This window comes from Cupressus sempervirens, chromosome 9, assembly GCF_028749045.1.
Source record: "Cupressus sempervirens isolate cs-2001-9-10 chromosome 9, ASM2874904v1, whole genome shotgun sequence".
Taxonomy (NCBI): domain Eukaryota; kingdom Viridiplantae; phylum Streptophyta; class Pinopsida; order Cupressales; family Cupressaceae; genus Cupressus; species Cupressus sempervirens.
In genome coordinates, this window is record NC_143126.1 from 102,417,725 (window position 1) to 102,561,903 (window position 144,179).

A 144,179-nucleotide genomic window follows, 5' to 3' on the forward strand; every position below is an offset into this window, starting at 1 on the left:
CGATCTCAACCGTTGATGAATTCCAAGAAAGTCTATTTAAGAGACCCTCATCTCTTCATTTTGAAAGGTTGAATGAGAATTTGCATCGAATTGTTGCTGGAATTCATACATAGATTTGCTCGTATTCACATATGCAAAGATCAATTTTGACCAAAAGTTGACCAAATTTAACCACAGTTGACTTGAGTTGACTAGTTTTGAAAAAAATTTGAAAATAATTAAACAAAATTATTGAATTAAATGAAGTACTTCTAGTTAATTAAAAAAAGTTATTTAATTAAATGAGAAGCTGTTCCTAATTAATTAAATAAAGTTATTTAAATAAATAAGAAAAGTGTCTCTAATTAATTAAATATTATTTCATTAAATAGAAAAAGCAATTATGAGAAATATCTCATTTTATTAAATTAAATATCTCAACAAAATCTCTCTTCAGTTCAAAAAGGGGAAATTTTCAGTTCACTATTGATCAAAAATGAGTTAAATGAGTTAACTCATTTTTCTACTCAAATTGAATCAGTTAACTCCTTATTTTACTCAAATTAAATTTGTTAACTCCATTTAATTTGAAAATCTCCATTTATGACTAAACTTCACCTTTAATCATGACCGTTGATTGAAATCGATCTCAACTGTTGATGAATTCTAGAAAAGTCTATTTAAGAGACACTCATCTCTTCATTTTGAAAGGTTGAATGAGAATTTGCATCAAATTGTTGCTGGAATTCATACTCACATTTGCCCATGTTCACATACGCAAAGATCAAGTTTGACCAAAAGTTGACCAGATTTAACCACAGTTGACTTGAGTTGACTAGTTTCGAAAAGAATTTTGAAATATTTAAACGAAATTATTTAATTAAATAGAGTACTTACTTCTAATTAATTAAACAAAGTTATTTAATTAAATGAAAAACCATTCCTAATTAATTCAATAAATTTATTTAATTAAATAAGAACAGTGTCTCTAATTAATTAAAGATTATTTAATTAAATAAAAAAAGTAATCATTAGGGCAAATCTAATTTTCTTAAATTAAATATCTAACCAAAATCTCTCTTGAATTCAAAAAGAGAAATTTTCAGTTCACTATTGATCAAAAATGAGTTAAATCAGTTAACTCCTTTTTCTACTCAAATTGAATCAGTTAACTCATTATTTTACTCGAATTAAATCTATTAACTCCCTTAAATTTGGAAATCTCCTTTTATGACCAAACTTCACCTTTAATACTGACGGTTGATTGAAATCGATCTCAACCGTTGATTAATTCCAAGAAAGTCTATTAAAGAGACCCTCATCTCTTCATTTTCAAAGGTTAAATGAGAATTTGCATCGAATTGTTGCTAGAATTCATACTCACATTTGCTCATATTCACATACGTAAAGATCAAGTTTGACCAAAACTTAACCAAATTTAACCACGATTGACTTGAGTTAACTAATTTCGAAAAGAATTTTGAAATAATTAAAAAAATTATTTAATTAAATGGAGTACTTACTTCTAATTAATTAAACAAATTTATTTAATTAAGCGAGAAGCCATTCCTAATTAATTAAATGAAGTTATTTAATTAAAAAAGAAAAGTGTCTCTAATTAATTAAAGATTATTTAATTAAATAGAAAAAGTAATTATGAGAGCAAATCTCATTTTATCAAATTAAATATCTCAACAAAATCTCTCTTCAGTTAAAAAAGGGAAATTTCTAATTCATTGTTGATCAAAAATGAGTTAAATTAGTTAACTCCATTTTCTACTCAAATTGAATAAGTTAACTCCTTATTTTACACAAATTAAATCTGTTAACTCCCTTTAATTTGGAAATCTCCCTTTATGACTGAACTTCACCTTAATTTCTGAACGTTGATTGAAATCGATCTCAACCATTGATGAATTCTAGAAAAGTCTATTTAACAGACCCTCATCTCTTCATTTTGAAAGGTTGAATGAGAATTTGCATTGAATTGTTGCTGAAATTCATACTCACATTTGCTCATATTCACATACGCAAAGATCAAGTTTAACCAAAAGTTGACCAGATTTAACCACAGTTTACTTGAGTTGACTAATTTTAAAAAGAATTTTAAAATAATTAAAAAAATTATTTAATTAAATGGAGTACTTACTTTTAATTAATTAAACAAAGTTATTTAATTAAATGAGAAGCCATTCCTAACTAATTAAATGAAGTTATTTAATTAAATAAGAAAAGTGTCTCTAATTAATTAAAGATTATTTAATTAAATTGAAAAAGTAATTATGAGAGCATATCTCATTTTATTAAATTAAATATCTCAATAAAATATCTCTTCAGTTCAAAAAGGGAAATTTCTAGTTCACTATTGATTAAAAATGAGTTAAATCAGTTAACTCCTTTTTCTACTCAAATTGAATCAGTTAACTCATTATTTTACTCAAATTAAATCTATTAACTCCGTTTAATTTGAAAATCTCCCTTTATGACTGAATTTAACTTTTAATCCTAACCGTTGATTGAAATCGATCTCAACCATTGATGAATTTTAGAAAAGTCTATTTAAGTGACCCCCATCTCTTCATTTTGAAAGGTTGAATGAGAATTTGCATCGAATTGTTACTGAAATTCATACTCTCATTTGCTCATATTCACATACGCAAAGATCAAGTTTGACCAAAAATTGACCAGATTTAACCACGGTTGACTTTAGTTGACTAGTTTCGAAAAAAATTTTGAAATAATTAAATGAAATGATTTAATTAAATGGAGTACTTACTTCCAATTAAGTAAACAAAGTTATTTAATTAAATGAGAAGCCATTCTTAATTAATTAAATGAAGTTATTTAATTAAATAAGAAAAGTGTCTTTAATTAATTAAAGATTATTTAATTAAATAGAAAAAGTAATTATGAGAGCATATCTCATTTTATTAAATTAAATGTCTTATCAAAATCTCTCTTCAGTTCAAAAAGAGAAATTTCCAGTGCACTATTGATCAAAAATGAGTTAAATTAGTTAACTCATTTTTCTACTCAAATTGAATCAGTTCACTCCTTATTTTACTCAAATTAAATCTGTTAACTCCCTTTAATTTGAAAATCTCCCTATATGACTGAACTTCACCTTTAATCCTGATAGTTGATTGAAATCGATTTCAACCAGTGATGAATTCCAGAAAAGTCTATTTAAGACACCCTCATCTCTTCATTTTGAAAGGTTGAATGAGAATTTGGATAGAATTGTTACTAGAATTCATACTTACATTTGCTCATATTCACATACGCAAAGATCAAGTTTGACCAAAAGTTACCCAGATTTAACCACAGTTGACTAGTGTCGAAAAGAATTTTGAAATAATTAAATGAAATAATTTAATTAAATAGAGTACTTACTTCTAATTAATTAAACAAAGTTATTTAATTAAATGGGAAGCCTTTTCTAATTAATTAAATCAAGTTATTTAATTAAATAAGAAAAGTGTCTCTAATTAATTAAAGATTATTTAATTAAATAGAAAAAGTAATCATGAGAGCAAATTTCATTTTATTAAATTAAATATCTCAACAAAATCTCTCTTCAGTTCATAAAGGGAAATTTTCAGTTCACTATTGATCAAAAATGAGTTAAATCAATTAACTCCTTTTTCTACTCAAATTGAATCAGTTAACTCCTTATTTTACTCAAATTAAATCTGTTAACTCCCTTTAATTTGGAAATCTCCCTTTATGACTGAACTTCTCCTTTAATCCTGACCATTGATTGAAATCGATCTCAACCGTTGATGAATTCCAGGAAAGTCTATTTAAGAGACCCTCATCTCTTCATTTTGAAATGTTGAATGAGAATTTGCATCAAATTGTTGCTAGAATTCATACTCACATTTGCTCATATTCACATACGCAAAGATCAAGTTTGACCAAAAGTTAACCAGATTTAACCATGGTTGACTTGAGTTGACTAGTTTCGAAAAGAATTTTGAAATAATTAAATGAAATTATTTAATTAAATGGAGTACTTACTTCTAATTAATTAAACAAAGTTATTTAATTAAACGAGAAGCTATTTCAAATTAATTAAATAAAATTATTTAATTAAATAAGAAAAGTGTCTCTAATCAATTAAAAATTATTTAATTAAATAGAAAAAGTAATTATGAGAGCATATATCATTTTATTAAATTAAATATCTCAACAAAATCTCTCTTCAGTTTAAAAAAGGAAATTTTTAGTTCACTATTGATGAAAAATGTGTTAAATCAGTTAACTCATTTTTTTACTCAAATTTTAACTCCTTATTTTACTGAAATTAAATCTATTAACTCCCTTTAATTTGAAAATCTCTCTTTATGACTGAACTTCACCTTTTATGCTGACCGTTGATTGAAATCAATCTCAACCGTTGATGAATTCAAGGAAAGTCTATTTAAGAGACCCTCATCTCTTCATTTTGAAAAGTTGAATGCGAATTTGCATCGAATTGTTGCTGGAATTTATACTCACATTTGCTCATATTCACATACGCAAAGATCAAGTTTGACAAAAAGTTGACCAAATTTAACCATAGTTGACTTGAGTTGACTAATTTCGAAAAGAATTTTGAAATATTTAAAAAAAATTATTTAATTAAATGGAGTACTTACTTCTAATTAATTAAACAAAGATATTTAATTAAATGAGAAGCCATTAGTAATTAATTAAATGAAGTTATTTAATTAAATAAGAAAAGTGTCTCTAATTAATTAAAGATTATTTAATTAAATAGAAAAAGTAATTATGAAAGGATATCTCATTTTATTACATTAAATATCTTAGCAAAATCTCTCTTCAGTTCAAAAAGAGAAATTTCCGGTTCACTATTGATAAAAATGAGTTAAATCAGTTAACTCCAGTTTTTACTCAAATTGAATCAGTTAACTCCTTATTTTACTCAAATTAAATCTGTTAACTCCTTTTAATTTCGAAATCTTCTTTTATGACTGAACTTCACCTTTAATCCTGACCGTCGATTGAAATCGATCTAACCCGTTGATGAATTTCAGAAAAGTCTATTTAAGAGACCCTCGTCTGTTCGTTTTGAAAGGTTGAATGAGAATTTGCATCGAATTGTTGCTGGAATTCATACTCACATTTGCTCATATTCACATACGCAAAGATCAAGTTTAACCAAAAATTGACCAGATATAACCATGGTTGACTTGAGTTGACTAGTTTCGAAAAGAATTTTAAAATAATTAAATAAAATTATTTAATTAAATAGAGTACTTACTTCTAATTAATTAAACAAAGTTATTTAATTAAATGAGAAGCCATTTCTAATTAATTAAATGATGTTATTTAATTAAATAAGTAAAGTGTCTCTAATTAATTAAAGATTATTAAATTAAATAAAAAAACTAATTATGAGAGCATATCTCATTTTATTAAAATAAATATCTCAACAAACTCTCTATTCAGTTCAAAAAGGGAAATTTCCAATTCACTATTGATAAAAAATGAGTTAAATCAATTAACTCCTTTTTCTACTAAAATTGAATTAGTTAACTCCTTATTTTACTCAAATTAAATTTATTAACTACATTTAATTTAAAAATCTCCCTTTATGACTGAACTTCACCTTTAATCCTGACCGTTGATTGAAATTGATCTCAACCGTTGATGAATTCCAAGAAAGTCTATTTAAGAGACCCTCATCTCTTCATTTTGAAAGGTTGAATGAGAATTTGCATCACATTTTTGCTGGAATTCATACTCACATTTGCTCATATTCACATAAGCAAAGATCAAGTTTGACCAAAAGTTGACCAGATTTAACAACAGTTGATTTGAGTTGACTAGTTTCGAAAAGAATTTTGAAATAATTAAACGAAATTATTTATTTAAATAAGAAAAGTATCTCTAATTAATTAAAGATTATTTAATTAAATAGAAAAAGTAATTATGAGAACATATCTCATTTTATTAAATTAAATATCTCAACAAAATCTCTCTTCAGTTCAAAAAGGAAAATTTTCAGTTCACTATTGATAAAAAATGAGTGAAATCAGTTAACTCATTTTTCTATTCAAATTAAATCAGTTAACTCCTTATTTTACTCAAATTAAATCTATTAACTCTCTTTAATTTAAAAACCAACTTTCATAACAGAACTTCACTTTTAATCCTGACTGTTGATTGAAATCGATCTCAACCATTGATGAATTCGAGGAATGTCTATTTAAGAGACAGTCATCTCTTCATTTTGAAAGGTTGAATGAGAATGTGCATCGAATTGTTGTTGGAACTCATACTCACATTTGCTCATATTCACATACGCAAAGATCAATTTTGACCAATAGTTGACCAGATTTAACTACGGTTGACTAGTTTCGAAAAGAATTTTGAAATAATTAAACGAAATTATTTAATTAAATGGATTACATAATTCTAATTAATTAAAAAATGTTATTTAAATAAATGAGAAGCCATTCCTAATTAATTAAATGAAGTTATTTAATTAAATAAGAAAAGTGTCTCTAATTAATTAAAGATTATTTAATTAAATAGAAAAAGTAATTATGAGAGCATATTTCATTTTATTTAATTAAATATCTCAACATAATCTCTCTTCAGTTCAAAAAGGGAAATTTTCGGTTCACTATTGATAAAAAAAGAGTTAAATCAGTTAACTCCTTTTTGTACTGAAATTGAATCAATTAACTCCTTATTTTACTCAAATTAAATCTGTTAATTCCCTTTAATTTTGAAATCTCCCTTTATGACTGAACTTCACCTTTAATCCTGACCGTCATTTGAAATCAATCTAAGCCAATGATTAATTTCAAGAAAGTCTATTTAAGAGACCCGCATCTCTTCATTTTGAAAGGTTGAATAAGAATTTGCATCGAATTGTTGCTGGAATTCATACTCACATTTGCTCATATTCACATACGCAAAGATCAAGTTTGACCAAAAGTTGACCAGATTTAACCATGGTTGACTTGAGTTGACTAGTCTCAAAAAGAATTTTGAAATAATTAAACAAAATTATTTAATTAAATGGAGTACTTCCTTCTAATTAATTAAACAAAGTTTTTTAATTAAATGAGATGCCATTTCTAATTAATTAAATGAAGTTATTTAATTAAATAAGAAAAGTGTGTCTAATTAATTAAATATTATTTAATTAAATAGAAAAAGTAATTATGAGAGCATATCTAATTTTATTAAATTAAATATCTCAACAAAATCTCTCTTCAATTCAAAAAGGCAAATTTTCAGTTCATTATTGATAAAAAATGAGTTAAATCAGTTTACTCCTTTTTTTACTCAAATTGAATCAGTTAACTCCTTATTTTACTCAAATTAAATCTATTAACTCTTTTTAATTTGGAAATCTTCCTTTATGACTGAACCTTACCTTTAATCCTGACTGTTCATTGAAATCGATCTCAACTGTTGATGAATTTCAGGAAAGTCTAATTAAGAGACCCTCATCTCTTCATTTTGAAAGGTTGAATGAGAATTTGCATCAAATTGTTGCTGGAATTCATACTCACATTTTTTCATATTCACATATGCAAAGATCAAATTTGACAAAAATTTGGCCAGATTTAACCATGGTTGACTTGAGTTGACTAGTTTCAAAAAGAATTTTGAAATAATTAAACGAAATTATTTAATTAAATGGAGTACTTACTTCTAATTAATTAAACAAAATTATTTAATTAAATAAGAAGCTATTCCTAATTAATTAAACGAAGTTATTTAATTAAATAAGAAAAGCTTCTCTAATTAATTAAAGATTATTTAATTAAATAGAAAAAGTAATTATGAGAATATGTCATTTTATTAAATTAAATATCTCAAAAAAATCTCTCTTCTGTTTAAAAAGAGAAATTTTCAGTTCACTATTGATAAAAGATGAGTTAAATCAGTTAACTCTTTTTTCGACTCAAATTCAATCAGTTAACTTATTATTTTAGTCAAATTAAATCTGTTAACTCACTTTAATTTGAAAATCTCCCTTTATGGCTAAACTTCACTTTTAATCCTGACCGTTGATTGAAATCGATCTCAACTGTTGATGAATTCTAGGAAAGTCTATTTAAGAGACCCTCATCTCTTCATTTTGAAAGGTTGAATGAGAATTTGCATCAAATTTTACTTGAATTCAAACTCACATTTGCTCATATTCACATACGCAAAGATCTAGTTTGATCAAAATTTGACCAGGTTTAACCACGATTGACTTGAGTTGAGTTGTAGTGTCTGCCCCTGGTTTGCATTTTGTTATCATTGCTTAACTCTTTTTCTAAGCTAGTTTCATGTTGATGGTTAGTAACATTATTATGAGATTATCAGATATTGTGCTATGGATTCAGTTGATATGTGATGAGATTACTTAGACTCTACATTTCATGTATGTATAATGATTATTTTTAGTGTTTGTAGTTATTAATGATGATTAGTAAGATGATTTATTATCATATGTGTTTTCTTATGGATACTTACCCCATACTTGCATGTGTATGGTGTGCGTGTTTGCTTTTGTATGGTGTTTCTGATGTGGTTAAGGAAGGGAATCGTAGTCACCGGCTAGTCGGGATCTACACAATGCACCACTTCCTACCATTTCTTGTTTAGTTTAGTATATATTGTGCTTGTACATGCATAGTTTTTATGCAGGTTGCAGGTACCAAGTATTGACTTCTCTGAATTGCTAGGATGAGCGTACCCTATCACATTATCTCAATGATAAGAGAAGAGAGATAAATTCTCAATTCCAAATCACAACACTTTAAGCCATTTGTTTTAATTGAAAAAATAAGGACAAGTATCTAAGTTGAGTACCCTCCGAATGTGTCAGATGATGTAATTCGTGATATAAACCCCTTGATTTGATTTGTATGTATTTTGGCTATGATGGAGTTTTTCATATTTTTACGTTTGTGAGTTTTTGGAGTTTTTTCCATTAATTAAGCTTAATTAAAAGATCTAATTAATGGTTTAATTAAATAAAAAAATTAATATGATATTTTAATATTTATTTTATTTAATTAATTAGAAAATTAATTAAATAAAATAATTAAATTTGAAAATAAAATAATTAAATTGAAAGATAAAAGTTATAATATTAAATTTGGAATGTGACAATATTTATTTTAATAATAATATATTTGAAGCTCATTTTTAAATAAATGACTAAATAATATTACTATTAAAGCTAATAAATATTTTAGCAATAAAGTTTAAAAGTGGAAAATATATTTTTAAATTATTAAAAGATGCTAAATCTTATATGATTAAAATATAAATATATTAAGATTCAAAAGTGGAGATATTAAAGTTAGTGCATGAGATTTAATAAATAAATTAATTAAATTAGAAAGAGTAAAGTAAATTGGAGTTATAAGCTTGCATGTGAATTAACATGTGTCAACAACATGGAGGTTAGTGCATCAATTAAGCACAAGTCGTCTACAATTCTATGACTCATTAAAAAGAATTGGAAAAGACCCATGCTTAGTTGGTTACACCTTTCAGCGGTTTTAAGAAGCATTTCAAAGGTTTTTTGAGAGCTCTTGATATTCAGGCATTCATAGAAGCTTAAAAGAAAATCTTAATGGAAGTTACAAGTTCAATGGAAGCTACAAGCTTAATGGAAGCCACGAGTTACAAGCAAAAATAGAAGCTTCAAAGCTTACATGCATGGGAGAAGATTCATATGCTCATATATTTTCTACTTGCTTCTATGCTCTTGCTAGCACTTCTAATCACTTGGAGGATTCGATCGACTTGGATTCTTGAAAGAATTGCGAATGATGGAGAAAGAAGAGATTTTCTATAGACTTCTGAGGCATGGCAAATTAGCATCAGTGTCTAGGTGCACTCGTGATATTCTCAAATTTCTTTTGCACTCTTTTTCTTCCTGTCTTCATCATATCTGTTTTATGTGTCTGAATACTCTCTATGATTGAATCTACTATTTGAAATTGAAATCAAGATATTTTATTTGGTTGAGAAGAAAACAATAGAAAAATTTTTAGATCCAATTAAGGAGAAATAATTAGATCTTAATCGGGTTTGGGTTCGAATTTATATTGTGAAATTAGATAGACAAGATTTGAAATTAAAATAGAAATTCTAAGTGAAAAATTTGAATGATTAGATATAATCTTTCTATCAAATTATATTTTTAGATGCGTATGGACAAACCTCTTAGATGGATGAATGGGTAAATTTAGAGAACAATTATTTTAAAAGGAAATTTTTAATTCATCACAAATTGTCCTGTCGTTGCCTCTTGGATAGACCCGAATTCAGTCATTTATAACTTTTTATTGGGATCTAATTTATTCGATTGCTCTAGTCAGAATCGATGCAACTTAGCCCTCTCCAACATATTTAAATTTCAGCCCGATCCAACGGTTCATTAGAGAGATATGACCGTCGTATTGGAACTGTTTTATTCAAGAACGGATGTCTCTTCATTTCTCATAACCAAAAGTTCTTTATGTTTAAACTTCAAAAAAATAATATATTAAAACATGAAATGAATTAAAGATATTATTGAAATCTTTCCTTATTAGAATCTTATTAATATGCATTAGTTTTATATGGTCTATTATCTAATCTAATTAAATCAAATTTAATTAAAATTAGATAATAGTAGAAGAAGTGTAGTTAATTATTAGTCAATCTAAGTAAATGGATTAAAAGAAAAGATATTTTAATATAGTTTATATAGTGAACTTTTTATAATAGATATTGAATACTATTTAATATATGTTAAACAATTTTAGAGTTGTTTAATGAAGATGATAATGCTAAGAATTTGAAGATTACTCATGTTAAAATCTATAATGAGTCTTATTAGTTTGTGATAGAGATCTTTTTCAAACAACTTTCATATAGACAAAATATTATTAGAATAATTAGAAAATGGAGTCTAATGTTTGATTTTAATATTGAATAAATAAATGTAAGATGATAAGTTATATTATGTTGATTTAAATTTAGAAATTCTAAATGATATTATATTAAGATTGAATTATTATATTATTGGTTAATACGTTTGAATACCTTAATGGTATTAAAAGTTAGTTAATGAAGTTCTATGTAAAAGTTCTCTAGATTGATTATTTATAGTTGTGATGAGTTTATTATATATTAATGTTTGTTGGGTTTAACAAACTATTAATAAATAATAGTATAAATAGTTTAAATAGTTATCAACTTATACGAACAGAGTTACTCTAAAAGAGATTAGTTAATTATCGAAGTACTGTAAAAGATATTAATCAAATTGAATCGGTTAATAATTTGAAGGATTATCAGTTAACTGAATCAACATACATATGGAAAACTTATTTGAGATAATAATACCTAGTATTGAAGATTTATTATAACTTGTTATTATTAAAATATAAATGAGAACATTGTTCCAGAGTGATGTATGTGATCATTAAAGATTTAATAATAAGATTCCCAATATAGCTTGTCATTAAATATTAAGTTATTATTATTGAATTATTAATATGATTATTTGAGTATTGAATTATAGTTGACTTTTAACTTACAGAATTCTAGTTAGTTATTAGTCAACTAATGTTAATTAGAACGTTCATATGGTTATACAATTATTAATTAAATCAATTAATGAGAGTTAATAAGATTTAATTAATAATTAAGTTATGTAATAGAGATTTATTTGATATAATTCTTTTAACGAGATTGTAGATTATCTATATTGAAGCTGATAGGTCTTATTCTTATGACTTGAATTATGGCTTTAGATATTGTACGATTGTCAACGATGGTGACGATTAAATTCAAAGACTCAAACTTTAGTAATACTTAATTAAGTTTCTAATTGAAAACTAAAAAGATGTTAATAAGTCATGGATGGTGTACCTATGTTAATGGATTGAGATAAATAAAGTTATAATCTCTTATTCGAAGAATGATAATTGGTCCTCTTACAATATAACGAATAATGATTTTAGAAAAGTTGAAAGGTTAATCAATTAGAATATGGATCATGGTTAAATAAGAAAATAATTTAATTAAAGGTCAATGATGATCAGTTTAGTGAATATTTATCCTTAAGTTATTCTTTAAATGTAATTCTTATTAATGGAAGAATAATGTTATCGGGGAACAAACGGGTTGACTTGTAAGTCAAATGATGAAACTTGAGACACTTGAAAATATAATTGCAAACAGAAAACTGAAAACCTCTACACTTGATTCAACTATGTAAGATAGCAAAACCAAAACATGTGTTTGCATTGTGTATTTTTTATGCTTCTTGTTTTGAGTTTTTTGGTTGACTAGTGTTGACCAGTCTTAGGTTGTTACTAGAGGCTCGAGGGTTATGAGATGTGTTGGCATGTTGATCTTATTTGGTCTCGATCTTTATAAGCCCAACCATGTTAATGTGATCATATGCTCTATGAAATGTTTGTATTTACTGATTGCTATTGTTCATCAGTCTTCATGTGTTAAGCTGAGATGTATGCGTATGAGACACTTGAGCTAATCATTTTTGAGTCATCGATCAGTTATCCTTGGATTACTTTCTAATCACCATGATGAGACTAAAATGTGAATTTATTCTTGATGATGTCATGTTGTGACATGTTTGACTCAACCATTTTGGAGTCTTCGATCAGTATGATTTTGAGATATTCTTGGTTGCTTGTTGAGAACCAATGATTATGGTGATTTATTTTGAGATATATTTTGGTTATTGAGAACCAATGGATACTTATGATTATCAGTGATGCCTTCAATTGTCAATAGAGAACTGTTGTGGTCATGATTTTCTATGGATGCTTTTCGGATGCTCATGAAAATTTGATGATTCTTATTTTGGAGATTTGATGATTCTTATTATGGATATTTGATGCTTATTTGATGATTCTTTTTTATGGATTATCTTTTGGATTTTCTTTACAGTCCCTTGTACAGGACTGTGGTGATTTATGATTTCATGAGCCTAGGGTACGTAATCTACTTGTAGTGTCGGAAAGTGGCTTGCAATGGGGGTCGGGGCCCTAAGAGGCTGTCAGGGTAACTCATTGTAAGTTGGATTAATAAGTGATAACATTCACATCTAATACTAACTGAATGAACTTAAAAAAATAAGAGTTTTGGTTCTCGCCCATGCCTTGAGTGCTTGTATAGGTTAGGATGGGAGTAGTGAGAATGCATGGTTGCGACCTTGCATTCCATATTATGCCTTGTCAATATGAGAGGATACTAGTGGCCACTTGAGATCTGTATGGACTCATGGAGTTTAGCTAACTACCAAGGTAACATATATGAGATAAATGCGATGACACTTTCTTGCTTGCAGAGTAGGTTTCCTACATGTCATTGTGTGCCTCTGAGAATTAGATGTCTATTTTGTGTGTTGGAACCTTTGAGTTAGTATACTTTTAGGATTCCTAGATTATAGAGATTTGTGCTATATGGATAGCTTGTTCGGGACTTGAGATTATCTCCTCAACACGGTGGGAGTGGACCACTTAGGTACCACGTGGTCGAGTGGTAGTGTATTTTCCACTCTTATCATTTGAGATTCATCGAGACGTCGTGGCTGATGCGTCCTTCGTGATGGTGGATATGTATCCTTTCATTGATGATTTGCATTTGTTAGATGATGTTATCCTATGCTTTTATTTGCATGTAGATTACTTTCTACATATGATATAGTATATGCTAGGAGTGACATTCCTACTGTGTTCATACCAATGATATCTTCGATGATTTTGGAATGTTACGCACGGAGGGATGGCTAGGGCCCACGATGGTCTAATGATGCTATTAATAGTTGGGAGGAACCGTGCACTTAGTTTATTTTGTCTGATCTTTATGATCGATGTATATGTCTTCTATGATGATGTATCATGTGATTATCTCTACTTTGATGTATCATAGATTGGAATAGGATGATGTACCTTATTTCACATATGTATATTCTTTGAGCTAGTCATACCCCGTGACGTGTACAGAGGATGAATGAGCATTTGAAATGTAATATTTAAACATTCTACTTATCATTATTATTTCATGTGGATGTTGTACAAGATGGATTAATGTATGTAACTCAACGTTAAGGGATTCTTAAAGAATGAAATCGGTTATGTATGTTATGTTTACTTTTAGATGGACATTGTTATTACTTCCGTTATTATGTACAAGTTATATCTGGTATTTACTTTTATGTTATAAAAAAAAAATAATGTTACCAAACTTAGTGAAATCTTAGGTTAATTCTTTGGATCCCTTGGTAGGGCATTACATTTGGTATCAGAGCCTAAGTTTTAACATTGGGAGATCTGGGTATATTGGAATGTCGCTAGTTGTTAACTAGTTAAACAAAATGAAAACTTTGAACTATCATGTGTATCTCTTTCAAACTGAAAACTTAAAAACTAGGTGAACTGAAAACAGAATTTAAAACTGTTACTTGCACATTTTTCATACTTCAACACTTAACTTTCAAAATTGAAAATTCTACTGAAAACTTAAATGAGGGCAAAAATGAAAATTGAAACTTATTCTAGTTGCAAAACATATATTTTTTATCTAAGTTTCAAGGTAGTATACGTTTTCTTATCTTTGCAAGTATTAAGTTGCTATTGTTTAGAATGTATTAAGGGATATATTTCAGTAGTTGTTAAAGAAATGATGTTGTATCGATATGGTTTTCGGTTTACTATTAAACCAGAATCATATTGCTCTAAGTGTGTTGTAAAATTCTCAGTGGAATCATATACCCCTATAAGGAGGAAAATGGTTCAATGGGACCCGCATAGTGAGTATCTTAGCTTTTCATTCTTGTAGGCTTCAAGGAGTAAGCCTAATCCCAGGGGGGGTGGATGTAGTGCCTTCCCCTGGTTTGCATTTTGTTATCATTGTTGAACTCTTTTAGAGCTAGTTTCATGTTGATGGTTAGTAACATTATTATGAGATTATCAGATATTGTGCTATGGATTCAGTTGATATGTGATGAGATTACTTAGACTCTACATTTCATATATGTATGATTATTATTTTCAGTGTTTTCAGTTATTAATGATGATTAGTAAGATGATTTATTATCATATGTGTTTTCTTATGGATACTTACCCCATACTTGCATGTGTATGGTGTGCATGTTTGCTTTGTGTGTTTGCTTTTGTATGGTGTGTCTGATGTGGTTAAGGAAGGGAATCGTAGTCACCTGCTAGTCGAAATCTACACAATGCACCACTTTCTGCCATTGCCTATTTAGTTTAGTATATATTGTGCTTGTACATGCATAGTTTTTATGCAGGTTGCAAGTACCGGGTATCGACTTTTCTGAATTGCCAGGATGAGCGTACCCTATCACATTATCTCAATGATAAGAGAAGGGAGATAAATTCTCAAGTCCAAATCACAACCTTTCAAGCCATTTGTTCTAATTGAAAAAATTAGGACAAGTATCTAAGTTGAGTACCCTCCAAATGCGTCAGATGATGTAATTCGTGATATAAACCCCTTGATTTGATTTGTATGTATTTTGGCTATGATGAATTTTTTCGTATTTTTACATTTGTGAGTCTTTGGAGTTTTTTCTATTAATTAAGATTAATTAAAAGATTTAATTAATAGTTTAATTAAATAAAAAAATTAATATGATATTTTACTAATTATTTTATTTAATTAATTAGAAAATTAATTAAATAAAATAATTAAATTTGAAAATAAAATAATTAAATTGAAAGATAAAAGTTATAATATTAAATTTAGAATGTGACAATATTTATTTTAATAATAATATATTTGGAGCTCATTTTTAAATAAATGACTAAATAATATTACTATTAAAGCTAATAAATATTTTAGCAATAAAGTTTAAAAGTGAAAAATATATTTTTAAATTATTAAAAGATGCTAAATCTTATATGATTAAAATATAAATATATTAAGATTGAAAAGTGGAGATATTAAAGTTAGTGCATGAGACTTCATAAATAAATAAATTAAATTGGAAAGAGTAAAGTGAATTGGAGTTATAAACTTGCATAAGAATTAACATGTGTCAACAACATGGGGGTTAGTGCATCAATTAAACACAAGGTGTCTACAATTCTATGACTCATAAAAAAGAATTGGAAAAGACCCATGCTTAGTTGGTGACACCTTTCAGCAGTTTCAATAAGCATTCCAAAAGTTTCTTGAGAGCTCTTGATATTCAGGCATTCATAGAAGCTTAAAAGAAAAGCTTAATAGAAGCTACAAGTTCAATGGAAGCTACAAGCTTAATGGAAGCCGCGAGTTACAAGAAAAAATAGAAGCTTCAAAGCTTACATGCATGGGAGAAGATTCATATGCTTATATATTTTCTACTTGCTTCTATGCTCCTGCTAGCACTTCTAATCACTTGAAGGATTCGATCGGCTTGGATTCTTGTAAGAATTGTGAATGATGGAGAAGGAAGGGATTTTTTATGAACTTCTGAGGCATGGCAAATTAGCATCAGTGTCCAGGTGCACTCGTGATATTCTCATATTTCCTTTGCACTCTTTCACTTCCTGTCTTCATCATATCTGTTTTATGTGTCTGAATACTCTCTATGATTGAATCTACTATTTGAAATTGGAATCAAGATATTTTATTTGGTTGAGAAGAAAACAATAGAAAAAATCTTAGATCCAATTAAGGAGAAATAATTAGATCTTAATCGGGTTTAGGTTCGAATTTATATTGTGAAATTAGATAGACAAGATTTGAAATTAAAATATAAATTCTAAGTTGAAAATTCGAATGATTAGATATAATCTTTCTATCAAATTATATTTTCAGATGCGTATGGACAAACCTATTAGATGGATGAATGGGTAAATTTAGAGAACAATTATTTTAAGAGGAAATTCTTAATTCATCACAAAATGTCCTGTCGCTGCCTCTTGGATAAACTCAAATTCAGTCATTCATAACTTTTTATCGGGATCAAATTTATTCGATCGCTCCAGTCAGAATCGACACAACTTGGCCCTCTCCAACATATTTAAATTTTAGCCCGATCCAACGGTTCATTAGGGAGATATAACCATCGTACTGAGACTGTTTTATTCAAGAACGAATGTCTCTTCATTTCTCATAACCAAGAGTTCTTTATGCTTAAACTTTACAAAAATAATATATTAAAGCAAGAAATGAATTAAAGATATTATTGCAATCTTCCCTTATTAGAATCTTATTAATATGCATTAGTTTTATATGATCTATTATCTAATCTAATTAAATCAAATTTAATTAAGATTAGATAATAGTAGAAGAAGTGTAGTTAATTATTAGTCAATCTAAGTAAATGGATTAAAAGAAAAAAGATTTTAATATAGTTTATATAGTGGACTTTTTATAATGTATATTGAATACTATTTAATATATATTAAACAATTTTAGATTTGTTTAATGAATATGATAATGCTAAGAATTTGAAGATTATTCATGTTAAAATCTACAATGAGTCTTATTGGTTTGTGATAGAGATATTTTTCAAACAACTTTTATATAGACAAAATATTATTAGAACAATTGGAAAATGGAGTCTAATGGTTGATTTTAATATTGAATAAATAATTGTAAGATGATAAGTTATATTATGTTGATTTAAATTTCGAAATTCTAAATGATATTAGATTAAGATTGGATTATTATGCTATTGGTTAATACGTTTGAATACCTTAATGGTATTAAAAGTTAGCTAATGAAGTTCTATGTAAAAGTTCTCTAGATTGATTATTTATAGTTGTGATAAGTTTATTATTTATTAATGTTTGTTAGGTCTAACAAACTATTAATAAATACTAGTATAAATAGTTTAAATAGTTATCAACTTATACGAACAGAGTTACTCTAAAGAAGATTAGTTAATGAACAAAGTACTGTAAAAAATATTAATCAAATTGAATTGGTTAATAATTTGAAAGATTATTAGTTAACTGAATCAACGTACATACGAAAAACTTATTTGAAATAATAATACCTGGTATTGAAGATTTATTATAACTTGTTATTATTAAAATATAAATGAGAACATTGTTGCTGAGTGATGTATGTGATCATTAAAAATTTAATAATAAGATTCTCAATATAGTTTTTCATTAAATATTAACAAGTTATTATTATTGAATTATTAATATGATCATTTGAGTATTGAATTATAGTTGACTTTTAACTTACAGAATTCTAGTTAGTTATTAGTCAACTGATGTTAATTAGAACGTTCCTATGGTTATACAATTATTAATTAAATCAATTAATGAGAGTTAATTAGATTTAAATAATAATTAAGTTATGTAATAGAGATTTATTTGATATAATTCTTTTAACGAGATTGTAGATTATCTATATTGAAGCTGATAGGTCTTATTCTTATGACTTGAATTATGACTTTAGATATTGTATGGTTGTCAACGATGGTGATGATTAAATTCAAAGACTCAAACTTTAGTAATACTTAATTAAGTTTCTAATTGAAAACTAAAAAAATGTTAATAAGTCATGGATGGTGTACCTATGTTAATGGATTGAGATAAATAAAGTTATAATCTCTTATTCGAAGAATGATAATTGGTCCTCTTATAATATAACGAATAATGATCTTAGAAAAGTTGAAAGGTTAATCAATTAGAATATGGATCATGGTTAAATATGAAAAAATTTAATTAAAGGTCAATGATGATAAGTTTAGTGAATATTTATCTTTAAGTTATTTTTTAAATGTAATTCTTATTAATGGAAGAATAATGTTATCGAAGAACAAACGGGTTGACTTGTAGGTCAAATGATGAAACTTGAGACACTTGAAAATATACTTGCAAATAGAAAACTGAAAACTTCTACACTTGATTCAACTATGTAAGATAGCAAAACTAAAACTTGTGTTTGCATTGTGTATTCTTTATGCTTCTTGTTTTGAGTTTTTGGGTTGACTAGTGTTGACCAGTCTTAGGTTGTTACCAGAGGCTCGGAGGTTATGAGATGTGTTGGCATGTTGATCTTATTTGATCTCGATCTCTATAAGCCCAACCATGGTAATGTGATCGTATGCTCTATGAAATGTTTGTATTTACTGATTGCTATTGTTCATCAGTCTTCATGTGTGAAGCTGAGATGTATGCGTATGAGACACTTGAGCTAATCATTTTTGAGTCATCGATCAGTTATCCTTGGATTACTTTCTAATCAACATGATGGGACTAAAATGTGAATTTATTCTTGATGATGTCATGTTGTGACATGATTGACTCAACCATTTTGGAGTCTTCGATCAGTATGATTTTGAGATATTCTTGGTTGCTTGTTGAGAACCAATGATTATGGTGATTTATTTTGAGATATATTTTGGTTATTGAAAACCAATGGATACTTATGATTATCAGTGATGCCTTCAGTTGTCAATAGAGAACTGTTGTGGTCATGATTTTCTATGGATGCTTTTTGGATGCTCATGAAGATTTGATGATTCTTATCTTGGAGATTTGATGATTCTTTTTTATGGATTATCTTTTGGATTTTCTTTATAGTCGCTTGTACAAGACTGTGGTGATTTATGATTTCATGAGCCTAGGGTAGGTAATCTACTTGTAGTGTCAGGAAGTGGTTTGCAATGGGGGCCGGGGCCCTAAGAGGCTGTCAGGGTAACTCATTGTAAGTTGGATTAATAAGTGATAACATTCACATCTAATACTAACTGAATGAACCTAAAAAGATAAGAGTTTTGGTTCTCGCCCATGCCTTGAGTGCTTGTATAGGCTAGGATGGGAGTAGTGAGAATGCATGGTTGCGATCTTGCATTCCATAGTATGCCTTGTCAATATGAGAGGATACTAGTGGCCGCTTGAGATCTGTATGGACCCGTGGAGTTTAGCTAACTGCAAGGGTAACTTATACGAGATAAATGCGATGACACTTTCTCGCTTGCAGAGTAGGTTTCTTACATGTCATCGTGTGCCTCTGAGAATTAGATGTCGATATTGTGTGTTGGAACCTTTGAGTTAGTATACTTTTAGGATTCCTGGACTATAGAGATTTGTGCTATATGGATAGCCTATTTTTGACTTGAGATTATCTCCTCAGCACGGTGGGAGTGGACCACTTAGGTACCACGTGGTCGGGTAGTAGTGTATTTTCCACTCTTATCATTTGAGATTCATTGAGACGTCGTGGCTGATGCATCCTTCGTGATGGTGGATATGTATCCTTTCATTGATGATTTGCATTTGTTAGATGATGTTATCTTATGCTTTTATTTGCATGTAGATTACTTTCTGCATATGATATAGTATATGCTAGGAGTGACATTCCTACTATGTTCATACCGATGATATCTTCGGTGATTTTGGAATGTTATGCACGAAGGGATGGCTAGGGCCCACGATGGTCTAATGATGCTATTAACGGTTCGGAGGAACCGTGCACTTAGTTTATTTTGTTTGATCTTTATGATGGATGTATATGTCTTTTATGATGATGTATCATGTGATTATCTCTACTTTGATGTATCATGGATTGGAATAGGATGATGTACCTTATTTCACATATGTATATTCTTTGAGCTTGTCATACCCCGTGACATGTATAGAGGATGAATGAGCATTTGAAATGTAATATTTAAACATTGGAATTATCATTATTATTTCATGTGGATGTTGTACTAGATGGATTAATGTATGTAACTCAACGTTAATAGATTCTTAAAGAATGAAATCGGTTATGTATGTTATGTTTACTTTTAGATGGACATTGCTATTACTACCGTTATTATGTACAAGTTATATGTGGTATTTACTTTCATGTTATAAAAAAAAAAAAAAAATTGTTACCAAACTTAGTAAAATTTTAGATTAATTCTTTGGATCCCTAGGCAGGGCATTACATGAGTAGTTTCGAAAAAAAAATTTAGATAATTAAACGAAATTATTTAATTAAATGGAGTACTTACTTACAATTAATTAAACAAACTTATTTAATTAAATGAGAAGCCATTTCTAATTAGTTAAATGAAGTTATTTAATTAAATAAGAAAAGTGTCTCTAATTAATTAAAGATTATTTAATTAAATAGAAAAAGTAATTTTGAGAGCATATCTCATTTTATTAAATTAAATATCTTAACAAAATCTCTCTTCAGTTCAAAAAGGAAAATTTCCAATTCACTATTGATCAAAAATGAGTTAAATCAGTTAACTCCTTTTTCTACTCAAATTGAATCAGTTAACTCCTTATTTTACTCAAATTAAATCTGTTAACTCTCTTTAATTTATAAATCTCTCTTTATGACTGAACTTCACCTTTAAATACTGACCATTGATTGAAATCAATCTCAATCGTTGATGAATTCCAGGAACGTCTATTTAAGAGACCCTCATCTCTTCATTTTGAAAAGTTGAATGAGAATTTGCATCGAATTGTTGCTGAAATTCATACTCACATTTTCTCATATTCACATACGCAAAGATCAAGTTTGACTAGAAGTTGACCAGATTTAACCACAGTTGACTTGAGTTGACTAGTTTCAAAAAAAAAATTGAAATAATTAAACAAAATTATTTACTTAAATGGAGTACTTACTTCTAATTAATTAAAAAAAGTTATTTAATTAAATGAGAAGCCATTCCTAATTAATTAAATGAAGTTATTTAATTAAATAAGAAAAGTGTCTCTAGTTAATTAAAGATTATTTAATTAAATAGAAAAAGTAATTATGAGAGCATATCGCATTTTATTAAATTAAATATCTCAACAAAATCTCTCTTCAGTTCAAAAAGGGAAATTTTCAGTTCACTATTGATAAAAAATGAGTTAAATCAGTTAACTCATTTTTCTACTCAAATTTTAACTCCTTATTTTACTCAAATTAAATCCGATAACTCCCTTTAATTTGGAAATCTCCCTTTATGACTGAATTTCACCTTTAATCCTGACCGTTGATTGAAATCGATCTCAACCGTTGATGAATTCAAAGAAAGTTCATTTAAGAGACCCTCATCTCTTCATTTTGAAAGGTTGAATGAGAATTTGCCTCGAAATGTTGCTGGAGTTCATACTCACATTTTCTCATAATCACATACGCAAAGATCAAGTTTGACCAAAAGTTGACCAAATTTAACCATAGTTGACTTGAGTTGACTAGTTTCGAAAAGAATTTTGAAATAATATACCAAAATTATTTAATTAAATGAAGTACTTACTTCTAATTAATTAAACAAAGTTATTTAATTAAATGAGAAGTCATTCTTAATTAATTAAATGAAGTTATTTAATTAAATAAGAAAAGTGTCTCTAATTAATTAAAGATTATTTAATTAAATAGAAAAAGTAATCATGAGAGAAAATCTCATTTTATTAAATTAAATATGTCAACAAAATATCTCTTCAGTTCAAAAAGGAAAATTTCTAGTTCACTATTGATAAAAAATGAGTTAAATAAGTTAACTCCTTTTTCTACTCAAATTGAATTAGTTAACTCCTTATTTTACTCAAATTAAATCAGTTAACTCACTTTAATTTGGAAATCTCCCTTTATGACTGAACTTCACCTTTAATCCTGATCGTTGATTGAAATCAATCTCAACTGTTGATGAATTTCGGGCAAGTCTATTTAAGAGACCCTCATCTTTTCATTTTGAAAGGTTGAATGAGAATTTGCATCGAATTATTGGTGGAATTCATACTCACATTTGCTCATATTCACATACGCAAAGATCAAGTTTGACCAAAAGTTGATCACATTTAACCACGGTTTACTTGAGTTGACTAGTTTCAAAAAGTATTTTGAAATAATTAAACAAAATTATTTAATTAAATGGAGTACTTACTTCTAATTAATTACACAAAGTTATTTAATTAAATGAGAAGTCATTCCTAATTAATTAAATGAAGTTATTTAATTAAATAAGAAAAGTGTCTCTAATTAATTAAAGATTTTTTAATTAAATAGAAAAAGTAATGAGATCATATCGCATTTTATTAAATTAAATATATCAACAAAATCTCTCTTCAGTTCAAAAAAGAATATTTTCAGTTCACTATTGATAAAAAATAAGTTAAATCAGTCAACTCCTTTTTCTACACAAATTGAATCAGTTAACTCCTTATTTTACTCAAATTAAATTTGTTAACTCCTTTTAATTTTGAAATCTCCCTTTATGACTGAACTTTACCTTTAATCCTCACCATTGATTGAAATCGATCTCAACCGTTGATGAATTTCAGGAAAGTCTATTTAAGAGACCCTCATCTCTTCATTTTGAAAGGTTCAATGAGAATTTGCATCGAATTGTTGCTGGAATTCATACTCACATTTGCTCATATTCACATTCGCAAATATCAAGTTTGAACAAAAGCTTTTAACCACGGTTGACTTGAGTTGACTAGTTTCGAAAAGAATTTTGAAATAATTAAACGCAATTATTTATTTAAATGGAGTACTTACTTCCAACTAATTAAACAAAGTTATTTAATTAAATGAGAAGTCATTCCTAATTAATTAAATGAAGTTATTTAATTAAATAAGAAAAGTGTCTCTAATTAATTAAAGATTATTTAATTAAATAGAAAAATGAATTATGAGAGCATATCTCATTTTATTAAATTAAATATCTCAACGAAATCTCTCTTTAGTTCAAAAAGGGAAATTTCTAGTTCACTATTGATCAAAAATGAGTTAAATCAGTTAACTCATTTTTCTACGCAAATTGAATAAGGTAACTCCTTATTTTACTCAAATTAAATATGTTAACTGCCTTTAATTTGGAAATCTCTCTTTATGACTGAACTTCACCTTTAATCTTGACCGTTGATTGAAATTGATCTCAACCATTGATGAATTTCAGGAAAGTCTATTTAGGAGACCCTCATCTCTTCATTTTCAAAGGTTGAATGATAATTTGCATCGAATTGTTGCTGGAATTTATACTCACATTTGCTCATATTCACATACGCAAAGATCAAGTTTGACCAAAAGTTTACCAGATTTAACCACGGTTGACTTGAGCTGACTAGTTTTGAAAAGAATTGTGAAATAATTAAACGAGATTATTTAATTAAATGGAGTACTTACTTCTAATTAATTAAAAAAAGTTATTTAATTAAATGAGAAGCCATTCCTTATTAATTAAATGAAGTTATTTAATTAAATAAGAAAAATGTCTCTAATTAATTAAAGATTATTTAATTAAATAGAAAAAGTAATTATGAGAGCATATCTAATTTTATTAAATTAAATATCAGAACAGAATCTCTCTTCAGTTCAAAAAGGTAAATTTTCAGTTCATTATTGATCAAAAATGAGTTAAATTAGTTAACTCCTTTTTCTACTCAAATTGAATCAGTTGACTCCTTATTTTACTCAAATTAAATCTGTTAACTCCCTTTAATTTGGAAATCTCCCTTTATGTCTGAACTTCACCTTTAATCCTGACCGTTGATTGAAATCGATCTCAACCGTTGATGAATTACAGGAAAGTCTTTTTAAGAGACCCTCATCTCTTCATTTTGAAAGGTTGAATGACAATTTCCATCAAATTGTTGCTAGAATTCATACTCACATTTGCTCATATTCACATACGCAAAGATCAAGTTTGACCAAAACTAAATCAGATTTAACTATGAATTACTTGAGTTGACTAGTTTTGAAAAAAAATTTGAAATAATTAAACAAAATTATTTAATTAAATGGAGTACTTACTTCTAATTAATTAAACAAAGCTATTTAATTAAATGAGAAGCCATTCTTAATTAATTAAATGAAGTTATTTAATTAAATAAGAAAAGTGTCTCTAATTAATTAAAGATTATTTAATTAAATAGAAAATCTAATTATGAGAGCATATCTCATTTTATTAAATTAAATATCTCAACAAAATCTCTTTTCAGTTCAAAAAGAGAAATTTCGAGTTCACTATTGATAAAAAATGAGTTAAATCAGTTAACTCCTTTTTCTACTCAAATTGAATTAGTTAACTCCTTATTTTACTCAAATCAAATCTGTTAACTCCCTTTAATTTGAAAATCTTCCTTTATGACTGAACTTCACCTTTAATCCTGATCGTTGATTGAAATCGATCTCAACTGTTGATGAATTCTAAGAAAGTCTATTTAAGAGACCCTCATCTCTTCATTTTGAAAGGTTGAATGAGAAATTGCATCGAATTATTGTTGAAATTCATACGCACATTTGCTCATATTCACATACGCAAAGATCAAGTTTGACAAAAAGTTGACCAGATTTAACCACGGTTGACTTGAGTTGACTAGTTTCGAAAAATATTTTGAAAAAATTAAACGAAATTATTTAATTAAATGGAGTACTTACTTCTAATTAATTAAACAAAGTTTTTTAGTTAAATGAGAAGCGATTCTTAATTAATTAAATGAATTTATTTAATTAATTAAGAAAAGTGTCTTTAATTAATTAAAGATTATTTAATTAAATAGGAAAAGTAATTATGAGAGCATATCGCATTTTGTTAAATTAAATATCTCAACAAAATCTCTCTTCAGTTCAAAAAGGGAAATTTCCAGTTTAGTATTGATAAAAAATGAGTTCAATCAGTTAACTCCTTTTTCTACTCAAATTGAATCAATTAACTCCTTATTTTACTCAAATTAAATCTGTTAACTCCTTTTAATTTTGAAATCTCCCTTTATGAATGAACTTCATCTTTAATCATGACTGTTAATTGAAATTGATCTCAACCGTTGATGAATTCTAAGAAAGTCTATTTAAGAGACCCTCATCTCTTCATTTTGAAATGTTGAATGAGAATTTGCATAGAATTGTTGGTGGAATTCATACTCACATTTGCTCATATTCACACACGCAAAGATCAAGTTTGAACAAAAGGTTGACTAGATTTAACCACGGTTGACTTGAGTTGACTAGTTTCGAAAAGAATTTTGAAATAATTAAACGAAAATATTTAATTAAATGGATTACTTACTTCTAATTAATTAAACAAAGTTATTTAATTAAATGAGAAGCCATTCCTAATTAGTTAAATGAAGTTATTTAATTAAATAAGAAGAGTGTCTCTAATTAATTAAAGATTATTTAATTAAATAGAAAAAGTAATTATGAGAGCATATCTCATTTTATTAAATTAAATATCTTAACAAAATCTCTCTTCAGTTCAAAAAGGGAAATTTCTAGTTGACTATTGATCAAAAATGAGTTAAATTAGTTAACTCCTTTTTCTACTCAAATTGAATTAGTTAAATCCTTATTTTACTCAAATTAAATCTGTTAACTCCCTTTAATTTGGAAATCTCCCTTTATGACTGAACTTCACCTTTAATCCTGACCGTTGATTGAAATCGATCTCAACCGTTGATGAATTCCAGAAAAGTCTATTTAAGAGACCCTCATCTCTTCATTTTGAAAGGCTGAATGAGAATTTTCATGGAATTGTTGCTAGAATTCATAATCACATTTTCTCATATTCACATACGCAAAGATCAAGTTTGACCAAAAGTTAACTAGATTTAACTACGGTTGACTTGAGTTGACTAGTTTTGAAAAGAATTTTGAAATAATTAAACAAAATTATTTAATTAAATGGAGTACTTACTTCTAATTAATTAAACAAAGCTATCTAATTAAATGAGAAGCCATTCCTAATTAATTAAATGAAGTTATTTAATTAAATAAGAAAAATGTCTCTAATTAATTAAAGATTATTTAAATAAATAAAAAATGTAATTATTAGAGCATATCTCATTTTATTAAATTAAATATCTCAACAAAATCTCTCTTCAGTTCAAAAAGGGAAATTTCCAGTTCACTATTGATCAAAAATGAGTTAAAACAGTTAACTCCTTTTTCTACTCAAATTGAATCAGTTAACTCCTTATTTTACTCAAATTAAATCTGTTAACTCCCTTTATAACTGAACTTCACCTTTAATCCTGACCGTTGATTGAAATCGATCTCAAATGTTGATGAATTCTAGGAAAGTCTATTTAAGAGACCCTCATCTCTTTATTTTGAAAGGTTGAATGAGAATTTGCATCGAATTATTGCTGGAATTCATACTCACATTTGCTCATATTCACATACGCAAAGATCAAGTTTTACCAAAAGTTGACCAGATTTAACCACGATTGACTTGAGTTGACTAATTTCAAAAAGAATTTTGAAATAATTAAATGGAGTACTTGCTTCTAATTAATTAAACAAAGTTATTTATTAAATGAGAAGCCATTCCTAATTAATTAAATGAAGTTATTTAATTAAATAAGAAAAGTGTCTCTAATTAATTAAAGATTATTTAATTAAATAAAAAAAGTAATTATGAGAGCATATCGCATTTTGTTAAATTAAATATCTCAAAAAAATCTCTTTTCAGTTCAAAAAGGGAAATTTCCAGTTCACTATTGATAAAAAATGAGTTAAATCAGTTAACTCCTTTTTCTACTAAAATTGAATCAGTTAACTCCTTATTTTACTCAAATTAAATCTTTTAATTCCTTTTAATTTTGAAATCTCCCTTTCTGACTAAAATTCACCTTTAATCCTGACCGATGATTGAAATCGATCTCAACCGTTGATGAATTCTAGGAAAGACTATTTAAGAGACCCTCATCTTTTCATTTTGAAAGGTTGAATGAGAATTTGCATAGAATTGTTGTTGGAATTCATACTCACATTTGGTCATATTCACATACGCAAAGATCAAGTTTGAACAAAAGTTGACCATGTTTAACCACGGTTGACTAGTTTCGAATTTTTTTTTGAAATAATTTAACAAAATTATTTAATTAAATGGAGTACTTACTTCTAATTAATTAAACAAAGTTATTTAATTAAATGAGAAGTCATTCCTAATTAATTAAATGAACTTATTTAATTAAATAAGCAAAGTGTCTCTAATTAATTAAAGATTATTTAATTAAATAGAAAAAGTAATTATGAGAGCATATCTCATTTTATTAAATTAAATATCTCAACAAAATCTCTCTTTCGTTCAAAAAGGGAAATTTCTAGTTCACTATTGATAAAAAATGAGTTAAATCAGTTAACTCTTTTTTCTACTCAAATTGAATCAGTTAACTCCTTATTTTACTCAAATTAAATCTGTTAACTCCCTTTAATTTGGAAATCTCCCTTTATGACTGAACTTCACCTTTAATCCTGACCGTTGATTGAAATCGATCTCAACTGTTGATGAATTCCAAGAAAGTCTATTTAAAAGACACTTATCTCTTCATTTTGAAAGGTTGAATGAGAATTTGCATCGAATTGTTGCTGGAATTCATACTCACATTTGGTCATATTCACATACGCAAAGATCAAGTTTGACCAAAAGTTGACCAGATTTAACCACGGTTGACTTGAGTTGACTAGTTTCGAAAAGAACTTTGAAATAATTAAATGAAATTATTTAATTAAATGGAGTACTTACTTCTAATTAATTAAATAAAGTTATTTAATTAAATGAGAAGTCATTCCTAATTAATTAAATGAAGTTATTTAATTTGTGAGGCCTCATCCAATTCGTCATAGTACCAATGAGATAATTGCATTACGATGATTTCAATCCTATGTTTGATACAGTTTTAAGACTGTAGGGTTATGCCATTTTAATATCTGCATTTTGATGATTCACAATTACCTCTGCATATTATGACCTAAGTGATGCATTTAATGATTCTATTTCATGTTTTAAGCTATTGACATTGCTTTAATAGAAATTGAATGGTAGAAATGCTTGTAATATAAGAAGGTAATGTTGAAGTCGAAATTAGAGTTAAAAGATAAATTTTGTTATGCATTGAGACCTAACCCGCATACCTAGGGATTCAATAGTTATGGATTCAGCATCTTGTTGTAGAATATGAAGTTATTCAGAATATTAAATTGACCATGTTATGTTGATAAATAAAGTTTCGTTTTATAGTATTTTGAACATTTTACATGGAAATTGTTAGAAGAAGTAATGTAATTATAAGGAATGAAGTATGGAACTCAAATGTCAAATGTGATACGTAAGTTTTGATATTTTAATATTTTGAAGGTTATATTTGAAATGATTAAGAAAGGGAAAGTTAATTTGAGATGATGAAATATATGCAAGTCTAATGTTGAATGAGATAATGATTCATTTTACATATGCTTATATGATTTTCTTGGACTACTGACGCTCAAGTTTAGTGTGCAGGAATTTGACCATGGGTTAAAGGGGAATTAAGGCTCAAACTACTACAAACATGACATAACCAAGGTTGAATCAGTGGAAAAGATTCAAACCTAATTGTAATGTGTTTTATTTCATATATGTGAATTGTATGTGTGCATAGTAGCCTAGTTCATGTATTATTGTAAAACAAGTTATTTTTTTAATATAATGTGATATTTTGTGTGTGTCACTTGACACTTGTGCTTGTTATGTGATATGACATGTTATTCGTCAATGGATCATGTGGCCACTTTATTCCATGATAAATGCCTCAATTGAGAAATTTGATTATTGCCTTAGTCAGTAAAAGGACAAGGTCATCACCTTGTGGAATTTGAAATTTGACTCACCTAGCTTTGAGAGGGTCATAAAGTAACTTTAAGGTAAGTTGGGATTAAAATATACCCCACCCATGTTAGTACTATAGGCTAGGGAGCTATTAATGACCTCTAGGGTGTCTAGTGGACCTAGGAGACCCCATGAAAATGACATTCTTTATGGAATCCGAAAATGAGAAGGATATATAAATAGAGGTATGGCTAAATGAGAAACCACTTGGCCACTCTCTAATTTTAGAGACAGTTAGGTTTTGGAGGGAGAGGAGGGGAGCTCTACTGCAACTATCCTTACCCTAGCTTGGACCAAGGTTGGTATCTAAAGCTTGCTTCCTTTCCTTTTTCTTTCTTTTAGCATGGTTAAGCCAATCTGCAAGTGTGGAGTTTATCAATGGAGTATGCATTGCATTGCATTGTGGAGTAGCATTCATGTGAGTGCTTGAATGGTGTTCATTCCATGTAGATTAGTGTGACACCATTGTGCATCTTGTTGTATTGTGTGGAGTATTGTGAGTATGAGGTTTGGATTTCCTCTATTTCCTTGTTGCATTATGGGTGTTGATATTGTGTTGTGATAATGTGATGTGCTCTTGAAAATCTGTTGTTTTATTGCTACTTGGTTTTGTTTTCTTGTTGTGCTTGAGTGTTCTTATGGGTGTGGGACTTACACTCACCCTTGTGGGAAGGGAAGAGAAGTCCAGGGTGAACGGGCAGCAGTTGGATTGCATAGTTGAGGACCTTGGAGTATGGGCTCCATTGTATGCCATTGTCATATTCATATTTTGCCTTGGGGGAGGATAAGAAAAAAAAAAAATGGTGAGGAAGGAAGTAACTGAAGTATGGGTTTGTAGGAAGCTAAAGCTGTTGGTTGTGTGTGGTGGAGGATGTTGTGTTGGTAGTGTGTGTGGTGGAATATGTTTATGAAGCCCTGAAAGGGCATGATATTATGAAGCCCCGAAAGGGCCTTGTATTTTGTTGATTTAGCCCTGAAAGGGCATGAGTTTTATGGCAAATATGATATGAAATGGTAAACCTCCTTGTGTTTCCACCTTCACCCTATGTTCAAGGTTCCAATGGTGAGCCTTTGTGAAATATCCTTGGGATGGGATTTGTTGCAATTTTTTTATGTGGTGTATATGTTTCTTACAAGTGTGTATGTGGATTTTGTTTGAGCCTTGTTCCCCTAGTGCGGGGGTGGTCTCTTTGAGGCCTATGGTTGGGTGGAAAGTACCCATGGTCCTTGTTGTTTTGTTGTGATGCATTTGCAAGTTCTTAGAGAAAAATCTTGGAAACTTGGAGTCCTTGTTATCTTCCATGTGCATAGGAGGAGAAGACAATATTGCATTGAGATGAGATAGAGAGAAAAACTCCATTTTGTTATGTGAGCCTAAAAGTATTGTAAGAGAAAGCTACTGTCTTGGTTCGATTGTCAATGGAAAGGTTGTGAGTGCTCATGTGTAGTAAAAGTATTTTCCATTGTGTATATTATGATATGTTGACTTCACCACCTTTTTGTGTATCATGAGGGTATCACTGAAGATAATTCATTGTAATAATATTGTTGTTTTATTGTATGGTAACACCAATCAGAGATCCAAATTACTTGATGCTCTTGAGTGGAATGCAAAAGAAATTTGATATCATAGAAGAGATAATATTCATATGAAGGATTATCCTGGTGGATTGCTATTATCATTTTAGTTCCATTGTTTACCAATTGTGAATGTACATTCAAATCTAGATCTGCATAAGAAGACAATGTTGAGAAAATGGTTTCTAAATTTCATAATTCATAGATAGGGATAATCCAGATAACTTCATATAAAGTCTTGTCATAAAATGTTGAGTTATTGGATTAAGTTAATGTTTTGAATGCTAAATGAATCACAATTTTAAAACTATACTTAGTTTATAATTATCTCCTAATTATCCTTGCAATAACTTACCTTGAATATCCTAGATTATAGAAGAAGAAAATCAAGTGATGATATAAAATATACAAGACTTAAGACATAAGCTTGCTGTAGGTGCACATTTTATCCTCTGGAAAATGTATGAGAAAGTAAAATAAATCTCTTCTCTTAATACAAACATTAAAATATTCAAGAGTATTCCTTAGACTCCTAGGACCCTATAACCTATAAAGCATATTTTAACATAATAAACTAACCATCATATTAATTGCATTAGAAGGGACCTCATATGAGACACATAACTCAAGTCAACACCCTATCAAATCAAAAGAAACTTTAAAAAAGAAAAAAAATACAATGCTCATGTTAAAAAAACCTAAACTAGCACCAAGTAATATTTTAAACAAGACATAGCGTGACAAAAAACCTACTATATTATCTACCCTAGGCTAGCATGGGTTGGTGAATGAGAAAACAATTTAATATGCTATGGAGACCAAGGTATTTAATTTCTCTGACATGACCAAGACTTATTTCATCCACCTATTCCCTAGGCACTTTGTGGCTTCACATATTACATTGGAATACCATGCAAGTTTATGACATAATTCTGACAAGAGGGAATAGCTTCCATTTTTTCCTTGATGCCTTGATTTGCTTTGGAAGAAGTTATGGCATTTTATATGTCTTTCTTCACCCACCTAATTAAGACTAGGATAAACTCCACGCTGCCAACAATATGGGACCAAGTAGCAGGTCGATTTAACATGGGAATTCAAAATGTATATCTTCTAGCTCAAAATTAATAGGATTTGACTCATGGAAAAGGCGCCTATGCTTGTCTTGGCCAAAAATTTGGTAAGTGAGCCCACCATGGAGAGAAACCCAAGGAATTCGCTTGGTCTATGGGTAAGTGAAGAAGATTATGGGGTGGTAGCACGTGGGTAGTAGGGTGATTTGGAACTTTGCTAGAGAAAAAGTACTTCATCTTCTTAAATCCTCACTAACAATACTTCACAAACAAAACCTCACTGTCTACGAATGGATTATAACCACTATGCACTAAGATTTTGACATCCTAAATACATATGGTGAACATTGTATTCATTAATGGATAACATAAACACAAAATCCCAACAACACAATGTTTGAAAACTCATATTGCTCGATATCCAAATACGGATACGTGCAGAGCTCGACTCCAATTGTCCAACCCTACATATACCCACGCTTGGGTATCGACAAGTGTAACTTAAAATTGAACTTCCCAATTTCCTTAAAACAAAATTAAAACCCATAACAGTAAAAGGGTAAAGGTTAGGAACTACCTCCTTCCTCAAAACTCAGCAGATGAATAAAAACATTTAACTCAGAGCTCCAAAATTCTGGTCAACTCTGAAACCCCAATCAGAACAAAATCTCCACAATGCAAAACAACTGAAACCAAATTTCCAACCACAAGAAAACTTCCATTGAGTTCCCTTTTTCTCAATTACATAAGCAAGAAAATCCTTCCAACATAAACCCCACATCTTGTCGGAAACCCAGCAACAACACACACAGGTGTTACTCGAAACAGAGGAAAAAGGCCCAAATTCAGGTCATTTACATTGAAATCCTCTTTCAAATAGCAAAGGCCGACATTCCTTCAAGGATAGTAAAGCCTCCATAAAAGAGCATTTAATAAATCTGCAACTCCCAAAGAGTTGTGCATACGGCTTTCCTAATAGCCTCCACCATTTTGGCCTCAAAAAAACAATAAACATTTTTTTTACCTATTCAAATCATGCAAAACCCTCTAGGGTTTAATGGTAAATGGTTTTATTCAAATATAAATAATAAGTGCATAACAAAATCACCCCCAATGGTTATTGCCATAGTATTTAAACATTGCAAGCTCCCAAAACCATTACTCCACACAAGAATTTATGTGAATATATGTGCGAATATCTCATACCTATATTTATATGAATTTTGTGTGTGACTTATCAAATTATTCCTTTATATAAATATATTCACAAGTCAAGAACTTAAAGGCATGGAATGAATTTCTCAAAAATAATAAAGATAGCAATATACCTGAGAAATTCCTAATAATACCAGAATGCATTTGTCATACATGTACTAGATATGTTTTCTTTCCATATAAACAGTTACATAAAAACACAAAAGAGTTTTACAAACATCCTTTTAACATTATGCTCACAATCTAATATACCTGCAGAAGAGTATAAAAATCAAATGTACCAATACATAAGTTATACCAGATCAACTTGAAGATACCAATTCTCATTTTCACAAGCATAGCCATAACTAGAAATCCTACAATTACAATCCTGTAACAAGAATTCCATGAAAACATTAATTCTAATCAAAACCTGATTCAGTTTAGAGATCAAATGATGTATTTCAAAATCAACACTACAACTAAAATAGATCAGCTATAAACCCGAGAATAGTCCAATTGCAATACAAAAGCAGTATCCAAAATATATGTATCCCATAAAACCAAAACTAACCTATCTAATATAACAAAACAGTGTTCAAAATATGAAATCTCCCAACCACAAAACTTGTGTCAAAACAACATCTGTAGTGAATAAAGAGAAACAGGAAGAAGTAGGGTCAAGCATGACACCCTCCCCCATTAAGGTTCGACTTTCTCCTGGAAGTCAGCAAATAAATGCGGATGACCCGTTCTCATCATTTCAATATCCTCCCAGTTAGTAGATGCTTCATCATTGGGGTCCCATAAGACTTTTACCTGCTTTATTTCTCTTCCTCTTAAACTCATAGTTCTGCTATGTCTCTTTTCATTCCAGGCCAATAATAATGCTGCTTAAGGTTAGCATGCATTTTCTTGACACCCAGATGAGCCAAATATAGTGCCTTGTGTGCTTCAACCATAATTAGATTTCTCAAATCCCCCAACTCAGGAACGTACACATTCTCTCTATACAACAGCAAACCTTCAGGATTCACAAAATACCCCTCAAAACGTCCTTCCAAGACACTGCCACTGTCCATAACAGCCTTAACATCCTAAAACCAATGATCTATGGAAAGGTTTTGTAAGATCCTATCCTTAAGATCCACTGAAAGAATCAAAGAAGATAGTTCATGTTGCCTTCTGTTAAGAGCATCAACAACCACGTTCTTCTTCCCTTGCACATATTTAATCTCAAAGTCGTATTCACACAGGAATTCCATCCATCTTCGCTACCTAGCATTGAGGTTTGGTTGCATGAAAAGATACTGAAGACTTCGATGATCCGAATGTAACTCAAAACGTTGACCTAGAAAAAAATGCCGCCACTTGGTCAAAGCATGCATAATCGTAGCAAGTTCGAGATCATGAGTAGGGTAATTCACCTCATGACTCTTAGGTTTTTTGGACTCATAAGCTATAACACGTCCCTCTTGCATTAAAAATGCCCCTATGCCATCCAATGATGCATCAGTGCAAACCACGAACTCCTTAGCTGAATCAGGGACCGCTAGAACTGTTGCGTTGGCCAAACATTCCTTTAGTTTTTGAAATGTTGCCTCACACTCAACTATCCACACAAATTTCTTCCCTTTTCTCTGAAGAGATGTGATAGGATGCGCTATTCTGGAGAAATTTAATACAAATCTACGGTAATAGCTTGCTAAGCCCATGAAACTTCGAACCTCGGATAAATTCGTAGGTGCTAGCCAATCTACAATAGCCCGAATTTTGGATGGATCCACAAAAATTCCATCACCAGAAATAATATGCCCTAAGTAACAAATCTCCAATTTGAAGAATTCATACTTTTCAAGATTGGCATACAATCTGTTCCTATGAAGGCATTCCAAAACCTGCTCTAAATGCTGCTTGTGCTCCTCAACTGAGTTGGAGTAAACCAAAATTTCGTCCAGAAAAACCACCATGAACTTGTCAAGGTAAATTCTGAACACACCATTCATCAGACTCATGAACACAGAAGGTGCATTAGTTAACCCAAAAGGTACCACTGTGAACTCAAAGTGTCCATACCTGGTGTGAAAAGCTGTCTTATGGATATCAGCTTCCTGGATTCTTAGCTGATGATATCCAGATTTCAGATCAATCTTAGAAAAGGTGTGGGCACCCTTGACCTGGTCAAACAAGTCATCAATTCGAGGCAAATGATACCTGTTCTTAATAGTGACTTTGTTCAACTGTCTATAATCGATACAAAGTCTTAAAGAACCATCTTTCTTCTTGACAAAGATCACCGGAGCACCCCAAGGTGAAGCACTAGGATGAATCAAACCTTTTTCCAAAAGTTGTTCCAACTGAAACTTAAGTTCAACCAGCTCTTGAGCTGTCATTCTATAAGGAGTCTTAGAAATTGGTTCCGTTCCTAGCACTAAATCAATCCGAAAATCAATTTCTCTCTTCGGAGGTATCCCAGGAATCTCCTTAACAAAAACATCTGAAAAGTTCCACAAAATAGGATGATCGAGAGAAGAACTCTTAACTACTGAATCTTCTAAGTTGTTTACCGAAATGGCAAACAAACTATAGCCTTTCCAAGCACACCTTGCCAATTGCTTGGCAGAAATTGTTCGCAAAGAGATAGGTCTCTTGATTGACTTATCTTTGCAATCCAAAATAGCATGATTCTGTTCTAACCAATCCATACCTAAAACTATGTCATACGATCCTAAAGGTATAACCCTAAAGTTCATTGAAGTTGAGAAAGATTTCATACAAATCTTCCAGTTAGGAGCAATAATATCAACGTTTACCTTAAACCGTGACGCTATCTCCACTTGCCATCTATTCCTTGCCTTAACCACAGGTATATCACAATGTGCAACTAAAGAAAAATAAATGAATGAGTCTGTAGTTCCTGAGTCGAATAAGATAGAAACTTTCATACCTTGAGTATTACCTTGAGCTTCTATAACCGAGTTCTGGTGTTTGGCCTGGTTATGATCCAAAGTTGCAAAGATATGATGGTTCCTAACAGAATCACCAACTGTTGCTTCAGACCTAGCTGGCTTAGGTCCAACCTTTGGCTTATCCCAATTAGGACACTGAGACTGATAGTGCCCTAACTATCCGCAATGAAAGCACTCAACAGATTTCTTGAATCCCATATTCTGACTAGAAGGTTTAGGAAATGGCTTGTTACTCTACAAACTTTGAGGTGATTGAGATTTCTTAGGCTGTTCTGAACCTTTGGAGTTCTTATCCAACTTCCTCTTCTTGAATTTTCCACATGAAAATCAAGTTTTTGAACTACTCTGTGGAGGCTTCTGATTCTTACTGACATCCGGAGTAGGTGAATTCATGTTGGTTTTGTAAGCAGCCCCATGATAACTAGACTTCATCTCAATTAAATTTGCTCACTCTGAGGCTTCTTGCATAGTCAAAGGTCGGAAAGTTCTCACTTCCTCCCCAATTTTGGGCATAAGCCCTCTGATGAAATGTTGTGTCATGGCCTTATCATTTTCAGCCCACCAAAAAAACTTCTTAAGTTTGAAGAACCTTCGTTCGTAAGCTTCCACTGTAGAGCCAATCTGCATGATCTGAAAGAACTCCTCAGCACGGGCCTGATGCCAATATTCAGATATGAATTTCTCCTTGAAGCGCTCAACAAAAAGGTCCCATGTGACCAGGGAGATATCAATGCCAAGCTTTTCCAACTCCTGTTCCCACCACAAGGAACCAAATCCTCTCAAACGCATAACAGTCCATCTGACCTTCAACTCAAGTCAACTGTGGTTAAATCTGGTCAACTTTTGGTCAAACATGCTCTTTGCGTATGTGAATATGAGAAAATGTGAGTATGAATTTCAACAACAATTTGATGCAAATTCTCGTTCAACCTTTCAAAATGAAGAGATGAGGGTCTCTTAAATAGACTTTCCTAGAAATCATCAACGGTTGAGATCGATTTCAATCAACGGTCAGGATTAAAGGTGAAGTTCAGTCATAAAGGGAGATTTCTAAATTAAAAGGAGTTAAAAATTTTAATTTGAGTAAAATAAGGAGTTAATTGATTCGATTTGAGTAGAAAAAGGAGTTAACTCATTTAACTCATTTTTTATCAATAATGAACTGAAAATTTTCCTTTTTGAACTGAAGAGAGATTTTGTTGAGATATTTAATTTAATAAAATGAGATATGCTCTCATAATTACTTTTTCTATTTAATTAAATAATCTTTAATTAATTAGAGACACTTTTCTTATTTAATTAAATAACTTCATTTAATTAATTAGGAATGGCTTCTCATTTAATTAAATAACTTTGTTTAATTATTTCAAAATTCTTTTCGAAACTAGTCAACTCAAGTCAATCGTGGTTGAATCTGGTCAACTTTTCGTCAAACTTGATCTTTGCGTATGTGAATATGAGCAAATGTGAGTATGAATTCCTGCAACAATTCGATGCAAATTCTCATTCAACCTTTCAAAATGAAGAGATGAGGGTCACTTAAATAGATTTTCCTGGAATTCATCAATGATTGAGATCGATTTCAATCAATGGTTAGGATTAAAGGTGAAGTTCAGTCATAAAGGGAGATTTCCAAATTAAAGGGAGTTAACAGATTTAATTTGAGTAAAATAAGGAGTTAACTGATTCAATTTGAGTAGAAAAAGGAGTTAACTGATTTAACTCATTTTTGATCAATAGTGAACTGAAAATTTTCCTTGTTGAACTGAAGAGACATTTTGTCGAGATATTTAATTTCATAAAATGAGATGTGCTCTCATAATTAAATTTTCTATTTAATTAAATAATCTTTAATTAATTAGAGACACTTTTCTTATTTAATTAAATAACTTCACTTAATTAATTAAGAATGGCTTTTCACTTAATTAAATAACTTTGTTTAATTAATTAGAAGTAAGTACTGCATTTAATTAAATAATTTCATTTAATTATTTCAAAATTCTTTTCAAAACTAGTCAACTCAAGTGAACCGTGGTTAAATCTGGTCAACTTTTGGTCAAACTTGATCTTTGCGTATGTGAATATGAGCAAATGTGAGTATGAATTCTAGCAACAATTCGATACAAATTCTCATTCAACCTTTCAAAATGAAGAGATGAGGGTCTCTTAAATAGACTTTCCTGGAATTCATCAACTGTTGAGATCGATTTCAATCAACGGTCAGGATTAAAGGTGAAGTTCAGTCATAAAGGGAGATTTCCAAATTAAAAGGAGTTAACAGATTTAATTTGAGTAAAATAAAGAGTTAACTAATTTAATTTGAGTAGAAAAAAGAGTTAACTGATTTAACTCATTTTTGATCAATACTTAACTGGAAATTCACCTTTTTGAACTGAAGAGAGATTTTGTTGAGATATTTAATTTAATAAAATGAGATATCCTCTCATAATTACTTTTTCTATTTAATTAAATAATCTTTAATTAATTAGAGACACTTTTCTTATTTAATTAAATAACTTTATTTAATTAATTAGGAATGGCTTCTCATTTAATTAAATAACTTTGTTTAATTAATTAGAAGTAAGTACTCCATTTATTTAAACAATTTCGTTTAATTATTTCAAAATTCTTTTCGAAACTAGTCAACTGAAGTCAAACATGGTTAAATTTGGTCAACTTTTGGTCAAACTTGATCTTTGCGTATGTGAATATTAGCAAATGTTATTATGAATTCTAGCAACAATTTGACGCAAATTCTCATTCAACATTTCAAAATGAAGAGATAAGGGTCTCTTAAATATACTTCCCTGGAATTCATCAACGGTTGAGATCGATTTCAATCAATGGTCAGGATTAAAGGTGAAGTTCAGTCATAAAGGGAGATTTCCAAATTAAAGGGAGTTAACAGATTTAATTTGAGTAAAATAAGGAGTTAACTGATTCAATTTGAGTAGAAAAAGGAGTTAATTCATTTAACTCATTTTTTATCAATAGTGAACTGAAAATTTCCCTTTTTGAACTGAAGAGAGATTTTGTTGAGATATTTAATTTAATAAAATGAGATATGCTCTCATAATTACTTTTTCTATTTAATTAAATAATCTTTAATTAATTAGAGACACTTTTCTTATTTAATTAAATAACTTCATTTAATTAATTAGGAATGGCTTCCCATTTAATTAAATAACTTTGTTTAATTAATTAGAAGTAAGTACTCCATTTAATTAAATAATTTCGTTTAATTATTTTAAAATTCTTTTTGAAACTAGTCAACTCAAGTCAACCGTGGTTAAATTTGGTCAACTTTTGGTCAAACCTAATTTTTGCGTATCTGAATATGAGCAAATGTGAGTATGAATTCTAGCAACAATTTGATGCAAATTCTCATTCAACCTTTCAAAATGAAGAGATGAGGGTCTCTTAAATAGACTTTCCATGAATTCATCAATGGTTGGGATCGATTTCAATCAACGGTCAGGATTAAAGGTGAAGTTCAGTCATAAAGGGAGATTTCCAAATTAAAGGGAGTTAACAGATTTAATTTGAGTAGAAAAATAAGTTAACTCATTTAACTCATTTTTTATTAATAGTGAACTGGAAATTTCTCTTTCTGAACTGAAGAGAGTTTTTGTGGAGATATTTAATTTAATAAAATGAGATATGCTCTCATAATTACTTTTTCTATTTAATTAAGTAATCTTTAATTAATTAGAGACACTTTTCTTATTTAATTAAATAACTTCATTTAATTAATTAGGAATGACTTCTCATTTTAATTAAATAACTTTGTTTAATTAATTAGAAGTAAGTACTCCATTTAATTAAATAATTTGTTTTAATTATTTCAAAAAAATTTTTGAAACTAGTCAACTCAAGTCAACTGTGGTTAAATCTGGTCAACTTCTGGTCAAACTTGATTTTTGCGTATTTGAATATGAGAAAATGTGAGTATGAATTCCTGCAACAATTCGATGCAAATTCTCATTCAACCTTTCAAAATAAAGAGATGAGGGTCACTTAAATAGATTTTCCTGGAATTCGTCAATGATTGAGATCGATTTCAATCAATGGTCAGGATTAAAGGTGAAGTTCAATCATAAAGGGAGATTTCCAAATTAAAGGGAGTTAACAGATTTAGTTTGAGTAAAATAAGGAGTTAACTAATTCAATTTGAGTAGAAAAAGGAGTTAACTGATTTAACTCATTTTTGATCAATAGTGAACTGGAAATTTTCCTTGTTGAACTGAAGAGAGATTTTGTCGAGATATTTAATTTAATAAAATGAGATATGCTCTCATAATTACTTTTTCTATTTAATTAAATAATCTTTAATTAATTAGAGACACTTTTCTTATTTAATTAAATAACTTCACTTAATTAATTAAGAATGGCTTTTCACTTAATTAAATACCTTTGTTTAATTAATTAGAAGTAAGTACTGCATTTAATTAAATAATTTCATTTAATTATTTCAAATTTTTTTTCAAAACTAGTCAACTCAAGTGAACCGTGGTTAAATCTAGTCAACTTTTGGTCAAACTTGATCTTTGCGTATGTGAATATGAGCAAATGTGAGTATGAATTCTAGCAACAATTCGATGCAAATTCTCATTCAACCTTTCAAAATGAAGAGATGAGGGTCTCTTAAATAGACTTTCCTAAAATTCATCAACTGTTGAGATCGATTTCAATCAACAGTCAGGATTAAAGGTGAAGTTCAGTCATAAAGGGAGATTTCCAAATTAAAAGGTGTTAACAGATTTAATTTGAGTAAAATAAAGAGTTAACTAATTTAATTTGAGTAGAAAAAGGAGTTAACTGATTTAACTCATTTTTGATCAATACTTAACTAAAAATTTTCCTTTTTGAACTAAAGAGAGATTTTGTTGAGATATTTAATTTAGTAAAATGAGATATCCTCTCATAATTACTTTTTCTATTTAATTAAATAATCTTTAATTAATTAGAGACACGTTTCTTATTTAATTAAATAACTTCATTTAATTAATTAGGAATGGCTTCTCATTTAATTAAATAACTTTGTTTAATTAATTAGAAGTAAGTACTCCATTTAATTAAACAATTTCGTTTAATTATTTCAAAATTCTTTTCGAAACTAGTCAACTGAAGTCAAACATGGTTAAATTTGCTCAACTTTTGGTCAAACTTGATCTTTGCGTATGTGAATATTAAAAATGTGATTATGAATTCCAGCAACAATTTGACGAAAATTCTCATTCAACATTTCAAAATGAAGAGATGAGGGTCTCTTAAATATACTTCCCTGGAATTCATCCACGGTTGAGATCGATTTCAATCAATGGTCAGGATTAAAGGTGAAGTTCAGTCATAAAGGGAGATTTCCAAATTAAAGGGAGTTAACAGATTTAATTTGAGTAAAATAAGGAGTTAACTGATTCAATTTGAGTAGAAAAAGGAGTTAACTCATTTAACTCATTTTTTATCAATAGTGAACTGAAAATTTCCCTTTTTGAACTGAAAAGAGATTTTGTTGAGATATTTAATTTAATAAAATGAGATATGCTCTCATAATTACTTTTTCTATTTAATTAAATAATCTTTAATTAATTAGAGACACTTTTCTTATTTAATTAAATAACTTCATTTAATTAATTAGGAATGGCTTCCCATTTAATTAAATAACTTTGTTTAATTAATTAGAAGTAAGTACTCCATTTAATTAAATAATTTCGTTTAATTATTTTAAAATTCTTTTTGAAACTAGTTATCTCAAGTCAACCGTGGTTAAATTTGGTCAACTTTTGATCAAATTTGATTTTTGCGTATCTGAATATGAGCAAATATGAGTATGAATTCTAGCAAAAATTTGATGCAAATTCTCATTGAACCTTTCAAAGTGAAGAGATGAGGGTCTCTTAAATAGACTTTCCATAAATTCATCAATGGTTGGGATCGATTTCAATCAACGGTCAGGATTAAAGGTGAAGTTCAGTCATAAAGGGAGATTTCCAAATTAAAGGGAGTTAACAGATTTAATTTGAGTAGAAAAATAAGTTAACTCATTTAACTCATTTTTTATTAATAGTGAACTGGAAATTTCTCTTTTTGAACTGAAGAGAGATTTTGTGGAGATATTTAATTTAATAAAATGAGATATGCTCTCATAATTACTTTTTCTATTTAATTAAGTAATCTTTAATTAATTAGAGACACTTTTCTTATTTAATTAAATAACTTCATTTGATTAATTAGGAATGACTTCTCATTTTAATTAAAAAAATTTGTTTAATTAATTAGAAGTAAGTACTCCATTTAATTAAATAATTTCATTAAATAATTTCAAAATTCTTTTCGAAACTAGTCAACTCAAGTCAACTGTGGTTAAATCTGGTCAACTTTTGGTCAAACTTGATTTTTGCGTATTTGAATATGAGAAAATGTGAGTATGAATTCCTGCAACAATTCGATGGAAATTCTCATTCAACCTTTCAAAATGAAGAGATGAGGGTCACTTAAATAGATTTTCCTGGAATTCATCAACGATTAAGATCGATTTCAATCAATGGTCAGGATTAAAGGCGAAGTTCAGTCATAAAGGGAGATTTACAAATTAAAGGGAGTTAACAGATTTAATTTGAGTAAAATAAGGAGTTAACTGATTCAATTTGAGTAGAAAAAGGAGTTAACTGATTTAACTCATTTTTTATCAATAGTGAACTGAAAATTTTCCTTCTTGAACTGAAGAGAGATTTTGTCGAGATATTTAATTTAATAAAATGAGATATGCTCTCATAATTACTTTTTCTATTTAATTAAATAATCTTTAATTAATTAGAGACACTTTTCTTATTTAATTAAATAACTTCACTTAATTAATTAGGAATGGCTTCTGATTTAATTAAATAACTTTTTTTAATTAATTAGAAGTAAGTACTCCATTTAATTAAATAATTTCATTTAATTATTTCAAAATTCTTTTCAAAACTAGTCAACTCAAGTCAGCTATGTTTAAATCTGGTCAACTTTTGGTCAAACTTGATCTTTGCTTATGTGAATATGAGCAAAGGTGAGTCTGAATTCTAGCAACAATTCGATGCAAATTCTCATTCAACCTTTCAAAATGAAGAGATAAGGGTCTCTTAAATAAACTTTCCTGGAATTCATTAACGGTTGAGATCTATTTCAATCAATGGTCAGGATTAAAGTTGAAGTTCAGTCATAGAGGGAGACTTCCAGATTAAAGGGAGTTACCAGATTTAATTTGAGTAAAATAAGGAGTTAACTGATTCAATTTGAGTAGAAAAAGGAGTTAACTCATTTAACTCATTTTTGATCAATAGTGAACTGAAAATTTCCCTTTTTGAACTGAAGAGTGATTTTGTTGAGATATTTAATTTAATAAAATGAGATATGCTCTCATAATTACTTTTTCTATTTAATTAAATAATCTTTAATTAATTAGAGACACTTTTCTTATTTAATTAAATAACTTCACTTAATTAATTAAGAATGGCTTTTCACTTAATTAAATACCTTTGTTTAATTAATTAGAAGTAAGTACTGCATTTAATTAAATAATTTCATTAAATAATTTCAAATTTTTTTTCAAAACTAGTCAACTCAAGTGAACCGTGGTTAAATCTAGTCAACTTTTGGTCAAACTTGATCTTTGCGTATGTGAATATGAGCAAATGTGAGTATGAATTCTAGCAACAATTCGATGCAAATTCTCATTCAACCTTTCAAAATGAAGAGATGAGGGACTCTTAAATAGACTTTCCTGAAATTCATCAACTGTTGAGATCGATTTCAATCAACAGTCAGGATTAAAGGTGAAGTTCAGTCATAAAGGGAGATTTCCAAATTAAAAGGTGTTAACAGATTTAATTTGAGTAAAATAAAGAGTTAACTAATTTAATTTGAGTAGAAAAAGGAGTTAACTGATTTAACTCATTTTTGATCAATACTTAACTAGAAATTTTCCTTTTTGAACTGAAGAGAGATTTTGTTGAGATATTTAATTTAGTAAAATGAGATATCCTCTCATAATTACTTTTTCTATTTAATTAAATAATCTTTAATTAATTAGAGACACGTTTCTTATTTAATTAAATAACTTCATTTAATTAATTAGGAATGGCTTCTCATTTAATTAAATAACTTTGTTTAATTAATTAGAAGTAAGTACTCCATTTAATTAAACAATTTCGTTTAATTATTTCAAAATTCTTTTCGAAACTAGTCAACTGAAGTCAAACATGGTTAAATTTGCTCAACTTTTGGTCAAACTTGATCTTTGCGTATGTGAATATCAGCAAATGTGATTATGAATTCCAGCAACAATTTGACGAAAATTCTCATTCAACATTTCAAAATGAAGAGAATAGGGTCTCTTAAATATACTTCCTTGGAATTCATCAACGGTTGAGATCGATTTCAATCAACGGTCAGGATTAAAGGTGAAGTTCAGTCATAAAGGGAGATTTCCAAATTAAAGGGAGTTAACAGATTTAATTTGAGTAAAATAAGGAGTTAACTGATTCAATTTGAGTAGAAAAAGGAGTTAACTCATTTAACTCATTTTTTATCAATAGTGAACTGAAAATTTCCCTTTTTGAACTGAAGAGAGATTTTGTTGAGATATTTAATTTAATAAAATGAGATATGCTCTCATAATTACTTTTTCTATTTAATTAAATAATCTTTAATTAATTAGAGACACTTTTCTTATTTAATTAAATAACTTCATTTAATTAATTAGGAATGGCTTCCCATTTAATTAAATAACTTTGTTTAATTAATTAGAAGTAAGTACTCCATTTAATTAAATAATTTTGTTTAATTATTTTAAAATTCTTTTTGAAACTAGTCATCTCAAGTCAACCGTGGTTAAATTTGATCAACTTTTGATCAAACTTGATTTTTGCGTATTTGAATATGAGCAAATGTGAGTATGAATTCTAGCAACAATTTGATGCAAATTCTCATTCAACCTTTCAAAATGAAGAGATGAGGGTCTCTTAAATAGACTTTCCATGAATTCATCAATGGTTGGGATCGATTTCAATCAACGGTCAGGATTAAAGGTGAAGTTCAGTCATAAAGGGAGATTTACAAATTAAAGGGAGTTAACAGATTTAATTTGAGTAGAAAAATAAGTTAACTCATTTAACTCATTTTTTATTAATAGTGAACTGGAAATTTCTCTTTTTGAGCTGAAGAGAGATTTTGTGGAGATATTTAATTTAATAAAATGAGATATGCTCTCATAATTACTTTTTCTATTTAATTAAGTAATCTTTAATTAATTAGGGACACTTTTCTTATTTAATTAAATAACTTCATTTGATTAATTAGGAATGACTTCTCATTTTAATTAAAAAACTTTGTTTAATTAATTAGAAGTAAGTACTCCATTTAATTAAATAATTTCATTTAATTATTTCAAAATTCTTTTCGAAACTAGTCAACTCAAGTCAACTGTGGTTAAATCTGGTCAACTTTTGGTCAAACTTGATTTTTGAGTATTTGAATATGAGCAAATGTGAGTATGAATTCCTGCAACAATTCGATGCAAATTCTCATTCAACCTTTCAAAATGAAGAGATGAGGGTCACTTAAATAGATTTTCCTGGAATTCATCAACGATTAAGATCGATTTCAATCAATGGTCAGGATTAAAGGCGAAGTTCAGTCATAAAGGAAGATTTACAAATTAAAGGGAGTTAACAGATTTAATTTGAGTAAAATAACGAGTTAACTGATTCAATTTGAGTAGAAAAAGGAGTTAACTGATTTAACTCATTTTTGATCAATAGTGAATTGAAAATTTTCCTTGTTGAACTGAAGAGAGATTATGTCGAGATATTTAATTTAATAAAATGAGATATGCTCTCATAATTACTTTTTCTATTTAATTAAATAATCTTTAATTAATTAGAGACACTTTTCTTATTTAATTAAATAACTTCACTTAATTAATTAGGAATGGCTTCTGATTTAATTAAATAACTTTTTTTAATTAATTAGAAGTAAGTACTCCATTTAATTAAATAATTTCATTTAATTATTTCAAAATTCTTTTCAAAACTAGTCAACTCAAGTCAGCTATGTTTAAATCTGGTCAACTTTTGGTCAAACTTGATCTTTGCTTATGTGAATATGAGCAAAGGTGAGTCTGAATTCTAGCAACAATTCGATGCAAATTCTCATTCAACCTTTCAAAATGAAAAGATAAGGGTCTCTTAAATAAACTTTCTTGGAATTCATCAACGGTTGAGATCGATTTCAATCAATGGTCAGGATTAAAGTTGAAGTTCAGTCATAGAGGGAGATTTCCAGATTAAAGGGAGTTACTAGATTTAATTTGAGTAAAATAAGGAGTTAACTGATTCAATTTGAGTAGAAAAAGGAGTTAACTCATTTAACTCATTTTTTATCAATAGTGAACTGAAAATTTCCCTTTTTGAACTGAAGAGTGATTTTGTTGAGATATTTAATTTAATAAAATGAGATATGCTCTCATAATTACTTTTTTTATTTAATTAAGTAATATTTAATTAATTAGAGACACTTTTCTTATTTAATTAAATAACTTCATATAATTAATTAGGAATGGATTCTCATTTAATTAAATATCTTTGTTTAATTAATTAGAAGTAAGTAGTGTATTTAATTAAATAATTTCGTTTAATTATTTCAAAATTCTTTTTGAAACTAGTTAACTCAAGCCAACCATGGTTAAATTTAGTCAACTTTTGGTCAAACTTGATCTTTGCGTACGTGAATATGAGCAAATGTGAGTATGAATTCCGGCAACAATTTGATGCAAATTCTCAAAATGGAGAGATGAGGGTCTCTTAAATAGACTTTTCTGAAATTCATCAACAGTCGATATCGATTTCAATCAACGGTCAAGATTAAAGGTGAAGTTCAGTCATAAAGGAAGATTTCCACATTAAAGGGAGTTAATAGATTTAATTTGAGTAAAATAAGAATTCAACTAATTCAATGTGAGTAGAAAAAGGAGCTAACTAATTTAATTCATTTTTTATGAATAGTGAACTGAAAATTTTCCTTTTTGAATTGAAGACATATTTTGTTGAGATATTTTATTTAATAAAATGAGATATGCTCTCATAATTACTTTTTTTATTTAATTAAATGATCTTTAATTAATTAGAGACACTTTTCTTATTTAAATAAATAACTTCATTTAATTAATTTGGAATGGCTTCTCATTTCATTAAATAAGTTTATTTAATTAATTAGAAGTAATTAATCTATTTAATTAAATAATTTCAAAATTAGTCAAATCAAGTCAACTGTGGTTAAATCTGGTCAACTTTTGGTCAAACTTGATCTTTGCGTATGTGAATATGAGGAAATGTGAGTATGAATTTCAGCAACAATTCGATGAAAATTCTCATTCAACCTTTCAAAATGAATAGATGAGGGTTTCTTAAATAGAGTTTTCAGAAATTTATCAACGGTTGAGATCGATTTCAATCAACGGTCACGATTAAAGGTGAAGTTCAGTCATAAAGGGAGACATCAAAATTAAATGGAGTTAAAAGATTTAATTTGAGTAAAACAAGGAGTTAACTGATTCAATTTGAGTAGAAAAAGGAGTTAACTGATTTAACTCATTTTTGATCAATAGTGAATTGGACATTTCCCTTTTTGAACTGAAAAGAGATTTTGTTGAGATATTTAATTTAATAAAATGAGATAAGCTCTCATAATTACTTTTTCTATTTAATTCAATAATCTTTAATTAATTAGAGACACTTTTCTTGTTTAATTAAATAACTCCATTTAATTAAATAATTTTGTTTAATTATTACAAAAGTCTTTTTGGAACTAGTCAACTCAAGTCAACCGTGGTTAACTCTGGTCAACTTTTGATCAAACTTGATCTTTGCGTATGTGAATATGAGCAAATGTGAGTATGAATTCTAGCAACAATTTGATGCAAATTCTCATTCAACCTTTCAAAATGAAGAGATGAGGGTCTCTTAAATAGACTTTCTTGGAATTCATCAACGGTCGAGATCGATTTCAATCAACGGTCAGGATTAAAGGTGAAGTTCAGTCATAAAGGGAGATTTTCACATTAAAGAGAGTTAACAGATTTAATTTGAGTAAAATAGGGGGTTAACTGATTCAATTTGAGTAGAAAAAGGAGCTAATTGATTTAGATCATTTTTTATCAATATTGAACTAGAAATTTCCCTTTTTGAACTGAAGACAGATTTTGTTGAGATATTTAATTTAATAAAATGAGATATGCTCTCATAATTACTTTTTGTATTTAATTAAATAATCTTTAATTAATTAGAGACACTTTTCTTGTTTAATTAAATAACTTCATTTAATTAATTAAGAAAGGCTTCTCATTTAATTAAATAACTTTGTTTAATTAATTAGAAGTAAGCACTCCATTTAATTAAATAATTTTATTTAATTATTTCAAAAAAAATTCGAAATTAGTCAACTCAAGTCAACCGTGGTTAAATCTGGTCAACTTTTGGTCAAACTTTATATGTGCGCATGTGAATATGAGCAAATGTGAGTACGAATTCCAACAACAATTCGATGAATATTCTCATTCAACCTTTCAAAATGAAGAGATGACGGTCTCTTAAATAGACTTTCCTGTAATTCATGAACAGTTGAGATCGATTTCAATCAACGGTCACAATTAAAGTTGAAGTTCAGTCATAAAAGTAGATTTCCAAATTAAAGAGAGTTAAAAGATTTAATTTGAGTAAAACAAGGAGTCAACTGATTCAATTTGAGTAGAAAAAGGAGTTAACTGATTTAACTCATTTTTGATCAATAGTGAACTGGAAATTTTCCTTGTTGAACTGAAGAGAGATTTTGTCAAGATATTTAATTTAGTAAAATGAGATATGCTCTCATAATTACTTTTTCTATTTAATTAAATAATCTTTAATTAATTAGAGACACTTTTCTTATTTAATTAAATAACTTTATTTAATTAATTAGGAATGGCTTTTCACTTAATTAAATAACTTTGTTTAATTAATTAGAAGTAAGTACTGCATTTAATTAAATAATTTCGTTTAATTATTTCAAAATTCTTTTCAAAACTAGTCAACTCAAGTCAACCGTGGTTAAATCTGGTCAACTTTTGGTCAAACTTGATCTTTACGTATGTGAATATGAGCAAATGTGAGTATGAATTCTAGCAACAATTTGATGCAATTTCTCATTCAACCTTTCAAAATGAAGAGATGAGGATCACTTAAATAGACTTTCCTGGAATTCATCAACTGTTGAGATCGATTTCAATCAACAGTCAGGATTAAAGGTGAAGTTCAATCATAAAGGGAGATTTCCAAATTAAAAGGAGTTAACAGATTTAATTTGAGTAAAATAAAGAGTTAACTGATTTAATTTGAGTAGAAAAAAGAGTTAACTGATTTAACTCATTTTTCATCAATACTTAATTAGAAATTTTCCTTTTTGAACTGAAGAGAGATTTTGTTTAGATATTTAATTTAATAAAATGAGATATGTTCTCATAATTAAATTTACTATTTAATTAAATAATGTTTAATTAATTACAGACACTTTTTTTTTTAAAATTAAATAACTTCATTTAATTAATTAGGAATGGTTTCTCATTTAATTAAATAACTTTGTTTAATTAATTAGAAGTAAGTACTCCATTTAATTAAACAATTTCGTTTAATTATTTCAAAATTCTTTTCGAAACTAGTCAACTGAAGTCAAACAAGGTTAAATTTGGTCAACTTTTGGTCAAACTTGATCTTTGCGTATGTGAATATTAGCAAATGTGATTATGAATTCCAGCAACAATTCGACGCAAATTCTCATTCAACCTTTCAAAATGAAGAGATGAGAGACTCTTAAATATACTTCTCTGGAATTCATCAAAGGTTGAGATCGATTTTAATCAACGGTCAGGATTAAAGGTGAAGTTCAGTCATAAAGGAAGATTTCCAAATTAAAGGGAGTTAACAGATTTAATTTGAGTAAAATAAGGAGTTAATTGATTCAATTTGAGTAGAAAAAAGAGTTAACTCATTTAACTCATTTTTTATCAATAATGAACTGAAAATTTCCCTTTTTGAACTGAAGAGAGATTTTGTTGAGATATTTAATTTAATAAAATGAGATATGCTCTTATAATTACTTTTTCTATTTAATTAAATAATCTTTAATTAATCAGAGAAACTTTTCTTATTTAATTAAATAAGTTCATTTAATTAATTAGGAATGGCTTCCCATTTAATTAAATAACTTTTTTTAATTAATTAGAAGTAAGTACTCCATTTAATTATATAAATTCGTTTATTTATTTTAAATTTTTTTTTGAAACTAGTCAACTCAAGTCAACCATGGTTAAATTTGGTAAACTTTTGGTCAAACTTGATTTTTGCGTATGTGAATATGAGCAAATATGAGTATGAATTTCAGCAACAATTCGATGCAAATTCTCATTCAACCTTTCAAAATGAAGAGATGAGGGTCTCTTAAATAGACTTTCCTAGAATTCATCAACGGTTGAGATCGATTTCAATCAATAGTAAGGATTAAAGGTGAAGTTCAGTCATAAAGGGAGATTTCCAAATTAAAGAGAGTTAACAGATTTAATTTGAGTAAAATAAGGAGTTAACTGATTTAATTTGAGTAAAAATAGGAGTTATCTGATTTAACTCATTTTTTATCAATAGTGAATTGAAAATTTCCCTTTTTGAACTGAAGAGAGATTTTGTTGAGATATTTAAATTAATAAAATTAGATATGCTCTCATAATTACTTTTTCTATTTAATTAAATAATCTTTAATTAATTAGAGACACTTTTCTTATTTAATTAAATAACTTCATTTAATTAATTAGGAATGGCTTCTCATTTAATCAAATAACTTTGTTTATATAATTAGAAGTAAGTACTCCATTTAATTAAATAAATTCGTTTATTTATTTTAAAATTCTTTTTGAAACTAGTCAACTCAAGTCAACCGTGGTTAAATTTGGTAAACTTTTGGTCAAACTTGATTTTTGCATATCTGAATATGAGCAAATGTGAGTATGAATTCCAGGAACAATTCAACGCAAATTCTCATTCAACCTTTCAAAATGAAGAGATGAGAGGCTCTTAAATATACTTCCCTAGAATTGATCAACGGTTGAGATCGATTTCAATCAACGGTCAGGATTAAAGGTGAAGTTCAGTCATAAATGGAGATTTCCAAATTAAAGGGAGTTAACAGATTTAATTTGAGTAAAATAAGGAGTTAATTGATTCAATTTGAGTAGAAAAAGGAGTTATCTGATTTAACTCATTTTTTATCAATAGTGAACTGAAAATTTCCCTTTTTTAACTGAAGAGAAATTTTGTTGAGATATTTAATTTAATAAAATAAGATATGCTCTCATAATTACTTTTTCTATTTAATTAAATAATCTTTAATTAATCAGAGACACTTTTCTTATTTAATTAAATAACTTCATTTAATTAATTAGGAATGGCTTCCCATTTAATTAAATAACTTTATTTAATTAATTAGAAGTAAGTACTCCATTTAATTAAATAAATTTGTTTATTTATTTTAAAATTCTTTTTGAAACTAGTCAACTCAAGTCAACCATGGTTAAATTTGCTAAACTTTTGGTCAAACTTGATTTTTGCATATCTGAATATGAGAAAATGTGATTATGAATTCTAGCAACAATTCGATGCAAATTCTCTTTCAACCTTTCAAAATGAAGAGATGAGGGTCTCTTAAATAGACTTTCCTGGAATTCATCAACGGTTGAGATCGATTTCAATCAACGGTTAGGATTAAAGTTGAAGTTCAGTCATAAAGGGAGATTTCCAAATTAAAGGGAGTTAACAGATTTAATTTTAGTAAAATAAGGAGTTAACTGATTCAATTTGAGTAAAAAAAAGGAGTCAATTGATTTAACTCATTTTTTATCAATAGTAAACTGAAAATTTCCCTTTTTGAAGTAAAGAGAGATTTTTTTGAGATATTTAATTTAATAAAATGAGATATGCTCTAATAATTACTTTTTCTATTTAATTAAATAATCTTTAATTAATTAGAGGCACTTTTCTTATTTAATAAAATAACTTCATTTATTTAATTAGGAATGACTTCTCATTTAATTAAATAACTTTGTTTAATTAATTAGAAGTAAGTACTCCATTTAATTAAATAATTTTGATTAATTATTTTAAAATTCTTTTCGAAACTAGTCAACTCAAGTCAACTGTGGTTAAATCTGGTCAACTTTTGGTCAAACTTGATCTTTGCGTATGTGAATATGAGCAAAGTTGAGTATGAATTTCAGCAAGAATTCGATGCAAATTCTCATTCAACCTTTCAAAATGAAGAGATGAGGGTCTCTTAAATAGACTTTCTTAGAATTCATCAATGGTAGAGATCGATTTCAATCAACGGTTAGGATTAAAGTTGAAGTTCAGTCATAAATGGAGATTTTCAAATTAAAAGGTGTTAACAGATTTAATTTGAGTAAAATAAGGAGTTATCTGATTCAAGTTGAGTAGAAAAAGGAGTCAACTAATTTAACTCATTTTTTACCAATAGTGAATAGAAAATTTCCATTTTTGTTCTGAAGAGAGATTTTGTTGAGATATTTAATTTAATAAAATGAGATATGCTCTCATAATTACTTTTTCTATTTAATTAAATAATCTTTTATTAATTACAGATACTTTTCTTATTTAATTAAATAACTTCATTTATTTAATTAGGAATGGCTTCTCATTTAATTAAATAACTTTGTTTAATTAATTAGAAGTAAGTACTCCATTTAATTAAATAATTTCATTTAATTATTTCAAAATTCTTTTCGAAACTAGTCAACTCAAGTCAACCATGGTTAAATCTGGTCAACTTTTGGTCAAACTTGATCTTTGCGTATGTTAATATGAGCAAATGTGAGTATGAATTCCAGAAACAATTTGATGCAAATACTCATTCAACCTTTCAAAATGAAGAGATGAGGGTCTCTTAAATAGACTTTCCTGAAATTCATCAATGGTTTAGATCGATTTCAATCAATGGTTAGGATTAAATGTGAAGTTCAGTCATAAAGGGAGATTTCCAAATTAAAAGAAGTTAGTAGATTTAATTTGAGTAAAATAAAGAGTTAACTGATTCAATTTGAGTAGAAAAAGGAGTTAACTGATTTTGTCATGCCCAAACTATGAGGGCAAAAACACACAAATATATATATATATATATATATATATATATATATATATATATTTAAATAATTAATAATTAGAAAAGCTTTAAGTTTGATAAGGTTGAGTTTAAAATCAAATGGTCTGATTAGATTGTCAAAATTAGGTCTAATTATTTTGAAACTTTTGTACTAAAAGATATGATTTGATTAAAATAACCTTTCATCCACCATAAAACTCAGATTAAGATTTCAATTTTATTTACATCTATTCTTAAATATAATACATACTTAAACTTTATTTCTAAATAAAAATATCAATTCACTTTGTAATCTAAACAAAATCAACTATACTAACATTAGTAGATAAAGACATAAAACATACTAATTACAATATTGCGTAAAACTATACTTCATTAGAGATTAAAAAGGACTTCCTAAAGTCAAAGTAATTAACTATTAAAGATCACGTCTATCAAAATTATAAATTAGTCATAAAGATATAACTACATTTAAATTTACAATCTAACTTAATCTAGTCATTTAATAAAACACAACTCATATTAACAACTACTAACATACATACTAAACAACTGAACTATAATTATCTTAATTTAAATATTTAATAATCACAAAATGAAAACAAATAGAATAAAACCAAACATACTACTAAACCTAATCTAACTCTATTCCTAACCCTGCCTAACACCACTAAGTTAAAACATTTAAAAATGGCCCAAACAAAACTTAAAATAATAACACATAAACTAAACCTATACCTAACACCTACTAACTACCTATACTAACCCAAAACCCCAAACCTAACCACTAAACATCATCTTAACGCCTCCTGCCATGTGTCCCATCAGCCTCCTCTCAGCCTGCGCTTCCCCAAGCACTTGATAGATGCACTGGCCTTAGTACTAACCTTGCGTCAGTACCTCTATCCCAAGGTGGACGCCCAAATACATAACACTTGGTTTATTTTTCATTTGAAATTTCAAGCACTACTATTTAAAACCAAAGTCTGTGAATTATATGGAGGGACAGAGGATTACATCATCTGCTATGATGAGAAAAGACTTTTCAAATCTGACGTCTACCAAGGGTGAGGAAAAAAAATTAATGTTATAAAGTTTAATAGATAGCAAAGATGGATATTTATAAAAGTTATTGCATAAAGTTTAGTTGATAGGAATTAGATTTTTTTTTTTGAATTTTTAAAATGTATTTAATTCTATTTTGTTTAATCTAAACTTTAAATAAAAAGAATCATTTAAAGAATATTCCCTGTTGCTCAAACCCATTTAATTTCTACTCCTATACAAAAGGCAGAGAGTTTTACTCTCTTGCAACACACATTATTTTTTTTGATAAAAATCTTTCTAAGTATAGAAATTACCAGGCAAGCAAAATATATATATATTTTTCTTCAAAGTGTATATTTTTTTGAGAGGCTTTAAACATTGATACAATGGTTTATGTCTAAAAAAAATACATGATTAAATTTGATCTCCTAACATCCTGAATAGAACTATTACTATAATCCTCTTTTCTTTCCTTAAGATAAATTTTCATTTTAATCATATAATGAACATATAAAGAACTTGAAAATTTGCTCAAATCAACTGAATCTACATCCATGGTATAATTTTCGTTTTGAACATAAAGGAAAACCTTGAAATTTTTACCAAATTGAACATCATCAATTCCATCCAAATTTTAAGATTCATCCATCTAAATTTAAAATTTACAATTAAATCACATGACAAGCAATCATACTCAACACCAATTTTATTGGCCAACCTGATTAAAAGGCTCAGCCGGAAAAAGAATCAGGAAGAAAACTCGGCTTCATTGCCAATTACAACAAGGTTTAAAATACAATTTACAATAGGATCTCAATCCCAAATTTCAACAATTTAATCAAATTTTCTTCATGACCCTAATCAAGGGATTAATAATGTTTTCTGCAACTCATTTCTAGAACCATGGAGGGGACAAAATCTGATCAAGTGACCAAAAGCATGACCAAGAACATATCAAAACATGCATAATTATACAAGGTTTTCACAACAAGATCTACAATAAATCAACACTAGGGAAAGGTGAATTCTTCCAACCAGGAGAAGTCAAGCACAACACCACCAAATGCCCAATCAGGTCTATAACTAAAAACTTTCGTTCTTCCATTTAAACATGCCATACTCATACGCGGTTTGTGTTGATGGGTAGGGGCCCATAACACCCTACCTTCTCTCCCTCTTCTCATCCTGAGAAGAGGCTCTACACTAGTTGGAGTCCAACTAAACAGACCTTTCCCAAAATTGGTCACTTCTGCCCTCTCCAAGGGTGAGTAATACCAAAACACCCATGCAAGAAAAAATATCAAAATTGCAAACATAAACATGAAAGGAAAACATCCAAAATAACATGGTTTTCAAATTTTCTCAATATACCCACAAACATACAAACATTGAAACAACAACAAGGTAGCAAAAGCATGAAACAAACATGAAAATTGAATAAGGGAGATGAGAATTTTCTACCTTCACAAAGAGGTAATGGAAATGAACAAATTTGAGTAGAGTTTCCACTTCCTTCCTTCAATCTTCAAGAACTCCTCTGTAAATGTAGAGATTGGGTAACAAACCCCACAAGTCCACGAAGGGCCTCTAAATAGGCCTCCAACTCAACCACCCAAGGGCTCAATAACTACCCCCACCCACTTGAAATTCTAGAAACTCCTAACTCAACCTACACTATGATTAAACCCTAAGTGGAGATGAGGTGAAGTAACTCAAAATAACCATGGTCAATTTTCGCACAAAGGCAAAAATAGACTTTTTGAGTGACCTCAAAAGTCAATAAAAGGGGCTTAGGGGTTGGAAAAGACCCCTAACCCATACCCATACCCTTTGGGTATAATTATATCAAGTTTTAAGCCTGAGGAAAAAGTTTAGAGCCAAACAAAATCTAGGAATAAAATAGGACCATCTAACTACTCTAACATTGCAGATTAAACACTAATCTGGATTAAGGGATGACTAATCTCGATTAAGAATCCAATTAGCAAATTGACACCAACTAAACTAACTTGGGTCCAAAGGTTAAACAACTAACCCTAAACAACACACTGAAGCACATTAACACTTTAAGAATGTCAAGCGATACTAAAAGAACATAATTACGAACATCAACATTCACTGAAGAAAGAAGATACATACATACATCTCACAATACAATACGTGAATCACGAACAACAAGGTTTCCAAAAATAACACATAGAGATCAATTATGTTCCTCTGTAGGGTTTCTCCACAAAATATCTACACACTCATTCCACACATCAGTAGTCTCGTAAAATCATAAGTACATAATTGTATATGTATTAGAAATTCAAATAAATTAAAACATACATCATCAAGGGTTTCTTCATCCTGCTTAATTCTTAATCATTTAAAATCTCTTAAATCAAACTCTCAATCCTACATTTACTGATTTCATCAACATACATATACATGAAATATTAAATCACAATCATCAAATATATCTGAAAGTAACATCACACAACAGGAAATAATAAAGTATGTTCTAAGCATCAGATAATGTGTCAACATCTCGAGTCGTGAATATCAAAATAATAGTAATGTATCACTATGCTACGATGGGTCGAAAAGAGGCCTCACAGATTTAACTCATTTTTGATCAATAGTGAACTAGAAATTTCTCTTTTTGAACTGAAGAGAGATTTTATTGAGATATTTAATTTAATAAAATGAGATATGCTCTCATAATTACTTTTTCTATTTAATTAAATAATCTTTAATTAATTAGAAAAACTTTTGTTATTTAATTAAATAACTTCATTTAATTAATTAAGAATGGCTTCTCATTTAATTAAATAATTACGTTTAATTATTTTAAAATTCTTTTCGAAACTAGTCAACTCAAGTCAACCGTAGTTAAATCTGGTCAACTTTTTGTCAAACTTGATCTTTGCGTATGTGAATATGAGCAAATGCGAGTATGAATTCCACCAACAATTCAATGCAAATTCTCATTCAACCTTTCAAAATGAAGAGATGAGGGTCTCTTAAATAGACTTTCCTGAAATTCATCAACGGTTGAAATCGATTTCAATCAACGGTCAGGATTAAATGTGAAGTTCAGTCATAAAGGGAGATTTCCAAATTAAAGGGAGTTAACAGATTTAATTTGAGTAAAATAAGGTGTTAACTGATTCAATTTGAGTAGAAAAAGGAGTTAACTAATTTAACTCATTTTTTATCAATAGTGAACTAGAAATTTCCCTTTTTGAACTGACGAGAGATTTTGGTGAGAAATTTAATTTAATAAAATGAGATAAGCTCTCATAATTACTTTTTCTATTTAATTAAATAATCTTTAATTAATTACTGACAGTTTTTTTATTTAATTAAATAACTTCATTTAATTAATTAGGAATGACTTCTCATTTAATTAAATAACTTTGTTTAATTAATTAGAAGTAATTACTCTATTTAATTAAATAATTTCGTTTAGTTATTTCAAAATTCTTTTCGAAACTAGTCAACTCAAGTCAACCATGGTTAAATCTGGTCAACTTTTGATCAAACTTGACCTTTGCATATGTGAATATGAGCAAATGTGAATATGAATTTGAGCAACAATTCGATGCAAATTCTCATTCAACTTTTCAAAATGAAGAGATGAGGGTCTCTTAAATAGACTTTCCTGAAATTCATCAACAGTTGAGATCAATTTCAATCAACGGTCAGGATTAAAGATGAAGTTCAGTCATAAAGGGAGATTTCCAAATTAAAGGGAGTTAACAGATTTAATTTTAGTAAAATAAGGAGTTAACTCATTCAATTTGAGTAGAAAAAGGAGTTAACTGATTTAACTCATTTTTAATCAATAGTGCACTGGAAATTTCTCTTTTTGAACTGGAGAGAGATTTTGTTGAGATATTTAATTTAATCGAATGAGATACGCTCTCATAATTACTTTTTCTATTTAATTAAATAATCTTTAATTAGTTAGAGACACTTTTCTTATTTAATTAAATAACTTCATTTAATTAATTAGGAATGGCTTCTCATTTAATTAAATCTGGTCAACTTTTGGTCAAACTTGATCTTTGCGTATGTGAATATGAGCAAATGTGCGTATGAATTTCAGCAACAATTCGATGCAACTTATCATTCAACCTTTCAAAATGAAGAGATGAGGGTCTCTTAAATAGACTTTCCTAGAATTAATCAACGGTTGAGATCAATTTCAATCAACGGTCATGATTAAAGTTTAAGTTTATTCATAAAGGGAGATTTTCAAATTAAAGGGAGTTAACAAATTTAATTTGAGTAAAATAAGGAGGTAACTGATTCAATTTGAGTATAAAAAAGAGTAAACTGATTTAACTCATTTTTGATCTATAGTGAATTGGAAATTTTCCTTTTTGAATTGAAGAGAGATTTTGTTGAGATATTTGATTTTATAAAATAAGATATGTTCTGATAATTAATTTTTCTATTTAATTAAATAATCTTTAATTAATTAGAGACACTTTTCTTATTTAATTAAATAACTGCATTTAATTAATTAGGAATGGCTTCTCATTTAATTAAAGAACTTTGTTTAATTAATTAGAATTAATTACTCCATTTAATTAAATAATTTCATTTAATTATTTGAAAATTCTTTTCGAAACTAGTCATTTCAAGTCAACCGTGGTTAAATCTGGTCAACTTTTGGTCAAACTTGATCTTTGCGTATGTGAATATGAGCAAATGTGAGTATGAATTCCAGCAACAATTCGATGCAAATTCTCATTCAAACTTTCAAAATGAAGAGATGAGGGTGTCTTAAATAGACTTTTCTGAAATTCATCAACGGTTGAGATCGATTTCATCCAACAGTTAGGATTAAAGGTGAAGTTCAGTCATAAATGGAGATTTCAAAATTAAAGGGAGCTAACAGATTTAATTTGAGTAAAATAAAAAGTTAACTGAAGAGAGATTTTGTTGAGAATTTTAATTTAATAAAATGAGATATGCTCTCATAATTACTTTTTCTATTTAATTAAATAATCTTTTATTAATTAAAGAGACTTTTCTTATTTAATTAAATAACTTCATTTAATTAATTAGAAATGGCTTCTCATTTAATTAAATAACTTTGTTTATTTAATTAGAAGTAAGTACTCCATTTATTTAAATAATTTCATTTAATTATTTCAAAATTCTTTTTGAAACTAGTCAATTCAAGTCAACCGTGGTTAAATCTAGTCAACTTTTGGTCAAACTTGATCTTTGCGTATGTGAATATGAGCAAATGTGAGTGTGAATTCCAGCAACAATTTGATGCAAATTCTCATTCAACCTTTCAAAATGAAGAGATGAAGGTCTCTTAAATAGACTTTCTTGGAATTCATCAGTTGTTGAGATCGATTTCAATCAATGGTCAGTATTAAAGGTGAAGTTCAGTCATAAAGGAAGATTTCCAAATTAAAGGGAGTTAATAGATTTAATTTGAGAAATATAAGGAGTTAACTGATTCAATTTGACTAGAAAAAGGAGTTAACTGATTTAATTCATATTTGATCAATAGTGAACTGAAAATTTCCCTTTTTGAAACGAAGAGAGATTTTGTTGAGATATTTAATTTAATAAAGTGAGATATGCTCTCATAATTACTTTTTCTGTTTAATTAAATAATCTTTAATTATTCAGAGACACTTTTGTTATTTAATTAAATAACTTCATTTAATTAATTGGGAATGGCTTCTCACCTAATTAAGTAACTTTGTTTAATTAATTAGAAGTAAGTACTCCATTTAATTAAATAATTTCATTTAATTATTTCAAAATTCTTTTCGAAAGTAGTCAACTCAAGTCAACCGTGGTTAAATCTAGTCAGCTTTTGGTAGAACTTAATTTTTGCGTATGTGAATATGAGCAAATGTGAGTATGAATTCCAGCAACAATTCAATGCAAATTCTCATTCAACCTTTCAAAATGAAAAGATGAGGGTCTCATAAATAGACTTTCCTGGAATTCATCAAGGGTTAAGATCGATTTCAATCAACGGTCGGGATTAAAGATGAAGTTCTGTCATAAAGGGAGATTTTCAAATTAAAGGGAGATAACAGATTTAATTTGAGTAAAATAAGGAGTTAACTGATTCAATTTGAGTAGAAAAAGGAGTTAACTGATTTAACTCATTTTTTATCAATAGTGAAGTGGAAATTTTCCTTTTTGAACTGAAGAGAGATTTTGTTCAGATATTTAATTTAATAAAATGAGATATGCTCTCATAATTACTTTTTCTATTTAATTAAATAATCTTTAATTAATTGCAAACACTTTTCTTATTTAATTAAATAACTTCATTTCATTAATTAGGAATGGCTTCTCATTTAATTAAATAACTTTATTTAATTAATTAGAAGTAAGTACTTCATTTAATTAAATAATTTTGTTTAATTATTTCAAAATTTTTTTCCAAACTAGTCCACTCAAGTCAACTGTGGTTAAATCTGGTCAACTTTTGGTCAAACTTGATTTTTGCGTATATGAATATGAGCAAAATTGAGTATGAATTCTAGCAACAATTCGATGCAAATTCTCATTCAACTTTTCAAAATAAAGAGATGAGGGTCTCTTAAATAGACTTTCTTGGAATTCATCAATTGTTGAGATCGATTTCAATCAACGGTCAGGATTAAAGGTGAAGTTCAGTCATAAAGGGAGATTTCCAAATTAAAAAGAGTTAACAGATTTAATTTGAGTAAAATAAGGAGTTAACTGATTCAATTTGAGTAGAAGAAATAGTTAACTGATTTAACTAATTTTTGATCAATAGTGAAATGGAAATTTCCCTTTTTAAACTGAAGAGAGATTTTGTTGAGATATTTAATTTAATAAAATGAGATATGCTCTTATAATTACATTTTCTATCTAATTAAATAATCTTTAATTAATTAGAGACACTTTTCTTGTTTAATTAAATAACTTCTTTTAATTAATTAGGAGTGGCTTTTCATTTAATTAAATAACTTTGTTTAATTAATTGGAAGTAAGTACTCCATTTACTTAAATAATTTTATTTAATTATTTCAAAAAAAAATTCGAAACTAGTCAACTCAAGTCAACCATGGTTAAATGTAGTCAACTTTTGGTAGAACTTGATCTTTGCGTATGTGAATATGAGCAAATGTGAGTATGAATTCTAGCTACAATTTGATGCAAAATCTCATTCAACCTTTCAAAATGAAGAGATGAGGATCACTTAAATAGACTTTTTTGGAATTCATCAACAGTTGAGATCGATTTCAATCAACGGTCAGGATTAAAAGTGAAGTTCAGTCATAAAGGAAGATTTTCAAATTAAAGTGAGTTAACAGATTTAATTTGAGTAAAATAAGGAGTTAACTGATTCAATTTGAGTAGAAAAAGGAGTTAACTGATTTAACTCATTTTTTATCAATAGTGAGCTGGAAATTTCTCTTTTTGAACTGAAGAGAGATTTTGTTGAGATATTTAATTTAATATAATAAGATATGCTCTCATAATTACTTTTTCTATTTAATTAAATAATCTTTAATTTATTAAAGACACTTTTCTTATTTAATTATATAACTTCATTTAATTAATTAGGAATGGCTTGTCATTTAATTAAATATCTTTGTTTAATTAATTAGAAGTAAGTACTCCATTTAATTAAATAATTTCGTGTAATTATTTCAAAATTCTTTTCTAAACTAGTCAACTCAAGTCAACCGTGGTTAAATCTGGTCAACTGTTGGTCAAACTTGATATTTACGTATGTGAATATGATCAAATGTGAGTATGAATTCTAGCAACAATTCAATACAAATTCTCATTCAAACTTTCAAAATGAAGAGATCAGGGTCTCTTAAATAGACTTTCCCTGAATTCATAAACGGTTGAGATTGATTTCAATCAACGGTCACGATTAAATGTGAAGTTTAATCATAAAGAGAGATTTTCAAATTAAAGGGAGTTAACAGATTTAATTTGAGTAAAATAAGGCGTTAATTGATTCAATTTGAGTAGAAAAAGGAGTCAACTGATTTAACTCATTTTTGATCTATACTGAACTGGAAATTTCTCTTTTTGAATTAAAGAGAGATTTTGTTGAGATATTTAATTTAATAAAATGATATATCCTCCCATAATTAATTTTTTTATTTAATTAAATAACTTCATTTAATTAATTAGGAATGGCTTCTCATTTAATTAAATAACTTTGTTTAATTAATTAGAAGTAAGTACTCCATTTAATTAAATAATTTCGTTTCATTATTTCAAAACAAATTTCGAAACTAGTCAACTCAAATCAACCTCGGTTAAATCTGGTCAACTTTTGGTCAAACTTGATTTTTGCATAGGTGAACATGAACAAATGTGAGCATGAATTCCAGCAACAATTTGATGCAAATTCTCATTCAACCTTTCAAAATGAAGAGATGAGGGTCTCTTAAATAGACTTTCTTAGAATTCATCAATTGTTGAGATCGATTTCAATCAACAGTCAAGATTAAAAGTGAAGTTCAGTCATAAAGGGAGATTACCAAATTAAAAGGAATTAACAGCTTTAATTTGAGTAAAATAAGGAGTTAATTGATTCAATTTGAGTAGAAAAAAGAGTTAACTGATTTAACACATTTTTTATCAATAGTGAAATAAAAATTTCTCTTTTTGAACTGAAGACAGATTTTGTTGAGATATTTAATTTAATAAAATGAGATATGCTCTCATAATTACATTTTCTATTTAATTAAATAATCTTTAATTAATTAGAGACACTTTTCTTATTTAATTAAATAACTTCATTTAATGAATTAGGAATGGCTTCTAATTTAATTAAATAACTTTGTTTAATTAATTAGAAGTAAGTACTCCATTTAATTAAATAATTTCATTTAATTATTTCAAAATTCTTTTCGAAACTAGTCAACTCAAGTCAACCGTGGTTAAATCTGGTCAACTTTTGGTCAAACTTGATCTTTGTGTATGTGAAAATGAGCAAATGTGAGTATGAATTCCAACAACAATTCGATGCAAATTCTCATTCAACCTTTCAAAATGAAGAGTTGAGGGTCTCTTAAATAGACTTTCTTGAAATTCATCAACGGTTGAGATTGATTTCAACCAACAGTCAGGATTAAAGGTGAAGTTTAGTCATAAAGGAAGATTTCAAAATTAAAGGGAGTTAATAGATTTAATTTGAGTAAAATAAGGAGTTAACTGATTTAACTCATTTTTTATCAATAGTGAACTAGAAAATTTTCTTTTTGAAGTGAAGAGAGATTTTTTTGAGATATTTAATTTAATAAAATGAGATATGCTCTCATAATTACTTTTTCTATTTAAATAAATAATCTTTAATTTATTAAAGACACTGTTCTTATTTAATTATATAACTTCATTTAATTAATTAGGAATGGCTTGTCATTTAATTGAATAACTTTGTTTAATTAATTAGAAGTAAGTACTCTATTTAATTAAATAATTTCGTTTAATTATTTCAAAATTCTTTTCGAAACTAGTCAACTCAAGTCAACCGTGGTTAAATCTGGTCAACTTTTGGTCAAATTTGATCTTTGAGTATGTGAATATGAGCAAATGTGAGTGTGAATTCTAGCAAAAATTCGATGCAAATTCTCATTCAACCTTTCAAAATGAAGAGAATAGGGTCTCTTAAATAGACTTTCTTGGAATTCATTAATGGCTGAGATCGATTTCAATCAACGGTCAAGATTAAAGGTGAAGTTCAGTCATAAAGGGAGATTTCTAAATTAAAGGGAGTTAAAAGATTTATTTTGAGTAAAATAAGAACTTAACTGATTCAATTTGAGTAGAAAAATGAGTTAACTTATTTAACTCATTTTTAATCAATAGTGAACTAGAAATTTGCCTTTTTGAACTGAAGAGAGATTTTGTTGAGATATTTAATTTAATAAAATGAGATATGCTGTCATAATTAATTTTTTTACTTAATTAAATAATCTTTAATTAATGAGAGACACTTTTGTTATTTAATTAAATAACTTCATTTAATTAATTAGGAATGACTTCTTATTTAATTAAAAAACTTTGTTTAATTAATTAGAAATAAGTACTCTATTTAATTAAATAATTTCGTTTAATTATTTCAATTTTTTTTTTCGAAACTAGTCAATTCAAGTCAACCGTAGTTAAATTTGGTCAACTTTTGGTCAAACTTGATCTTTGCGTATGTGAATATGAGCAAATGTGAGTATGAATTCTAGCAACAATTCGATGCAAATTGTCATTCAACTTTTCAAAATGAAGAGATGAGGGTCTCTTAAATAGACTTTCCTGGAATTCATCAACGATTGAAATCGATTTCAATCAACAGTCAGGATAGAAGTTGAAGTTTAGTCATAAAGGGAGATTTCCAAATTAAAGGGAGTTAACAGATTTAACTTGAGTTAAATAAGGAGTTAACTGATTTAATTTGAGTAGAAAAAGGAGTTAACTGATTTAACTCATTTTTGATCAATAGTGAACGTGAAATTTCTCATTTTGAACTGAAGAGAGATTTTGTTGACATATTTAATTTAATAAAATGAAATATGCTCTCATAATTACTTTTCTAGTTAATTAAATAATCTTTAATTAATTAGAGACACTTTTCTTATTTAATTAAATAACTTTATTTAATTAATTAGGAATGACTTCTCATTTAATTAAATAACTTTGTTTAATTAATTAGAAGTAAGTTCTTCATTTAGTTAAATAATTTTATTTTAATTATTTCAAAATTCTCTTCAAAACTAGTCAACTCAAGTCAACCGTGGTTAAATCTGATCATCTTTTGGTCAAACTTGATCTTTGCGTATGTGAATATGTGCAAATGTGAGTATGAATTCCAGCAACAATTCAATGCAAATTCTCATTCAACCTTTCAAAATGAAAAGATGAGGGTGTCTTAAATAGACTTTCCTGGAATTCATCAATTGTTGAGATCGATTTCAATCAACGGTCAGGATTAAAGGTGAAGTTCAGTCATAAAGGGAGATTTCTAAATTAAAAGGAGTTAACATATTTAATTTTAGTAAAATAAGGAGTTAACTAATTCAATTTGAGTAGAAAAAGGAGTGAATTGATTTAACTCATTTTTTTTGAACTGAAGAGAGATTTTGTTGAGATATTTAATTTAATAAAATGAGATATGATCTGATAATTACATTTTCTATTTATTTAAATAATTTTTAATTAATTAGAGAAACTTTTGTTATTTAATTAAATAACTTTATTTAATTAATTAGAAATGGCTTCTCATTTAATTAAATAACTTTGTTTAATTAATTAGAAGTAAGTACTCCATTTAATTAAATAAATTTGTTTAATTATTTCAAAATTCTTTTCGAAACTAGTCAACTCAATACAACTGTGGTTAAATTTAGTCAAATTTTGGTAGAACTTAATCTTTGCATATGTGAATATGAGCAAATGTGAGTAGGAATTCGAACAACAATTTGATGCAAATTCTCATTCAACCTTTCAAAATGAAGAGATGAGGGTCTCTTAAATAGACTTTTCTGGAATTCATCAACGGTTGAGATCGATTTTAATCAACGGTCAGGATTAAAGGTGACGTTCAATCATAAAGGAAGATTTCCAAATTAAAGGGAGTTAACAGATTTAATTTGAGTAAAATAAGGAGTTAAGTGATTCAATTTTAGTAGAAAAAGGAGTTAACTGATTTAACTCATTTTTTATCAATAGTAAACTAGAAATTTTCCTTTTTGAACTAAAGAGAGATTTTGTTGGGGTAAAAGCATAGATCTGTGTTACCGTTTGTGATATCAAAACCTATTTTGGTCAAATCTTATTTCTCTATCAAAACTCATTTTTTTCAAAAACTAAAAATACTCTTTTATAGATATTAGATTCAATATCATCATTATATAAATTTTTGAGTGTTTTGATTAGTTATAATATGTTATAATCTCAAAGTATTATAAGTCGATATTTCAACATTTTAGAAGATGCTCCCTCAAAAAATGAAAAAAAATAGTAAATCATGTCAAAAAAAATTTAAAATTATATTTATCTCTAGAGAAGAGAATCCTCTTCATGAATATGTAATTTTTTTTCAAGAAGGTATAGATTTGATAGGAAAGTTTTGACGGGAGGAAAAAATTGTTGGATTCTGATAAGGTCGAACTTGAGTACTTATAACAAAGAAAATATACATCAAAAATAATTATTTCCTTTTTTGTGCACTAGCTATACATGTCATCTATAAGATATTTTCAAATGAGAACAAAAAAAGATGATTTCAATATACTTTTTTGACGGGAACTACACCCTATAGTTTTAACAGTTGAAAAAGAGACTCAAAATAAAATAAAATGAATAAATTCTTACTCAAAAAATTTATAAAAATTATAAGCATAAAATTCATCCAATTCTACACATTTCATCAGTTTACATCATCTTCATATTTTAAACACAAATACCATTTCTTTTGTCACTAATGTTGAACTATTACATTCTGATATCACGTTTCTTTATAAAAGGTGACACAGGTTTGTTCTTTTACCCGTTGAGATATTTAATTTAATAAAATGATATATGCTCTCATAATTACTTTTTCTATTTAATTAAATAAATTTTTAATTAATTAGAGACACTTTTCTTATTTAATTAAATAACTTCATTTAATTAATTAGGGTCTCTTAAATAGATTTTTCTGGGATTCATCAATGGTCAGGATTAAAGGTGAAGTTCAGTCATAAAGGGAGATTTCCAAATTAAAGGGAGTTAAGAGATTTAATTTGAGTAAAATAAGGAGTTAACTGATTTAACTCATTTTTGATCAATAGTGAACTAGAAATTTCCCTTTTTGAACTGAAGAGAGATTTTGTTGAGATATATAATTTAATAAATTGAGATATGCTTTTATAATTACTTTTTCTATTTAATTAAATAATCATTAATTAATTAGAGACACTTTTCTTATTTAATTAAATAACTTCATTTAATTGATTAGGAATGGCTTGTCATTTAATTAAATAACTTTTTTTAATTAATTAGAAGTAAGTACTTCATTTAATTAAATAATTTCGTTTAATTATTTCAAAATTCTTTTTGAAACTAGTCAACTCAAGTCAACCGTGGTTAAATCTGGTCAACTTTTGGTCAAACTTGATCTTTGGGTATGTGAATATGAGCAAATGTGAGTATGAATTCCAGCAACAATTCAATGCAAATTCTTATTCAACCTTTCAAAATGAAGATATGAGGGTCTCTTAAATAGACTTTTCTGGAATTCATCAACGGTTGAGATCGATTTCAATCGATGGTCAGGATTAAAGGTGAAGTTCTGTCATAAAAGGAGATTTTCAAATTAAAAGGAATTAATAGATTTAATTTGAGTAAAATAAAGTGTTAACTAATTCAATTTGAGTAGAAAACGAGTTAACTGATTTAACATATTTTTGATCAATAGTGAACTGAAAATTTCTCTTTTTTAACTGAAGAGAATTTTTTTGAGATATTTAATTTAATAAAAGGAGATATGCTCTCATAATTACTTTTTTTATTTAATTAAATAATCTTCAATTAAGTAGAGACACTTTTCTTATTTAGTTAAATAACTTCATTTAATTAATTAGGAATGGATTCTCATTTAATTAAATAACTTTGTTTAATTAATTAGAAGTAAGCACTCCATTTAATTAAATAATTTTGTTTAATTATTTTAAATTTTTTTTCGAAACTAGTCAACTCAAGTCAACTGTGGTTAAATCTGGTCAAGTTTTGGTCAAACTTGATCTTTGCGTATGTGAATATGAGAAAATGTGAGTATGAATTCTAGCAACAATTCGATACAAATTCTCATTCAACCTTTCAAAATAAAGAGATGAGAGTCTCTTAAATAGACTTTCCTGGAATTCATCAACGGTTGAGATCGATTTCAATCAACGGTCAGGATTAAAGGTGAAGTTCAGTCATAAAGAGAGATTTTCAAATTAAAGGGAGTTAAAAGATTTAATTTGAGTAAAGTAAGGAGTCAACTGATTCAATTTGAGTAGAAAAAGGAGTTAACTGATTTAACTCATTTTTGTTAGAGTAAATAATTAATTTATTAATTATTTATTCTATTTACTTAAGCTTACTTAGGTTAATGCATTTATTTAATATTTTATATTTAATGCATGTTGTGGTTAGTTGTTGACAACACGGGAGTTTGTTCCCTTCTAGTTGTCACACTTATCTTCTACCACCTTCCAGCTTGTTCTACAAGCTTCCATTAGCTCTATATATTCGAGCTCTCTCTCATTGTATTTTCACAACATATCATAAGGCATTCTCATTGTAAATACATTTTCATTGTGTTTGCACATATGTAGTCTCTCATGTTCGTTTAGGGTTTATCCCTTGCTCCATGCTCTTCCTCTCTTTGGCTTCTCTTTGATAGGTTCTCGCATGCAGGTAATCTTGGGCATCTTTAGAGTTGGCTTTCCTCAGCTCCAACATGGTATCAGAACCTTCCTGCTGTAGCTTCGTTGAAGAATTTTGAAGCCGTGATTTGAAGTCACAAACCCTAGTTTGTTTGTGCATTTTTTCTTCAAATCGAGGGATCAGAAAATTTTCACAGCACTTTGGGCCCAACCAGACATCACCATTGGATCCGAAAGGCCATTTACAGTTAGGATTCATATAAAGCTTGTTATTTTTGGACACAGGGCAATTTTGAGGATTTTTTTGAAGCCTCTAGGGTCTGCCGTACGAATCTTACAGACGCAAGGTCGGAGAGGAAAAAATTTTTAAAAATATATAATTATAGTAGTCAGCTGGGCGGCCACCCAGTGGCCACTGCTACACCACCCAGCGGCCGCCGTAGCGCAGCTCACCGGCCGCTGCCACCAGCAGCGCCGCCGTTGAGCCGCTGCGGCTCGACGCCGCCCGCGGGGCACTCCGTCACCGCCCTGCGGCCACCTCCGCCCACTCTAGCTCCACTCCGCCGACAATTTTTGCTCCTGTACCGCTCGCTCCTACTGTCCACTCTGCAACCGACACATAGAGGATCTGCAGCACAGTCAGCACTAGCAGGGGTGACACGTGGCCTGGGCACCACATGGCACACTGCCACGTGGACCAGCCACGTCTCCCCTGCCACGTCAGCCTCCCGCTACGTAGCACTGCCACGTGGATTCCTTTTTGCTGTGACGGGCCAGAGACCATCAATTTTTTTCCAGCGTATTGCTGACGTCAGCATGATGTCATCACCCTGCCTTGCACCTCTCCTAAATTGGTTTTGAACCTACTTTTTTTTTTTTGGCCATAAATTTTGCATACGGACGTATTTTTCCAATCTGAAAGAAGCACCAAAAAGCTAGTTCCGAGATGAAGATTTGGGTGTAGGTATTTTTTGGTTTTGATGCATTTTTATTGCTCATTTTTTTTGTTGAAGTCTGAAGTCCTATTTTTGACTCCGACATGCATATCTTTTGCATCCCATGTCTGTTTTTTGAAAAATTTATATTTTTGGAAAGCTGGTTTTGTCACCTTTTCAGAAATGTAGTCCTTTTTCTTTGCTTTTGGCATCTACTCTTTCTATCATAGTTTTGGCATTTTTGTTCTATGGTGAATATTTTGAGTGTTTTAGGCCCAAGGATCATTTTCCTGGCATGGTTTGCTTTCTTTTTAGCTGTACTTTCCTTTGTTGCAGCTCCTTTTCAGTTTTGATCATTGTAGCTATCATTTTGAAGCACTTTTTTATTTTGCACTGAGATAAAGTGTCACTTTTGCATTTCGGGGATCATGAACATTGTTTTGAGTCAGTTGTACATGCACTATTTTCATAAAGCACCATGGAGGGGATTATTGTTTGCTATTTTAGGCATTCTCCCTTTGTCAAGTGAGTGTCCCTTCCACGACATTTGCCCCATGCAGAGTCAGTTTGACTGTGTCTTTATCAGTGTTTTTACCTCTTTCCCTCTCTCCTCGTTCTTGGTTCGTCTGCAGGAGACTTTGGCCCACCTTCTCAGTTGCCTATCATCCCACCCCGCTTGCATTAAGGGGGGGTTATGTTGTTGTTTTAATGCATCCGTGGTTCGATGGTTTGATAGTGTGAACTATGTATTCAGTGGTTGATCCTATATACAAGGCGATTGCAGTGGCTGGCTACCTATGCATTTCGGTGAGATGGATCATCTACCATATAGACATGCTCGGTTCGTGCCTTCTTCTTCATGGAGGTTCTTCAAATCAGTAGTTTGGCAGATTTTGCAGCTTCTTCATGCTTCAGTGATGTTGCTCTTACATGATCACTTCTTGTTCCTGTTTTAGGGGACAATTTTCCCTAGTTGGAGACTTCTTCAGTTCTTCACTAGGTTCTTACCTCTTTTTGGGGGAGGGTTTTTCCCACGTGGTTTTCTCTCTTTCCCCGTTTACAGAGGTTACATCTTCTTGCATTGTACTTGGGTACCTAAAATGGCCTCGTTGCCTGGACCTATTATGCATTCATCTTAGTTTTGTGAACTTAAGGTATTTCCCTAAGTTGCACTTAAGGGGGGGTGTTAGAGTAAATAATTAATTTATTAATTATTTATTCTATTTACTTAAGCTTACTTAGGTTAATGCATTTATTTAATATTTTATATTTAATGCATGTTGTGGTTAGTTGTTGACAACACGGGAGTTTGTTCCCTTCTAGTTGTCACACTTATCTTCTACCACCTTCCAGCTTGTTTTACAAGCTTCCATGAGCTCTTTATATTCGAGCTCTCTCTCATTGTATTTTCACAACATATCATAAGGCATTCTCATTGTAAATACATTTTCATTGTGTTTGCACATATGTAGTCTCTCATGTCCGTTTAGGGTTTATCCCTTGCTCCATGCTCTTCCTCTCTTTGGCTTCTCTTTGACAGGTTCTCGCATGTAGGTGATCTTGGGCATCTTCGGAGTTGGCTTTCCTCAACTCCAAAAATTTTTTATCAATAGTGAACTGGAAATTTCTCTTTTTGAACTGAAGAGAGATTTTGTTGAGATATTTAATTTAATAAAATGAGATATGCTCTCATAATTACTTTTTCTATTTAATTAAATAATCTTTAATTAATTAGAGACACTTTTGTTATTTAATTAAATAACTTCATTTAATTAATTAGGAATGGCTTCTCATTTAATTAAATAACTTTGTTTAATTAATTAGAAGTAAGTACTCTATTTAATTAAATAATTTCGTTTAATTATTTCAAAATTCTTTTTGAAACTAGTCAACTCAAGTCAATCGTGGTTAAATCTGGTCAACTTTTGGTCAAACTTGATCTTTGTGTATGTAAATATGAGCAAATGTGAGTATGAATTCCAGCAATAATTCGATGCAAATTCTCATTCAACCTTTCAAAATGAAGAGATGAGGGTCTCTTAAATAAACTTTCCTGGAATTCATCAACAGTTGAGATTGATTTCAATCAACGGTTAAGATTAAAGGTGAAGTTCAGTCATAAAGGGAGATTTCCAAATTAAAGGGATTTAACAGATTTAATTTGAGTAAAATAAGGAGTTAACTGATTCAATTTGAGTAGAAAAATGAGTTAACTGATTTAACTCATTTTTGATCAATAGTGAACTGAAAATTTCCCTTTTTGAACTGAAGAGAGATTTTGTTGAGATATTTAATTTAATAAAATGAGATATGCTCTCATAATTACATTTTCTATTTAATTAAAGAATCTTTAATTAATTAGAGACAATTTTCTTATTTAATTAAATAACTTCATTTAATTAATTAGGAATGGCTTCTCATTTAATTAAATAACTTTGTTTAATTAATTAGAAGTAAGTAATCTGTTTAATTAAATAATTTCATTTAATTATTTAAAAAAAAAATTTAAAACTAGTCAACTTAAGTCAATCGTGGTTAAATTTGGTCAACTTTTGGTCAAACTTGATAATTGCGTATGTGAATATGAGCAAATCTGAGTATGAATTCTAGCAACAATTCGATGCAAATTCTCATTCAACCTTTCAAAATGAAGAGATGAGGGTGTCTTAAATAGACTTTCTTAGAATTCATCAACGGTTGAGATCGATTTCAGTCAACGGTCAGGATTAAAGGTGAAGTTCAGTAATAAAGGGAGATTTCCAAATTAGAGGGAGTTAATAGATTTGATTTGAGTAAAATAAGGAGTTAACTGATTCAATTTGAGTAGAAAAAGGAGTTAACTGATTTAACCCATTTTTGATCAATAGTGAACTGGAAATTTCCCTTTTTGAACTAAATAGAGATTTTGTTGAGATATTTAATTTAATAAAATGAGATATGCTCTCATAATTACTTTTTCTATTTAATTAAATAATCTTTAATTAACTAGAGACACTTTTCTTATTTAATTATATCATGCCCTAAATTTACCCTAAATGTACATTAAGCACAAACTTTTTTTAAAAAAAATTATTATTATTATTATTATTCTTAATTAATTAATTTCATAAGCCTAACTAACCTCCAAAAGACATATGTATGTTACAACTATATCATCACTGAGTTGGACATCCCTCTAACATATACTAACCAAAGGTTTGGAAAGAGAATACTCTTACCCACTACATCAATCTATACTCCACATTTCAATGTCATCTTTACTAATTTGTCATATGAGTTAACATTTCTTCAATGCATGTAACCCTTGATTAACCATCCATTAGAACTATCATCAACTTTGATGCCAACTATGCTATTGTAGGCAATCGATTCAAATAACAATATATACATAATTAACACTTTTCTAGAGTATTTAAAATGTTTCCAAAATCAATGGGTGTATATTTTTATTTCTTTCATATCCCAACTTACATCTTTCATTGACATAGTTATTAAGATTGAATTATCTATTTATTATTCATATTATATCTCTAATGCAAGTGACATCACATTTTAATATTAGGGTCAATACCTACTACAATTGAAATTGTAGTGAAAAGAATGATCAATTCATTTATATAAACATATTTCATAAAAGAATGATTTTAAAAGATAATCTATCCTTACTAATACTAAGGTAACAAAATCAATGCATATGAACATATTAACTATCCATCTATCTAAAATACCCTATTAGTCATAGTCCATTAACTTGACCCCACTCACATTTCTTTTAAGAAGATGAAATACTTTTTCTCTAGCAAAGTTTCAAATCACCCTACTACCCACGTGCTACTACCCCATAATCTTCTTCACTTACCCATAGACCAAGTGAATTCCTTGGGTTTCTCTCCATGGTGAACTCACTTACCAAAGTTTTGGCCAAGACAATCATAGGCGCCTTTTCCATGAGTCAAATCTTATTAATTTTGAGCTAGAAGATATTCATTTCGAATTCCCATGTTAAATCGACTTGCTACTTGGTCCCATATTGTTGGCAGAGTGGAGTTTATCCTAGTCTTAACTAGGTGGGTGAAGAAAGACATATAAAATGCCATAACTTCTTCCAAGGAAAATCAAGGCGTCAAGGAAAAAATGGAAGCCATTCCCTCTTGTCAGAATTATGTCATAAACTTGCATGGTATTCCAATATAATATTTGATGGCATAAAGCACCTAGGGAATAGGTGGATGAAATAAGTCTTGGTCATGTCAGAGAAATTAAATACCTTGGTCTCCATAGCATATTAAATTGTTTTCTCATTCACCAACCCATGCTAGCCTAGGGTAGATAATATAGTAGGTTGTTTGTCACGCTATGTCTTGTTTAAAATATTACTTGGTGCTAGTTTAGGTTTGTTTAACATGAGCATTGTATATTTTTTTAAAAAAAAGTTTCTTTTGATTTGATAGGGTGTTGACTCGAGTTATGTGTCTCATATGAGGTCCCTTCTAATGCAATTAATATGATGGTTAGTTTATTATGTTAAAATATGCTTTATAGGTTATAGGGTCCTAGGAGTCTAAGGAATACTCTTGAATATTTTAATGTCAGATATTAAGAGAAGAGATTTATTTTACTTTCTCATACATTTTCCAGAGGATAAAATGTGCACCTACAGCAAGCTTATGTCTTAAGTCTTGTATATTTTATATCAACACTTGATTTTCTTCTTCTGTTATCTAGGATATTCATGGTAAGTTATTGCAAGGATAATTAGGAGATAATTATAAACTAAGTATAGTTTTAAAATTGTGATTCATTTAGCATTCAAAACATTAACTTAATCCAATAACTCAACATTTCATGACAAGACTTTATATGAAGTTATCTGGATTATCCCTATCTTTGAATTATGAAATTTAGAAACCATTTTCTCAACATTATCTTCTTATGCAGATCTAGATTTGAATGTACATTCACAATTGGTAAACAATGGAACTAAAATGATAATAGCAATCCACCAGGATAATCCTTCCTATGAATATTATCTCTTCTATGATATCAAATTTCTTTTGCATTCCACTCAAGAGCATCAAGTAATTTGGATCTCTGATTGGTGTTACCATCCAATAAAACAACAATATTATTACAATGAATTATCTTCAATGATACCCTCATGATACACAAAAAGGTGGTGAAGTCAACATATCATAATATACACAATGGAAAAAACTTTTACTACACTTGAGCACTCACAACCTCTCCATTGACAATCAAACCAAGACAATAGCTTTCTCTTACAATACATTTAGGCTCACGTAACAAAATGGAGTTTTTCTCTCTAGCTTTAGCTTCCTACACAACAAACAGCTTTAGCTTCCTACAAACCCATACTTCGGTTACTTCCTTCCTCGCCAATTTTTTTTTTTTTTTCTTATCCTCCCCCAAGGAAAAATATGAATATGAAAATGGCATACAATGGAGCCCATACTCCAAGGTCCTCAACTATGCAATCCAACTACTGCCCGTTCACCCTGGACTTCTCTTCCCTTCCCACAAGGGTGAGTGTAAGTCCCACACCCATAAGAACACTCAAGCACAACAAGAAAACAAAACCAAGTAGCATTAAAACAACAGATTTTCAAGAGCACATCACATTATCACAACACAATATCAACACCCATAATGCAACAAGGAAATAGAGGAAATTCAAACCTCATACTCACAATACTCCACACAATACAACAAGATTCATAATGGTGTCACACTAATCTACATGGAATGAACACCATTCAAACACTCACATGAATGCTACTCCACAATGTAATGCAATGCATACTCCATTGATAAACTCCACACTTGTAGATTGGCTTAACTATGCTAAAAGAAAGTAAAAGGAAAGGAAGCAAGCCTGATATACTAACCTTGGTCCAAGCTAGGGTAAGGATAGTTGCAGTAGAGCTCCCCTCCTCTCCCTCCAAAACCTAACTGTCTCTAAAATTAGAGAGTGGCCAAGTGGTTTCTCATTTAGCCATACCTCTATATATATATATATCCTTCTCATTTTCGGATTCCATAAAGAATGTCATTTTCATTGGGTCTCCTAGGTCCACTAGACACCCTAGAGGTCATTAATAGCTCCCTAGCCTATAGTACTAACATGGGTGGGGTTAATTTTAATCCCAACTTACCTTAAAGTTACTTTATGACCCTCCCAAAGCTAGGTGATTCAAATTTCAAATTGCCCAAGGTGATGACCTTGTCCTTTTACTGAGTAAGGCAATAATAAAATTCCTCAATTGAAGCATTTATCATAGAATAAGGTGGCCACATGATCCATTGATGAATAATATGTCATATCACATAACAAGCACAAGTGTCAAGTGACACACACAAAATATCACATTATATTTAAAAAAATGACTTGTTTTACAATAATACATGAACTAGGCTACTACGCACACATACAATTCACATATACGAAATAAAACACATTACAATTAGGTTTGAATCTTTTCCACTGATTCAACCTTGGTTATGTCATGTTTGTAGTAGTTTGAGCCTTAATTCCCCTTTAACCCATGGTCAAATTCCTGCACACTAAACTCGAGCGTCAGTAGTCCAAGAAAATCATATAAGCATATGTAAAATAAATCATTATCTCATTCAACATTAGAGTTGCATATATTTCATCATCTCAAATTAAATTTCCCTTTCTTAATCATTTCAAATATAACCTTCAAAATATTAAAATATCAAAACTTACATATCACATTCGACATTTGAGTTCCATACTTCATTCCTTATAATTACATTACTTCTTCTAACAATTTCCATGTAAAATGTTCAAAATACTATAAAACTAAACTTTACTTATCAACATAACATGGTCAATTTAATATTTTGGATAACTTCATATTCTATGACAAGATGCTGAATCCATAACTATTGAATCCCTAGGTATGCGGGTTAGGTCTCAATGCATAACAAAATTTATCTTTTAACTCTAATTTCCACTTCAACATTACCTTCTTATATTACAAGCATTTCTAAATTTATATTACAACATGAAATAGAATTATTAAATGCATCAATTAGGTCATAATATGTAGAAGTAAATTGCGGATCATCAAAATGCAGATATTAAAATGCCATAACCCTACAGACTTAAAAGTGTATCAAACATAGGATTAAAATCACCGTAATGCAATTATCTCATTGGTACTATGACGAATTGGGTGAGGCCTCACAAATTAAATAACTTCATTTAATTAATTAGGAATGGCTTCTCATTTAATTAAATAACTTTGCTTAATTAATTACAAGTAAGTACTCCATTTAATTAAATAATTTCGTTTAATTATTTCAAAATTCTTTTGGAAACTAGTCAACTCAAGTCAATCATGGTTTAATTTGGTCAACTTTTGGTCAAACTTGATCTTTGCGTATGTGAATATGAGAAAATGTGAGTATGAATTCTAGCAACAATTCAATGCAAATTCTCATTCAACCTTTCAAAATGAAGAGATCAGGGTTTCTTAATTAGACTTTCCTGGAATTCATCAACAGTTGAGATCAATTTCAATCAACGGTCAAGATTAAAGGTGAAGTTCAGTCATAAAGGGAGATTTCCAAATTAAAGGGAGTTAACAGATTTAATTTGAGTAAAATAAGGAGTTAACTGATTCAATTTGAGTAGAAAAAGGAGTTAACTGATTTAACTCATTTTTTATCAATAGTGAACTGGAAATTTCCCTTTTTGATCTGAAGAGAGATTTTGTTGAGATATTTAATTTAATAAAATGAGATATGCTCTCATAATTACATTTTCTATTTAATTAAATAATGTTTAATTAATTAGAGACACTTTTCTTATTTAATTAAATAACTTCATTTAATTAATTAGAAATGGCTTCTCATTTAACTAAATAACTTGGTTTAATTAATTAGAAGTGAGTACTCCATTTAATTAAATAATTTCGTTTAATTATTTCAAAATTCTTTTCGAAACTATCAACTCAAGTCAATCGTGGTTAAATCTGGTCAACTTTTGGTCAAACCTGATCTTTGCGTACGTGAATATGAGCAAATGTGAGTATGAATTCTAGCAACAATTCGATGCAAATTTTCATTCAACCTTTCAAAATGAAGAGATGAGGGTCTCTTAAATAGACTTTCCTGGAATTCATCAATGGTTGAGATCGATTTCAATAAACAGTCAGGAGTAAAGGTGAAGGTCAGTCATATAGCAAGATTTCCAAATTAAAGGGAGTTAACGGATTTAATTTCAGTAAAATAATGAGTTAACTGATTCAATTTGAGTAGAAAAAGGAGTTAACTGATTTAACTCATTTTTTATCAATAGTGAACAGGAAATTTCCCTTTTTGAACTGAAGAGAGATTTTGTTGAGATATTTAATTTAATAAAATGAGATATGCTCTCATAATTACTTTTTCTATTTAATTAAATAATTTTTAATTAATTAGAGACACTTTTCTTATTTAATTAAATAACTTCATTTAATTAATTAGGAATGGCTTCTCATTTAATTAAATAACTTTGTTTAATTAATTAGAAGTAAGTACTCCATTTAATTAAATAATTTCTTGTAATTATTTCAATTTTTTTTTGGAAACTAGTCAACTCAAGTCAACCGTGGTTAAATCTGGTCAACTTTCGGTCAAACTTGATCTTTGCGTATGTGAATATGAGCAAACGTGAGTATGAATTCTAGCAACAATTCGATGCAAATTCTCATTCAACCTTTCAAAATGAAGAGATGAGGGTGTCTTAAATAGACTTTCTTTGAATTCATCAACGGTTGAGATCGATTTGAATCAAGGGTTAGGATTAAAGGTGAAGTTCAGTCATAAAGGGAGATTTCCAAATTAAAGGGAGTTAACAGATTTAATTTGAGTAAAATAAGGAGTTAACTGATTCAATTTGAGTAGAAAATGGAGTCAACTGATTTAACTCATTTTTTATTAATAGTGAACTGGAAATTTCCCTTTTTGAACTGAAGAAAGATTTTGTTGAGATATTTAATTTAATAAAATGAGATATGCTCTCATAATTACCTTTTCTATTTAATTAAGTAATTTTTAATTAATTAGAGACACTTTTCTTATTTAATTAAATAGCTTCATTTAATTAATTAGGAATGGCTTCTCATTTAATTTAATAACTTTATTTAATTAATTAGAAGTAAGTGTATATGAGAAATATGTTAGTATGCTAATAGAAACTAAATTTAAATAAAGCTTCTACAAACTAAACAAAATTCATAAACTTCAAGATAGACTAAGATGAGCTCTCAATTGAGAATATGAGCCATTAATGGACTCTCTCAATAAGAAGCTCTCTTGTTGAGTGGCTTTGTCTAAATAGATAAGATGTATGCTCAAGCTTATGCTTCAAAAATGGCTTCAAATGGAGTTGGAATTTGGGTGTGAGTGTATGGTTTTAATGTAAAATGGCTTCTTAAAATGGCATTATGACTTTACTTCATGGATTGTGTTATTTTGCAAAGGGGAAGGATCCAATTTATAGGCAAGAGGCTTGAGGGATTGAGGGCTAAGATGCAAGGATGGGAAAAAGCTCAAAGAGGGCTCAGATTGCATGAGAGGAGAGCACATGGATTGTGCTTTCTTACAACCAATCAAGGAGTGACGCATGTCACAGGGTGAGAGGATGGAGGAAAAGGGAAGGATGAGTCAACAAAGGAGGCTCAAGGGATAAAATTTTCATAAAGACCCTCATAATGGCTTGTAAGAGAAATAAAAGGGCTTGGAAGAGTCATTTATGGCCTAGTGGGCTTCATAAAGTTTTATGGTTGAGATATTTTGAGGGAGATGAGAGCAATTTTGACTTGCGCTTGATTAGGAGAGTTTTAAGCTTGCTTAGGATTGTGCAAATGATTAGAGGATGGATTAGGATGGTTTAGGATTAGCTTAGGGATAGGCAAGTGGATGGCATTTAATGAGGGTGGGTGAAGGAGGAGATATTTGTTAACTTTGGCTTGGGTTAGTAAGTTTTAACCCATTTTTAGGGAATGTGACAAGGTTAGGAGGGGATTAGGATTAGGTTTAAAGAAATCTTCTAGAAGAGTATAGACTTTGGATGAGGATAAAGAGTTTTTAGAATAGTCTAGAACTTCCTAGGATGAGGATGAAGACTTTCTAGAAGAGTCTAGAACTTCTTAGGATGAGGATAAATTAGATTTTTAGGAAATAAATAAAGTTTTATTTATTTCAAGGGTTTGGGTTGAGGAGATATTTATTAAAAAAAAATTAATAAACATGAGGATTAATATTTAATCTTAATTAAATATTTTGAGTTGGGATTAGGGGTAGAAAATGATGGGATTAGCCTTTAATCAAAATTTAAAAAGGATTAGAAAATTTAAATAAGGAAATAATGTTTAAATAAGATTTAAACATTTTTGGGAGGGATTCCTTAATTAAATATTTTTAATTTAGATAAAGGGATTTAATGGCATAAAAATAAATTAATTAATTAAATAATTAATTAATTAATAAATGATGATGTCATCAGAAATTTTTCAGAAAATAAAAATACTTTATTTTCTAAAGGTTTTTAGGTGTCTACATTTTGCCCCTCTTTGATGTGATGCCGAAAGTGGCATGGCATCAAAGATAAGAAAATAAGATGCCCAAGGCTAGAGCAGAATAGGAGAGAATGGACTGTAAGATGCCCCCTCAAGAAGGCAGTGGGGAGAGAAAGCGAGGCTCGACGACTTCTTGAAAAGTACAAGAATTCGAGATGAGAAAGAAGACTCAGATTAGCTTAAGAGAAGAGGTTTAGTTAGCTCAAACTCTCACTACGAGAGAATGATAAAGGGAGAATCAGAGGCACAAGAGGAAGCAAGCTTAAGATTTCAGGGATTGCAAAGGATGAAGGAGCGGAGCACTATAAAAGGAATATAGAATGGGGAGATGGATGAGGGGATTAAAAAGCTGATGCAACAAGATTTCAAAGAGTCAGATAGGCGGAAGATGGGTTTTGGAGATCCCTAGGACTAGGATTGTGGATCTCAAAAGATGAGGCTTGGTGGATTGATTTGGATTGGTGGATCCCTAAGACTAGGATTGTGGATCCCTAAAGCTAAAGGTGAGGAGTGATTCAAAGAGATACTGATGCATAAGCTAGGGTAGGAGAGACGGATGCTGGATATGGATGGAGGATAATGGAGATGAAGGAAAACCATTGAAGCTTTTTGAGCGGGGGGATACTTCAAGGAGAAGTACCACCATGTAGTTGAGCACTAGATTTGCTATAGGACTTTTGGTTAATTGCCAAGGTTACCAAGAACATCAAGGCCTTTTCACCAACTATCCAGAGGACTGACATACTAACTCAAAAAAAATATGCAAGGATTGCCCCAGCATCACACATGAATCTCGAAAGAATCAGAGTGGAACCAACACTGGGTAACCCACAAGCAGAAAAAAATAAAAAATAAAAGACTTGATCAAGACCTTATGCCCAAATTACCCCATTCGTAGTATACCATGATATGGAAGATCGTGGTAACTTTGAGGAGGGAACAAAAAGATTGTTTGAAAAAGATACTTCAAGACCCAAAAGGGAAGATTCCAAATCAAAAGAAAGTGAAAATCCAAAAGAGAAATATTTGCCAATGAGATGGGTAGGAAGAGGTACTAACAAACCAAGATTGGACATGAGAAAAGCTATATCCTGCAAGGATCTATCAGAGAGCACCTAAGCTGGTGGATCTGGACGAGTGATGCGTCTGGCAAGCTAAACTAAGAAGGATAACACTTTGGTGATACAAGATCTACCTAAAGGATGCATTGGGATAGCTAACCAAGGGTTGTGCGATGTGTGCAAGATGCTAAGCAAGGACAATTTGACACGAAAACTAGATAGATACAATGGTACTAAGCTAAGGAGGATGTACAAGCTGATAGACCAAGATATGTTACAAATGTACAAGGTTGTTCATGTTTTGGTTTTTGTGAGATGGAAATGTTAGTGAAGGATGGGATGTCTATAATAGGTGATAGGTGGATAGGTAGATGGTTTGCGAAAAGCTTAAGTGAAAATGGGGTTTTGTGTGTGCACGTGATAGTAGACAAGCCAGGATACAAGATTATTTACAGGCTAGAATATAGTACAAACTTTGGACAAGATTCAGATATACAAAGTATGGTACAAGATTTACAAGGTATAATACAAGCTTTGGTACAAGATTTTACAAGCTAAGGTACAAGATTTTACAAGCTATACAGGAGGTATTTACAAGCTCCATTAGATTTTGGATATTTGGTTGGAACACCAAGGGAACAAGTAGGTGTTTTATGGGATGGTGAGTGAATGTATGAGGGATAAGATAGTGATACATAATGGATTAGTCTTAGTACACAATGCACCTGAATTACCATATTTTCACCAAGGTACCTATCCAAGGTGCTTGAATTGCCAAGTTTTCACCATTGGACGCGTATTTCTCTTTACTATTTTTTTTTTGTATTTTTCAAAAGCTGGGTATACCAAGGATCTTCAAGCATAGAACTTCTTGAGATGAATGATGTTAGTAGGATCATTCAAGAGTTCTCGTTCTGGTGTAGATAAATGATAGGCTCCAGAGCCAAAGGAAGCAGTGACAACATAAGGACCAAGCCATGTAGGTTCAAACTTGCCTTTCTTTTCGATCTGCTTGGACTTTCATGTTTTCTTTGAGGACCATGTCACCTGGCTGAAATTGTTGTGGAAGCACCTTCTTGTTGAAATTCCTTTTGAGATGAGTTTGATAGATTGTGAGATGATCATAGGCTTGTTGTCTCTTCTCATCTAAGAGATCTAGCTAGGTGAGTCGAGCTACTCTATATTCTTCATCTAATATTTGCCCTTGCAAAGATATGTGCAAGGAGGGAAGTTCAACCTCTATAGGTAGTACCACTTTGGCACCATAGACTAGGAAGTATGGAGTTGTACCTATGGATGTACAAAAGGAAGTTCGATAGGCCCATAGGGCTGGATTTATTTGTAGGTGCCAATCATGGTTGAAATCATTGACAACTTTTTTTAGGATTTTGAGGAGGGTTTTGTTAGTTGCCTCTGCCTAGCCGTTACCTTGTGGGAAATATGGGCTAGAAAAGCGGTGATGGATATGGAGGGAAGTGCATAATTCTTCCATGTTAAGATTTTCAAAGTTACCTCCATGGTCGATGAAGATGGTGGATGGGATGCCAAAGTGGCAAACAATGTGGTAGAAGATGAACTTGGAGACCTAAACTCTTGTAGCTGAGACTAGGGGGATTGCTTCCACCCATTTAGTGAAATAGTCTGTAGCTATTATTAGCTATTTATGTCCATCATATGAGAGGGGTGTGATAGTTCCAACTAGATCAAGGCCCCAACAAGCAAAAGGCCAAGGTGGTGCAATAGGTTGTAGATCCTGTGCTAGAGTGTGCACAAGATTTGTATGCTACTGACATGGGAGACACTTTTTGACAAAGTCACAGGAGTCTTCTTCAATGGTAGGCCAATAGTAGCCTTCTCTAAGAATTTTTCACGCTAGGACAATACCACTTGTGTGGGCACCACAAAGTCTAGAGTGTACTTCTTTTAACACCATCACGGCCTCATTTTGGTCTAAACATCGAGAGAGAGTATCATGATAACCCCAACGATAAAGGGTATTGGCTATGATAACATAGTGGGATGATTTTTGGATGAGGTTTTGGCGTTGGGTACGTGTGAGGTGAGGGGATATGATACCATCATTAAGGTAAGCATGAATCTCATGGTACCAAGGGGATTTGGGACCAACCAAGATACAAACATGATTTGAATCCTCATTCGCATAGGCGGGTGTGAGGAGATGCTCCACTAAAAACTCATACTGTTTAGCTACTTGGGGAATTTCCAAGAGCGAGCCTATAGTAGCCATAGCATCTGCTTCTTTGTTCTGTATTCGAGGCACTTGTGTAAACTGAAGCCTTGTAAAATGCTGGGCTAGTTGATCAACTAGCTCTTTGTAGGGTAATAGCTTTTCATCTTTGGTTTGATATTCATTTAGGGCTTGCTTGATGATGAGCTGAAAATCACCAAAGATTTGTAGCTCAAGAATGTTCCATTCTGCAGCTATCTTTAATCCTACTATGAGGGCCTCATATTCAGCTATATTTTTGGTGCTAGGGAATTGTAGCTTGAAGGCTTTTGGAATGTAATCTCCTTGAGGTGTGACCAACAATATTCCTGCCCCTGATCCATGAGATGTGTATGAGCCATCAAAATAAAGTTTCCATGGGGGTTGTTCTTCAATTAGACAGATATGTTCATCTGGAAATTCTGTGATCAACTGATAAGCATCTATTAGAGGTGCATCAGCTAGGTGATCTGCTATAGCTTGCCCTTTGATTGCCTTTCTGTCCACATACTGGATGTCAAATTTGCTAAGGAGCATAACCCATTTGGCCAAATGGCCTGTAAGTGCTGTTCTGGAGAGCATATACTTGAGAGGGTCAATCTTGGAGACTAGTTGGATGGTATGACTTAGTATGTAGTGGCAAAGCTTTTGAGTTGAGAAAACAACTGCCAAACAAGCTTTTTCCATAGGAGTGTAATTGAGTTCATAACCAACTAGGGTTTTACTGATGTAGTAGATGGCTCTTTCTCTGTTGTAGTCATTGAGTTGTGCTAGAAGCGCCCCTAGAGTAGTAGGTGTTGCTGATATGTACAAAATCAGGGGACGACCAGGAACTGGTGGAACCAAGATAGGGGGATTGGTGAGATACTGCTTGAGCTAATCGAAGCTATGCTAGCATAAAGGATCCCACTTAAAGTTCTCATCCTTCTTTAGTAAATGTGAAAATGGTGTACACTTATCTGCAAGCTGGGAGATAAAGCGTCGAACAGATTGAAGCTTTCCCTGGAGAGAATGAAGTTGTTGTAGTGTCTGGGGAGGAGGCATGTCTAAGATAGCTTTGACCTTCTTGGGGTTGATCTCTATACCTCGTTTAGAAACTATAAAGCCTAGAAGCTTGCCAGATGTGACCCCAAAGACACATTTCTTGGGATTTAGCATGAGATGATATTTGGCTAACCTATCAAAGACTTTCTCCAGGTCAGCAAGATGATCCATGAAGGTATGAGACTTGACCAAGATATCATCCACATAATCCTCCAAAATGCTATGGATGAGATCATGAAAAATGGCTGTCATAGCTCTTTGATAGGTAGCCCTAGCATTCTTTAGGTGAAAAGGTATCATGTTGTAGCAAAAGGTTCCCCAAGGGGTAGTGAATGTTGTCTTATGTTGATCCTCTTCTACAATCTTGATTTGATTATACCCAAAAAATCCATCCATGAGGGACAAAATTTCATGTCCAGCTATAAGATCTATAATCATATCTATGTTGGGCAAGGGAAAATCATCTTTTGGACAAGCTTTGTTAAGATCTATAAAATCAGTGCAGATTCTGATATCACTAGAAGGCTTAGTGATGGGGACCATGTTGGAGATCCACTCTGAATAGTCAATAGGTCGGATAACCTTAGCAACTAACATTCTTTCTAACTCAGCTTTGACCAGTAATGCCACCTTGGGGTGCATTTTTCTAAGCTTTTGTCTGACGGGCTTGATCTATGGATTAACTACAAGATGATGAACTACAAGCTTTGGATCAAGCCCTGGCATGTCCTGGTATGACCATGAAAATCAGCCAATGTTCTCTCTTAAGACCTCAAAGAGGAGATCAGCTTGGTCTCGTGCTAGGGATGCAGCAATGTGAACAAGCCTAGGGATCTCTGAAGAACCGATGTTGACTTCCCTAGTATCCTTAATTAGAATAGAAGATATCTCTGGTCGATTATCTTGAGGAGGTAATGCTAAATCCTCATGTTCTGCTTGTGGCTCTGGATGTTCTTGCTGAGGGGTTCTCTTCGCTGCCTTAGCTAGTCTCAGATTCACCTTAGTTTTAGTTTTGGGTGTATCGGAACTAGGTTGGGGATTTTCTCCAAAATACCCCTTGGGATCTAGCTTGTAGATATAGGCAGAATTTGGCTTTGTTTTCTTGTGAGGTGTTTCAGCTCCCATGAATCTCAAAAACACTTCCTCTGATGTGAACTCATCAATGTGTATGACGCTTGGTTCGTCCCAATCTATGAGTTATGGATGGGCGAGTGGTAGGTCAATGAGGTGGATGGATAGTTCTTGGAGAACAGAGTCTCCGAGGGATATTTGGTCTAGGATATTGTCGTAGGCTCTCTTTTCAACTTCCTCAGGAATGTCTTCAATTTCGAAAAGGTCAGGGTGAATATTCAAAAAAGCGTGACCGTCCGTATTGGTGCCCTTAATTATGGGTATGCCAAAGCCAAGACCTGACTTCAATTCCCACTTGTGTGCGTCGATGGGGCACTGCATGCCTCTTTCTTCTGGTCCTAGACCACCACCTTGATAGTTCCATTTGTTAGAGATGAGCTTATATTCTTGGGGATACTTCTGGCTGAAGTGATCAAGGCGTGCCTGATTCCTTTGAGGTGCATCTTTATGTAACCAATTGTTGATATCTGGAGTGAGCTCCTCATGAAGAGGGATTTTCGAGGATACAAAGGTTGTTGGGCCAAACTATTTGTATCAAGGAGGTGGAATCTCCTTAGCTTTGTGATATGTCGATTGTCCATGGGCATGTGGATCAAGTGGGAGTGCCCCGACAGCAAATGTATCCGACAGACTATATTGTCCACAACCCTTGTTATTGATCTTCACGGTAGACAAGGTAGAGGCAAGAATGGTTTTTGGGTCATTACAAGTTTGGGATGAGCTAGCGATGGATGTGCCTATATCAATTCTAGGGCAATGGTTTTTATATGAAGCTTCAACCACATTGCAGTAAGCAAAGGGTTCTGGATCGACATGGATGGTTACCTCAGTGCCTTGATGCAGAAATTTGATGCATTGATGGTAAGTGGATGGAGCGGCTTTCATGGCATGAATCCATGGGCGATCGAGGAGGATGTTGAATGGTAGGTTTAGATCAATAACATGGTAGAGTGTTTCATAGATGACTGGCCCAACCTTGATTGGCAGCAAAATAGTTCCTTCTGTGGTTCTTTCCAAGTTGTCATAAGCTTTGATGGTGATAACCTCACTGATGATATCTGCCTTAGTATACCCAACTTGTTTTATGAATTTTAGGATGCAAATATTCAAGGCTGATCCATTATCTATCATTACTCTTTTCATGGAAAAATTGGATACCATGATGGCTATGCAAAGTGAAAGGGTGTGATCTGGCTCGACCACGGGTATGTTGGTGGGTTTGAAAGATAGGGCACATGAGGAGGATAGGTGTCCAACAAGATTATGAAAATTAGTAGCATTGATATCTGAAGGGACACGAGATTCTATAAGAGCACTGTCAAGGATGTTCTTGTACACAGGACTGGTGCGAAGAAGGTCTAAAATGGAGATTGGGGCTAGCATGTTCCCAAGGTGTTCCAAGATATTGTACTAGCTTTTTGATGGAGCTGATGGTGCTGGTGAAATGGGTGGGCCTGCGATGTTAAATCGAGCTCTTCGAGTGGTGACTGCACACTCATTGTTTGGCCCTTGGATATTGATAACATTGACAGAAGGCTCTTTCTCGGATATACAACCTATAAGGCTACCATAGTCTATATAGGATGAAGTGTGGTCATTGTTCTTCCTGTGCTGTTAGTTTGGCTGACGGTTGTTGGTGTTGTTGTTGTTGGTTTGGATAGGTGCTTTTCTAGGATTTTGATTATTGTGAGGAGGAAAAGCATTTGGATAGATCTATAAGCCTGCATTGGGAGAGGTTTGGGCACCAATAGTGATCTCCTTCTGGTCAATGAGGTCCTGCACATAGTCTTTTAGTTTCATGCATCTGAGGGTAGTGTGACCTTTTACCCTATGAAATTTACAGTACTCATTGTCTTTGTACCATGCAACTTTGGATTGGCTTGGGTCAATTTGTTAGGTAGGAGGAAATTTGATGAGGTTTTCCTTGACTAATTTCTCAAAAATGACATCCAATGGCTCACCAAGGGGTGTATAATTCCTAGGTGTAGGTTGGAATCTAGGCTTTTGTCCTGCAGCTACATTGATGGCATTAGCTTGATTGCTAGACCCTTCAAAGTTGGGTCTTGGATTGTGTTTTTGATAGCTTTGGTTATTCTATTGTTGGTAGTTGATAGCTTGTTGATTGTTTGGTTGATATGGTGGGTTAGACTGGTTGTGAGAAGGACCAACAATATTCACATGTCTGGTGTCAGTAACGCCATCTGTTGCAACATGTTTGTTTTTATTCCAATATCTAGACTTGTCATTGGAATGTGATTGATTTTTGTTGGCTTCCTTGTAAATCTTGACCACACCATCTTTAATGAGTGCTTGCTCAAGGATCATTCCTTTCTCTTTGATATCTTTGTAGGTCTGCAAACAGTTCATGGTCATGTGGTGAGCCAAGCTAGGATGGGCATTATCAATAAACATTTTCACCAAATGGCACTCTGGAAAGGTGCAAGATATGCGGGTGGTAAGGGTTTGCCATCTTTGCAGATATTCAGGAAGGCTTTCTCCACCTTTTTGCTTGGTGTAGACAAGATCAACTACTGATAGCTCTATTTCAACAAGATGGGCATATTGGGCTACAAATGCCTCAGATAATCCAGCAAAATTTTTAATTGTGCCATAGGGGATTCTATAAAACCATTCTAGAGCTGGTCCGGCCAAGCTTTTGGGAAAGAGATGCAAGAGGAAGAAACCATCATATGCCACTTATTGGTAGTGCATGTAAAATTCTTTGATATGTGTGACAGGGTCTCTTTTTCCTCTAAATTTGTCAAATTTGGGTGTCTCAAAATGCTTGGGAAATGGTGTCGTGGTAATGGCTCTGTCAAATGGGTAAGGACACACATTCTCAAACTTGAAAGTTTTTGGATCATTTCCCTCTTGGATTTTCTTCAAAGCTATTTTCATGGCTTCCCATTCTAAATTAATGGGTGATGGCTGGGGTGCCCCCAATGTAGTAGTGCCTTGAGGTAGGTATGCACTAGATGGGGCCACTGAATATGGATGGGTATGAGGGATTTGCTGATAGGGATTGTACATTGTTTGGGTAGCTGCATGGTGGATGACAGTTTGCTTAGGGGGAGGTGGCGCATAGTGCTGCATGTGCTGCAAGGCTTGTTGTTGATATGGGATTTGAGGTTGGGATTGAGGAACATAAGCTGGCTATGGGATAAATGAATTGCTTTGTGGAGGTAAGGTATAAGATGGTTGTGAAGCTTGGGGAAAGGATCGGGGGGCTTGTGGGGTTTGACCAAGGTATGTGGGCTGTGCCCCCATTTGGGATGGTACCTGCAAATAATTGGTGGTTGGCTGGATTGGTGGGTTACCTCCTAGAAGTGGCATTGAAAAGTAGTTGGTAATAGGAGGTAATAGATTAGTTGGTGGTGGAGGTGGTGGGAATTGAAAGCTAAGAAATGAAATTGATGGGGTTTGATAGCTTGGTGGCTAGATTTGGAAGCTTGGTAGAGTGGTGGCAGGAGCTTGGGTCACTTGAGAGCTGGGCAGAACATTGGTAGTAGCTTGTGGGGTTTGATAGCTTTGTGGAGTGAAGGTAGTAGTTTGTGAATTTGTGGTTGATGGTACTAAGCTCCTAAGACCTAATGGAAATGATGGGATTGTGCTTTGGGCTGTGGTGAACAAGCTGGGGGTGATGAAAGGTTGATTACTTGGCCCCATGGGTGGCATCCCTGTTGTATATTGCTGAGGTTGGCCAAAGATGCTAGCACTGATTTGGGAGATGGGTGGATTTGGAAGGCTAGGTTGGGGAGCAGCAACAACAATAGTGAAGGGAGTGAATGATGAGGTGTTTTGGATGAAGGGGGATTGGGATGAAATGGTATGGACCAATGGTGGAGTGGTGGTGGTTGGATTGGCTTGTGGGAGGGAGATTTCAACTTGAGTGGAGGCTGGTATGTTTGGGTCTATTGGATCATATGGGGTGGGTTGAGGCTCTTCTTTTGGCACATATTGAGGATAATTTGAATCATAAGAGCCTATGGGTGATGGGAGTTTCTCAAACAAGGGGTGATATGGATCTGATAAGGGGGGAGGTCTTCCAAAGTCGAAGGCTCCAATGTTGCCGCTTCGAAAGTTAGCCATGATTATTTCCTTGTTTTTGTCTATAATGGTGTTCACCAATACTACATTTCCTGGTTGGTTCATGAAAGCTTCAATATCAGTAGGTGATGGTATAGCGTTCTTTGGGCTGAAGGATGGTTGAGTGCTCAAGGGGAGCGATGCTGTTGGATCCAAATGATAAGGCTCCATTGTTTCCTTCTTCTTCTTTCCTAAGTGAGTGATGGGTAGCATGAAAATGTAGAATGTTCCTAGGGATGAGATGCAAAAGGGGGGAAGGCTTTTCTATGCAAATGATTTCCTAGGTTGAGGAAAAGTTGTATGAAAAAACCTAAGGAGGATTGGGTTGAGGATTCTAACTTCAAAGATATGTTGCCAAATTATGAAAGGTCTGCTTTCCTATGTGCAAGCTTGGTGGTGATTGTTTCAACTTAAGGATAGACTGATGATCCTTTAGGAAGAACACGAGATTGACCACTTGTGGATCCCAACCTTTAGCTCAAGGTGATGAGGGATAACAAGTGACAAAGCTAAATTAGAATAGAAAAAGCTCTGTCAAAGGGATAACCTAGGTGAGATTGGTGGATTTCAAAAATGTTAGGAATGGCAAACTTTTGGCAAGGTGACAGCAATTTTTGAAGGCTTGGATGTGAAGATTTTGGATTTCTGGCTAGATGGTTTGATTCTAAATGAGATGGATGAGCTAAAATGCTTAAGGGGAAGACTAAAGATGGCTGAATTTCCTACAAAGATGACTCTAATGCAAAAGTGAAGCTTATGCAAGAAGATGTGAAGAAACAAGGGGGTCTAATCATAAAAATCATGCCTAGTTGGTAAGGCATAAGCATTGTTAACTCTTGGATGTTGGTTAAATTGGATGGTGCGATCTAACCAGGCATCTTGAAGGGCTTCGTCAGCAGCTTTGTCCTCTGCTTTGTGGAGTTTGGCAATTCGAGGACTTGGTGTTAGTTCCTTTCTCTTGGCTGAAAGTTTTTGGTATGCCTGAGATGGTTTGAGTTTAACTTTGTGAAACTTCTATTTGGGTTTGGGTTGCTCTGACATCAATTTCTAAATCTTCTTAGCTTTGAGAGATCTTGGTTGTTTTTCTTCAACTTGTTCAACTTCTAGAATAGGCAGTGACTACGCTAAGTGTGCCCTAAGCTAGGATTGACCAAGTTTGGCAAACATGCATTGAATAAGTAAAAGACTAAGCAATAGATAGAAACAACCAGATAGAAGTTTTGATTCCCAGAATGTGATACTTGCACCAAGGAGTGTGTACATTTTACAAATGTTTCAATTAGTCACTTCAAACACATTAACATCTTAGATGGTTGTCTACAAGGCTGCTAGTTGGTTTAGCTAGGGAGTCCTCGATATACCCAAGGTACGTGAGGCCCAAATCCATAGATGAAACCAAAAAGATGTCACACAGTCGAGAGGAGCAGTAACCCACTTCTCCTCTTTCACTTCTCAAGGGTATAAAGTTCCTTGAGGCTTAGCCCAAGTGACAAAATCTTGATCCCAAGAGAGGTGTCTTTCGATTCACCTCTCGGTTCTTATACTCCACTGAACGCTGGAGTTGAGGTCGTCCAAGGGGTGATGAAATCCCCAAGTAGGCCTCCTAAAAAGAAACAAAATTTTGGATCCTAATCTTATGGACCCAAGATGGACTCGAAAGATGACAAGGGGAGAGAAGACTTGGATGACCTTGGGCTAAAAAACACGCTTGTTCTTTTACCAATTGACTCTTATGTCTGCTGATCTAGACTTTGCAAGCACTCATGTTTAAGAGACAATGTTCAATTCCAACTTTGAAATGCGCCAACAAAGCAAAATTGAGCGAAGAATGAATACAAGAAGAAGAGTTAGGGTCAACAAAAAAGTAAACCCGCGTGCTTGGAGGCCCTCCACGTCAAGTATCGATTAATTTTCTTTAAGGCATTCAAGAGTTGGTGTGATTTTTTTTTTAAGCCCAAAACAAAGATGTGTGAGATTGAATTTTAAGCGTGCGCCTAGAGGACCTCCACGTCAATAGTTGTTCAATTTTAGTGCCCAAACTTGAAGTATGATTGATTTAATCTAGAGTTTTGGTCATTTAAGAATTTTGATAAAGTTAAAGCAAATGTTCAAAGACCAAGTGAGTGAGTTAGATTGTGGAACATTTAACACCTTTTTCAAGTAGACCCATCCCCATAGATGGTGCTGAGATTGCAACCAATAGTTGAATTCATGGGTGATTAGAAAAAAGGTGAGTCCAAGGAACTACTCAAATTTATTTTTGCAAATTTGTATTTAACTTAACGAAGTTTCTTAAATGTCCAAAAATCAAACTTTACCTAAATTGCATGTGGAAAAGAGATTTGTTTTGTTCAATTTTAGAAGCTCCAAATGAAGAGTTTGATATTGCAATGGTTAATTGATCCTTGGCATTCAAGATTGGATTTTTTGTTTTAATCATGCATTCAAGGAAAATTTGATTTTAATCCATGGCATTCAAGATTGTGTTTAGCAACATGCATTCAAAGACAAGTGATTAAACATTCAAGTTTTTTCCTTTGAGCATTCAAGATTGAGATTTTGTGTATTGTTTTAAGAAATTTGAAGTGCTTTGTTAGATCATTCAAGATTTTTTTGGACTCAAAAGTGAAAATGACTCTTTGGACTTTCGTTTTCATTCAAGATTTTGTGTTCTAGTTTGCATATTTTAAGCCCAAAAATGATATTTCTAGATTGTTTTGATGCATGAAAAACCTAAGAAACATTCAAGATTTTGCAACAAGACATTTTTTTGGAACAAATAACAAAGCTTTTAGAATAATTTTTGGCAACCATTTAGGACTCTTAGTTTTCATGAGATTTTTAAAAGAACTTTAAAATATTTGCAAATGAGGTTCATTTTATCCTTGATTGATGCTTTGAGTTTGATTTAAATTTTAGTGTGCACTTAGTGTTGATTTTGAACCTTTTGAAATGGAAACTTGAAGTTCTTTTTAAATTCCCAAAAATGAAGTGTTCCTAACTTTGCATGAATGCATCTAAAAACTTGATGTTGCAAGGATGCAAATGATTGGATTGGTTTAGTTTCACTTGTTAAAAGATTATTTTTTTTTTGCAAATTTTTAATTTTTTAATGGATTTAAGTATGATTTGGGAGTTCATTTTAAGCACTAAAAAGAAGTGTGTATGATTTTGCTTCCTTAAAAAAAAAATGGCCAAGATCTCCCACAAGAAGAAGAAGAAGAAGTAGATGGAATAAGAAGAATATAGACAATAAGAGGAAGAAGAATTTCAAGTGCTTTGTCCAACTATAAGCTTGAAAAATCTACAAATACTATGAGATAGACTATGAGTTCATTTATCTTCTTCATGCTCATGTGGACCTACAAAACCAATTTATACAATCCTACCAATCACAAAAACAAGCAAAATTAGCCAAAATTAGCAAATGACATACAAAACTTGACTTAAAAAGCTAATGAAGATGACCCATGTGGGGTCCCACCGGACGTGCCAAAATGTATATGAGAAATATGTTAGTATGCTAATAGAAACCAAATTTAAATAAAACTTCTACAAATTAAAAAAAATTAATAAACTTAAAGATAGACTAAGATGAACTCTCAATTGAGAATATGAGCCATTAATGGACTCTATCAATAAGAAGCTCTCTTGTTGAGTGGCTTTGTCTAAATAGATATGATGTATGCTCAAGCTTATGCTTCAAAAATGGCTTCAAATGGAGTTGGAATTTGGGTGTTAGTGTATGGTTTTGATGTAAAATGGCTTCTTAAAATGGCATTATGACTTTACTTCATGGATTGTGTTATTTTGCAAAGGGGAAGGATCCAATTTATAGGCAAGAGGCTTGATGGATTGAGGGCTAAGATGCAAGGATGAAAAAAATATCATGGAGGGCTCAGATTGCGTGAGAGGAGAGCACATGGATTGTGCTTCCTTACAGCCAATCAGGGAGTGACAAATGTCACAGGGTGAGAGGATGGAGGAAAGGGGAAGGATGAGTCAACAAAGGAGGCTCAAGGGATAAAATCTTCATAAAGACCCTCATAATGGATTGTAAGAGCAATAAAAGGGCTTGGAAGAGTCATTTATGGCCTAGTGGGCTTCATAAAGTTTTATGGTTGAGAATTTGAGGGAGATGAGAGCAATTTTGACTTGGGCTTGATTAGGAGGGTTTTAAGCTTGCTTAGGATTGTGCAAATGATTAGAGGATGGATTAGGATGGTTTAGGATTAGTTTAGGGATAGGCAAGTGGATGGCATTTAATGAGGGTGAGTGAAGGAGGAGATATTTGTTAACTTTGGCTTGGGTTAGTAAGTTTTAACCCATTTTTAGGGAATGTGACAAGGTTAGGAGGGGATTAGGATTAAGTTTAAAGACAACTTCTAGAAGAGTCTAGACGTTGGATGAGGATAAAGTCTTTCTAGAATAGTCTAGAATTTTCTAGGATGAGGATTAGGATTAGGTTTAAATACATCTTCTAGAAGAGTCTAGACTTTGGATGAGGATAAAGACTTTTTAGAATAGTCTAGAACTTCCTAGGATGAGGATGAAGACTTTTTAAAAGAGTCTAGAACTTCTTAGGATGAGGATAAATTAGATTTTTAGGAAATAAACAAAGTTTTATTTATTTCAAGAGTTTGGGTTGAAGAGATATTTATTAAAAATTTTTTAATAAACATGAGGATTAATATTTAATCTTAATTAAATATTTTGAGTTGGGATTAGGGCTAGGAAATGATGAGATTAGCCTTTAATCAACATTAAAGAAGGATTAGAAGATTTTGGAAGAGGTTAGTGGTCTTAAGGAAATTGGCCAAGTTTTCGGGAAAAATTAATTTTTTTAATTTATTTTGAGTTTTTTGGTCAATTTATTAATTAAATAATTAATAAATAAGGAAATAATGTTTAAATAAGATTTAAACATTTTTGGGAGGGATTCCTTAATTAAATATTTTTAATTAAGATAAAGGGATTTAATGGCATAAAAATAAATTAATAAATGATGATGTCATCAGAAATTTTTCAGAAGCTAAAAATACTTTATTTTTTAAAGGTTTTTAGGTATCTACAGTAAGTACTCCATTTAATTAAATAATTTGGTTTAATTATTTCAAAATTCTTTTCGAAAGTAGTCAACTCAAGTCAACTGTGGTTAAATCTGGTCAACTTTAGCTCAAACTTGATCTTTGCGTATGTGAATATGAGCAAATGTGAGTATGAATTCTAGCAATAATTTGATGCAAATTCTCATTCAACCTTTCAAAATGAAGAGATGAGGGTCTCTTAAATAGACTTTCCTAGAATTCATCAACGGTTGAGATCAATTTCAATTAGTGGTCAAGATTAAAGGTGAAGTTCAGTCATAAAGGGAGATTTCCAAATTAAAGGGAGTTAACAGATTTAATTTGATTAAAATAAAGAGTTAACTGATTCAATTTGAGTAGAAAAAGGAGTTAACTGATTTAACTCATTTTTTATCAATAGTCAACTGAAAATTTCCCTTTTTGAACTGAAGAGAGATTTTGTTGAGATATTTAATTTAATAAAATGAGATATGCTCTCATAATTACTTTTTCTATCTAACTAAATAATCTTTAATTAATTAGAAACACTTTTCTTATTTAATTAAATAACTTCATTTAATTAATTAGGAAAGGCTTCTCATTTAATTAAATAATTTTGTTTATTTAATTAGAAGCAAGTACTCCATTTAATTAAATAATTTCTTTTAATTATTTGAAAATTCTTTTCAAAACTAGTCAACTCAAGTCAATCGTGGTTAAATTTGGTCAACTTTTGGTCAAACTTGATCTTTGCGTATGTGAATATAAGCAAATGTGAGGATGAATTCCAGCAATAATTCAATGCAAATTCTCATTCAACCTTTCAAAATGAAGAGATGAGAGTCTCTTAAATAGACTTCGTGGAATTCATCAATGGTTGAGATCGATTTCAATCAGTGATCAGGATTAAAGGTGAAGTTCAGTCATAAAGGGAAATTATTAAATTAAAGGGAGTTAACAGATTTAATTTGAGTAAAATAAGGAGTTAAATGATTCAATTTGAGTAGAAAAAGAAGTTAACTGATTTAACTCATTTTTTATCAATAGTGAACTAGAAATTTCCCTTTTTGAACTGAAAAGAGATTTTATGCAGATATTTAATTTAATAAAATGAGATATGCTCTCATAATTACTTTTTCTATCTAACTAAATAATCTTTAATGAATTAGAGACAATTTTCTTATTTAATTAAATAACTTCATTTAATTAATTAGGAAAGGCTTCTCATTTAATTAAATAATTTTGTTTATTTAATTAGAAGCAAGTACTCCATTTAATTAAATAATTTCTTTTAATTATTTGAAAATTCTTTTCAAAACTAGTCAACTCAAGTCAATCGTGGTTAAATTTGGTCAACTTTTGGTCAAACTTGATCTTTGCGTATGTGAATATGAGCAAATGTGAGTATGAATTCTAGCAACAATTAGATGCAAATTTTCATTCAACCTTTCAAAATGAAGAGATGAGTGTCTCTTAAATAGACTTTCTTGGAATTCATCAACAGTTGAGATCAATTTCAATCAGTGCTTAGGATTAATGGTGAAGTTCAGTCATAAAGGGAGATTTTCAAATTAAAGGGAGTTAACAGATTTAATTTGAGTCAAATAAGGAGTTAACTGATTCAATCTGAGTAGAAAAAGGAGTTAACTGATTTAACTCATTTTTTATCAATAGTGAACTAGAAATTTCCCTTTTTGAAATAAAGAGAGATTTTGTTGAGATATTTAATTTAATAAAATGAGATATGCTCTCATAATTACTTTTTCTATTTAATTAAATAATCTTTAATTAATTAGGAACACTTTTTTCATTTAATTAAATAACTTCATTTAGTTAATTAGGAATGGCTTCTCATTTAATTAAATAACTTTGTTTAATTAATTAGATGTAATTACTCCATTTAATTAAATAATTTTGTTTAATTACTTTAAAATTCCTTTCGAAACTAGTCACCTCAAGTCAAACGTGGTTAAATCTGGTCAACTTTTGGTCAAACTTGATCTTTGCGTATGTGAATATGAGCAAATGTGAGTATGAATTCAAGCAATAATTCGATGCAAATTCTCATTCAACCTTTCAAAATGAAGAGATGAGGGTCTTTTAAATAGACTTTCCTAGAATTCATCAACGGTTGAGATCGATTTCAATTAGTGGTCAGGATTAAAGGTGAAGTTCAGTCATAAAGGGAGATTTCCAAATTAAAGGGAGTTAACAGATTTAATTTGATTAAAATAAGGAGTTAACTAATTCAATTTGAGTAGAAAAAGAAGTTAACTAATTTAACTCATTTTTGATCAATAGTCAACTGAAAATTTCCCTTTTTGAACTGAAGAGAGATTTTGTTGAGATATTTAATTTAATAAAATGAGATATGCTCCCATAATTACTTTTTCTATTTATTTAAATAATATTTAATTAATTAGAGACACTTTTCTTATTTAATTAAATAACTTCATTTAATTAATTTGGAATGGCTTCTCATTTAATTAAATAATTTTATTTAATTAATTAGAAGTAAATACTCCACTTAATTAAATAATTTCATTTAATTATTTCAAAATTCTTTTTGAAACTAGTCAACTCAAGTCAACCGTGATTAAATCTGGTCAACTTTTGGTTAAACTTGATCTTTGCGTATGTGAATATGAGCAAATGTGAGTATGAATTCCAACAACAATTCGATGCAAATTCTCATTCAACCTTTCAAAATGAAGAGGTGAGGGTCTCTTAAATAGACTTTCCTGGAATTCATCAACGATTGAGATCAATTTCAATTAGCGATCAAGATTAAAGGTGAAGTTCAGTCATAAAGGGAGATTTCCAAATTAATGGGAGTTAACAGATTTAATTTGAGTAAAATAAGGAGTTAACTAATTCAATTTGAGTAAAAAATGAGTTAATTGATTTAACTCATTTTTGATCAATAGTGAACTGGAAATTTCCCTTTTTGAACTGAAGAGAGATTTTGTTGAGATATTTAATTTAATAAAATGAGATATGCTCTCATAATTACTTTTTCTATTTAATTAAATAATCTTTAATCAATTAGAGACACTTTTCTTATTTAATTAAATAACTTGATTTAATTAATTAGGAATGGCTTCTCATTTAATTAAATAACTTTGTTTAATTAATTAGAAGTAACTCCTCCATTTAATTAAATAATTTCATTTAATTATTTCAAAATTCTTTTCGAAACTAGTCAACTCAAGTCAACAGCGATTAAATCTGGTCAACTTTTGGTCAAACTTGATCTTTGCGTATGTGAATATGAGCAAATGTGAGGATGAATTCCAGCAATAATTCAATGCAAATTCTCATTCAACCTTTCAAAATGAAGAGATGAGAGTCTCTTAAATAGACTTTCGTGGAATTCATCAACGGTTGAGATCGATTTCAATCAGTGATCAGGATTAAAGGTGAAGTTCAGTCATAAAGGGAGATTTTCAAATTAAAGGGAGTTAACAGATTTAATTTGAGTAAAATAAGGAGTTAAATGATTCAATTTGAGTAGAAAAAGAAGTTAACTGATTTAACTCATTTTTTATCAATAGTGAACTAGAAATTTCCCTTTTTGAACTGAAAAGAGATTTTATGGAAATATTTAATTTAATAAAATGAGATATGCTCTCATAATTACTTTTGCTATCTAACTAAATAATCTTTAATTAATTAGAGACACTTTTCTTATTTAATTAAATAACTTCATTTAATTAATTAGGAAAGGCTTCTCATTTAATTAAATAACTTTGTTTATTTAATTACAAGCAACTACTCCATTTAATTAAATAATTTATTTTAATTATTTGAAAATTCTTTTCAAAACTAGTCAACTCAAGTCAATCGTGGTTAAATTTGGTCAACTTTTGGTCAAACTTGATCTCTGTGTATGTGAATATGAGCAAATGTGAGTATGAATTCTAGCAACAATTCGATGCAAATTTTCATTCAACCTTGCAAAATGAAGAGATGAGGGTCTCTTAAATAGACTTTCTTGGAATTCATCAACAGTTGAGATCGATTTCAATCAATGCTTAGGATTAATGGTGAAGTTCAGTCATAAAGGGAGATTTTCAAATTAAAGGGAGTTAACAGATTTAATTTGAGTCAAATAAGGAGTTAACTGATTCAATCTGAGTAGAAAAAGGAGTTAACTGATTTAACTCATTTTTTATCAATAGTGAACTAGAAATTTCCCTTTTTGAAATAAAGAGAGATTTTGTTGAGATATTTAATTTAATAAAATGAGATATGCTCTCATAATTACTTTTTCTATTTAATTAAATAATCTTTAATTAATTAGGAACACTTTTTTTATTTAATTAAATAACTTCATTTAGTTAATTAGGAATGGCTTCTCATTTAATTAAATAACTTTGTTTAATTAATTAGATGTAATTACTCCATTTAATTAAATAATTTTGTTTAATTACTTTAAAATTCTTTTCGAAACTAGTCACCTCAAGTCAAACGTGGTTAAATCTGGTCAACTTTTGGTCAAACTTCATCTTTGCGTATGTGAATATGAGCAAATGTGAGTATGAATTCCAGCAATAATTTGATGCCAATTCTCATTCAACCTTTCAAAATGAAGATATGAGGGTCTCTTAAATAGTCTTTCTTGCAATTCATCAACGATTGAGATAGATTTCAATCAGCAGTCAGTATTAAAGGTGAAGTTTAGTCATAAAGGAAGATTTCCAAATTAAAGAGAGTTAACAGATTTAATTTGAGTAAAATAAGGAGTTAACTGATTCAATTTGAGTAGAAAAAGGAGTTAACTGATTTAACTCATTTTTTATCAATAGTCAACTGGAAATTTTCCTTTTTGAACTCAAGAGAGATTTTGTTCAGATATTTAATTTAATAAAATGAGATATGCTCCCATAATTACTTTTTCTGTTTAATTAAATAATCTTTAATTAATTAGAGATACTTTTCTTATTTAATTAAATAACTTCATTTAATTAATTTGGAATGGCTTCTCATTTAATTAAATAATTTTAGTTAATTAATTAGCAGGAAATACTCCATTTAATTAAATAATTTCATTTAATTATTTCAAAATTCTTTTCGAAACTAGTCAACTCAAGTCAACCGTGATTAGATCTAGTCAACTTTTGGTCAAACTTGATCTTTGCGTATGTGAGTATGAATTCCAGCAACAATTCAATGCAAATTCTCATTCAACCTTTCAAAATGAAGAGGTGAGGTTCTCGTAAATAGACTTTCTTGAAATTCATCAACGATTGAGATCGATTTCAATTAGTAGTCAAGATTAAAGGTGAAGTTCAGTCATAAAGGGAGATTTCCAAATTAAAGGGAGTTAACAGATTTAATTTGAGTAAAATAAAAAGTTAACTAATTCAATTTGAGTAAAAAATGAGTTAATTGAATTAACTCATTTTTTATCAATAGTGAACTGGAAATTTCCCTTTTTGAACTAAAGAGAGATTTTGTTGAGATATTTAATTTAATAAAATGAGATATGCTCCCATAATTACTTTTTCTATTTATTTAAATAATCTTTAATTAATTAGAGACACTTTTCTTATTTAATTAAATAACTTCATTTAATTAATTTGGAATGGCTTCTCATTTAATTAAATAATTTTATTTAATTAATTAGAAGTAAATACTCCATTTAATTAAATAATTTCATTTAATTATTTCAAAATTCTTTTCGAAACTAGTCAACTCAAGTCAACCGTGATTAAATCTGGTCAACTTTTGGTCAAACTTGATCTTTGCGTATGTGAATATGAGCAAATGTGGGTATGAATTCCAGCAACAATTCGATGCAAATTCTCATTCAACCTTTCAAAATGAAGAGATCAGGGTCTCTTAAATAGACTTTCTTAGAATTCATCAACGTTCGAGATCGATTTCAATCAGCGGTCATGATTAAAAGTGAAGTTCAGTCAGAAAAGAACATTTCCAAATTAAAGGGAGTTAACAGATTTAATTTGAGTAACATAAGGAATTAACTGATTCAATTTGACTAGAAAAAGGAGTTAACTTATTTAACTCATTTTTTATTAGTAGTGAACTAAAAATTTCCCTTATCGAACTGAAAAGAGATTTTGTTGAGATATTTAATTTAATAAAATGAGATATGATCTCATAATTACTTTTTCTATTTAATTAAGTAATCTTTAATTAACTAGAGACAAATTTCATTTTTAATTAAATAACTTCATTTAATTAATTAGGAATGGCTTCTCATTTAATTAAATAAGATTTTTTAATTAATTAGAAGTAAGTACTCCATTTAATTAAATAATTTCATTTAATTATTTCAAAATCCTTTTCAAAACTAGTCAACTCAAGTCAACCGTGGTTAAATCTGGTCAACTTTTGGTCAAACTTGATCTTTGCGTATGTGAATTTGAGCAAATGTGAGTATGAATTTCAGCAACAATTCGATGCAAATTCTCATTCAACCTTTCAAAATGAAGAGATGAGGGTCTCTTAAATAGACTTTCCTTGAATTCATCAACGGTTGAGATCGATTTCAATCGGCAGTCAGGACTAAAGGTGAAGTTCAGTCTGAAAGGGAGATTTTCAAATTAAAGGGAGTTAACAGATTTAATTTGAGTAAACTAAGGAGTTAACTGATTTAATTTGAGTAGAAAAAGTAGTTAACTGATTTAACTCATTTTTGATCAATAGTGAACTGGAAATTTCCTTTTTGAACTGAAGAGAGATTTTGTTGAGATATTTAATTTAATAAAATGAGATATGCTCTCATAATTTATTTTTTTATTTAATTAAGTAATCTTTAATTAATTAGAGACACTTTTCTTATTTTATTAAATAACTTCATTTAATTAATTATGAATGGCTTCTCATTAAATTAAATAACTTTGTTTAATTAATTAGAAGTAAGTACTCCTTTTAATTAAATAATTTTGTTTAATTATTTCAAAATGCTTTTTGAAACTAGTCAACTCAAGTCAACCGTGGTTAAATCTAGTCAACTTTTGGTCAAACTTGATATTTGCGTATGTGAATATAAGCCAATGTGATTATTAATTTCAGCAACAATTTGATGCAAATTCTCATTCAACCTTTCAAAATGAAGAGATGAGGGCCTCTTAAATAGACTTTTCTTGAATTCATCAACGATTGAGATCGATTTCAATCAATGGTCAGGATTAAAGGTGAAGTTCAGTCATAAAAGGAGATTTCCAAATTAAAAGGATTTAACAGATTTAATTAATGTGATATGAAATACTATTAACATGAAAGTCTATCACGATTTGACATTCGATATTATATAAATAAATATATATATGTATATATATACATATGTATGTATATATATATATGGGTATATATATGTATATATATATGTGTGTGTGTCTATATATATATATATATATATATATATATAGATATATATATATACACACGCAGAGTTTATCATCATCACAACACACACACACACACACACATATATATATATATATATATATATATATATATATATATATATATATATATATATATATATATATATATGTATATAATGATATATACGTATATGTGTATGCAGATTCAAGAATATATACAGTTTACTTAGAAATTTTAATTTTCAGAATTTTCTTTTAAATCTTTGATCTTAAAATTTATCCAATAAATAATCTAATGGGTTTGGCTATGAATTTAAACCCTAGCCCCGTTTTCTTTCAGATCTATGCATATAAAGATTTCCACATAAATTCAATTGCCCATATTGAGAATGCATACAATAAAAATATTTAATTCCTCATAAGACATATGGAAGACACGAAGAAGACAGGGAATGCAAGATGCGGAAATAGCATAAGTAAGATCACAAGAATCTACCCAAATTCTGATGCTAATTCGCTCTTCCTCTGAAAACTCGTAGAGCAAGCTCCCTTCTTCAAAATTCTCGAATCCGCCAATGCTCCAATTGCACTCCAAACACTATGTTTACGCTTCTAGGAATGCCTGAATATAAAGAGCTCTCAGGAAACCTCTAGAATGTTTCTAGAAACAACTGGAAGGTGTCACCAACTAAGCATGGGTCTTTTCCAACCTTCAAGATGAGGCATAGGGTTGTAGACACCATGTGCTTAATTGATGCACTAACCCCCGTGTTGTTGACACATGAGAAATAGAGAAGTGCGTTAACTCCCATGCAAGCTTATAACTCCAATTTACTTTTTATATAATTTCTATTTAAATATTTATAACTTTCATTTTAACTTTTATAAATTCTATTATTATTATTTATTTATTACTTTATTATTATTTTATTATTATTGTTAATTTTAATTTCTAATTTTCTTTTATTTAATTCATTTTCCTCAATAGTTCACATTTAATTAATTACTATCAAAATATCAAATAACATGATATTTTATTAATTTTTTCCAAAATAATTAATTTATTAATTAAATCTATTTATTAAGACTTAATTAATAGTGAATTATCTATTTATTAAGACTTAATTTTAGAAAATGCACCATAGACCTCCAAGATAAAATATGAAAACCCATCATAGAACAAATCATACAAAATCAGTCTAAAGGGTTAAAAATCACGAAATATGTCATCCGACACATTTGGTGGTTACTCAACTCTGATAGTTGTCCTAACTCACTAGGACAAATGGTTTAAGGGTTTGGAATTTGGACATGAGAATTTATCTCCCTTCTCTTATCATTGAGATAGTATAATAGGGTACGCTCATCCTGGCAATTCAGCGAAGTCGATACCTAGTACCTGCAACCTGTAGAAAAACCATGCATGTACATACAATATATATAATGCTAAGCTAAATAGACAATGGCAGAAAGTGGTGCATCGTGTAGATCCCAACTAAGCAGGTGACTATGACTCCCTTCCTTAACCACATCAAAAATGCCATACAATAAGAAAACACGCACACCATACTCATGCAAGTGTGGGGTAAGTATCCATAATAAAAACACATGAGATAATATACCATCTAACTAATCATCATTAATAACTGAAAATAGTATAATGATCATTATGTATGCATGAAATGTAAAATCTAAATAATCTCATCATATAACCACGAAATCCATAACATAATGTCTGATAGTGTCAAAACAATACCACTAGTCCATCAACATAAAACTAGTCCATCAAAGTGTGATAATAATAGCATCAATGTCAAAAAATGATGTGAACGAGGGTAGGCACTACATCTGCCCCCCCTTGGGTTAGGCTTACTCATGGAAGCCTACAAACAAATAGGGATATGACTCCTTCAATCTGGCTGCATCCTCCCAAGTAGCTGAAGAATAATCAGTAGGGTCCAATTGGACCCTTACCTGCTCGATGGTTCGACCCCTGAGGGTCAACCCCCACTACTCCAGAATACGAACCGACTCTAAAGCCAGCTGCCCATCCTCAACCTGCAATGCATTCCAATCAAGAACATGCACAATATCAGGAATATATTGCCTAAGCACTGAAACATGGAAAACATCATGAATGCGAGCTAGGTTGGGCAGTAGAGCAAGACGGTAAGCAACCAAGCCAATCCTCTCTAGAATCTTGAATGGTCCCACAAAGTGAGGTGCTAGCTTAGAACCCTTTTCATAATGGATCAGACTCTTTCACGGTCGCACTCTCAAGAAAACCTTATCTCACATAGCAAACTACTTATCAGTCCTATGAGCATCGGCATACTTCTTCTGCCTATCATGTGCTGTAGTCAAGTGCTCACGGATACACACTACCTATTGTTCCATATCACGAAGCATCTCAGGACCCAATAGGATGCGATCCTCAAGACTTTCCCAACTCAATGGTGTATGACAAGGACATCCATATAATGCTTGAAATGGTGCCATACCAATAGAACTATGATATCCGTTGTTGTAAGAAAACTCCACTAGGTAGAGATAATCCTCCCAATGTGTCTACCTATCCATCACATACATCCGTAACATATCCTCCAAAACCTAATTCACCCTCTCTATTTGACCATCAGTCTCTGGATAATATGTCAAACTGAAGTTTAGCTGCACTCCAAGCTCATGCTGCAGCGATTTCCAGAATGTAGATGTGAATATAGTATCCCTGTCAGAAATGATCTTTCTAGGAATACCATGTAATCTCACAATATCATGCATAAAGAAATTAGCTATAGAATTTTCTATGTAGGAAGACCTAATCGGTGAAAAATGCACCGCCTTAGTCAACCAATCAACGGTGACCATGATAGCATCATGACGTCAAACTATCATAGGTAATCCTACAATAAAATCCATGGAGATGATATCCCACTTCCAAGAAGGAATGAGATTTGGCTGCAAAATTCCAGCCGAGTGCTGGTGTTCTGCCTTGACTCTCTAACACTCAAGACACCTAGCCACAAAATTAGCAATATCTCACTTCATCCCAGACCAAAAGAACAAACATCTCAAATCTGCAGGCATTTTCTTGACAACTAGATGTGTTGAGTAAGGTGTACGATGGGCTTCTGCTAGAATCAAGGTACGAAGCTCATCCAAAAATGGCACATAAATCCTTCCCATATGTCTCAAAAGACCATCTGATTCTCAAACGAAACCTACAAACCTACCTTCCAAAGGCCTTCCTGAATCTATTGCTCTACACACTTCCTAATCCCAAGAATCTGTAGGAAGTGCCTGAAGAATCCGACTCCTCAAATCCACACTAAGAGTCGTCGATGATACCACATGTCTCCTGTGACTCAAAGCATCTACCACCACATTCTCCTTACCCTGAATGTGCTTAACCTCAAAATCATACTCGCATAGAAACTCCATCCATCGCCTCTGGCAAGCATTCAAATTAGGCTGAGTAAAAATGTACTGAAGACTACGATGATCGCTATGTAGCTCAAATTTGTGCCCCAACAAAAAATGTCTCCACCTTGTCAAAGCATGAACTACTACTACTAACTCAAGATCATTTTAGGATAATTTAACTCATGATCCTTGAGCTTGCATGATTCATACACAATGACCCATCCATTCTGCATCAACACTACCCCAATCCCTTCAAGAGAAGCATCTGTACATACCATGAAATCACCTTCTGGATTAGGTATAGCTAGAATCAGTGCACTGGTCAAAAGCTTGTTAAGCTTCTGGAAAGCTTCCTCACATTTCTCTGTCCATACAAACTTCTTTCCTTTCCTTTGAAGAGAAGTTATAGGATGTGCTATCCTAGAGAAGTTCTGGACAAATCTGCAATAATAACCAGGAAAACCCATGAAACTATGAATCTCTGACACATTAGTCGGTGTAGGCCAATCTATTATCGCCTGAATCTTTGCAGGATCCACTAAAATACCATCACCTGAGATGACATGCCTTAAATACTAAACATTCAATTTGAAGAATTCACACTTAGCTGCATTGGCATAAAGCTAATTGTCCCTTAAACACTGCAATACAAACCGCAGGTGTTCCTCATGCTCCTTTTGTGTCTTAGAATATATCAATATGCGATCAAGAAACACAAGTACAAACCTATCAAGATATGATCGAAAAACACCATTCATCAAACTCATGAAAACCGATGGAGCATTAGTCAACCCAAAAGGTACCACTGTGAACTCATAATGCCCATAGCGTGTTCGAAAAGCAGTCTTGTGAATATCTGCTTCCTTAATGCGAAGTTGGTGGTATCCTGACTTAAGATCAATCTTGGAGAATACTATAGCTCCCTTGATCTGATCAAATAAGTCATCAATCCTAGGAAAAGGATACCTGTTCTTAATAGTCACCTTATTCAACTATCTATAGTCAATACAAAGGCGCAAAAAATCATCTTTCTTCTTCACAAAGAGCACTGGAGCTCCCCATAGTGATACACTAGGTTGAATGCTCCCTTTGGCCAGAAGTTCCTCTAGCTAAAGATGTAGCTCACCCAATTCCTGAGTAGTCATGCCATAAGGAGCTTTAGAGATAGGCTCCACTCCAGGAATCAGATCAATACTAAAATCAATGTCCCTCTTAGGAGGCATGCCTACAATCTCACTTGGAAATACATCCGCTTACTCCTACAAAATCGGGTGATCCAAAGTCTTCCTCATGGGATCTTCTTCATCAATATCATTTATCATAATGACAAATATTTGACATCCCTTACAGAACTTCACTTCAATTGCATAGCAGAAATCATCCGCAGAGATATAGGCCTCGGTATCCCAATTATCTACACATCATTCCCTTGGTTGTCCTGGCACATAATAATCTTCTTCCTGGAATCTATACTGGCTCTATGAGATCCAAGCTAGACCATGCCTAAAACCACATCATAGGAACCAAGGGGTATGACTCGAAGATCCACTGCCGTATCGAAGCTTCCTAAACTAAGCCCACACTTATGAACTACAAAATTTGTGGAGACCTTAATGCTTGAGGCTAGTTCCACTTGCCAACCATGATCTTGCTTCACTGCATCCAGCTTACACTTAGAAACTATAGATGGTGAAATAAATGAATCTATAGCTCCTGAATCAAATAATACTGAAAGAGATATACCTCTAATAGCACCTGTGGTCTCAACCACTATTCCCTGATGATCTGCCTGACACTGATCAACTGCTGCAAAGAATCTATGAGCTCTACCTACATTACCAACTATAGTCTCTGAAACTATAGGTCTAGGTCCTAAAAACTGAGGTGCTCATTGAGGACACTGAGCTGCATAATGTCCAATCTGACCACATGAAAAACATTTCATATTTCTGCCCGAACCTCTTCCCATAGGTGGTACATTAAATTGTTGGCGACTGTTCCTGCTCACAAAAGATTGGCTACTCTGAGCTGGCTGATTGGTTTGATTCTATTTATTGCATTGAGCATTGCAATTGTTCTTGATGTTAGCACCTTTGCCACCACCTTGAGCTTGAGAATAAGAGCCCTTCTGTTGCTATGTCTATTGCAACTACTGCTGATACTGTTTCCCCTTAGATAAAGAGAACTTCTTGTTACCACTTCAATTGTAGTTGCTTTTAGATCCTGATGCCACTGGCGCTCCTACAAAACCACCTTGACCAAGGCTAACACTTTTCTCAACAAGGATAGCTCGATGCACTGCATCCTTGTATGTTTTTGGTTCAAATACCTTAACTCCCCCAATAATATGGTTATTCAAACCCATAATAAAATGTTGTGTCAACTGAGCTAAATTTTCACTGAACCCTGAGAAAGGCATAAGCTCATAAAACTTACGCTCATACTCAGTCACTGACAAAGTGTACTGTCTGAGATTATGAAATTCATCAGCCCTTTGTTGTTTCTATTCCTCTGGTAGGAATCATTCATGAAAACTCTCTAAGAATAATTCCCATGTGACACTGCTCATATCGATACCCAACTTCTTCTCCTCTATCGTCCACCAAGTGGCCAAAAAATTCTCTAGATTAGTGATTACAAACCTTGCCTTAACATTGCTGTCAAACTCCTGCATGGTAAAAATCCTATCGAGAGAAATAAGCCACTGCTCGGCCACATAACCAAAACCTTGCCCATTGAAAGGCTTAACCTTGGATCTTGAAAGATCCTTCATCTGAGTGGACACAATGGACCTCTGACGATCCTTTAGAGGACTTCTAGATCTGGGTCTATGCTCTTGTTCTGTCTGATGCACTTTAGGCTGTTCTTGAACAGGAGGTATACATTCTAGAATAGTCTGCATCATTTGTCTCAAACTGACCTCTTCAGACTTAGCTTGGTCCTCTCTACAGCTCTCTTCCTGTTGTCTACTAGAGTGCTCTTCCTTGCTCTCTACACGAGCTGATCCCTCATGGGCAGACTCATGGGCACTGATAGCTCTGCCATGACCACGACCTCTACCATGGCCTCTGACAGAAGACGTAGTCCCAGATACCATCCTACAATAGTACAAAGTACTATTAAAATCACATGTTGCCATAGACTATGTTTAGTTCTATGTTTAGGTTTAAGTAAAATTTCCAATTTTGAAACTAAGTGTTGAAGTATGAAAAATATCCAAGTAATAGTTTGAATCTTGTGTTTCAATTCACCTAGATCAAGTTTGGAAATTACACTTAATAGTTCATAGTCCTAGTTGTTCCAAAATACCTAGAGCTCCCAAAGTAGAAACTCGGGCTCTGATACCAAATGTAATGCCCTGCCAAGGGATCCAAAGAATTAACCTAGAAATTTCACTAAGTTTGGTAGCATTTTTTTTTTGAAACTAAATAGCACATATAACATATGCACAATAACGGAAGCAATAACAATGTCCATCTAAAAGTAAACATAACATACATAACAGATTACATTCTTTAAGATCCCTTAATATTGAATTACATACATGAATCCATCTAGCACAACATCCTCATGAAATGATAATGATACATCCAATATACAAATGTCCTTTTTGAATTACATTCCAGAATGCACAATCATCCACTATACATGTCATAGGGTATGATAGGCACAAAGAACATACATATGTAGAATAAGGTACATCATCCTATTCTAATCCATGATACATCAAAGTAGAGATAATCACATGGTACACCATCATAGAAGATATAAACATCCATCATAAAGATCAAACATAATAAACTAAGTGCATGGTTCCTCCCAACCGTTAATAACATCATTAGACCATCGTGGATCCTAGCCATCCCTCCATGCGTAACATCCCAAATCACCGAAGAGATCATCGGTACTAACATAGTAGGAATGTCACTCCTAATATATACAACATCATATGTAGAAAGTAATCTAACATGCAAATAAAAGCATAAGATAACATCATCTAACATATGCTAATCATCAATGAAAAAGGATACACATCCACCATCATGAAGGACGCATCAGCCACGATGTCTCAATGAATCTCAAAATGATAAGACTGGAAAATACACTACCACCCGACCACATGGTACCAAAGTGGTCCACTCCCACCGTGCTAAAGAGATAATCTCAAGTCTCAAACAGGCTATCAAATCATAGCACATATCTCTATAAGTCCAGGAATGCTAAAAGTATACTAACTCAAAGGTTCCAAATACAAAATCTGACATCTAATCTTAGAGGCACACAATGACATGTAGGAACCTACTATGCAAATGGAAAAGTGTTATCGCAATTATCACATACACGTTACTCTGGCAGTTAGCTAAACTCCACAGGTCTATACTGATTTCATGCGGCCACTAGTATCCTCTCATACTGATGAGGCATACTACAGAATGCAAGGTCGCAACCATGCCTCTCACTACTCCCATCCTGGCCTGTACAAGCGTTCAAGGCATGGGCGAGAACAAAACACTTATCTTTTTAGGTTCATTCAGTTAGTATTAGGTGTGAATGTTATCACTTATTAATCCAACTTACAATGAGTTACCCCGGTAGCCTCTTAGGGCCCCGGCCCCCATTGCAAGCCACTTCCCATCACTACATGCAGATATCCTGCCCTAATGTTGATGGACTCATAAATCTAAAAATCACAAAAGATAATCCATAATAAAATCATTAAATATGCATAAAAGCATCAAATCTCCATGAGCAAATATCCATAAAAAATCATGAATACAACAGCTCTCTATTGGCAACTGAAGTATCACTGATAATCAAAGTATCCAATGGTTCTTAGTAACCAAAATATATATCTCAATCATACTGATCAAAGAATCCAAAAATGGTTGAGTCAAACATGTCACAACATGACATCATCAAGAACAAATCCACATCTCAGTCCCATCATGGCGACTAGAAAATAATCAAGGATAACTGATCAATGACCAAAATAATGGTTAGGTCAAGAGTCTCATACACAAGAATCTCAACTATAACAATCAGTAATCACATCCAATACATAGAGCATTCCATCACAAACCATGGTTGGGTTTATAAAGATCAAGATTAAAACATCATCATGACATCACAATCACATAACCCCCAAGCCTCTAGTAGATGTCCTATACTGGTCAACACTAGTCAACCCAAAACTCAAAACAATAGCATAAAGAATACACAATGTAAACACATGTTTTGGTTTTGCTAAGTTTTCAAATTTGAATTTAAAAGTCTCAATTTACATTTTTCCAAATTATATTAAGTGGAGAAATTTCACGTTTTTCCTAACCCATGTATTTGTTTGATAGATAAAAGTTTCTCTCCAAAAGTATTAGACTCAATTTCCTAATTGATCTAATAATATTTTGTTTATATAACATTGTTGGAAAATTGACACTCTCAAAAACTTCGATTATATATTCTAATAACTAATCTTAATTAAACTGAGTTTAATTAAATTAATTATTAATATCTTTTCATAATTGACAAGCTCAATATCAATATTCTAAATCATTAAAAGAGTGATCCATTAATTTAGAACTTTATAATATTCATTTATAATTAATTATATATACATATATACTTATATACATACATATATATATATATATATTTATACATATATATACATATATAAATATATATTTATACATATATATACATATATAAATATATATATATATATATATATAATAACATTTAATAATTAATGATATTGCAACAAAATCGAGATTCATATCCAAATCTCATATGAAATAACGTTGCAAATAAAACTTTATATAATTTAAAACCAAACTCAAATCGCAATGCAATTTTAAAATCGTGCAGCCCAATACATCCGCACCGCAGGTACACTACGGATCGTAGGTACACTGTGGTCTCGCAGGCCTGCGGTGGGTGGGGTATATAATACCCACCCAACATCATATATTTTTTTTTAACGCGATTTTCAATAACATTTTTTATAAAAATGTTCCCATGCGATATGAAATACTATTAACATGAAAGTCTATCGCGATTTGACATTCGATATTATATAAATAAATATATATATATATGTATATATATACATATGTATGTATATATATATATGGGTATATATATATGTATATATATATGTATATATATATATATGTGTGTGTGTGTGTATATATATATATACACATGCAGAGTTTATCACCATCACAACACATACATATATATATATATATATATGTATATAATGATATATACGTATATGTGTATGCAGATTCAAGAATATACACAGTTTACTTAGAAAATTTAATTTTCAAAAATTTTCTTTAAATCTTTGATCTTCAAATTTATTTGATAAATAATCTAATGGGTTTGGCTATAAATTTAAACCCTAGCCCCGTTTTCTTTCAGATCTATGCATATAAAGATTTCGACATAAATTCAATTGCCCATATTGAGAATGCATACAATAAAAATATGAAATTCCTCATAAGACATATGGAAGACACGAAGAAGACAGGGAATGCAAGATGTGGAAATAACATAAGTAAGATCACAAGAACCTACCCAAATTTTGATGCTAATTCGCTCTTCCTCAGAAAACTCGCAGAGCAAGCTCCCTTCTTCAGAATTCTCGAATCCTCCAATGCTCCAATTGCACTCCAAACGCTATGTCTAAGCTTTTAGGAATGCCTGAATATAAAGAGCTCTCAGGAAACCTCTAGAATGTTTCTAGAAATAGCTGGAAGGTGTCACCAACTAAGCATGGGTCTTTTCCAACCTTCAAGATGAGGCATAGGGTTGTAGACACCATGTGCTTAATTGATGCACTAACCCCCATGTTGTTGACACATGAGAAATAGAGAAGTGCGTTAACTCCCATGCAAGCTTATAACTCCAATTTACTTTTTATATAATTTCTATTTAAATATTTATAACTTTCATTTTAACTTTTATAACTTTTATTATTATTATTTATTTATTACTTTATTATTATTTTATTATTATTGTTAATTTTAATTTCAAATTTTATTTTATTTAATTCATTTTCCTCAATAATTCACATTTAATTAATTACAATCAAAATATCAAATAACATGATATTTTATTAATTTTCTCCAAAATAATTAATTTATTAATTAAATCTATTTATTAAGACTTAATTAATAGAAAATTCAGCATAGACCTCCAAGATAAAATATGAAAACCCATCATAGAAAAAATCATACAAAATTAGTCTAAAGGGTTAAAAATCATGAAATATGTCATCCGACACATTCGGTGGGTACTCAACTTTGATACTTGTCCTAACTCACTAGGACAAATGGTTTAAGGGTTTGAGATTTGGACTTGAGAATTTATCTCCCTTCTCTTATCATTGAGATAGTATAATAGGGTACACTCATCCTGGCAATTCAGGAAAGTCGATACCTGGTACCTGCAACCTGTAGAAAAATTATGCATGTACATACAATATATATAATGCTAAGCTAAACAGACAATGGTAGGAAGTGGTGCATCGTGTAGATCCTGACTAAGCAGGTGACTATGACTCTATTCCTTAACCAGATCAGAAACACCATACAATAAGAAAATACGCACACCATACACATGCAAGTATGGGGTAAGTATCCATAATAAAACACATGAGATAATATACCATCTAACTAATCATCATTAATAACTGAAAACAATATAATGATCATCATGTATGCATGAAATGTAAAATCTAAATGATCTCATCATATAACCACGGAATCCATAACATAATGTCTGATAGTGTCAAAACAATACCACTAATCCATCAACATAAAACTAGTCCATCAAAGTGTGATAATAATAGCATCAATATCCAGAAAAGATGTGAACGAGGGTAGGCACTACATCCACCCCCTTGGCTTAGGCTTACTCATGGAAGCCTACAAACAAATAGGGATATAACTCCCTTAATCTGGTATTATCCTCCCAAGTAGCTGAAGAATCATTAGTAGGGTCCCATTGGACCCTTACCTGCTCGATTGTTCGACCCTTGAGGGTCAACCCCTGCTGCTCCAGAATACGAACCGGCTCCAAAGCCAGCTACCCATCTTCTACCTGCAATGCATTCCAATCAAGAACATGCACAATATCAGAAATATACTGCCTAAGCACTGAAACATGAAAAACATCATGAATGTGAGCTAGGCTAGGTGGTAGAGCAAGATGGTAAGCAACCGGGCCAATCCTCTCTAGAATCTCGAATGGTCCCACAAAGTGAGGTGCTAGATTCAAACCCTTTCCATAATGGATTAGACTCTTTCGTGGTCACAATCTCAAGAAAACCTTATCTTCCACAGTAGACTGCTTATCTGTCCTATGAGCATCGACATACTTCTTCTGCCTATCCTGTGCTGTAGTCAAGTGCTCACAGATACGCACTACCTATTGCTCCATATCACGAAGCATCTTAGGACCGAATAGGATGCGATCCTCAAGACTGTCCCAACTCAATGGTGTACGACAAGGACATCCATATAATTCCTAAAATGGTGCCATACCAATAGAACTATGGTATCCATTGTTGTAAGAAAACTCCACTAGGTAGAGATAATCCTCCCAATGTGTCTGCCTATCCATCACATACATCCGTAACATATCCTCCAAAACCTAATTCACCCTCTCTATCTGACCATCAGTCTCTGGATGATATGCTAAACTGAAGCTTAGTTGCGCTCGAAGCTCATGCTGCAGCGATGTTCAGAATGCAGATGTGAATACAGGATCCTTGTCAGAAATGATCTTTCTAGGAATACCATGTAATCTCAAAATATCATGCATAAAGACATTAGCTATAGAAGCTGTTGTGTAGGAAGACCTAATCGGTGAAAAATGCACCACCTTAGTCAACCGATCAACGATGACCATGATAGCATAATGACGGCAAACTATCATAGGTAATCCTACAATAAAATCCATGGAGATGATATCCCACTTCCAAGAAGGAATGAGATTTGGCTGCAAAAGTCCAGCCGGGTGCTGGTGTTCTACCTTGACTCTCTGACACTCAAGACACCTAGCCACAAAATCAGCAATATCTCACTTCATCCTAGACCAAAAGAACAAACGTCTCAAATCCGCATGCATTTTCTTGACACTTGGATGTGTTGAGTAAGGTGTACGATGGGCTTCTGCTAGAATCAATGTGTGAAGCTCATCCAAAAATGGCACATAAATCCTCCCCAAATATCTCAAAAGACCATCTGATTCTTGAACATAACCTTCAAACCTACCTTCCAAAGGCCTTTCTAAATCTATCTATCTGCACACTTCCTGATACCAGGAATCCTTAGGAAGTGCCTAAAGAATCTAACTCCTCAAATCCACACTAAGAGTCATTGATGATACCACATGTCTCCTGCAACTCAAAGCGTCTGCCACCACATTCTCCTTACCCTGAATGTACTTAACCTCAAAATCATACTTGCATAGAAACTCCATCCATCACCTCTGGCGAGCATTCAAATTAGGCTGAGTAAAAATTTACTGAAGACTACGATGATCGCTATGTAGCTCAAATTTGTGCCCCAACAAAAAATGTCTCCACCTTGTCAAAGCATGAACTACTGCTGCGAACTCAAGATCATGTGTAGGATAATTTAACTCATGATCCTTGAGCTTGAGTGATTCATACACAATCACCCATCCATTCTGCATCAACATTGCCCGAATCCCTTCAAGAGAAGCATCTGTACATACCATGAAATCACCTTCTGGATCAGGTACAGCTAGAATCGGTGCACTAGTCAAAAGCTCCTTGACCTTCTGGAAAGCTTCCTCACATTTCTCTATCCATATGAACTTCTTTCCTTTCCTTTGAAGAGAAGTGATAGGATGTGCTATCCTAGAGAAGTTCTGGACAAATTTGCGATAATAACTAGCTAAACCCATGAAACTACAAATCTCTGACACATTAGTCAGTGTAGGTCAATCTATTATCGAATGAATCTTTGCAAGATTCATTGAAATACCATCACCTGAGATGACATGCCCTAAATACTGAACCTTTGATTCGAAGAATTCACACTTAGCTGCATTGGCATAAAGCTGATTGTCTCTTAAATACTGCAATACCAACCGCAGGTGTTCCTCATGCTCTTTCTGAGTCTTAGAATATATCACTATGTCATCAAGAAACACAAGTACAAACTTGTCAAGATATGATAAAAAAAAACCATTCATCAAACTCATGAAAACCGATGGACCATTAGTCAACCCAAAAGGTACCACTGTGAAATCATAATGCCCATAGCGTGTTCGAAAAGTAGTCTTGTGAATATCTGCTTCCTTAGTGCGAAGCTGGTGGTATCCTGACTTAAGATCAATCTTGGAGAATACTGTAGCTCCCTTGATCTGATCAAATAAGTCATCAATCCTAGGCAAAGGATACCTATTCTTAATAGTCACCTTATTCAACTGTTTATAGTCAATACAAAGGCACAAAGAATCATCTTTCTTCTTCACAAAGAGCACTGGAGCTCCCCATGGTGATACACAAGATCGAATGCTCTCTTTGGAAAGAAGTTCCTCTAGCTGAAGACGTAGCTCACCCAATTCCTGAGTAGTCATGCGATAAGGAGCTTTAGAGATAGGCTCCGCTCCAGGAATCAGATCAATACTAAAATCAATGTCCCTCTTAAATTCGATGCAAATTCTCATTCAACCTTTCAAAATGAGGAGATGAGGGTCTCTTAAATAGACTTTCCTAGAATTCATCAACGGTTGAGATCGATTTCAATCAATAGTCAGGATTAAAGGTGAAGTTCAGTCATAAAGGGAGATTTCCAAATTAAAGGGAGTTAACAGATTTAATTTAAGTAAAATAAGAAGTTAACTGATTCAATTTCAGTAGAAAAAGGAGTTAACTGATTTAACTCATTTTTGATCAATAGTGAAATGGAAATTTCCCTTTTTGAACTGAAGAGAGATTTTGTTGAGATATTTAATTTAATAAAACGAGATATGCTCTCATAATTACTTTTTCTATTTAATTAAATAATCTTTAATTAATTAGGAATGGCTTCTCATTTAATTAAATAACTTTGTTTAATTAATTAGAAGTAAGAACTCCATTCAATTAAATAATTTTGTTTAATTATTTAGAAAAAAAAATTGAAACTAGTCAACTCATATCAACTCTGGTTAAATCTGGTCAACTTTTGGTCAAACTTGATCTTTGCGTATGTGAATATGAGCAAATGTGAGTGTGAATTTCAGCAACAATTCGATGCAAATTCTCATTCAACCTTTCAAAATGAAGAGATTAGAGTCTCTTAAATAGACTTTCCTGAAATTCATCAACGGTTGAGATCGATTTCAATCAATGGTCAGGATTAAAGATGAAGGTCAGTCATAAAGGGAGATTTCCAAATTAAAGGGAGTTAACAGATTTAATTTGAGAAAAATAGGGAATTAACTGATTCAATTTGAGTAGAAAAAGAAGTTAACTGATTTAACTCATTTTTTATCAATAGTGAATTGGAAATTTCTCTTTTTGAATTGAAGAGAGATTTTGTTGAGATATTTAATTAAATAACATGAGATATGATCTCATAATTACTTTTTCTGTTTAATTAAAGAATCTTTAATTAATTAGAGACACTTTTCTTAATTAATTAAATAACTTCATTTAATTAATTAGGAATGGCTTCTCATTTAATTTAATAATTTTTTTAATTAATTAGAAGTAAGTACTCCATTTAATTAGATAATTTCGTTTAATTATTTCAAAATTATTTTCGAAACTAGTCAACTCATGTCAATCATGGTTAAATCTAGTCAACTTTTGGTCAAACTTGATCTCTGCGTATGTGAATATGAGAAAATATGAGTATGAATTCCAGCAACAATTCGATGCAAATTCTCATTCAACCTTTCAAAATGAAGAGATGAGGGTCTCTTAAATAGACTTTCTTAGAATTCATCAACGGTTGAGATCGATTTCAATCAATGGTCAGGATTAAAGGTGAACTTCAATCATAAAGAGAGATTTGCAAATTAAAGGGAGTTAACAGATTTAATTTGAGTAAAATAAGGAGTTAACTGATTCAATTTGAGTACAAAAAGGAGTGAACTAATTTAACTCATTTTTTATCAATACTGAACTGAAAATTTCCCTTTTTGAACTGAAGAGAGATTTTGTTGAGATATTTAATTTAATAAAATGAGATATGCTCTCATAATTACTTTTTTTATTTAATTAAATAATCTTTAATTAATTAGAGACACTTTTCTTATTTAATTAAATAACTTCATTTAATTAATTAGGAATGGCTTCTAATTTAATTAAATAACTTTGTTTAATTAATTAGAAGTAACTACTCCATTTAATTAAATAATTTCATTTAATTATTTTAAAATTCTTTTCGAAACTAGTCAACTCAAGTCAACCGTAGTTAAATATGGTCAACTTTTGGTCAAACTTGATCTCTGCGTATGTGAATATGAGCAAATGTGGGTATGAATTTCAACAACAATTCGATGCAAATTCTCATTCAACCTTTCAAGATGAAGAGATGAGGGTCTCTTAAATAGACTTTCCTGGAATTCATCAATGGTTGAGATCGATTTCAATCAATGGTTAGGATTAAAGGTGAAGTTCAGTCATAAAGGGAGATTTCCAAATTAAAGGGAGTTAACAGATTTAATTTTAGTAAAGTAAGGAGTTAACTGATTCAATTTGAGTAGAAAAAAGGAGTTAACTGATTTAACTCATTTTTGATCAATAGTAAATTGGACATTTCCATTTTTGAACTGAAGAGAGATTTTGTTGTGATATTTAAATTAATAAAATGAGATATGCTCTCATAATTATTTTTTCTATTTAATTAAAAAATCTTTAATTAATTAGAGACACTTTTCTTATTTAATTAAATAACTTCACTTAATTAATTAGGAATGGCTTCTCATTTAATTAAATAACTTTGTTTAATTAATTAGAAGTAAGTACTCCATTTCATTAAATAATTTCGTTTAATTAGTTCAAAATTCTTTTCAAAACTAGTCAACTCAAGTCAATCGTGCTTCAATCTGGTCAACTTTTGGTCAAACTTGATCTCTGCGTATGTGAATATGAGCAAATGTGAGTATGAATTTCAACAAAAATTCAATGCAAATTCTAATTCAACTGTTCAAAATGAAGAGATGAGGGTCTCTTAAATAGACTTTTCTAGAATTCATCAACGGTTGAGATCGATTTCAATCAACAGTCAGGATTAAAGGTGAAGTTCAGTCATTAAGGGAGATTTCCAAATTAAAGGAAGTTAATAGATTTAATTTAAGTAAAATAAAGAGTTAACTGATTCAATTTCAGTAGAAAAAGGAGTTAACTGATTTAACTCATTTTTTATCAATATTGAATTGGAAATTTCCCTTTTGAACTTAAGAGAGATTTTGTTGAGATAGTTAATTTAATAAAATGAGATATGCTCTCATAATTACTTTTTCTATTTAATTAAATAATCTTCAATTAATTAGTGACACTTTTCTTATTTAATTAAATAACTTCATTTAATTAATTAGGAATGGCTTCTCATTTATTAAATAATTTTTTTTAATTAATTAGAAGTAAGTACTCCATTTAATCAAATAATTTCGTTTAATTATTTCAAAATTCTTTTCAAAACTAGTCAACTCGTGTCAATCGTGCTTAAATCTGGTCAACTTTTGGTCAAACTTGATCTCTGCGTATGTGAATATGAGCAAATGTGAGTATGAATTCCAGCAACAATTTGATACAAAATCTCATTCAACCTTTCAAAATGAAGAGATGAGGGTCTCTTAAATAGACTTTCCTGGAATTCATCAACGGTTGAGATCGATTTCAATCAATGGTCAGGATTAAAGGTGAAGTTCAGTCATAAAGGGAGATTTCCAAATTAAAAGGAGTTAACAAATTTAATTTGAGTAAAATAAGGAGTTAACTGATTTAATTTGAGTAGAAAAAGGAGTTAATTGATTTAACTCATTTTTTATCAATAGTGAACTAGAAATTTCCCTTTTTGAACTGAAGAGAGATTTTGTTGAGATATATAATTTAATAAAATGAGATATACTTTCATAATTAGTTTTTCTATTTAATTAAATAATCTTTAATTAATTCGAGACACTTTTCTTATTTAATTAAATAACTTCATTTAATTAATCAGGAATGACTTCTCATTTAATTAAATATACTTGTTTAATTAATTAGTAGTAAGTACTCCATTTAATTAAATAATTTAGTTTAATTAATTCAAAAAATTTTTCGGAACTAGTCAACTCAAGTCAACCGTAGTCAAACCTGGTCAACTTTTTGTCAAACTTGATCTCTGTGTATGTGAATATGAGGAAATGTGAGTATGAATTCCAGCAACAATTCGATGCAAATTCTCATTTAACCTTTCAAAATGGAGAGATGAGGGTCTCCTAAATAGACTTTCCAGGAATTCATCAACGGTTGAGATCGACTTCAATCAACGATTGGGATTAAAGGTGAAGTTTATTGATAAAAGAAGATTTAAAAATTAAAAAGAGTTAACAGATTTAATTTGAGTAAAATAAGGATTTAACTGATTGAATTTGAGTAGAAAAAGGAGTTAACTGATTTAACTCATTTTTGATCAATAGTGAACTGGAAATTTCCCTTTTTGAACTAAAGAGAGATTTTGTTGAGATGTTTAATTTAATAAAATGAGATATGCTCTCATAATTACTTTTTCTATTTAATTAAGTAATCTTTAATTAATTAGCGACTCTTTCCTTATTTAATTAAATAACTTCATTTAATTAATTAGGAATGGCTTCTCATTTAATTAAATAACTTTGTTTAATTAATTAGAAGTAAATACTCCATTTAATTAAATAATTTCATTTAATTATTCCAAAAAAATTTTTAAAACTAGTCAACTCAAGTCAACTGTGGTTAAATCTGGTTAACTTTTGGTCAAACTTGATCTCTGCATATGTGAATATGAGCGAATGTGAGTATGAATTCCAGCAACAATTCGATGCAAATTCTCATTCAACCTTTCAAAATGAAGAGATGAGGGTCTCTTAAATAGACTTTCCTAAAATTCATCAACAGTTGAGATCGATTTCAATCAACAATTAGGATTAAAGGTGAAGTTCAGTCATAACAGAAGATTTCCAAATTAAAGGGAGTTAAAAGATTTAATTTGAGTAAAATAAAGAGTTAACTGGTTCAATTTGAGTAGAAAAAGGAGTTAACTGATTTAACTCATTTTTTATCAATAGTGAGGTGAAAATTTCCCTTTTTGAACTGAAGAGAGATTTTGTTGAGATATTTAATTTAATAAAATGAGATATGCTCTCATAATTACTTTTTCTATTTAATTAAGTAATGTTTAATTAATTAGAGACAGTTTTCTTATTTAATTAAATAACTTCATTTATTTAATTAGCAATGGCTTCTCATTTAATTAAATAACTTTGTTTAATTAATTAGAAGTAAGTACTCCTTTTAATTAAATAATTTCAATTAATTATTTCAAAATTCTCTTCAAAACTAGTCAACTCAAGTCAACTGTGGTTAAATCTGGTTAACTTTTGGTCAAACTTGATCTCTGCATATGTGAATATGAGCGAATGTGAGTATGAATTCCAACAACAATTCGATGCAAATTCTCATTCAACCTTTCAAAATGAAGAGATGAGGGTCTCTTAAATAGAATTTCCTAAAATTCATCAATAGTTGAGATCGATTTCAATCAACAGTCAGGATTAAAGATGAAGTTCAGTCATAACGGAAAATTTCCAAATTAAAAGGAGTTAAAAGATTTAATTTGAGTAAAATAAAGAGTTAACTGGTTCAATTTGAGTAGAAAAAGGAGTTAACTGATTTAACTCATTTTTTATCAATAGTGAGGTGAAAATTTCCCTTTTTGAACTAAAGAGAGATTTTGTTGAGATATTTAATTTAATAAAATGAGATATGCTCTCATAATTACTTTTTCTATTTAAGTAAGTAATGTTTAATTAATTAGAGACAGTTTTCTTATTTAATTAAATAACTTCATTTATTTAATTAGGAATGGCTTCTCATTTAATTAAACAACTTTGTTTAATTAATTAGAAGTAAGTACTCCATTTAATTAAATAATTTCAATTAATTATTTCAAAATTCTTTTCAAAACTAGTCAACTCAAGTCAACTGTGGTTATATCTGGTCAACTTTTGGTCAAACTTGATCTTTACATATGTGAATATGAGCAAATGTGAGTATGAATTCCAGCAACAATTCGATGCAAATTCTCATTCAACCTTTCAAAATGAAGAGATGAGGGTCTCTTAAATAGACTTTTCTAAAATTCATCAACGGTTCAGGTCGATTTCAATCAGTGGTTAGGATTAAAGGTGAAGTTCGGTCATAAAGAGAGATTTCCAAATTAAAGGGAGTTAACAGATTTAATTTGTTTAAAATAAGGAGTTAACTGATTCAATTTGAGTAGAAAAATGAGTTAACTGATTTAACTCATTTTTTATCAATAGTAAGCGAAGAGAGATTTTGTTGAAATATTTAATTTAATAAAATGAGATATGCTTTCATAATTACTTTTTCTATTTAATTAAATAATCTTTAATTAATTAGAGACACTTTTCTTATTTAATTAAATAGCTTTATTTAGTTAATTAGGAATGGCTTCTCATTTAATTAAATAACTTTGTTTAATTATTTATAAGGAAGTACTTTATTTAATTAAATAATTTCGTTTAATTATTTCAAAAATTTTTTCGAAACTAGTCAACTCAAGTCAACCATTGTTAAATCTGATCAACTTTTGGTCAAACTTGATCTCTGCGTATGTGAATATGAGCAAATGTGAGTATGAATTCTAGCAACAATTCGATGCAAATTCTCATTCAACCTTTCAAAATGAAAAGATGAGGGTCTCCTAAATAGACTTTCTTGGAATTCATCAACGGTTGAGATCAATTTCAATCAACGGTCAAGATTAAAGGTGAAGTTCAGTCATAAAGGAAGATTTTCAAATTAAAGGGAGTTAACATATTTAATTTGAGTAAACTAAGGAGTTAACTGATTCAATTTGAGTAGAAAAAGGAGTTAACTGATTTAACTCATTTTTTATCAATAGTGAACTGAAAGTTTCCCTTTTTGAACTGAAAAGAGATTTTGTTGAGATATTTAATTTAATAAATTAAGATATGCTCTCATAATTATTTTTTCTATTTAATTAAATAATCTCTAATTAATTAGAGACACTTTTTTTATTTAATTAAATAACTTCATTTAATTATTTAGGAATGGCTTCTAATTTAATTAAATAGCTTTGTTTAATTAATTAGAAGTAAGTACTCCATTTAATTAAATAATTTTGTTTAATTATTTCAAAATTCTTTTCGAAACTAGTCAACTCAAGTCAACCGTGGTTAAATCTGGTCAACTTTTGGTCAAACTTGATCTTTGCGTATGTGAATATGAGCAAATGTGAGTATGAATTTCAGCAACAATTCGATGCAAATTCTCATTCAACTTTTCAAAATGAAGAGATGAGGGTCTCTTATATAGACTTTCTTGGAATTCATCAACGTTTGAGATCAATTTCAATCAATGGTCAGGATTAAAGGTGAAGTTCAGTCATAAAGGGAGATTTTCAAATTAAAAGGAGTTAATAGATTTAATTTGAGTAAATTAACGAGTTAACTGATTCAATTTGAGTAGAAAAATGAGTTAACTCATTTAACTCATTTTTGATCAATAGTGAACTGAAAATTTTCTTTTTTGAACTGAGGAGAGATTTTGTTGAGATATTTAATTTAATAAAATGAGATACGCTCTCATAATTACTTTTTCTATTTAATTAAGTAATCTTTAATTAATTAGAGACACTTTTCTTATTTAATTAAATAACTTCATTTAATTAATTAGAAATGGTTTCTAATTTAATTAAATAACTTTTTTTAATTAATTAAAAGTAAGTACTCCATTTAATTAAATAATTTCGTTTAATTATTTTAGAATTTTTTTCGAAACTAGTCAACTCAACTCAACCATGGTTAAATCTGGTCAACTTTTGGTCAAACTTGAACTTTTCGTATGTGAATATAAGCAAATATGAGTGTGAATTCTAGCAACATTTCAATGCAAATTCTCATTCAACCTTTCAAAATGAAGAGATGAGGGTCTCTTAAATAGTCTTTCCTGGAATTCATCAACGGTTGAGATCGATTTCAATCAACGGTCAGGATTGAAGGTGAAGTTCAGTCATAAAGGGAGATTTCCAAATTAAAGGGAGTTAACCGATTTAATTTGAGTAAAATAAGTAGTTAACTGATTAAATTTGAGTAGAAAAAGGAGTTAACTGATTTAACTCATTTTTTATCAATAGTGAACTGGAAATTTTCCTTTTTTAACTGAAGAGAGATTTTGTTGAGATTTTGTTGAGATTTTGTTGAGTTAACTCAAGTCAACCGTGGTTAAATCTGGTCAACTTTTGGTCAAACTTGGTCTTTGCGTATGTGAATATGAGAAAATGTGAGTATGAATTCCAACAATAATTCGATGCAAATTCTCATTCAACCTTTCAAAATGAAGAGATGATGGTCTCTTAAATAGACATTATCGAAATTCATCAATGGTTGAGATCGATTTCAATTAGCGGTCAAGATTAAAGGTGAAGTTCAGTCATAAAGGAAGATTTCCAAATTAAAGGTAGTTAACAAATTTAATTTGAGTAAAATAAGGAGTTAACTGATTCAATTTCAGTAGAAAAAAGAGTTCACTGATTTAACTCATTTTTGATCAATAGTGAACTAGAAATTTCCCGTTTTGAATTGAAGAGAGATTTTCTTGAGATATTTAATTTAATAAAATGAGATATGCTCTCATAATTACTTTTTCTATTTAATTAAATAATCTTTAATTAATTAGAGAGAATTGTCCTATTTAATTAAATAACTTGATTTAGTTAAGTAGGAATGGCTTCTCATTTAATTAAATAACTTTGTTTAATTAATTAGAAGTATGTACTTCATTTAATTAAATAATTTCGTTTAATTATTTCAAAATTCTTTTTGAAACTAGTCAACTCAAGTCAATCATGGTTAAATCTCGTCACTTTTTGGTTAAATTTGATCTTTGCGTATGTGAATATGAGAAAATGTGAGTATTAATTCCAGCAACAATTCGATGCAAATTCTGATTCAACCTTTCAGAATGAAGAGATGAGAGTCTCTTAAATAGACTTTCCTATAATTTATCAACGGTTGAGATCGATTTCAATCAGCGGTCAAGATTAAAGGTGAAGTTCAGTCATAAAAGGAGATTTTCAAATTAAAGGGAGTTAACAGATTTAATTTGAGTAAAATAAGGAGTTAACTGATTCATTTTGAGTAAATAAAAGAGTTAACTGATTTAACTCATTTTTTTTCAATAGTGAAATAGAAATTTTCCTTTTTTAACTCAAGCGAGATTTTGTTGAGATATTTAATTTAATAAAATGAGATTTGCTCTCATAATTACTTTTTCTATTTAATTAAATAATCTTTAATTAATTAGAGACACTTTTATTATTTAATTAAATAACTTCATTTAATTAAGTAGGAATGGCTTCTCATTTAATTAAATAACTTTGTTTAATTAATTAGAAGTAAGTACTCCATTTAATTAAACAATTTCATTTAATTATTTCAAAATTCTTTTCGAAACTAGTCAACTCAAGTCAATCGTGGTTAAATCTTGTCACTTTTTGGTCAAATTTGATCTTTGCGTATGTGAATATGAGAAATGTGAGTATGAATTCCAGCAACAATTCGGTGCAAATTCTCATTCAACCTTCCAAAATGAAGAGATGAGGGTCTCTTAAATAGACTTTCTTGGAATTCATGAATGGTTGAGATCGATTTTAATCAGTGGTCAAGATTAAAGGTGAAGTTCAGTCATAAAGGGATATTTCAAAATTAAAGGTTGTTAACAGATTTAATTTGAGTAAAATAAGGTGTTAATTGATTCAATTTGAGTAGAAAGAGGAGTTAACTAATTTAACTCATTTTCGATCAATAGTGAATTGGAGATTTCTCTTTTTGAACTAAAGAGAGATTTTGTTGAGATATTTAATTTAATAAAATGAGATATGCTTTCATAATTACTTTTTCTATTTAATTAAATAATGTTTAATTAATTAGAGACACTTTTCTTATTTAATTAAATAACTTCATTTAATTAATTAGGAATGGCTTCTTATTTAATTCAATAAGTTTGTTTAATTAATTAGAAGTATCTACTCCATTTAATTAAATAATTTTGTTTAATTATTTCAAAATTCTTTTCAAAACTAGTCAACTCAAGTCAACCCTAGTTAAATCTGGTCAACTTTTGGTCAAACTTGGTCTTTGTGTATGTGAATATGAGCAAATGTGAGAATAAATTCCATCAACAATTCTATGCAAATTCTCATTCAACCTTTCAAAATGAAGAGATGAGGGTCTCTTAAATAGACTTTCTTGGAATTCATCAACAGTTGAGATCAATTTCAATCAGCGGTCAAGATTAAGGGTGAAGTTCAGTCATAAAGGAAGATTTTCAAATTAAAGGGAGTTAACAGATTTAATTTGAGTAAAATAAGGAGTTAATTGATTCAATTTGAGTAGAAAAAGGAGTTAACTTATTTAACTCATTTATAATCAATAGTGAATTGGAAATTTCACTTTTTGAACTTAAGAGAGATTTTGTTTAGATATTTAATTTAATAAAATGAGATATGCTTTCATAATTACTTTTTCTATTTAATTAAATAATCTTTAATTAATTAGAGACACTTTTCTTATTTAATTAAATAACTTCATTTAATTAATTAGGAATGGCTTCTCATTTAATTAAATAACTTTATTTAATTAATTGGAAGTAAGTACTCCATTTAATTAAATAATTTTGTTTAATTATTTCAAAATTATTTTCGAAACTAGTCAACTCAAGTCAACTGTGGTTAAATTTTGTCAACTTTTGGTCAAACTTGATCTTTGCGTATGTGAATATGAGTAAATGTGAGTATAAATTCCAACAACAATTCGATGCAAATTCTCATTCAACCTTTCAAAATGAATAGATGAGGGTCTCTAAAATAGACATTCCTTGAATTCATCAACAGTTGAGATCGATTTCAATCAGCGGTCAAGATTAAAGGTGAAGTTCAGTCATAAAGGGAGATTTCCAAATTAAAGGGAGTTAATAGATTTAATTTGTGTAAAATAAGGAGTTAACTGGTTCAATTTGAGTAGAAAAAGGAGTTAATTGATTTAACTTATTTTTTTATCAATAGTGAACTGGAAATTTCCCTTTTTGAACTGAAGAGAGATTTTGGAAAGATATTTAATTTAATAAAATGAGATATGCTCCCATAATTACTTTTTCTATTTAATTAAATAATTTTTAATTAATTAGAGACACTTTTCTTAGTTACTTAAATAACTTCATTTAATTAATTACGAATGTCTTCTTATTTAATTAAATAACTTTGTTTAATTAATTAGAAGTAAGTACTCCATTTAATTAAATAATTTCGTTTAATTATTTCAAAATTGTTTTCGAAACTAGTCAACTGAAGTCAACCATGGTTAAATTTGGTCAAATTTTTGTCAAACTTGATCTTTGCGTATGTGAATATGAGCAAATGTGAGTATGAATTCTAGCAACAATTCAATGCAAATTCTCATTCAACCTTTCAAAATGAAGAGATGAGAGTCTCTTAAATAGACTTTCATGGAATTCATCAGCGGTTGAGAACGATTTCACTCAACGGTCAGGATTAAAGGTGAAGTTCAGTCGTAAAGGGAGATTTCCAAATTAAAGGGAGTTAACAGATTTAATTTGAGTAAAATAAGGAGTTAATTGATTCAATCTCAGTAGAAAAAAGAGTTAACTAATTTAACTCATTTTTTATCAATAGTGAACTGGAAATTTCCCTTTTTGAAGTGAAGAGAGATTTTGTTGAGATATTTAATTTGATAAAATGAGATATGCTCTCATAATTACATTTTCTATTTAATTAAAAAATCTTTAATTAATTAGAGACACTTTTCTTATTTAATTAAATAACTTCATTTAGTTAATTAGGAATGGCTTCTAATTTAATTAAATAGCTTTGTTTAATTAATTAGAAGTAAGTACTCCATTTAATTAAATAATTTTGTTTAATTATTTCAAAATTCTTTTCGAAACTAGTCAACTGAAGTCAACCGTGGTTAAATTTGGTCAACTTTTGGTCAAACTTGATCTTTGCGTATGTGAATATGAGCAAATGTGAGTATGAATTTCAGCAACAATTCGATGCAAATTCTCATTCAACCTATTAAAATGAATAGATTAGGGTCTCTTAAATATACTTTCCTGGAATTCATCAACGGTTGAGATCGATTTCAATCAACGGTCAAGATTAAAAATGAAGTTCAGTCATAAAGGGAGATTTCCAAATTAAAGGGAGTTAACAGATTTAATTTGAGTAAAATAAGGAGTTAACTGATTCAATTTGAGTAGAAAAAGGAGTTAACTCATTTAACTCTTTTTTTTTTTTTGATCTGTAAACGACCAAAGCCTTGATCTATATTATAAAATAAAGGCATTACACCAGCATATCTCCGTTCAAACGGGCACTGGTAGGAAAGAACGGAGAAGAAAACCTCCAGTCTTGCCCGGGACAATTTGTCCTATATTATTACAACTTTAAAGGGGCATAACCCAGTGAAATAGATTACCTACTATTACATTTATACCTAGGTTATATCCTTGGTAATTTACACTTTACAGAATTCCTTTGTCTCTTTCCAATGATGCTAGGATTGCGAATCATAAAAGGTTTACAATCTCCCATATTTCCTGCCTGCATTCAACTATCAAAAATACTGTACACTTCAAGCTAAGGTTAGTAACATATCAGAAGAGGTTAAACACCTAGCAACCAAATTAGCTAAATAACAAGTATAAAACACGAGCTAACTAATAAGGAAACTCAAGAAAAAAAGGAGCCAGAAGTGCAGCGCTGTATACTATTAGTTAGGTATTATCTTAGCAACATAAAAAATTACCATAATGTTGTAATCTAAAAATAAAATAATGCCATTTATATAATAGGATATCCTCCTTATGATTAAGCAACGCGAAGAGGAGGAAAGGAGGCCTGAGCCGAGATTCCACTTTTCAAACATAACTTATCCCATAATTGCAAATCATAATTTAATCATAATAGAGACAAAGAACCTGTTTGATGATATCATCCAGAAGTAACTGATGGAATCAGTATTCATAAAGATGGAGAAATGGGATTATCAGACAAAACAACCATGCTAAATCCATCCGCTTTTATTTCATTAGTCTTAATTATGGTAAAGGTGTCTTGTCCCAATTAAACCTGGATTACATAGATTACCAATCACAAAAATTTCACCCAATTTGCTTAACTTTAGAAATTTACTAAAATTGGGAGTTGTTGGGTATCCATGAAAGCAATGTAATTATCAATTACCTGTGCTAAGACATTTCTAGCATGAACCACCACTAGATTAATTATATCCTTTTTGTAGTTTCTTCATGCTAACACTTTATCTATATCAGTTACTTGTGAATTTTAAAAAGTCTGAGAATTTCATATGCTTAATTCTAATATTAGAGATCTCTCATATACAGGTGCTGTAAAAGTAATAGCAAAATGAACCAGAGTAAATTGGGCTTAGAGTGACCACACATGTAAACTTTAAACACAAGCCTTCTCTGAAGAAAGGAGTAGAATTTTAGTCAACTCAGATGAGAGTATAGAACATAGCAGAGTACGAAATACACAATGCTTAGTACTAATAACCTTTATATATATTTCATTGTATGTTGTCACTTCTGTTTACAGCAGATTGTTGATCATCACTTACATACCAACATATATACTATTACCATGTTGATTTACAGACTATATACTAAAGGTTAATTCCGAAGGACAAGCATCTAGGCTAAATTATGCGTAGTATCAAAATCGCTACCAAAATTAACATTAAGGATTTCTAAAATATACTAATTAACTAGAAGCTAGCACCTATCTAGCCTGACTCCTTCCTTCCTTCCAAAACACCATAATCACATCTGCCATGTCGTTTGGTTGCTCGACTTGGAAATTCAGAGGAAATATGTAGTCGTGTTTCATCTTGCTTGATTTCTCTGAATTTGGAGTGATGAATTCCAGATCATTCAGATTGTCAAAAGACACCCCCGACTTGATATAAGCATTTAAACGATGAAGGTAGCTGAGGAGCCAGTCTTTATTTTCCTCTATGATGATCCCTCACCAACACAGAAGAAAATGCAGGCTTGCCTCCATTTTTGGCCATTCTTTATAGAAGGCAAGGTTTTCCCGGATAAACAGGGACTGGCAACGAGGAGCTGTGATAAGGTCCGGGTGCCCTACAGGAAGACTAATATATCTTTCGGGGAGGGGCATCCTAAACTTGTCATCTATGTTGAATACTGCTTTTTCCAGACCCTTTCTCCATGATGGGACAAACAGATTATGACAGAGACTAACTATGTCGTTCGCCTCTATTTTAGCTCTTACCAAACATCTGATGAAGGACTCGATAATGTCACCATTGGTCCTCTAGGTATATTGATAATTGAACACTCCCTCTCCCAGAGCTCTGCAAATAGCAAAGCATGTCATGTCATCCACCGGATTTAAGAGATGGTTCCACCTTTCTAGTTTTACCGACCCACAAAAGGCCATAGTCTGATTCTTAGAGGCATGAAACAGGTGAATGTTGGATTCCATGATTACACCAGGGAATTGGGGATGGGAAAAATTGGCAAAATTACCTATAAATAATCAAAGGGAAACTTCTAGACGAGATCATAAGCTATACACTCTCTTAAGCCTTTTAATGAAAAAGTCAAAGCTTACCTATGCAACGTACTTGACACAAAATCTTTGCTTAAGGGGAGATCATAATACAAGATTGTGATCTGCCAGCATGCTACAACTTAGAAAAAAATAATGACAAGGGTACCTATATCATTCAGACTATACTTTATATACTCATGATACCAAGATAGGCTACCTAAGATATTAAAATTAGTAAAGTGGAGATGATAGAAAAGGTTCTTTAGTGCGGCCACTAAAGAAGGGGACAACTAAGAACTATTGATTGGCATAGATTAAATATGGAAACTTAAAATATACCCTTCTGTTAAGACAACTATTAGTTCTCGTTTGAGTATTCCTTATTGACAAGCAGGGAATTGACTCCATTTGATCCTAAATTAGCTAGCTGATCTGCCAAATGATTGCCTTCCGTATAAATGTGACAAATCTTATATTCTTCCAACTTATCCAATACAAGGAGAATATCTTCTAGATGCAAGTTTAGGATCCAATTAGGGGTTGATCTTTTCCTAATAGCATTTAAGATAATTTGAGAGTCACCTTCAATGATAACTTTGGGTAAATTGAGCTTAAGGCATAACTGAATCCCTTGGTGAAGAGCCTCCAATTCTGTTATATTATTTGAGGTGGGTTGGATAGGCATAGCTTTTTTGGCTATCCAAGTTCCTACCTCATTGTTAATTATGCATCCAATCCCAGCTACACCCAGGTTACCATGCGCAGCTCCATCGAAATTCAGCTTAACCCATCCACTCGGTGGAGGCTCCCATTTGTAGATTTTCCTAGCCTCTAAACTTTTCTTAATGTAGGTAAGGGGGGTTAATCAATTTTGACCATTGCTTCTTTATGAGGCCATCTCAATATGAAAAGGAACCTTCCTCTAGTCTTGAATTACTTAAGTGTGAGTTGACCAATTCTACTATACTAGCTTCAATTTTGACAATAAGTTCTGTCAGATTGAGTTCCAAGTTTTGGAAAATACGTCGATTCCTCTCCTTCCAGATTTCCCAAATAATGATGGAAGGGGAAATGTTCCAAAGTTTGCTATAGACTCCCTTGACCATATTCGTGGGCTAGCCAAAAAGCAAGTCAGCCATGGAATTCGAAAAAGGTGTAGACCAGCCTAGCATCCACCTAATCCATTCCCAACAACTTTGAGAGAAGGAACATTGAAACAAAAGATGGTCAACATTTTCAGCATTACATTGGCAAAGGGTACACCTGAAGGGACCCTGAAATCCAAGCATGTATAGTCTATCCATAGTTAGGATCCTCTTTTGGATAGCTAGCCAAAGAAAAAATCTGACTTTAGGTAGACAAGAGGGATCCCAACATAGTTGTGATGGGATGTCCACAAACTCTGGTTGTTTCGCTATGACAATAGCCCTATAACCATTACTGACAGAGTATTGTCCATCATTGTCAGTAGCCCAAATTAAGGTATCCTCTCTATTTGTTATTTTGATATTTCTACCTTCCAATAGCTTATCAAAGCTTTCAAAAATATCATCTTCAAAACCTAACCCTTTGATCGATTTCCAAGACCATTTTGGCGAGCCTTCTGATTCTACCAGAATTTTGTAATCTTTAACTCTATTTCCCTACAGAGTTTTTAATTTATTCTAGAGGGTTGAGTCATTGAGTTGGATAGCAAGAGGTGGTTTACCGTCCCAGGAGTCCTCCCAGAACAGGGCTTCATTACCCAAACCTACATCCCATGTTAGAAATTTATGAACTAGACTACGTCATCTTAACATAAAGTTCCAGCATTCTGACCCTATGGGAGGAGAGACAATTCTAAAAATTGAAAGTGAATCCTCTGGGATGAGATATTTATTGTAGAGTATCTTAGCCCATTTTCAATTATAGTCTTTGTAGAGACGCCAAATAAGTTTTGCACCCAAAGCTTCATTTTTCCATTGAAGGTTTTTGACCCCTAGACCCCCAAGTTCTTTGGGTTTACAAATATGCTCCCACTTGATGAGAGCCCACTTATTGTCTCCATCCCTATCATTCCAAAGAAATTTTCTCATCTTGGACTCAAATTTCTTAAGATTCTACTTAGAAAGAGGGAGACCAGAAAGCGGGTAAGTAGGAATGGCTGACAGTACTGCCCTAATCTTGGTGCATTTGCCTGCATTAGTTAGCCATTTATCTTTCCATGTATCTAGCTTGGAATCTAGTTTTTCTAAGGTATCATCCCACACTTTACTCAATTTAGCACCTTTCTCTAAAGCAATACCAAGATATTTGTAGGGGAAGGTTCCTTTCTTATAACCCATGATCCGACAAATTTTCTCCTCTACTTCTTTCTTTGTGTTTATAAAGAAGATTTTAGATTTGTGATCATTGACTTTCTAACCTGAGGCTTCCATATACAGGTTAATAATGCTTTTGAGTGATCGAGCTTCAACAGTCGTACTTTTCTCGAGTAATATAGTATCATCAGCATAATGTTGATGGGTTATATTAGATAAATTTTTGTAGACTGTAATACCTGAGATCTACTGACTATTATATGCATCCTGAACAGCTCTTCCAAAGGCTTCCACCATAATAATAAATAGTGAAGGGGATAGGGGGTCCCCTTGTCTAATTCCTCTAGATATGTCGAAAAAACCTTCTGGTGTTCCGTTAATGAGAACTGAAATTTTAGGAGTAGAAATAAATTTAAAAATTAGGTTAATCCATTGATGTGAGAACCCAAATGCCTCTAATGTTTTACATAAGCACCTCTAGTCCACGATATCATATGCTTTCTAGATATCTAGTTTCATAAGCATACAAGCTTCTTTGTTTATTCGTGCAGAGTGAATCGTTCCTTGAATGGTGATGATGCCATCTAGAATGGATCTACCCGGCATAAAACCAGTTTGTTCCTCCGAGATAATCTTAGGGAGGATCTTTTTGAGTCTATTTTCTATAATCTTGGAAAAGATTTTATAGACAGTATTGCATAAAGCTATTGGTCTATAATCTCCTAGGGAATCCGGATCAGACTTCTTAGGGATCAATGCAATGAAGGAGTAGTTAATTTCAGCCAGGAGAGAGCCTCCATTTTCGAAAGCTTCGATAGCTTTGCAAAGGTCAACACCTATGATATCCCAACATTTTTGGAAAAAGAACGCTTGGAATCCATCAGGACCCGAAGATTTATCTGGATTCATGTTGAAAACCACATTCTTGACTTCTTCTAAGGTGATAGGTTTGTTCAGATCAATGTTATCCTGCTGATCAACAACTTTAGGAATGACTTTCAGAAGGCTAGTTTGCGCTCTATAGTTTGAGCCATTCTGGTTATTAAGCAAGTTTTTGAAGTGATTAACTAAGATGTCCACAATTCATTATTATGACTATGCAAGAGTTGACCAATTTCTTCCCATACTAGTTTTTTATCAATATTACTAACCGGACCATACACATTAATGATAATGAAATTAAGTTTTGATTTTAAGCTTTGTACTTTACGGCTGATCCAATTATTGGAGCTATTAAGGATGCCCAACTTAACCTTCTTGGGATCCTAGAGGATTCCTAGTCCCCCTGATGCCCTTGAAGATTCTTGAAACTTAGACCGCCAGACTCCAATCATCCTGCTAAACTTATCTATTTCTACAGACTTTAATTTAGATTCTTGAATAAGAACAATATCCAAATTAAAAAAATTTAGGTTATGTTTTAATAACCTTTTTTTGCTATCCGAATTAATATCCTACTCTTTTGGTTTGACTTCTGATAGAATTTGTTTAGCTGAACTCTTGTGACTAACGAATTCTATTGCCAAGTCTTCCATTTGAATATCTATTATATCTCTTCTAAGATCTGCATAAGTGTAATCCTCACCCCGAAACTGTAAAATTTGTTGAATAATCTCTTCCTTCTACTCTATTGTAGTATTGTCACAATCTTCAGGGCTGAAAGCTAGGACTTATTCATCAGTGAGCTAATTAGTCTTCTCCCCTTCTTCCTCTGACATATCTAGTGCGATGTTATATGTATTTGAGAAATTTTGTTTGTTCAAGAATTCCTGAAATTCTTTGATTGTTAACCCAGCTTCTTTGTCACTGTCTTTATCTTGATCCTAAAGTTTGTTGTTAGGAGTGAATGGAGAGCTGCAAGTAGCTACTGGAGTTTGCCAAAACTTATTTTTTTCTTTGGGCTTCTTTGGCATGCTATCCACAATCCTTGGCTGATTAGGTTTTGGTGAGCTTACATCCTTTTGAGTTTCTTGAATACTGCTATCCCTGCACGAAGTCAATAGTATGCAGTTTTCCATCTCTTCTACTTGATTTTCTTGGAAATCTTCTGGATCATCTATTTTTTGAGGATCATGGTTCTTTTCCTGTTGACAATCTTTGCTTTCTGTAGCTATAGTTCTCTTATAATCCTTGTGTTGTTTACCAATTGGTTCTTCCATTTCTTTGTTGCAATTCCTTCTGACGCTTGAAAACTGTTTCTTTAATTTGTCAGATCCACTTTTATTAGTCTTGTGTTTCTTTCTTAGAGCTCCTATTTCTTTAAATTTCTTGTCATTTTTAGGGGAAGCGCCCTTCTTCATTACCCTTATATCCTTTGTTGAATCCTCTTTTGAGGCTATTGGTGAGCTTACTGTCTTATTTGAGATTATACTTTTCAATGAATTCCTCTGCCCTGTCTGAGGAGCTTGAACGATCTGTAAATCTAGATGTTTGATTTGTTTTTCTTTGTTTTTGTTTCTGCTAACAATCTTAGAACTTAGCTTTGGAAAATTGTTCCTGAAGTTCGTGTTAAGGGGAAGGACCTCAGCGTTGTTACTATGTTTACTATCAGATTTCAAAATATCAATGACTTTCCCTTTATAAGCTTGAAAGCTTATAACATAGGAGGCTTTCTTGGTAATAATTTTCTTTTGAAACTTTGAAGGGTGATTGATGTATAGATTAATGAGAATTTTTACACTGTTGCAACTAAAAAAGGAAGCGCCAATAGCAATGACTTTACCTATTGCAGAACCTATCTCAATAATAATGTCAACATCACATAGCTCTGAAGGGAGAGATACCATGGAGAACCATAATGGAATCATGCAATCCACCCTATCTATATGGAAATTTGGAAGCCATTCTACAAATTTTACACATAAACCTTTAAAGAAACATTCAGAGATAGCAATAAATTCTTTTTTAATCAATTCTTCTTGACATTTTAAAAACAAAGTGTTTTCATCGTGGTGGAAAATACTTACCTGTTCGTGGCAGTTACCCGATAGCCAATCCATTAGGGGATGGATATCTTTGGGAGGACCAGTCCAAATTGCAAAGATCCCTTTTGATTAACATTCAAACCAAAAATTATCGATATCTTCGATCGTGATGTGAATAGGTTTATCAAGGGGGTTTGATCGCAACGTTTCGGGAGAGTACTTGTGGATGGATGATTGGGGATTCTGGGTATGTCATTTGTGAGGAGGTATATAAGATGAAGGGGAGGCTGGTTTCATATAAAATTTGTCAAATGAAAGGCCAGAATAAGATATGGCGCTCCTTTGTACAATTTTGGATACGGATGGGTTTGATAAGAATACTTCATCATATTAAAAATACTGATCTGTTTATCAAGCTTTTCTACAGTAAAAATAGGCAATTGTGGGTGACTTCCATGTTGATCTTTGCAATCAAAGGGGGCTTCTGTATTGGTTTTGGCTACTGGAAGCTGTTCTTCCTGACTCAAGTTAATTGCTGCCGCTATAGATTTGTCCAATGTAGTAAATCTGTTGTCCAGTGCCCTAAATTTGATCATGTGAGAGTTCTTAGGGTGTTGCCTTCTGTCCCTTGGTCCTCAATTCAAGCCTGAATGAAGGATTGAAATTTTTGCTATTGGCATATTCACAGAGCAGAATAATTTTCTTATATTACCATGAGACACGTTCGATTTAACTCATTTTTCATCAATAGTGAACTAGAAATTTCCCTTTTTTAACTGAAGAGAGATTTTGTTGAGATATTTAATTTAATAAAATGAGATATGCTCTCATAATTACTTTTTCTATTTAATTAAATAATCTTTAATTAATTAGAGACACTTTTATTATTTACTTAAACAACTTCATTTAATTAATTAGGAATGGCTTCTCATTTAATTAAATAACTTTGTTTAATTAATTAGAAGTAGGTACTCCATTTAATTAAGTAATTTCGTTTAATTATTTCAAAATTCTTTTCGAAACTAGTCAACTCAAGTCAACCGTGGTTAAATTTGGTCAAATTTTGGTCAAACTTGATCTTTGCGTATGTGAATATGAGCAAATGTGAGTATGAATTCTAGCAACAATTTGATGCAAATTCTCATTCAACCTTTCAAAATGAAGAGATGAGGGTCTCTTAAATAGACTTTCCTGGAATTCATCAACGATTGAGATCGATTTAGATCAATTGTCAGGATTAAAGGTGAAGTTTAGTCATAAAGGGAGATTTCCAAATTAAAGGGAGTTAACAAATTTAATTTGAGTAAAATAAAGAGTTAACTGATTTAACTCATTTTTGATCAATAGTGAACTGAAAATTTCTCTTTTTGAACTTAAGAGAGATTTTGTTGAGATATTTAATTTAATATAATGAGATATGCTCTCATAATTACTTTTTCTATTTAATTAAATAATCTTTAATTAATTAGAGACACTTTTCTTATTTAATTAAATAACTTCATATAATTAATTAGGAATGGCTTCTCATTTAATTAAATAACTTTGTTTAATTAATTAGAAGTAAGTACTCCTTTTAATTAAATAATTTTTTTAAATTATTTCAAAATTCTTTTCGAAACTAGTCAACTCAAGTCAACTATGGTTAATTCTGGTCAACTTTTGGTCAAACTTGATCTTTGCGTATGTGAATATAAGCGAATGTGAGTATGAATTCCAGCAGCAATTCGATGCAAATTCTCATTCAACCTTTCAAAATGAAGAGATGAGGGCCTCTTAAATAGACTTTCTTGGAATTCATCAACAATTGATATCGATTTCAATCAACGGTCAGGATTAAAGGTGAAGTTCAGTCATAAAGGGGGATTTCCAAATTAAAGGGAGTTAATAGATTTAATTTGAGTAAAATAAAGAGTTAACTGATTCAATTTGAGAAGAAAAAGGAGTTAACTGATTTAACTCATTTTTGATCAACAGTGAACTGGAAATTTCCCTTTTTGAACTGAAGAGAGATTTTGTTGAGATATTTAATTTAATAAAATGAGATACGGTCTCATTATTACTTTTTCTATTTCATTAAATAATGTTTAATTTATTAGAGACACTTTTCTTATTTAATTAAATAACTTTATTTCATTAATTAGGAATGGCTTCTCTTTTAATTAAATAACTTTGTTTAATTAGTTAGAAGTAAGTACTCCATTTAATTAAATAATTTTGTTTAATTATTTCAAAATTCTTTTCGAAACTAGTCAACTCAAGTCAGCCGTGGTTAAATCTGGTCAACTTTGGGTCAAACTTGATCTTTGCGTATGTGAATATGAGTAAATGTGAGTATGAATTCCAGCAACAATTCGATGCAAATTTTCATTCAACCTTTTAAAATAAAGAGATGAGGGTCTCTTAAATAGACTTTCTTGGAATTCATCAACGGTTGAGATCGATTTCAATCAACGGTCAAGATTAAAGGTGAAGTTCTATCATAAAGGGAGATTTCCAAATTAAAGGGAGTTAACAGATTTAATTTGAACTAAAATAAAGAGGCAACTGATTCAATTTGAGTAGAAAAAATAGTCAACTGATTTAACTCATTTTTGATCAATACTAAACTGGAAACTTTAATTTTTGAACTGAAGAGAGATTTTGTTACGATATTTAATTTAATAAAATGAGATATGCTCTCATAATTACTTTTTCTATTTAATTAAATAATCTTTAATTAATTAGAGACACTTTTCTTATTTAATTAAATAACTTCATTTAATTAATTAGGAATGGCTTGTCATTTAATTAAATAACTTTGTTTAATTAATTTGAAGTAAGTACTCCATTTAATTAAATAATTTCATTTAATTATTTCAAAATTCTTTTCAACACTAGTCAACTCAAGTCAACCGTGGTTAAATCTAGTCAACTTTTGGTCAAACTTGATCTTTGTGTATGTAACTAATAGCAAATGTGAGTATGAATTCTAGCAACAATTCGATGCAAATTCTCATTCAACCTTTCAAAATGAAGAGATGAGGGTCTCTTAAATATACTTTTTTGGAATTCATCAACGGTTGAGATCGATTTCAATCAACGGTCAAGACAAAAGGTGAAGTTCAGTCATAAAGGGAGATTTCTAAATCAAAGGGAGTTAATAGATTTAATTTGAGTAACTAAAAAGTTAACTGATTCAATTTGAGTAGAAAAAGGAGTTAACTGATTTAACTCATTTTTGATCAATAGTGAACTGAAAATTTCCCTTCTTGACCTGAAGAGACATTTTGTTGAGATATATGATTTAACAAAATGAGATATGCTCTCATAATTACTTTTTCTATTTAAATAAATAATCTTTAATTAATTAGAGACAATTTTCTTATTTAATTAAATAACTTCATTTAATTAATTAGGAATGGCTTCTCATTTAATTAAATAACTTTGTTTAATTAATTAGAAGTAAGTACTCCATTTAATTAAATAATATTGTTTAATTATTTCAAATTTTTTTTCGAAACTAGTCAACTCAAGTCAACCATGGTTAAATCTGGTCAACTTTTGGTCAAACTTAATCTTTGCGTATGTGAATATGAGCAAATGTAAGTATGAATTCTAGCAACAATTCGATGCAAATTCTCATTCAACCTTTCAAAATGAAGAGATGAGGGTCTCTTAAATAGACTTTCCTGGAATTCATCAACGGTTGAGATTGGTTTCAATCAACGGTCAGGATTAGAGGTGAAGTTAAGTCATAAAGGGAGATTTCCAAATTAAAGGGAGTTAACAGATTTAACTTGAATAAAATAAGGAGTTAACTGATTCAATTTGAGTAGAAAAAGGAGTTAACTGATTTAACTCATTTTTGATCAATAGTGAAATAGAAATTTCCCTTTTTGAACTGAAGAGAGATTTTGTTGAGATATTTAATTTAATAAAATTAGATATGCTCTCATAATTACTTTTTCTATTTAATTAAATAGTCTTTAATTAATTAAAGACACTTTTCTTATTTGATTAAATAACTTCATTTAATTAATTAGGAATGGCTTCTCATTTAATTAAATAATTTTGTTTAATTAATTAGTAGTAAGTACTCCATTTAATTAAATAATTTTGTTTAATTATTTTCGAACCTAGTCAACCGTGGTTAAATCTGTCCAACTTTTGGTCAAACTTGATAATTGCGTATGTGAATATGAGCAAATGTGAGAATGAATTCCAACAACAATTTCATGCATATTCGCATTCAACCTTTCAAAATGAAGAGATGAGGGTCTCTTAAATAGTCTTTCTTGGAATTCATCAACAGTTGAGATCAATTTCAATCAACGGTTAGGATTAAAGGTGAAGATCAGTCATAAAGGGAGATTTCCAAATTAAAGAGAGTTAACAGATTTAATTTGAGCAAAAATAAAGGATTAACTAATTCAATTTGAGTAGAAAAAGGAGTTAACTGATTTAACTCATTTTTGATCAATAGTGTACTACAAATTTCCCTTTTTGAACTGAAGAGAGATTTTTTTGAGATATTTAATTTAATAAAATGAGATATGCTCTCATAATTACTTTTTCTATTTAAATAAATAATCTTTAATTAATTAGAGACACTTTTCTTATTTAATTAAATAACTTCATTTAATTAATTAGGAATGGCTTCTCATTTAATTAAATAACTTTGTTTAATTAATTATAAGTAAGTACTCGATTTAATTAAATAATTTTGTTTAATTATTTCAAAATTCTTTTTAAAATTAGTCAACTCAAGTCAACTGTGGTTAAATCTAGTCAACTTTTGGTCAAACTTTATCTTTACATTTGTGAATATGAGCAAATGTGAGTATGAATTCCAACCACAATTCGATGCAAATTCTCATACAACCTTTCAAAATGAGGAGGTGAGGGTCTCTTAAATAGACTTTTCTGCAATTCATCAACAGTTGAGATCGATTTCAATCAACAGTCAAGATTAAAGGTGCAGTTCAATCATAAAGGGAGATTTCCAATTTAAAGACTGTTAAAAGATTTAATTTGAGGAAAATAAGGAGTTAACTTATTCAATTTGAGTAGAAAAAGGAGTTAACTGATTTAACTCATTTTTGATCAATAGTGAACTGGAAATTTCTCTTTTTGAACTGAAGAGAGATTTTTTTGAGATATTTAATTTAATAAAATGAGATATTATCTTATATTTACTTTTTGTATTTAATTAAATAATCTTTAATTATTTTGAGACACTTTTTTTATTTAATTAAATAACTTCATTTAATTACTTAAGAATGGCTTCTCAATTAATTAAATAACTTTCTTTAATTAATTAGAAGTATGTACTCCATTTAATTAAATAATTTAGTTTAATTATTTCAAAATTCTTTCCGAAACTAGTCAACTCAAGTCAATTGTGGTTAAATCTTGTCAACTTTTGGTCAAACTTGATCTTTGCGTATGTGAATATGAGCAAATGTGAGTATGAGTTCTAGCAACAATTCGATACAAATTCTTATTCAACCTTTCAAAATGAAGAGATGAAAGTCTCTTAAATAGACTTTCCTAAAATTCATCAACGGTTGAGAATGATTTCAATCAACAGTTAGGATTAAAGGTGAAGTTCAGTCATAAAGGGAGATTTCCAAATTAAAAGGAGTTAACATATTTAATATAACTAAAATAAGGAGTTAACTAATTCAATTTGAATAGAAAAAAGAGTTGACTGATTTAACTCATTTTTTATCAATACTGAACTGGAAATTTCTCTTTTTGAACTCAAGAGAGACTTTTTGAAGATATTTAATTTAATAAAATGAGATATTCTCTTATAATTACTTTTTCTATTTAATTATATAATCTTTAATTAATTTGAGACACTCTTCTTATTTAATTAAATAACTTCATTTAATTAATTAGGAATGGCTTCTCAATTAATTAAATAACTTTGTTTAATTATTTAGAAGTACTCCATTTAATTAAATAATTTAGTTTAATTATTTCAAAATTCTTTTAGAAAGCAGTCAACTCAAGTCAACCGTGGTTAAATCTGGTCAACTTTGGGTCAAACTTGATCTTTGCGTATGTGAATATGAGCAAATGTGAGTATGAATTGCAGCAACAATTCGATGTAAATTCTCATTCAACCTTTCAAATTGAAGAGATGAGGGTCTCTTAAATAGACTTTCCTGGAATTCATCAACGGTTGAGATCGATTTCAATCAACGGTCAGGATTAAAGGTGAATTTCAGTCATAAGGGGAGATTTCCAAATTAAAGGGAGATAACAGATTTAATATGAGTAAAATAAAGAGTTAACTGATTCAATTTGAGTAGAAAAAGGAGTTAACTGATTTAACTCATTTTTGATCAATAGTGAATTGGAAATTTCCCTTTTTGAACTGAAGAGAGATTTTGTTGAGATATTTAATTTAATAAAATGAGATATGCTCTCATAATTACTTTTTCTATTTAATTAAATAATCTTTAATTAATTAGAGACACTTTTCTTATTTAATTAAATAACTTCATTTAATTAATTAGGAGTGGCTTCACATTTAATTAAATAACTTTGTTTATTTAATTTGAAGTAAGTACTCCATTTAATTAAATAATTTCATTTAATTATTTCAAGAAAAATTTTGAACCTAGTCAACTCAAGTCAACCATGGTTAAATCTGGTCAACTTTGGGTCAAACTTGATCTTTCCGTAATGTGACTATGAGCAAATGTGAATATGAATTCCAACAACAATTCGATGCAAATTCTCATCCAACCTTTCAAAATGAAGAGATGAGGGTCTCTTAAATAGACTTTCTTGGAATTTATCAACTTTTGAGATCGATTTCAATCAATGGTCAGGATTAAAGGTGAAGTTCAGTCATAAAGAGAGATTTAAAAATTAAAGGGAGTTAATAGATTTATTTTGAGTAAAATAAGGAGTTAACTAATTCAATTTGAGTAGAAAAAGGAGTTAACTAATTTAACTCATTTTTTATCAATAGTGAACTGGAAATTTCCCTTTGTTAATTGAAGAGAGATTTTGTTGAGATATTTAATTTAATAAAATGAGATATGCTCTCATAATTAGTTTTTTCATTTAATTAAATAATCTTTAATTAATTAGAGACAATTTTCTTATTTAATCAAATCACTTCATTTAATTAATTAGGAATGGCTTCTCATTTAATTAAATAACTTTGCTTAATTAATTAGAAGTAAGTACTCCAATTAATTAAATAATTTTATTTAATTATTTCAAAATTCTTTTTGAAACTAGTCAACTCAAGTTAACCGTGGTTAAATTTGGTCAACTTTTGGCCAAACTTGATCTTTGTGTATGTGAATATGAGTCAATGTGAGTATGAATTCCAGCAACAATTCGATGCAAATTCTCATTCAACCTTTCGAAATGAAGAGATGAGGGTCTCTTAAAAAGACTTTCTTGGAATTCATCAATGGTTGAGATCGATTTCAATGAACGGTCAAGATTAAAGGTGAAGTTCAGTCATAAAGGGAGATTTCCAAATTAAACGGAGTTAACAGATTTAATTTGAGTAAAAATAAGGAGTTAACTAATTCAATTTGAGTAGAAAAAGATTTAACTGATTTAACTCATTTTTGATCAATAGTGAACTGGATATTTCTCTTTTTGAACTGAAGAGAAATTTTGTTGAGATATTTAATTTAATAAAATGAGATATGCTCTCATAATTATATTTCTATTTAATTAAATAATCTTTAATTAATTAGAGACAAATTTCTTATTTAATTAAAAAACTTCATTTAATTAATTAGGAATGGCTTCACATTTAATTAAATAACTTTGTTTATTTAATTTGAAGTAAGTACTCCATTTAATTAAATAATTTCATTTAATTATTTCAAAAAAAAATTTGAACTTAGTCAACTCAAGACAACCGTGGTTAAATCTGTTCAACTTTTGGTCAAAGTTGATCTTTGTGTATGTGAATATGAGCAAATGTGAATATGAATTCAAACAACAATTCTATGCAAATTTTCATTCAACCTTTCAAAATGAAGAGATGAGGGTCTCTTAAATAAACTTTCCTGGAATTCATCAACGGTTGAGATCGATTTCAATCAACGGTCAGGATTAAAGGTGAAGTTCAGTCATAAAGGGAGATTTAAAAATTAAAGGGAGTTAACAGATTT